The sequence below is a fragment of the Balaenoptera acutorostrata genome, chromosome 2, assembly GCF_949987535.1.
Source record: "Balaenoptera acutorostrata chromosome 2, mBalAcu1.1, whole genome shotgun sequence".
Classification (NCBI taxonomy): Eukaryota; Metazoa; Chordata; class Mammalia; order Artiodactyla; family Balaenopteridae; genus Balaenoptera; species Balaenoptera acutorostrata.
Window position 1 is genome coordinate 45,639,801 of NC_080065.1, and position 112,546 is coordinate 45,752,346.

Below are 112,546 nucleotides of genomic sequence, written 5' to 3' on the forward strand. Positions count from 1 at the left end.
AAAAAATCTGTAAAAAATACAAATACATGCAGGCTAAACAATACACTACTAAATAACCAAGAGATCACTGAAGAAATCATAGAGGAAATCAAAAAATACCTAGAAACAAATGACAATGTAAACACAACGACCCAAAACCTATGGGATGCAGCAAAAGCAGTTCTAAGAGGGAAGTTTACAGCAATACAATCCTACCTCAAGAAGCAAGAAACATCTCAAATAAACAACCTAACCTTACACCTAAAGCAATTAGAAAAAGAAGAACAAAAAAACCCCAAAGTTAGCAGAAGGAAAGGAATCATGAAGATCAGATCAGAAATAAATAAAAAATAAATGAAGGAAACAATAGCAAAGATCAATAAAATAAAAGCTGGTGCTTTGAGAAGATAAACAAAACTGATAAACCATTAGCCAGACTCATCAAGAATAAAAGGGAGAAGGCTCACATCAACAGAATTAGAAATGAAAAAGGAGAAGTAACAACTGACACTGCAGAAAAACAAAGGATCATGAGCGATTACTACAAGCAACTATATGCCAGTAAAATGGATAACCTGGAAGAAATGGACAAATTCTTAGAAAAGCACAACCTTCCGAGACTGAACCAGGAAGAAATAGAAAATATAAACCGACCAATCACAAGCATTGAAATTGAAATTGTGACTAAAAATATTCCAACAAATAAAAGCCCAGCACCAGACGGCTTCACAGGCGAATTCTAGCAAACATTTAAAGAGATAACACCTATCCTACTCACAGTCTTCCAAAATACAGCAGAGGGAGGAACACTCCCCAACTCGTTCCACAAGGCCACCATCACCCTGATACCAAAACTAGACAAAGATGTCACAAAAAAATAAAACTACAGACCAATAGCACTGATGAACATAGATGCAAAACTCCTCAACAAAATACTAGCAAACAGAATCCAGCAGCACATTAAAAGGATCATACACCATGATCAAGTGGGGTTTACCCAGGAATACGGGGATTCTTCAATATATACAAATCAATCAATGTGATACACCATATTAACAAACTGAAGGATAAAAACAATATGATAATCTCAATAGATGCAGAAAAAGCTTTTGACAAAATTCAACACTCATTTATGATAAAAACTCTCCAGAAAGTAGGCATAGAGGGAACTTACCTCAACATAATAAAGGCCATATATGACAAACCCATAGACAACCTCATTCTCAATGGTGAAAAACTGAAACCATTTCCACTAATATCAGGAACAAGACAAGGTTGCCCCCTCTCACCACTATTATTCAACATTGTTTTGGAAGTTTTAGTGAAAACAATCAGAGATGAAAAAGAAATAAAAGGAATCCAAATTGGAAAAGAAGAAGTAAAACTGTCACGGTTTGCAGATGACATGATACTATACATAAAGAATCCTATAGATGCTACCAGAAAACTGCTAGAGCTAATCAATGAATTTGGTACAGTAGCAGGATACAAAATTAATGCACAGAAATCTCTTGCATTCCTATACACTAATGATGAAATATCTGAAAGAGAAATTAAGGAAACACTCCCATTTAGCATTGCAACAAAAAGAATAAAATACCTAGGAATAAACGTACCCAAGGAGACAAAAGACCTGTATGCAGAGAACTATAAGACACTGATGAAAGAAATTAAAGACGATACAAACAGATAAGAGATATACCATGTTCTTGGAATGGAAGAATCAACATTGTGAACATGACTATACTACCCAAAGCAATCTACAGATTCAGTGCAATCCCTATCAAACTACCAATGGCATTTTTCACAGAACTAGAACAGAAAATTTCACAATTTGTATGGAAACACAAAAGATCCCAAAAAGCCAAAGCAATCTTGAGGAAAAAAAAACGGAGCTGGAGGAATCAGGCTCCCTGACTTCAGACTATACTACAAAGCCACAGTAATCAAGACAGTATGGTACTGGCACAAAAACAGAAATATAGATCAAAGGAACAGGATAGAAACCCCAGAGATAAACCCACACACATATGGTCACCTTATCTTTGATAAAGGAGGCAAGAATATACAATGAAGAAAAGACAGCCTCTTTAATAAGTGGTGCTGGGAAAACTGGACAGCTACATGTGAAAGAATGAAATTAGAACACTCCCTAACACCATACAACTCAAAATGGACTAAAGACCTAAATGTAAGGTCAGAGACTATAAAACTTTTAGAGGAAAACATAGGCAGAACACTCTATGACATAAATCACAGCAAGATCGTTTTTGACCCACCTCCTAAAGAAATGGAAATAAAAACAAAAATAAACAAATGGGACCTAATGAAACTTAAAAGCTTTTGCACAGCAAAGGAAACCATAAACAAGATGAAAAGACAGCCCTCAGAATGGGAGAAAATATTTGCAAATGAAGCAACTGACAAAGGATTAATCTCCAAAATTTACAAGCAGCTCATGTGGCTCAATATCAAAAAAACAAACAACCCAATCCAAAAATGGGCAGAAGACCTAAATAGACATTTCTCCAAAGAAGATATACAGATTGCCAACAAACACATGAAAGGATGCTCAACATCACTAATCATTAGAGAAATGCAAATCAAAACTACAATGAGGTATCACCTCACACCAGTTAGAATGGCCATCATCAAAAAATCTACAAACAATAAATGTTGGAGAGGGTGTGGAGAAAAGGGAACCCTCTTGCACTGTTGGTGGGAATCTAAATTGATACAGCCACTATGGAAAACAGTATGGAGGTTCCTTAAAAAACTAAAAATAGAACTACCATATGACCCAGTAATCCCACTACTGGGCCTATACCCTGAGAAAACCATAATTCAAAAAGAGTCATGTACCACAATGTTCATTGCAGCTCTATTTACAATAGCCAGGACATGGAAGCAACCTAAGTGTCCATCGACAGATGAATGGATAAAGAAGATGTGGAACATATATACAATAGAATATTACTCAGCCATAAAAAGAAACGGAATTGAGTTGTTTGTAGTGAGGTGGGTAGACCTAGAGTCTGTCATACAGAGTGAAGTAAGTCAGAAAGAGAAAAACAAATACTGTATGCTAACACATATATATGGAATATAAAATTAAAAAAGAAGAAAAAATGGTTCTGAAGAACCTAGGGGCAGGACAGGTGTAAAGACGCAGACGTAGAGAATGGACTTGAGGACATGGGAAGTGGGAAGTGTAAGCTGAGATGAAGTGAGAGATTGGCATGGACATATATACACTACCAAATGTAAAATAGATAGCTAGTGGGAAGCAGCCACATAGCACAGGGAGATCAGCTCAGTGACTTTTGACCACCTAGAGGGGTGGGATAAGGAGGGTGGGAGGGAGACGCAAGAGGAAGGGGATATGGGGATATATGTATATGTATAGCTGATTCACTTTGTTATACAGCAGCAACTAACACAACAATGTAAAGCAATTATCCTGCAAAAAGATGTTAAAAAATAAATAAAACAGCTGTTGTCCTACCCAGTGTGTTGTCACTCAGCTCTAACTAGGCCCAGGAATGAAGTCGTTGTATGGAAACTCTCCTATATGCCAAACTGTTGGGGAGTTACCCCAAGAAGCAGAAAGTCAGGCTACTCGCAGGCCCCTGGGCAGCTGTCCAGCCAGTCACCACCAGAGGTTCTCCCTGCTCCCCTGAGCCCCAAGGTCCCCTCCACACTTCCTCATAGATTCCCACACTTTGTGGAAAATGGTGACAAAGAAATTATAGATTGGTATGTATTTGTCCAAGATGACATTCTGCAAACAAATTTTGCAAGTCATTCACCTAGTCTCTGAGGCAGTGTCAGGACTTCATGTCTAACTATCCTCCCACGAAAGAGACAGAAACTGTAGCTGCGAAGTAAATAAATGGATTAGAGTGGGGGCAATCCACAGGGCACTGAGAGAGTCAGGGCGAAGATCCAGATTTTCTGCAGCTTTCCACCCTTTGTAAACCCAGGCTGACTTGGGTTGACCAGCTCCCTCATTTTAAGGAGATAGTTTCAGACATCACTGTTACGCAGACATCGCTATTGCACAGTGATTAACGGAATGGGCTCTGGAGACAGCCTGGATTTGCATTCCAGGTGCACAGTCAGTGAGCTGTGTTACTTAACCTCCCTAATCATCAGTTTCCCCATGTATAAAGTGGATAGTTGAGAAAACTGCAAGACCTAATCACAGTGGCTGTCTTCTACTTGTATGTTAGTTATTACTAAAGAAGATTAGTTCTTTCTTGTAGCTCAGCTATATGATAACTGCTGTTCCATCTTACTCTTTAAAAATGTTGCCACCAAATTAGAGATGAAGCTGGACTTCCTTCTGGGGAGAGCATCTGGCCTGAAGAGAGTCTGTGACTAAATCCTTCAGGAGTCACTGCAAAGTCTGGGGTGGATCTGCAGAGCCTAGAGCTTCTCCTTCCACCCATGTTCTTCGTACGGTTTGAGAAGAGTGGAAGACTGGGGGAGTCACCTTGCTCCAGGTCAGCTGGACAAGTCCTGCGAGTACATAGGCAGGAAATTTAGCTCGTACCTGAGTGGTCTTCAGGAGGACACAGGCTGGCAAAGGGGCCAAAAGCCCCTCTCATTTGGAGGTTTCAAAAACAGTAAGATCCTTTACAAAAGGGATATAGATGGACAAAAGGCACAGTATTAGGAACAGAACCTTAGATGGGCAAGTGTCTTATCAAGTCTCTGATCCAATGACTCATCAAACTTTAAGGGCATTGGTCAGTTTTTGGGTCAGGCAGTACTGGGCTCAAATTCTGATTTATCAGCTATTAGTGGTGCAACTTTGGTCAAGTTATTTACCCTCCTGAACTTCAGTTTCCTCATCTGTAGATTAAGAATAAACAATTCCTCTTTCATAACAACAACAAATGGTGCCACTCTGGAGATATTCCTATTTAACATCTTAGTAAAACTACCTCTTTCATTATTTTCTCAGCTTAGTTGAAATTCTTCATTTCAACTCAACACATCCTAATGAAGCCTTTGTTTTCATAATTGGTCAGCTTACAGCACACACATACATATACACACACTTTCACTCCACACCATCCCCCTACACCTCACCCCACATCCCACTGCCCCAGGGCACCCTGGGACCCCAATCCCATCCCTTTCCAGATGTCAGTTAAGAAGATAAAGAGATCTCATTCTCCATTTACCCTCAAACACCTTCTTGAGAGATAATTTAATCTGATCTAATAAAGTGGCCTGGTGGACAAAGCAAAAACAATAACTCAAATTACTTAGTGCCCACAGGAGCGCCCCAATAACTAGCTCTATTCTCCTCCAACATCAATGTGGTTTTCATCCTCTGAACATTTACTCTAGTAGGATGGGGTGTGTCTAACTCAAACAGCTAGGGAGCTACCACTCCCTGCCCAACAGCTGTGCTTTCAAGTTGTGGTTCAGTTTATGGCCACAAAACTATGTCTATATTGCTCTCTATGAAGCTATAAAAAGTCAAATATACTATACATCTCTTCAAATTCACCCAGACCAAAAATAAAAGATCAGCTATCTCACAGACTATCAATAAAAAACTCAAAAAATCCAAATAAAAACAGAATAAACATTTAAAATACACTAAAAAGGAGTTTAAAGATTTTTTTACATTATAACTCATAATTAGCCAAATTCTTCTGGACTGTTGATACGGGATATTTGGTAAACTGGCCAAGTTCAACAATACCTCTCCCTATGAATGGCAAGAATATACTAAAAGGTCACTCTTCTGTCAAATGTACAAATAATACAGAAAGCACAGGAAAGCCGGCAAGGACTTTATTTTGTAATGTCCAAAAGTATAAAGAATAATATATATGAATCCCTACATATCTATCACCCAGCCCCCATCACCAGTTAATTATCAAATTTTGCCAATTCAAAGACTTTTGAAAGGAAGAGTTTTTTTTTAAAGGATTAGTTTTTTTTTTTGGCTATGTTGGGTCTTCATTGCTGCACTCGGGTTTTCTCTAGTTGCGGCGAGCGGAGGCTACTCTTCATTGCGGTGCACGGCATCTCACTGCAGTGGCTTCTCTTGTTGCGGAGCACGTCTCTAGGCGCGCGGGTTCCAGTAGTTGTGGCTCATGGCCTCTAGAGAGCGGGCTCAGTAGTTGTGGCACACGGGTTTAGTTGCTCCGCGGCAGGTGGGATCTTCCCAGACCAGGGCTCGAACCCAGGTCCCCTGCATGGGCAGGCAAATTCTTAATGAAAGGTAGACTTATACCATCTTATACCATCATCTAAAGTATGTGTTTTCACAAAAAATAAAACAGGCACCTGGTTGTTTTGAGGGAGAGGAAAGACTGGATTAAATTTCGGAGAAACAAGAGGAAGACGCCAGCTATGCTCTGGCCGAGAGTAAACTGCGGAAGTGTGTTGCCTTGAACTAAAGTCCTTGGTCTCTAGGTGCTGAGAGAGGCTGGGGAGGAGGAATTATAAAGTTCTAACCCGCTATGTTCCTGGGAAGCAAGTCTCAGGCAGCTACAGCCCAGTCAGTCTCTGACTCACTGGCAGCAGACTTTCTTCCTTCTGACTCCATCCATTCCCCACCCGTCACAATAAAGAAGAAATCAGCCTTGCCCTCTGGGCTGCATCTGGCCAGGAATGTGAACTGCAGGTGATTCCAGGTTAGTCCAGGAGGTGCACCAACATTGCTGAGTGCCGTCTGTGTGCCAGGTAACACTTTACCCCAGCACTTCTCCACCCTGACTACTGCTTTATAATCACCTGGGAAACTTTGGGAGAAATGCCTGGGATCACCCCAGACTAAGTATCTCAGAGCGAGAACCATTACTTTGCAGCAGTCCTTTCAACAGCCCAATAAGCTAGGTACCACTGTGCTCAGAAAGGATGTGGATGTTAAATGACAGGGCCAGGATTTAGAGGCAGGGCTCTCTCATTTCCAAAACCCTGCTCTTCTCACTGACCACAGCACTGGACATTAGTGTTTCTAAGTCTCTATTTAGGCCATGAGATCCATTCAGACAGTAACTCTCAGATCTAGCTCATGGTAGGTACTTTATACGTATCTTAAATTACATGAATAAGTGAATGGATATTTCAGGGTTAAGTGGGTCCACATAGTCCAGATCAGTGAAACAAAGAATCAGATTGCAAATGTAGGCTCAGACTAACAAAGAAAAGTGCAAAGACTTTCTTGCCTTCACCAGGATTAGTCTCATCCTATTAATTACCTCTTCAAGTATTTCTTCTGCCGCCTTGCCTCTCTTCTTATTTGGATTCCAATTACATGACTGTTAGTTTGATATTGTCCCACAGGTCTTGCATGGCCTGCTCTGGGTTAATTTGTTTCTTTTTTCATTTTTCTCTTTGTGCTTCAGTTTAGACAATTTTGATTGACCTATCTTTAAGTTCCCTATTTTCTCAGCTGAGTAAAGTCTCCTAATGAGCCCATCAAAGTGATTAGTCTTTCATCATATTTTTCATTTCCAGCATTTCTATTTGGTCCCTTCTTAGTTTCCATCTCTCTGCTGATAGCCTTCCTATGGTCATACAGTTGTCCATCTTTTCCACTAGAGACTTTAACATAATAATTATAATAATTTAAATTCTCTTTCTGATAACTCTAACCTCCAAGTCATATCTGAGTGTGATTCTGTTGATTGCTTTGTCTCTTGACTGTGTGCTGTTTTCTTTGCTTCTTTGTGGGTCTCATAATTTGCAGTGTCTACTAACACTGAGGTAAACAGTTTCATGTCTGGATATGTGAATAACTCTTCTTTTTCTAGGCCTCTACTGTGAGGAATTGAGTCAATCTAGTGAGGAGTTGATTTGGGTTTGCATTTATTGTTGCTACAGGTACCCTCAGGACACCTCAGGCTAGAAATGCCTCTGGCGTTACCTTGTACTTCTGGCTGGGTTTGGGTTTCCAGAGAGCATTTCTCAATGTTCTGTTCCACTTCAGCCTTAGGCTTTGCCTATGTCCCTAAACCTCAAAGATATTTTCTCCCCTCATTTTTGCCTCCAACTAGTAGTAGACTATTGTTATTTGTTACTCAGTTCTTGCTATCCTTGGGGTGGGAAGTGGGGAGACATTTTCTGTTACCCATATTCAGGCCCAGTCCTAGGCAGGCACTGTGTACCTTAGTCTCAGGTGTGGGACCATCTCAGTGATCCTATCTCTGCCCTAGTGGCAGAGGCTCTTTTCCTGCCTCTCCCTCAGAAGCAGAGGGTTGGTTTTTTCTCTTCCCTTCTTCTAGCTACAATATGTCTTCACCTTGACCCTGAGGGTGAGAGTATTTGCTGCCCTTTCCTCAGAAACTTAGGGCTTTTGCTCTGTGAAGAAGGTAGGGGTAAAGCATCCTGGCAGAGCTTTGTGCCCTTCCTGCAGAGGTGGCTGCTCTTGTCCCCTGCACCAAAGGGGAGGCTCCTTGCCGTCACTGCCTTGCCCCCAGCTTTCTCCTGGTGAGGTCCATGGAGAAAAGCCTGCCACCTAGTGTCAATTCTCCTTATGTCTGTAGCTCCCAGGGGCGCTATATTCTCATGCTAAGTCACACTCAGCCCTTAGTGACTCATTTTAAAACTTACCCGAACTCTTCCGATCAGCTTCTATGATGTCCAGCACCTCTTCCGATCATGCCTTTCTCCAGGTAAGCAGGTCCTCCCTGGAGGTACCTGTCTTCCCTTAGCTTTCAGCCTACTTGTTTGACCTGCAGCCTCAAGTCTGAGAAATTAAAGAAAAATTATGATTTTGTAGACTATCCAGATTTTTCTTTGTTATAAAGGTGGAATTAGCACTCTTTCCAACTTTCTACATCCTAAACAGAAACCAGAAGTCTGCAGCTAGAGTGCTGCAAGGATCAACTACTTGTATATTGAAAGTCCCAAGAATTAAGACATAAGTAGGAGTAGAGAAAGTAACAGAAAGCTAGGATCTAAAGTTGTCAAATAAAGGGATTCCTCAAAATCTTAACATAGATTACCATACGACCGAACAGTTCTACTCCTAGGTATATAACCAAAAAGCAGGGATTCAAACAGATATTTTTACACCAGTGTTCATTGCAGCATTACGCACAATAGCCAAAAGGTGGAGACAACCCAAAAGTCAATCAGCCAATGAATGGATAAACAAAATGTGGCATATAAGTACAATGAAATATTATTCAGTCATAACAAGGAATGAAATTCTGATACTTGCTACAACTGAAATAACCTTGAAGACATTATGCTAAGTGAAATAATACAAACAAAAGGACAAATATTATAAGACTTCATTTACATGAAATATTAAGAATAGGCAATTTCATAGAGACAGAGGGTAGATTAGAAGCTGCTGGAGGCTGGAAGGAGAGGGAAATGGGGAGTTATTGCTTAATGATTACAAAGTTTCTGTTTAAGATGGCTAAAAAGTTTTGAAAATAGACAGTGGTAATACGTGCACAACATTGTGAATATAATTAATGCCACTGAATTGTATATTTTAAATGGTTAAATGGCAACTTTTATGATATATATATATAAAACCACAATTTTAAGAATTAATAGCTACATATCAAGAACCATTGAATTGTACATTTTAAATGGGTGAATTTCATGATATATAAATTATATCTCAATAAAGTGGTTTAAAAAAAAATGAAACGAAGGGGACTGTCCCAGTGGTCGCAGTAGATGCAGCAACGGTGAGGTGGTGAGTGATCTAGTGGGGTGACATGAGACTCAAAGCTGGGGGTTGGGGACTGGGGGAGGAAAATAGTCTGTCGTTTCATTACCTAGAAAACTCACCACATAGAAACCTCTGACCCTAGACCACATCTAAATAACCGAATTATAACCAGAAAGATTTGGTGGGAACCTCATAAAAGTCTCTTCTCACTTGAAGAGTTCACTCAAAGTTTACTCTAAGTCCAAAGTTCAGAAAATCAAAGAAGTTACAATTACCCCTTTCCCACCTGCCCTACTTCAGGGAAATCCCATTCCCACACGTGTCCTTCTTCACTGGGAGGCAGGGGACAGGGCTGCCCAGATCCCACATCCCAGGGTAGGAGAAGCAAAAAAGCCCACTGCCCCTCCACTCTCCCCACTTACCACCACCAAAGGAGTCCCCAGTGTTTCAGTTCAGTGAGTCATTCCACTCCAAATCCTATTTTTTGGGTCTAATTTATAAGGTTACTCCCAACTCCTAGTGCCACTCCCAACTGTCAGCCTGAGTTCCCGGAGGGGAGAAGTTAAGTTCTGCCACTTTCTTAGAGATCAGAATACTTGAGAAGGGGGTAGCAGGTGGTGTGAAGGGAGAAAAGAGGAGTGTTGAGGAGAAGCACAATACAAAGGTGCATGGCTGAACAGGAAACCTCTTGGCATCAGGCACAACTGATTGCTCAGACTATCTTCCAATAACTCTAAGTACTAGTGCTTCAAAGAATAGCTTATTTATCAACTAGATTCCATCTCCTGCTAATCAATAGATTTCCCCAAAAGGCTTGAATTCCCCTACATTTCTGCATCATACCCTAGATCTCAGCAGCAGCAGTGTAGTCCAGTGGTGGGAGGCAAAAGCTGTATCATGCAGGCATGAGGCAAGGTGCTGTCAGGTGGTGCCCAAGGTGGTACAAGGCCATGCAGAATTGGTCTCCACAGAGTAGGTGGAGAAGAACAAGTGGCCAAGGTCCATGGATTTTTTTAAATATTTATTTATCTATTTATTTATTTATTTGGCTGCACCAGGTCTTAGTTGCGTCATGCAGGATCTTCAGTTGCAGCATGCAGGATCTTTAGTTGCAGCATGCATGAGGGATCTAGTTCCCTGACCAGGGATCAAACCTGGGCCCCCTGTATTGGGAGCATGGAGTCTTAGCCACTGGACCACCAGGGAAGTCCCAAGGTCCATGGATTACATGAGGCCAAGGGGATCTGTGGTGACACACAAGAGGTGTCTGATACAGCAACATTTTTGTGATCACTTTCCATGCTATTTAATGGTTGCACAGAATGGTTGTACAAATGAATAATAATTTACTTACTCTGATATGCAGAATAATGCTCCCACCCATCCAAAGCTGCCCACATCCTAATCTCTAGAGTCTATGAATCTTAGTTTACTTGGCAAAGAGGAAATGAGGTTGTAGATGAAATTAAGGTTGCTAATCAGCTTGCATTAAAATAGGGAGATTATCAGAGTGAGCCCAATGTAATTACAGGAGTCCTTAAATATGGAAGTAGCAGGCAGAAGGAAAGTCAGTGTCAGAATGAGAAAGACTCCACCGGCTATTGATGCCTTTGAAGCTGGAAGGGGGCCAAAAGCCAAGGAATGCTGGCAGCCTGTAGAAGCTGGAAAAGGCAAGGAAATAGATTTTCCCTTAGAACCTCCAGAAAGGAATGCAGCCCTGCTAATACCTTGGTTTTAGCCCAGGGAGACCCACATCAGACTTCTGACCTACAGAACTGTAAAATAATAAATTTGTATTGTTCTAAGCCACTAAGTCTGCAGTAATTAGTTACAGCAGCAATGGGAAACTAATATGCTTACCTAATTCCTTACTTGGGGGCATTTAGATTATTTTCAACTTTTTCTCATTAGGAACAATAATGCAATGGAACTCCTTATTGCTAAATTTCACAATTTTTTAAATTATGAATCATAAACATGACTTGTTGGGTCAAAGATCATGCAAAATTTAGCAACCCTTTCATAGGTATTGCCTTCCAGAAAGATAGCAGCATTTTGAAATACCATCAACACATGAGAATTTCCAACAACAGAGAGTATTTTTTGTGTGTTTTTTAATTTTTAGTAATTTGACAGGCAAAAATAGTACCTAAATGTTTTAAATTGCATTTTTATTACAGATAACTTGTGCTATGTGATTATGCATTCCTCCGTAGGTTAGGAATATAGGAGCCACTTTTATTTCTTCTTTTGTAAATTACTTGTTCAAATTCTCTGACCATTTTTCTTTTCAGGTGTTCATCTTTTCTTATTGCTTTATAAAAATATCCATTTGTGTCACGTAGATTGAAAATGTTTGCAATTTGGCTTTGTATTTGCTGTGTTAAGGTACAGAAACTTCAATTTTTCATCATTGAATCTATCAATCTTTTACAAATTCTGCCTTTGACGTCATATCTCAAAGTCCCTTTCTCATTTCTGCATGTGTGTGAATATCTGTATCTTCATTTAGTGCTTTTATAGTTGAATGGTGTGCTTTAAGAATCTAACTTCAGTTTTCCCTTGATGATTACCCAGCAATCTCAACAATGAATGCATCAAATATCTGTCCTTTCCCCCACTACAATAGGTTTAAAGATGCTATTTCAAAATAATTTCTTATATAGACTTGAATTCTCAGCTTTTTAAAATAAACTCGTGTTAGAAAGTGAAAAAGTTGCCAAAGAAGAGCAATTTTCTATTTAATGATCTTAATTTAAAACAGTCCCCATGGCTGATTTGCTTTGTTGTGCAACAGAAAGTAACACGTTATTGTGAGGCAATTATGCTCCAATAAAGACGTGTTAAAAAATAATAATAAATAAAAATGAAACAGTCCCCATGGCTTCATATTTACCCTTTAAGGTAGGAAAGGTCTAACCCTGAAGGAAATGTGAAACAAATAAGTAACCACACCATCTCTAAAATAAAGCTATGTCTTCCAGTAATAAAATACCAAACTCTTTAGCCACATAGCAGAGACAGATAAAAAGAAAAAACCCACATCCTTTGTGTTTCATTATATATTACTAAGTCAGTACCTGAAACTAAATAGTCTTCATATGTGAGTAACAGAAGCCATGAAAATTCCTTTCCCTTTCTCTTTTCCCACTGGCATGTGTCTCCTTCTAATTCCTGGAGGTAAGACATATTTCCATATTCTTTTTAGTTTTGCTTATAAGAAAATAGAATTTTATATTGCTTTAATTTTTGTTTAATATTGTGTAAAAGGGAAAAAGAAATCACAAGTTAATTTCCAATAATTTTTCATGTTACCTTTTTTCTTTGCTATCTAAATGGCATATTGGCTTTTTAAGATGAAAACATACCCTATTTTGTCTACAGCAAAAATATGAAAGCATTAACTATATCTGGAGGTTATCATAAATTCAGGCCAGATCTACAGAGCTCAATCTTCAAGTGAAAAACCAACAAAGCCGTTAAATTGGGGATGGATAGATTACTTATTAACTGGAGGGCTCAGTCATACAGACACAACTGAGTAGTCATAGCTCTCAGATAAATCTTAAAACTTTGGTTTTCAGGAGGTATTTGTGAGTGTCTATTTCCAGCAGTGGGGGTGGTGAAGAAAGCAATAACATCAATGTAAAATAATCTAATGAACTGTGTGTGTGTCTGTGCACGTGTGTGTGTGTATGTGCACGCACGCCAACACTGCATAAAACTTACAATGAAGTATAGCAGTATTCTACGTGTTTTACATATACTCTTCTTAAGTATCATTGTTATCAGCCCATTTTATATATGAGGAAACCAAGGCACAGAGAGGCTAAGTCAATTTACTAAAGTCATCAACTAGTAAGTAGTAGGGCTGGGATTTGAACCCAGAGTTCAGGTTCTTAACCACACACTATGATATCTTATAGCTCAATGATACCTTCAGAGCTGGGATTCTTAATGTGGGATCCACGAGCTCCCTCAAGGCCATGGGTGGGCATCAAGAAGTCTGTGACTCTCCCAAAACTGTATGCATATATTTACATGCATCTGTGTGTCTGTACTATATCAGATTCTCAAATGGCTCTATATTTCGAAACTAACAAAGGTACAGAGCCACTACTTTTTTTTTTTTTGTTATCTTTTACTTTCTTTTTTTTTTTTTTCAAACATCTTTATTGAAGTATAATCGCCTTACAATAGTGTGTTAGCATCTGCTTTATAACAAAGTGAATCAGTTATACATATACAATATGTTCCCATTTCTCTTCCCTCTTGCATCTCCCTCCCTCCCACCCTCCCCATCCCACCCCTCTAGGTGGTCACAAAGCACCGAGCTGATCTCCCTGTGCTATGCGGCTGCTTCCCACTAGCTATCTATTTTACATTTGGTAGTGTATATATGTCCATGACACTCTCTTACCCTGTCACATCTCACCCCACCCCCTCCCCATATCCTCAAGTCCATTCTCTAGTAGGTCTGTGTCTTTATTCCCGTCTTGCCACTAGGTTCTTCATGGCCTTTTTTTTTTTCTTCTTTTTTTTCCCTTAGATTCCATATATATGTGTTAGCATACTGTATTTGTTTTTCTCTTTCTGACTTACTTCACTCTGTATGACAGACTCTAACTCCATCCACCTCATTACAAATACCTCCATTTCATTTCTTTTTATGGCTGAGTAATATTCCATTGTATATATGTGCCACATCTTCTTTATCCATTCATCTGTCGATGGACATTTAGGTTGCTTCCATGTCCTGGCTATTGTAAATAGAGCTGCAATGAACATTTTGGTACATGACTCTTTTTGACCTATGGTTTTCTCAGGGTATATGCCCAGTAGTGGGATTGCTGGGTCGTATGGTAGTTCTATTTGTAGTTTTTTAAGGAACCTCCATACTGTTCTCCATAGTGGCTGTATCAATTTACATTCCCACCAACAGTGCAAGAGTGTTCCCTTTCCTCCACACCCTCTCCAGCATTTATTGTTTCTAGATTTTTTGATGATGGCCATTCTGACCGGTGTGAGATGATATCTCATTGTAGTTTTGATTTGCATTTCTCTAATGATTAATGATGTTGAGCATTCTTTCATGTGTCTGTAGGCCATCTGTATATCTTCTTTGGAGAAATGTCTATTTAGATCTTCTGCCCATTTTTGGATTGGGTTGTTCGTTTTTTTGTTATTGAGCTGCATGAGCTGCTTGTAAATCTTGGAGATTAATCCTTTGTCAGTTGCTTCATTTGCAAATATTTTCTCCCATTCTGAGGGTTGTCTTTTGGTCTTGTTTATGGTTTCCTTTGCTGTGCAAAAGCTTTTCAGTTTCATTAGGTCCCATTTGTTTATTTGTGTTCTTATTTCCATTTCTCTGGGAGCTGGGTCAAAAAGAATCTTGCTGTGATGTATGTCATAGAGTGTTCTGCCTATGTTTTCCTCTAAGAGTTTGATAGTGTCTGCCCTTACACTTAGGTCTTTAATCCATTTTGAGTTTATTTTTGTGCATGGTGTCAGGGAGTGTTCTAGTTTCATACTTTTACATGTTCCTGTCCAATTTTCCCAGCACCACTTATTGAAGAGGCTGTCTTTTCTCCACTGTATATGCTTGCCTCCTTTATCAAAGATAAGTTGACCATATGTGTGTGGGTTTATCTCTGGGCTTTCTATCCTGTTCCATTGATCTATATTTCTGTTTTTGTGCCAATACCAAACTGTCTTGATTACTGAAGCTTTGTAATATAGTCTGAAGTCAGGGAGCCTGATTCCCCCAGCTCCATTTTTCGTTCTCAAGATTGCTTTGGCTATTCGGGGTCTTTTGTGTTTCCATACAAATTGTGAAATTTTTTGTTCTAGTTCTGTGAAAAATGCCAGTGGTAGTTTGATAGGGATTGCATTGAATCTGTAGATTGCTTTGGGTAGTAGAGTCATTTTCACAATGTTGATTCTTCCAATCCAGGAACATGGTATGTCTCTCCATCTATTTGTATCATCTTTAATTTCTTTCATCAGTGTCTTATAATTTTCTGCATACAGGTCTTTTGTCTCCTTAGGTAGGTTTATTCCTAGATATTTTATTCTTTTTGTTGCAATGGTAAATGGGAGTGTTTTCTTAATTTCACTTTCAGATTTTTCGTCATTAGTGTATAGAAATGCAAGAGATTTCTGTGCATTAATTTTGTATCCTGCTACTTTACCAAATTCATTGATTAGCTCTAGGAGTTTTCTGGTAGCATCTTTAGGATTCTCTATGTATAGTATCATGTCATCTGCAAACCGTGACAGCTTTACTTCTTCTTTTCCGATTTGGATTCCTTTTATTTCTTTGTCTTCTCTGATTGCTGTGGCTAACACTTCCAAAACTATGTTGAATAATAGTGGTGAGAGTGGGCAACCTTGTCTTGTTCCTGATCTTAGTGGAAATGGTTTCAGTTTTTCACCATTGAGGACAATGTTGGCTGTGGGTTTGTCATATATGGCCTTTATTATGTTGAGGAAAGTTCCCTCTATGCCTACTTTCTGCAGGGCTTTTATCATAAATGGGTGTTGAATTTTGTCGAAAGCTTTCTCTGCATCTATTGAGATGATCATATGGTTTTTCTCCTTCAATTTGTTAATATGGTGTATCACATTGATTGATTTGCGTATATTGAAGAATCCTTGCATTCCTGGGATAAACCCCACTTGATCATGGTGTATGATCCTTTTAATGTGCTGTTGGATTCTGTTTGCTAGTATTTTGTTGAGGATTTTTGCATCTATGTTCATCAGTGATATTGGCCTGTAGTTTTCTTTCTTTGTGACATCTTTGTCTGGTTTTGGTATCAGGGTGATGGTGGCCTCGTAGAATGAGTTTGGGAGTGTTCCTCCCTCTGCAATATTTTGGAAGAGTTTGAGAAGGATAGGTGTTAGCTCTTCTCTAAATGTTTGATAGAATTCGCCTGTGAAGCCATCTGGTCCTGGGCTTTTGTTTGTTGGAAGGTTTTTAATCACAGTTTCAATTTCAGTGCTTGTGATTGGTCTGTTCATATTTTCTATTTCTTCCTGGTTCAGTCTCGGCAGTTTGTGCATTTCTAAGAATCTGTCCATTTCTTCCAGGTTGTCCATTTTATTGGCATAGAGTTGCTTGTAGTAATCTCTCATGATCTTTTGTATTTCTGCAGTGTCAGTGGTTACTTCCCCTTTTTCATTTCTAATTCTATTGATCTGAGTCTTCTCCCTTTTTCTCTTGATGAGTCTGGCTAATGGTTTATCAATTTTGTTTATCTTCTCAAAGAACCAGCTTTTAGTTTCATTGATTTTTGCTATTGTTTCCTTCATTTCTTTTTCATTTATTTCTGACCTGATCTTTATAATTTCTTTCCTTCTGCTGGCTTTGGGGTTTTTTTGTTCTTCTTTCTCTAATTGCTTTAGGTGCAAGGTTAGGTTGTTTATTCGAGATGTTTCCTGTTTCTTGAGGTAGGCTTGTATTGCTATAAACTTCCCTCTTAGCACTGCTTTTGCTGTGTCCCATAGGTTTTGGGTCGTCGTGTCTCCATTGTCATTTGTTTCTAGGTATTTTTTGATTTCCCCTTTGATTTCTTCAGTAATCACTTCGTTATTAAGTAATGTATTGTGTAGCCTCCATGTGTTTGTATTTTTTACAGATCTTTTCCTGTAATTGATATCTAGTCTCATAGCGTTGTGGTCGGAAAAGATACTTGATACGATTTCAATTTTCTTAAATTTACCAAGGCTTGATTTGTGACCCAAGATATGATCTATCCTGGAGAATGTTCCATGAGCACTTGAGAAAAATGTGTATTCTGTTGTTTTTGGGTGGAATGTCCTATAAATATCAATTAAGTCCATATTGTTTAATGTATCATTTAAAGCTTGTGTTTCCTTATTTATTTTCATTTTGGATGATCTGTCCATTGGTGAAAGTGGGGTGTTAAAGTCCCCTACTATGATTGTGTTGCTGTCAATTTCCCCTTTCATGGCTGTTAGTATTTGCCTTATGTATTGAGGTGCTCCTATGTTGGGTGCATAAATATTTACAATTGTTATACCTTCCTCTTGGATCGATCCCTTGATCATTATATAGTGTCCTTCTTTGTCTCTTGTAATAGTCTTTATTTTAAAGTCTATTTTGTCTGATATGAGAATTGCTACTCCAGCTTTCTTTTGATTTCCATTTGCATGGAATATCTTTTTCCATCCCCTCACTTTCAGTCTGTATGTGTCCCTAGGTCTGAAGTGGGTCTCTTGTAGACAGCATATGTATGGGTCTTGTTTTTGTATCCATTCAGCCAGCCTGTGTCTTTTGGTGGGAGCATTTAATCCATTTACATTCAAGGTAATTATCGATATGTATGTTCCTATTCCCATTTTCTTAAATGTATTGGGTTTGTTATTGTAGGTGTTTTCCTTCTCTTGTGTTTCTTGCCTAGAGAATTTCCTTTAGCATTTGTTGTAAAGCTGGTTTGGTGGTGCTGAACTCTCTCAGCTTTTGCTTGTCTGTAAAGGTTTTAATTTCTCCATCGAATCTGAATGAGATCCTTGCTGGGTAGAGTAATCTTGGTTGTAGGTTTTTCTCCTTCATGACTTTAAGTATATCCTGCCACTCCCTTCTGGCTTGCAGAGTTTCTGCTGAGAGATCAGATGTTAACCTTATGGGGATTCCCTTGTGTGTTATTTGTTTTTTTTCCCTTGCTGCCTTTAATATGTTTTCCTTATATTTAATTTTTGACAGTTTGATTAATATGTGTCTTGGCGTGTTCCTCCTTGGGTTTATCCTGTATGGGACTCTCTGTGCTTCCAGGACTTGATTAACTATTTCCTTTCCCATATTAGGGAAGTTTTCAACTATAATCTCTTCAAAAATTTTCTCAGTCCCTTTCTTTTTCTCTTCTTCTTCTGGTACCCCTATAATTCGAATGTTGGCACGTTTAATGTTGTCCCAGAGGTCCCTGAGACTGTCCTCAGTTCTTTTCATTCTTTTTTCTTTATCCTGCTCTGTAGTAGTTATTTCCACCATTTTATCTTCCAGGTCACTTATCCTTTCTTCTGCCTCAGTTATTCTACTATTGATCCCATCTAGAGTATTTTTAATTTCATTTATTGTGTTTTTCATCATTGCTTCGTTCCTCTTTAGTTCTTCTACATCCTTGTTAAATGTTTCTTGCATTTTGTCTATTCTATTTCCAAGATTTTGGATCATCCTTACTATCATTATTCTGAATTCTTTTTCAGGTAGACTACCTATTTCCTCTTCATTTGTTAAGTCCAGTGTGTTTTGAGCCTGCTCCTTCATCTGCTGTGTGTTTTTCTGTCGTCTCATTTTGCCTATCTTACTGTGTTTGGGGTCTCCTTTTCACAGGCTGCAGGTTCGTAGTTCCCGTTGTTTTTGGTATCTGTCCCCAGTGGCTAAGGTTGGTTCAGTGGGTTGTGTAGGCTTCCTGGTGGAGGGAACTAGTGCCTGAGTTCTGGTGGATGAGGCTAGATCTTGTCTTTCTGGTGGGCACTTCCACGTCTGGTGGTGTATTTTGGGGTGCCTGTGGCCTTATTTTGATTTTAGGCAGCCTCTCTGCTAATGGATGGGGTTGTGTTCCTGTCTAGCTAGTTGTTTGGCATAGGGTGTCCAGCACTGTAGCTTGCTGGTCGTTGAGTGAAGCTGGGTCTTGATGTTGAGATGGAGATCTCTGGGAGATTTTTGCCGTTTGGTATTACGTGGAGCTGGGAGGTCTCTTGTGGACCAGTGTCCTGAAGTTGGCTCTCCCACCTCAGAGGCACGGCCCTGATGCCTGGCTGGAGCACCAAGAGCCTTTCATCCACACAGCTTTAGGCCGGAAGGCTCTGGGGTCAAGATTGCCTAGATTCAAAACTCAGTTTGGCCTTCTCTGGCTATGTGGTCTCAGGTGAATTTCATCATCTGAAGAAGGAAAACTAGGCAGAGTAGAGCTGACGCTGCGCAGCGACGGCGGAAGCTCAGAGCCACTACTTTAGGCAAACAGTGCATCACAATGGAAAGAGTATGATTTTTCATGATGTGGAACAGTATTAGAAGACTGCTTTGCTATTTATTAGTTGTGTGAACTTGGGTGAGGTAATTGCCCTGTCTAAACTTCATGTTCCTTATCTCTACATGGGAATAATAACACCCACCTTGCATTGTAGCAAACATCAGAACCAGTGTCTGAAACTAACCGGTGCCTGGTAAATCACAGACGCTTTCATTATTATTGCTACTATATTGTTGAGTTTTTTTCTTTGAATTTAATATAACTTACCAAACCATCATTCCAAATAATAATCTCGCCATGGAACACTGAGATTTTTAAGGTCAATAACAGTGTCCAACCCAAGACTGAGACAATGCAGCCTGTAATAGGAAGTGAACAGACTAGTAATGGCAGAAACAGGAGAATGGGGTTTCTCCCCAATCTGCTCTTACTGTGTGATGTTAAGTCTTTAATCTTTTTGCTTTTTGAGCTTTAAGAAAAGAGACTCTATTGCCTGACATTTTCTACCTCCCAGGGATAGGAAGGAGACAGACATTATGTTAAAGGTGCTTTGCATTCTTGAGGAAGAGAAGATTGTTTAAGTTCAAGATACTATTATACAGAGCTGCCATGGAAAATTTTAAAAACTCTGTGCCACCTGGACTGCTTTGATCTTCTCTCCCTGACACAGAGTGCACGTCTATGTACTCGATCTGGATCTATTCATTATATCAGAACTTTTCAGAGGGAAGCATGACTTGGTAAGATAGGATTTCACTCTGGATCACTCTTTTAGTGTTTCCAGTATCCTGTGAGGGAATTATAGGAGGAAAAGAAGTGCCACCTCACACAAGACGCTACATGGCTCTAATCAAAGGGCTGAAAGTCTGTGCAGGGGCTTTGATCAAAGAAAACTGGGTGTTGACAGCTGCTCACTGTGACCTGTAAGTAACTCTGAGCTCCTCTCATTCTCAGGCAGTTTGGGGGGTGGGGGGGGGGTGGGGACAGGGGCTGTGAAAATGAAGTCCAAAACCAAAATTAGGTAGAGATGGAGAAGAAAGTGCACAAGCACAGTCACTGATACGGACTATTATTACGTTTACCTCTATAAGCAAAGGCCAGATCCTATAGAATAAAATTGAAATGCATGACCATTTTCTCATATTATTTAAATTTTTTTTTCACTATAAATAACAATATTATCAACATTTTGAAAAACAAAATGGTGAGAAATAGCACTCATAATCTTATCAACTTCACACAATCACTGTTAATATTTTGCTATATTTTGTTGCAAGCTTTTTCCATAAGTATATTTTACACAGTTGAGCAAGTTAAGTGTTCTCTATGATAACAAGCAATTTACTTACTGTTATATAATTAGTTTTGTCCCATGTTGCTACATATTAGATTGAACCATAAGAAATTACTGATATTTAACTGTTTGACTTTACAAAATAGCCATTTCCTATGGTTCAAACTAATGTTTTTCTTAATTGTGATTTGAAAGTCAAAATAATGTTTATCACAAGGATATGCTGCTGTTTTCTTTATCAGTACCTCTTGTTGGTACCTACTATTTCCCTGCTCACTTTTGCATAAATTGCATGAATAAAAAAAGAGACTTAAAAACTAGCTTCCCACAAAGAAGATCAAAACAGATCTGCATTATGTTGTTGTATCAAATGAGAATTTATCAAGTAGGAAATTCAGCACAATGTACACTGTGAAGATCACCACTGGCACTCTTGATTAACAGACCCACTTGGTGCAAAGTCTGTCCGGCAAATCAAGAAATGCTTGTGCCCACCTCTCCCAGATAGCTATCATTAGGTTCACAAACTAGACTTAGGGGCTAGCAGTTTATTTGCTCGTGTGTGTGTGTGTATTTAGGTTCAGCTTTAAAATTTCACTATAAAGTCGATTCATTTCTTCAGTCCTACCTATTAAAAGCCTGACTTTTTTCCATCTTTGTCATCTTTGAAGACTTAAGCAAGGTACACTGTCTCCCTGAAACACAGAAAAGCAAACCCACTACCCCTGCTCTCACTCTTAGGTTTAGTCTCTAGTTCTTGGGTTGAGTCTCTTCCATTAGGTGTTGATTCCACAAATCCAAGGCAGATGGAGAAACTGGCAGCTCCTCTTCCTGCAGCAGTCCTCTTTGGTCTGCACCCAAGCATACCTCTCCAGGCCTTGCCAACCCAACGCTCTTGCCTCTGCCAAAAGACCTGGGATTTCTCTCCTGTTGCTTCTTCCTTGAAAAGATGTGAAGCTGAAGCACCTAAGATAACACATGTCTTGGGAGTTTTAGGTAAAAATAACTAAAACACCAAAAGAAAAAACCTCATAAATTCCCCCCTGCCTTGCTGTGTTTGTTTATAAATAGGAAACCATCTGAAATAACTGGTCAGATTTAATAAATTAAGTTCATGCTTAATTTCATCTATTCTCTCACATAAATGATACATTGTCCTTGTTTTTTTCCAGGAAGGGCAATCCTCGAGTTATTCTTGGGGCCCACTCTACCTCCCATAAAGAGAAATATGATCAAGTATTTTCCATTAAAAAGGCAATTCCCCATCCATGCTTCAATCCACAGACATTTGAAGGGGATCTTCAACTCCTTCAGGTAAATATGGGGTTTTTTTTCAATAACTATTTTGAAATTGCTGAATTTTGAAATTTGGTCAGTTTAACCTGAAACTAGTTTTTACACACTGGCCTCATAGCCAGTGGTTGGCTAATGCCAGGATGTAGGGGTAAGAAGGACAGCTGGGACCCAGCGCAATTGTACAGATGTTCACCCTCTTGGAATTCAGTTCAATTTAACAGATATTGACAGAAGTCCTACTGTGATAAGACCTGTCAATCCAAAGTGGTAATGCCACCAGCAACTCAACTGCAGTCAAACCAAGTTGCATTTATTGATTCTTGCTCAGCAAGGGAGACTGTACACCATGAGGAACCACGGGGTGGCTCAGTAAGAGAGTGTTAGATGGGGCTTATCCTAGGATTTGGGCTTGTGTCAGATGAGGGGGAGGGGTCTAGGAAGTAGGAGTTTGCTCTGAACTGACTGTTGTCAGGAAGTGGGGTAATTCTATGACTGAGTATCTCAGTGAATCTTACTTATCTAGGAGGCTAAATCTGTGATTGATAAGAAGCAGCAATCACTCATTTTAGCCGATGGGGGCGCTTGGTCATTTTTGTGGTGGGCACAATGACCTTGTTTTTGCCTGTACTCAAACGTGACTGCAGAGCGGCCTAGGTTTTGCTCCCTTCTTGAGGCTCACCTTGTCTGATATTGGTGCTCTATGACAAGTGTTCGTGATCAACAGGAAAAATCGTGGCCCAGCTGTGAGTGTCAGTAAGCTTTTCTCTTCCTCATAAGGTAAATAGGTTCTGTTCTCAAAGTGTTCACAGTCTAGTGGGAGAGACAGACAAATATATCAACAGCTCTGATCTGGTGGTATGTGACTCATCCGTGATGGAGATGACTAAGAAGGGGACTCTACGGGAGCACATGGTGTGTCCAGGTGGTCAGGGAAGCTTTCTTAGAGAAGGTGCAGGAGTTAGTAGGAAAGAAGGAGGAAAGGGCCTTTCAGGCAGGAAGAGCAGTGTGTATAAGAGGAGTCTTTCTGGAAAATGCATTTGGAAGAAGAAGGGAAGAAAGGGAAGTTATCATGAGATTTGAGAAAGAGGGGACCCAGATATTGTGAACCACGGGAAGAAGTTTGAACTTTATGGGGAAGGAGATGGGAAAGTGTGTTAAGCTGGGCAGTGACATGATCAGACTTGTTTTTAGAAGGATTATCTGGCTGCTGTGCAAAAAGTATAATAGAAAAGGCAGAACTGGAAGGCAGAGTGTGAGCTGAGGTTCACACTTGTCCCAAGGGGCTTGATGAGGAACTTCCCTAGCAGGAGTCAAGAGGATGCTCAGGGGATCCACACACCCTCATCAGGAGGAGTAAAGAGAGGGTCCTAGAGTGCCATGTGTTTCCGGCAAACTCCCCACATTCCCTGCTCCCCAATACTTATCAGTGACCCGCATACTATCTGCCTTGAGACTCTCAGGCTGGGCCTCTCTCTCAGGTCACCCCTCCTCCCCTATACTCTAATCCCCTCCAGTCCCCCTCCCTGGGCAGGGAAAGGCAATTCCCTCCCCTGCCCAGTAGAGGGCACTCCCTGGCCTACTTCCCTCCTGCGTTTGTCTCCACAGCACGCACTTCTGATGTACTTTAGTTTGTTTGTCTGCCCCCCTCGCTGGAATGTAAGCTTCAAAGAACAGATATTTTTGTCTTTTTATTTGTATGCCCTATATCAGGTAGTATAGTTCCTAGTACATAGTAGGCCCTCCATAAATATTTCCTGAATAATTTTGGATAAGGGATGGAATTAAGCCAGACAGTGGCAAAGGTCATCAAGAGAAGAGATTCTGCGCTCAGGTTTCAAGAAAGTGGTAGCAGTTGTCAAGTCTCCTTCAGGAACTAAAAATCTTTCCTTTACAATAGTGTGGGGTGAGTAGGGGGTGCGAGGGGTTCTTGGTCTTGAAGTAGAGTCAGGAAACTCCCTCTCACCTCTGACACTGTGGTCAGTGGGGTGATGTTGCTAGAGAACTCACAAAGAGGGTGTGAGAACCTCCTTGTGGTTAACTTTCCACGGTTAAAACCTCCCGATGTGCTCATCACTGCTGTGTGTGTCTGACCCCAGGAGAGCTACTTACAAACATATGCACCCCGACTCCAATTCCGATCCATTCATTCAGACCTGAAGTCCTTTCTGGGGGTTCTCCTGTCTCCTTGTCCATCCAACCAGACAACAAGCATGAAGGCTGTGAGAAAGCATGAGTAGGAGAGAAGCAGAGACGTTGCGTGTAGGCATTTGAAGTCATGTTCTATGGAGAGATTTTAGACTATGGCCATCTCACTTTCAAAGTGCTAGCAGGGTAAGGGTTGGGCACACCAGCAACTCAGAGTGGGCACTGAGGAAGTGGGGACTGTCTAATGTCAGGAAGTGGGGTCTGAAAGCAATGCAATGATAGGAATGTGACAGTGGCCTTTGCTGCTGTGCTCCTATGTTTTTAGAAGGTCTGTAATACCAGGACTCCCTACAGCTTGAGGCAAGAAGAAAAGAAAGAAGTAGAATTATCTTCCTCTACCCTCTACTCAACCTTGATCACACTCCCTGCTCTCCTTGCCTTGACTTTTCAGAAAGAGAGAAAGCAAGGTGGTGAGCCAAGAAGAGAGCTTAGTGAATCAAAGAAAAGGTCAGAGTGTGGGTGAGCCCTCAAAGGCAGTTAGGCTGGTTTGCACTTGCTCAGAAGCGGGGAAGCCACATTTCCACTAAAGCGGAAAATGAGGACACCGGCCCCTTTCCCACCCCGCCCCACTGCACCTGGAGCCCTGGCTTCCTTCCATTGGTCTCAATACCAGTCAGTTCACAAACCTAAGACCACCTGAATAAAATAATGATTGCATTCTCCAGTACAGCTTTTCAACCCCGGAACTGTCAGTCACTGCCAACATAATTTCATCACTGCTGACAGGTCAGCTGGACTGAAGTTTATCTAGACTAGCCTAGCAAAACATGCATGAAAAGGTGTGCTGTGACTTTTAAAAAATCAATAACTGATGGTCAATTAGGTTGGAACAGGACTATGGCCATGTCCTTCTTAAGAACATGCTAAATAAGCAAGATATCTATTGCAGTCAGAGCTGTGTTCTGGGTTTGGTTACTGTTGTCCTTCCCTAAAACTGCATCTCCTGTCTCTTTTCTAGCTGGATGGTAAAGCAACTATGACCAAAGCTGTAGGAATACTTCAGCTACCAAAAAGAGGAGACGATGTCAAACCCCACACCAAGTGTCATGTGGCAGGATGGGGAAGCACCAAAAAAGACTTGTGCAAAATTTCAAGTGCCTTGAGAGAAGCCAACATTACTGTGATAGATAGGAAAATATGCAATGATGCCCGGCACTATAATTTTAATCCAGTTATTGATCTCAGTATGATCTGTGCTGGTGGTAGAAAAGGTGAAGATGATTCATGTGAAGTAAGTAAATTAAAAATGTTAACCGTTTGGGGGCTATAGGAAATCAGGTTAAATAGAGTGCCTAGGAACAAGAGGGCGGACTATCATTATTACTTTTTATGTGTGAGGCCTGCAAGAACGTCAGCTTGACACTGGGCTGGTGTGTGCTCCTTTGTCTCAAGGGAAACCTTCTGCCCAGGGAAACTTCTCTCGTTCCTAATAATCAGGATCCCACTTAACCACCGCTTATGGGTGCTGTTCAGCCCTCTCAAAACTGATCACGACAGCTGGCATTTATCAGATGGCAGGAACTATATCAAGTTCTATACTCTATGCCACTTGATCCTCAAATAGCCCCATGGGATAGACACTATTATTACCAACTCTATTTTACAGTTAGGGAAATTAAGGCTTAGAAAGTTACTTCCCCAAGTTAGATAACTCGGCTGTCAGTGGGGTGGACCTGGACTTGGACTGGGGCCATCTGACTCCCACCTCCTGCGTTTTTCTGCCTCTCCATGTGCTTGACTATGGTTTGGTCCTATTTGGAACTCATGATCCAGAAGTGCTTTGCAAGGTCAGAGAGAATATGAAATGAGGGCTGATGAAAACTGGAAAAGATCCCTAAAAATTTTTTGAACTATCACAAATACTCCTTGGTCTGAGACGGCTTAACCTGTGTCCTCCTTTAGTGCAGGGAGTGGATCAGATCCCATCTCATGCCTTCAGGCAGCCCCTACATTCAGTTTCTTCCCCTAATATCTGCTGACCAAGAAAAGGGGATACAGGTCAACTGAAGGAGACAATTATTTTTCACAATTATTTTAAAGGCTTCCTTTGTTATTCTTTCTTTGTTTTACTGATGAAAATGAGTTTGTACATCTTCTCCAGAATTGCCTTTTTCAAAATGAAAATGATTGGAAAATATAAACAGATCTGTGTTAATTGATGCTGAGGGCAGACAATTAATAAAAAGAGATATAAAATTAGCCTTTAAAAAGGAAAGAGAGAAACAATGTATGAGCGAATGAGTGAATAAATGAATGACTAAAAAGGTAAGTAAATATCTTTGGAAAGCACTTCTGTTTAAAACATATGACTTCCTTTTCCAGGGGGATTCTGGAAGTCCTCTGATACGTGATAACGTTTTCAGAGGTGTCACTTCCTTTGGCAAGTGTGGTAACCCCCAGAAGCCTGGCATCTACATTCTCCTTACCAAAAGATACCTCAACTGGATAAAGGAAACCATTGCAGGAGCCATATAACATTTCTTCTTCAAAGTAGAAAATTGAGGTAACCAAGTAAAGGGGGTTTTAACTTGACCTATCTGAAGAAACACCTCACAACCCTCTTAACCCCATGTACAAATGACAGCCTGTCTGAAATAAAATCAGCAATGAAAGAAATAACCTCCTGCCTTCACTCTTCCACGATTAGTGAAGACTGATTCATCACATGTTCTCTATCCATGGCAAGAAATGTCCCTTGAGAAAAAGTTCCCCAGTTCAGTGATTCTCTGTTTTATTCAGAATTTGAGGACTGTCACTTTTGTGTCCATCCTTAAAAGGAAGTCAATCTCAGGGAAATTTAGAATATTCTTCTTTCTTCCAAATGAAACTCCAAAATATTTGTGGCCTTAGGAATTTAGAGCCTGATATTCTATTCCATGTTGGAATAAGGACAGAGATAAAGAGGGATTTTTCACTTCTTACTCTATGCTTCCATATAGTTTAACTTTTTACAAAAATTCTAATTATAAATACAGTGGGAAAGATGCAATGTGTGTTTTAGATAGTTGGAAAATTTGGAATTTGAGGTTAGAGATAGTTCAGGGCAATTGTATCATTTATCAATTACAAGTAGACTAAAATTTCATAGACCAATAGGCCACTGTCCAACCAGTATCTTGATATGTATTTTGCCTTAGCTAATCAATTTATATATGCAAGTACTAAGCTTCATTCTATGTTATTCTTTTCTGGGGGGAGTATAATTGCTTTACAATGTTGTGTTAGTTTCTGCTGTACAACAAAGTGAATCAGCTGTATGTATACATATATCCCCTCCTTCTTGAGCCTCCCTTCCACCACCCTGATCCCACCCCTCTTGGTCATCACAGAGCGCCAAGCTGAGCTCCCTGTGCTATGCGGCTGCTTCCCACTAGCTATCTATTTTACACATGGCAGGGTATATATGTCAATGCCACTCTCACAGTTCGTCCCAGCCTCCCTATCCCCACTATGTCCACATGTCCATTCTCTACGTCTGCGTCTAGTTCTATGTTATTCTTAATAGACTGTGATATGTAATAAAGGAAAGTGGATTTTTATCACCTACCATTTGTATCTCATCTTTTTGTTGTGTTTTTCTCCACAGGGTTGATTTATAATAAACTCATTCTCTAATAATCCTGGGTGATTTATCCAATTTCATTCCTCAAACATTTCCTGAGGACCCACCATGTACCAGGCATTACGTCCAGATTTATAAATACTAAGACATGACCACTGCCCGCAAAATATTTGAAGTCTAGTAGAAAACAAGGAGAAATCCATAAATAAGAGGACATCTGCTTCAGGTTCTGAAGAACACATAACAGAGTAAGGCTGTCTACTGTGTTGGGAAGGTGATGGGGGAAAAGATAAATAATATTTCACACTCCCAGCAGACCTCACAATTAGCCCTCAGAGCCTTCCTGCTGAGATCTGCCCTGTATTTAGACAGACCAATGAAAATTTCAGATTCCTGACTAGAATGCCACAGACATCACAACAGCCTGGTGGAAAGAATCACTGGTTCACAAGTCAGACACCAATTCCATCACTGGATAGTATAAGACCTTGAGCAGGGAATTAGTCTGTGCCTCCATTTTCACATCTGTAAACAGTAACATAAAAGGGTCTAATGGGAGGTGCCCCCAAAAATCCGAAGTTGAGTGGTCCCGTCCTCCTAGTTCACACCTCCTAGGATGGCTGTCATCAAAAAACAGACAATAACAAGGTTGGCGAGGATGTAGAGAAACCCTCATACAACACTGACGGGAATGTGAAATGGCACAGACACTGTGGAAAAGTTTGGCTGTTCCTCAAAAGGTTAGACATAGTGTCAACATATGACCCAGCAATCCCACTCCTGGGCACATGTGAAAATCCATGTCCTCACAAAAGCTTGTATATGAATGTTTATAGCAACACCGTTCGTAATAACCAAAAAGTAGAAACAACCCAAAGTCTACAACTAATGAACAGATAAACAAAATGTGGTATGTCCATACAATGCAATATTATTCAGCCATAAAAGGAAATGAAGTACTGATACATGATATCATGTATGAACATGGCTGAACACAGCTAAAGCTTGAAAACACTATTCTAAGTGAAAGAAGGCAGATAGAAAAGGCCACATGTATGATTCCATTTATAAGAAACGTCCAGAATAAGCAAATTTATTGACAGAAAGTAGATAGGTATTTGCCAAGGGGTAGAAGGAAGTGGGGGACAGGGAGTGGCTGCTAATGGTTATGGGGTTTCCTTTTTTGGAGTGATGAAAATCTTTGGGAATTAGATTATGGTTATGGGTGCACAACCTTGTGCAGATACTAAAAACCATTGGATTGTATACTTTAAAATGGCCGGGTTTATGCTATGTGAATTATATCTCAATTTAAAAAAAATAGCTGTCTGTCTTCTAAGACTGAAACTAGAAGCAGCAACTTTCAATGGGTGCACAGGGGTTACCCAAGCATCCCACCCAAAGGGAGGAGTTGTCAAGAGCCCACTAAATAGACTTGAGAAGAACAAGTCATACAGTATCTCCAAAGGGCATCCTAGAGATTGAGAAATAGCTGAAGAAAGCTATTCTGTAATCTAATCCTCTCTGTTATCACCAGTATGTCTAAGGAAAAGAGACAGGAGGGACAGACCACTTTCTGAAAAAGGAGAGATAACGAAGAATCATTTGTCAGTGTTTGTTTACGGTATGCTGATTCTGGAGACCTGATGTCAGCTCCTTTGAGAGAGACAGCACTAGATCAGCAAGGCGAAAGTCTTACTGGAAGGAAATGTGATTTCAGATTCGGGGTAGGAGTTAGAGGAGTTATAAAATCCTATCTAACCAAGCAATCTTCAGCCTTCAAGCTGATGTGCCTTGCGAGGAGAGAAGACGTGCCCAGAGCAAGTGAAAAAATGCCGTTCTTCTGTCACACGATAGTGTGCTGAATCTGCTCTCCATTTTAAACATTACTCTCCTCCAAGTTTGGGTACGTGGGTTAGACCTCCAAAGAGCAAACTACAACATGGATTTTCAGGAGTGCCTCTCACCAACTCAAAGACATCAGCTCCAGCAATTCTGCATCCCTCCCCACCCCGCCACCTCATCCTCAATTTTTTCCATTTCCTTAAGCATATAAGCATGCTTCTACCCTCCCCAGCTTAAAAAAAGAAAACAAGACTCCTTCTCCAGGCATTTCCCCATTTCTCTGTTTTGCTCTATGTCAAAACTCCTCAAATGGGATGTCTATACTCTAATTTCTCTCCTTCCATTCTCTCTGAAACTGCAATATGGCTTTTGCCCCACACTCTACAGAAAAGGCTCATCAAGGGCTTCATTTTGTTAAACCCAATGGTCAGTTTTCAGTCCCCTTTTACTTGCCTTCCCAGCAGGATTTGACACAGTGGAGCTCTTCCTCCTCTTTGAAGTGCTCTCTTCACTTGGTTTCCAGCACGCCACCCTCTCCTGGCCCTCCTCCTACATCGCAGGTCCCTCCTCCTCGGTCCCCATTGCTGGACCTCCTCTTCTCTTCTACCTCTTCATGCTGGGTGACCCGCAGCTAAATCCCGGGACTTTTCTTCTCCATCCTCACTCCCTCTCCCATGGCATTTAGGCTCTATGACTCTGGAGACGGTGCGCCATCTACACGCTGATAATTCCTAATCTGTCTTTAGCGCAGACATCTCCCTAACTCCAGGCTGCTAGAGACAGCTGCCTCACTCTAAAGCTCCACTTGGGTGTCTAGCAGACGTCTGAAGCGCAACCTGTCTGGAGCAGACCTCATATCTTCCCTTCCAAACCTGCGTCAACTCTAGACTTCCCCGTTATTTCATGGCAGCTCCATCCTCCATCCTCCCCGCTGCTCAGACCAAAAATTCTGGAGTCTTTTTGACTCTTCTCTTTTTCTTTCACTGCACAACCATTCTGCAAGGGAATATTACCTGCCCTACCTTCAAAATATATCCAGAATCCGACTATATCTTGTGACCTCTGCTGCTACCTGCTGGGTCCAGCCCACCATCCTCTCCGTCCTAAATCACTGCAATCACCTCCTAACCTTCCCATTTCCTCCCTTGCCCCCATTCAGTCTGCTCCCTGCACGGCACCCAAAGTAATCTTGTTCAGACACTTCAGCTCATGTCTCTCCCCTGCTCAAAACCCAGCAATGGCTCCTGTTTCTCTTGGGGTCAAGGTCCCATGAGGCCCTCACAGTTTTGTCTCCAGCATTCCCCTGACTTCATTTCCTTCTGTGCTCCCCTCACTCTCTTCTCTCGAGCCATGCTGGCCTTCCTGCTCTTCCTCATACTCACCAGGAACCCACTTAGGGCTTTCCCCCTATTCCTGGAAAGTTCCCCCCGATATCTTCATGACTAGCACCCTACCATCCTCCAAATCTTTGCTAAAGTGTCACCTTTTCAACACACCTTCCTAAATTTCCCTGCTTAAAATCGCATTGCACACACATCCAATTCATGCTCCCTCCCCCTTACCCTGATCTGTATTTATATAGTTGGCCCTTGAACAACAGCAAGGGTTAGGGGCACTGACCCTCTGGACAGCCGAAAATCCATGTTTAACTTTATAGTTGGCCCTCCATATCCACGGTTCTGAATCTGCGGATTGAACCAACCTAGGATCAAGTAGCACTGTAGTGCTTATTTAGTGGGAAAAAAAAAATCTATGTATAAGTGGACGCTCGAAGTTTAAACCCATGTTGTTCAAAGTACAGTGCCTGGAAGGCACACCCAGCAACCTCCACTCACTGAAACCCAGCGTGCATAAAGTCCATGCTGAAAGAACCCCAAGTGATCAAAACAGTGGTTTCAGAAACCCACACCCTGGCCTTGTATATTCACTGACTGTTGAGCTTAGAAGGGCCCCAAAGAGCACTTAGTTCAACTCTCTCCCTCACTGTGTAGAGAAGGATGCCAAAGTCTGGAGCAGTTCAGAAGCCTTACTTACAAGAAAATACTCTCTGAAATGTCAGTTTTCCTGCTCCTTCCCTCTCCAAGTCTAAATTATCTCTTCTTTAAAATATGTAGAAATAGACATTTCTGTGTATCCAATGAGACAATTCCAAATATTGAATGCTTGTTACCTACAAGGCACTCAGCCCTGAGCAATCTCCCCCACTGAGAACACTGAGACAACTTGTACAGAAAGAACTGTAATTTCTCTAAGCAGAAACCCAGCTACAGAAGCGATTCGTCTGCAGCCCTGACTGGCAGAGTAAGAAGAGCAGTGAACCTGGGACAGAGGTCCTCATCTTCACTCTGCCTCCGACTCACCCCAGGACCCCATAAACCATTCAAGCTCTCTGGGCCTTGGTTTCCTCAATCTGTCATGGGCGGAGTGGACAAGAACATCACCCTGTTCCAAAAGTGTGTAAATAAAATATCCTCTAACAGAGGCCTTTTCACAGACATTGAGAACAGATCTGAACTTACCACGGTGTACAAGGCCCTGCTCGAGCTGGAGTCTCTGCCTCACTCACTCCACTCTGGCTGTGCCAATATTCTTCTCTCAGTTCCACACACACACACACACACAACACACATGCACCAGGCTTTGTGCCCACCCACCTGCCCTCACACACACACTCTCACATACATCCCCATCCCCACAGGCACTCACATTCACACCTGCACACACACTCACTCCCCACAAACTAGGTTTTCTCAGGTTGGCACCCTTTCATCCGGCAGGTCTGGGCTTTAATGTCAGCTGCTCATCTTCTCTGAGACAGACCGTCCCTTAGTAGTCTCCATTTTGGCACCCAATTTTTTTCTTTTATGTTACTTACAACAATCTAAAATCATTTCACATGTTTATAAATTTCTTCCTTAGTAGACTCTATGCTCCATAATGGCAAAGATTAAATCTGTTTTATTCACCTTTGCTTCTTATCCCCAGCATTTAGCACTGTGTCTGGCACCTGAGAGGCATTCAATAAATATTTATGTGATGTATCAATCAATATGATTCCAGACCTTTTCCCCAATAGCTGATTCACTCCTCTATGACCATGGAAAGAGGACAGCAAATTCAAATACAAATGCATGTAACAGCATGCATTGCTCTCTTGAAAAATATCGATTCATTGAGTTATGTAGATTTTCCAAATGTTGACACATTCATTACACAGTATTTTTTAAAATACATTTGTTAATATCACTACCACCTCATTGGGAAAGTCCTTAAGTGTTTGGAAGATGTCAAGCTCATGATAGCAGACACAGGTGTTCCCAAAATTCTAATTTTCACTTGAAAGCTCTAATTTTATCATTAGCAACACATTGCCCATTGTTTTCTCTAAAGTGACAGGCTCACTTCATTCATGTTTGAGAAAATGTCTGTCAAATACCCAAGTCTGAATAATCATATTTTGTCTGTTAGCATGCTTTCGAATAAAAATAGTATTCCATGAAAGAGACAGGTAAGTTCACAACTCAACCAACTGCACCAGTGCTTTTCCCCAAAGCAACCATCGTACTTTAATGTGTAACCAACGTGCTTCATGCATATTTTGTACAGTTCCCACATCACAGAGAATATTAAAGAGACATTTACTACAGGGTAAAGATGTGTTAAATTTTTTTTTTAATTTTCCTGTTTCTACTGTCTCATCAAAGACATTCTTTTTTTTTTTAATTTTTATTGAAGTATGGTTGCTTTACAATGTTGTGTTAGCCTCCACTGCACAACAAAGTGAATCAGCCATACACATGCAGATATCCCCTCCCTTTTGGACTTCCCTCCCATTTAGGTTACCACAGTGCATTAGGTAGCCTTCCCTATGCTATACAGTATGTTCTCATCAGTTGTCAAAGAAATTCTTAGTTGAAACTGGTTTTCTCTTCTGACAGTGTCTGACAATGAAGAATACAGTGACTACTAGTACAGTTTGGTTCTACTGCACTGATTTGTGCTAAGGCACCAGCAGTTTTATCCATCCTTCCCTTTGTGACATCAGTGAAAATGTCAACACAGATGAGAAAGCAACACCTTAGTATTATTATGAAAATAATTTTAACCTTGCAGACCCCTGAAAAGGTTTCAGGAACCCCTAGGGGTTCACCAACCACACTTTGAGAACTACTGGCTTACAATATTGCAATGGTTCATTCACATCTGGAATAAATTAAAATTTTTCCCAAGAATGTAAATAAACAGCCTTAATACACAATTTTTAGAGTTTATACTTTATAGTCAAAACATCTTGAAAAAGATGGTTAGAACAAACAAAGTTAGTGGGAAAGTTAGTGGACACACACCTTTCAATTTCAAAACTTTCTACAAAGCCTCAGTAATCAAGATAGTGTGGCACTGGCATAAGGACATATGCCAATACTGTACTGACATAAGGACAGATAATGTTATAAATTGAGGGTCCAGAAATAAACTCTAACGTTTATGTCAAACTGATTTTTGACAAAGGGATCAAGACAATTCCTTGGGAAAGAATAGTCTTTTTAAGAAATAATTCTGGGGCTTCCCTGGTGGCGCACTGGTTGAGAATCTGCCTGCTAATGCAGGGCACACGGATTCGAGCCCTGGTCTGGGAGGATCCCACATGCCGCAGAGCAACTAGGCCCGTGAGCCACAACTACTGAGCCTGCGCATCTGGAGCCTGTGCTCCGCAACAAGAGAGGCCACGATAGTGAGAGGCCCGTGCACTGCGATGAAGAGTGGCCTCCGCTTGCCGCAACTAGAGAAAGCCCTCGCACAGAAACGAAGACCCAAGACAGCCATAAATAAATAAATAAATAAATAAATAAATAAATAAATAATTCTGGGACAAATGAATATCCACATGCAAGAGAATGAAGTTGGACCCCTACCTCAAACCACACACAAAAATTAATTTGAACCAGACAAAATTTTAATTAAAAAGGTGACCTAAATGTAAGAACTAAAACTATAACAATCTTAGAAGAAAATCTAAGAGTAAATCTCTGTGATCTTGGGTTAGTCAGTGATTTTTCAGATGTGAAACTAAAGGCACAAGTGATAAGAGAGATGGATTAAGTTGGACTTCATCAAAAGTTAAAACTTTTGTGCTTCCAAAAGACACCATCAAGAGAAATAAAAGACCACCCCCAGACCGGGAGAAAATATTTGGAAATCATTTATTTTTTAAGGGACTCATATCCAGAACATATAAAGAACACTTACAATTCAACAATAAAAAGACAAATAAGTCAGTCAAAAAACAAGCAACATTTTTGAATAGCCATTTCTCCAAATAAGATATACGAATAGCTAGGAAGCACATGAAAAGAAACTCAACATTAGTCATTAGTCATTACAGAAATGCAAATCAAAACCACAATAAGAAACTGCTTCACACCCACTAGAATAGCAATTATAAAAAATAATACTAATAGCAAGTACCGGCAATAATTTAGAAACCTGGAACCTTCATTGTTGATGGGAATGTAAAATGATGCAGCCACTTGGAAAATAGTTTAGAAGTTCCTCAAGATGTTAAACATAGCTACAATATGACCCAGTAATCCTGCTCCTAGGTTTATGCCCACACCCCAAATGAAAACGTATGTCCACACAAAAATTTGTACATAAATGTTCATAGCAGCATTAGTCATAATAGGTAAAAAGTAGAAACAACTCAAATGTATATCAGCTGCTGAAATGGTAAATAAAATGTGATATTTCCATATGATGGAATATTATTTGGCAATAAAAAGGAATAAAACACTAATACATGCTACAGTATGGATGAACCTCAAAAGCATTATGCTAAGTGAAAGAAGTCATTCACAAAAGACCACATATTATACGATTCCATTTATATGAAATGTCCAAAATAGGCAAATATAAGGAGACAGAAAGTAGATTAGAGGTTGTCTAGGGCAGGGGAGTGGGGGAAGGAGGGTAATGCAGAGTGACTGCTAATGACCGTGAGGCTTCTTCAGGGAATGATAAAAATGTACTAGAATCAGATTATGGTGATGGTTACACAACTCTAGAAATACACTAAAAGCCATTGAATTATACACTTCAAATGAGTGAACTTGATGGTATGTAAATTATATCTCGGAAAACTGTTAAAAGTCAACATGAGTCTAGGAAAGGTAACCATAGTCACATAAAAAGAAACAGAATTATCAATGTTTCCTTTAGGACATTTTCAGTAGCTGTAGTCAATTAAAATTTGATTTTTTTGAAAGTCTGCACCAAAATTATTCACCAAAAACAGAAGCAGGGTATCCCACTGCTTTACTGAAAATGATTCATCTTTGATGTGCTAGCAATATCTGGGAAAAGGAAACACAGGTGTCTCAGTAGGGCTTCCTTCCAAGGTCGTGTGATTTCTGAAAAAGCAGCTTCTGAGTCTGAAGTCATCAGGGTGTTAATTCCGGGGATGGCTGGTTAACACCAAACACCCTGATCGAACGTATGACCATATACATGTAATATAATAAAGACCACATCCTCAGCTCAGAACAAGAGCTACAGACTTCTAATAGAAAACATACTGAACACTGTTCCTTCAGGGACTGAGGATGATCCTTCTTAGAGTGAGATATTTTCCTTACCGGAAGGAAATAGCCATGTCTGACTCCCATTTTCCTTTCTTAGCTAAATCCAGAAGGAAGGAAGGAAGGATAGGAGGGAGAGACAGGAAGAGAGGAAGGAAGGAGCAACTCAGAGATACTTCCATATGTCTAAAGTTGTAAAATCAAATGACCAGGGGAAGCACAATCAGGGGACTGGAAAGAGCCAACCCTCCCTGCCCCACCCCCAGCCTCTGTCCCCACCTGCCAAGCTCCAGACAGGGGCACAATAAGTTACCCTCCACAAAGTGGGGAAGGAAAATCCAGGCAGGAGCTTATGAATAAATAAGCCTCCATCCTATATTTCCACGTGCCCTTGGCTGATTAATCCTTACAAAATCCAAGCAGATGACTAGAAAGACACTTGGTTGGTGACCAACTTTTAGGTGACCAATTTTAAATCTCTGATTTAAGTCTTTAAAGAGCTTTCATTTGTGGATAGAAAAGATAATGTTGCTGCTGATGAAAATTAGAATCCTCGAAATCTCAGCTGAAACATTGGGAGTCTCTTCTTGTATACTATGTTCTGATGGCAAAGAGGGCCCATTGTCCCCATCCGCTCTGTAGAATTACAACCCTCTCCCCTCAGCAATCCTAGCCGAGGAAAGCATGCCCGCAGATAAGGAGTGATTACTCACTGTTCTCACTTGTGGTTTGTTTTTTTTTTTTTCCTAATACTCAACTTTGAAATTGGAAAGAAAGAAAAGAAAGGAAACCACATCCTTTGTATTCTCGATATATAAATAAGAGCCAGTAAGAACTGAAAACAGATTTTCACATTGATTGACGTGGGGACACCAGCCACAATGAAGAACTCCTCTACATTTCTGGCAGCCACTCTCTCAATGGTCATTTTTCTCCTTCTAATTCCTGAAGGTAAGACTGATTCTTGTCATTTCCATTATAGCAATTAAGCAAAATGGAGCAGACTCTTTGGCGATATTAGCTAAGTGTACTAAGAGGAGATGTTTTTCTCACAAGCCTTAACATTCTTTCTTGGATTCTACATATATCTTTATTTTAGAAGGAAAAACATCCTTCTTTCTTCTTTACAATTCCTTTACGAAAGATAACAGAACCACCAGTGCTGCCGACTTGTGGCTTGAAAACTGCCAAAAAGGACATTGTAAAAACAAGTAAACAAACAAACAAAAAGTTCTTAAGTTAGGAAAACAAATAGGACCTTTCAGGGAAGGAATAGCGATGCCTCAGCCTTTCTTGCTGCAGAAAATGCATAGATAGCTTTAATGACCAAATCGACTATACTTCAATAATAAATAAATAATTTAAAAAAAAAAAAACCTGACCTAGACACACCCCCAAAATCAGGAATGATTCGAATATTTATCATTATTTCTCTAGGCTAGTGTGTCCTTGGGAATACATTAGGACATTGGGAGCATCCCCGCATTGACTCTTTGGAAGTGCTATAGTATTTTGTATTAAGCTTATTCTTTGATGTACTAAGTAGTAACCAACTTGCCTGGTTTTGTGTGAGTTGCACATGCATCAGTTTGAAATGCTGTAAAAGTCATGGTATTATCACTAGAAGGGTAATAGCCCCTGGGTAGCTCTAGATGTTCCTTAAAAACTTTCTAGGCAGTGAAAACCACTCTGGGGCTAGGCTGAACTGTGCTGACAAGTGTGGAGGAGCCATGGGTTTTCCCCACATTCTGGCAGCTTTTGGAGATGGAAGTGATGGGCAGGGGTTGATGCAACAACCTATCTTACCAAAAATTCCCAAGGAAGTTCTCTGGTTTATCTTGCACCTAAAAGTTTTAGAAATAAGAAGGTGGCAGGGCATTAGAAACAAAAGGGTGGGCAGAGTACTATAAGTATGGCATAGCACGACTGTGTTCAGGCATGTTACATCCTCCACAACAGTGAAAACAGCAGATTTTAAAAATCCAATCATATCTTTTCTTCAAAGGAAACAACAAAATCAACTTACTCTTTGTTTCCTGTGGTCAGAGAGAGCAGTGTGGGTCCCTGAAAGGAACAGACACAGCAAAGCAAGACTTGATGCTCTGGACGGGAGGTCTCAATCCTTCTACACGTTAGAATCCTCTGGAGGGTTTTGAAACAATGCTGATATCCCAGCCCCAGTGATTTTAATTTATTGTGATTCTGGGTGGGAACCAAGAATTGCTAGTTTTAAAAGCTTCTCACCTGCTCTAAATCCTATTCCCGAATCCTAGGTTGTGGGATATGGGGACTTTTTCTGAGGTGGTATGTGTGCTCACCAAACACAGCACTCTGCAAAACGAAGTATTATATTGAGTTTATGATTTCTGCAGCCCAGACGGTCCAAAGATGCATCTTTGAAATCCATCTATTCGTGATACACCCTAGGAAAATTGAGATGTAGGTGAAGTTCTCTTGGTTTTTCTAAGTCCCTTATCCTTTTACTTCTAGAGCCTAGGACTTCCCCTTCCCAACTCCCTTCTGGAAACAAGAGCCCTTCTAGACACCCACTTCCCCTTCCCCCACTCGCATCATTTACACCTCATTGTAAATCTGGCAATGAGTTAGCTTTAATAATGGAGTAACAGGTACTGTGCCCTATTGAAGGAAACCTGAGTCCCAGCCAATGGTCAGGAGAAATGTTTGGGGAGAATCCAAGAACATCTGGTGTAGGAAGGTGGTGCTGAGAGTATATCACACGGGCACAAGATCCTCTCAACCAACATGTATGGTTTGCCTCGTGCTTTGGTCTCACTGTTCGCTAATAGTGAATCTCTACTCTTGTTCTATCACCAAAGAAATTTGACTAAGGCAGAATTCTCTCCCTATAGCATCTTCTCTCCTCTCTTCATTGGAAAAGGGATTAGATTAAACCATGTGGTTCAGTCTGGAGATTGAAGGGGAGCTTCAGGTGCAAAAGATATTATTCTCTCAATTTATGAATGAGAAGAGTGCAAATTTCAGTAAGCAAAAGTCTCACAATGACCAAAGAACTCAAGGGTAGGGTCACAGCTAAAAGGTACTAATATCAGTTTGTAAGCTGTGGGGGTTTGCAAGGGCTTGGGGCAAAAAGGGTGGTTTTCAAGCTTCTAAAAGCCACTCTGCTTCCCCAAATTAATACTTAGCCAGAAAGGGAGAGGTGTGGGGGATCATTCAAGGCTGTCATCATCACCAGCGGCTCCTGGTGCACCTGTTCCTGGTATAAACCCGTGCACAGTTGTCTGCCTTTGCAAGCCCTGAGGCCTGAGGTCAGCGGTTGGGACAGATTTCCAGCCTGATAATCCCTGGAACGGCCAACGGCATGGTTTCTGTGGGTGAAAGAGCAGGACCTTCTCAGAAAGTCCAACAGGAATGGGATTTACATTCAGATATCTGAAATCCACATGAAGATGGGGAGGGTACTCTCATCTCCCCTCCTCTCTAAGTGGGAAATGCATGTCTAGTCTTAGAAACATGGCTTTAGGTAGAACTCTTTGGAGGGGTCACTGATATGACTTGTCTTTTTCTTTTTAACAGATCTCTGTGTAAAAATTATTGGAGGAAATCAAGTGACTCCTCATTCAAGACCCTACATGGTGCTACTTCAAGGGAAAAATATCTGTGCCGGGGCTTTGATTGCAAAAGACTGGGTATTGACTGCAGCTCACTGTAACCTGTAAGTGCTTGGGTTTAAAAAACATTTGTGGAGACATTCTAACTTGGGGGAATATTAATGAAGAGAGTAAATACCACTAAAGCCACAGGATCTTTAGATCGCTTACCTCTTTGACAACTTGCTTTACCCCAAAAGGGAGTTGAGCCCAGACTCAGCCCCAAAGAATCAGACCAATGAGGAAGCAGCATCCAGAGCTCTTTCGGAAGATCTCCCCTAGAGCCACCCGGCTCAGGTGCTGCAAGTCTTTGCTGCTGGTCTTGATTTCATGATGGTGCGGAAGGGTGAAAATTTCAGTGTCCACTCAGGGACCTGAGCACCACTGTCAAGTAGAGAAAGCTTCTTTTGAATGCCTTCCTGTTTTTCTTATGAACTTCTCACGCCTTCAGCCATCTTTTAACCACCATCAACCACTGCCTTCAAACCTCTTCCAGGGCTGGTCATTTCTCCGCTCCCTAAATCAAGCCTCTAAACCTGGGCTGTCTATTATGATAGCCACTGTCATGTTGGCTATGTAAATTACCTATGGCTATATACATTTACATTAATTAAAGTTAAATCAAATTGCAAATTTCGGTCCTTGGTCTCACTGGCCACATTTCAAGTCCTCAGTAGCCTACATGGGGCTCCATATTGGACAGTGCAGATTTCTAGAACATTTCATCATCAAAGTGTAGTCTACTGAAAGCACTGTTCTAATGTCTTAAGTGAGACTAATATCAGCTGTGTAATGGAAAAACAGCAATGTGAATATACGGTTGGTGTAGTTTATACACTAAGTTGTGAGTGATAATGGCCTTCATCATTAATGCATCAGAGAGTATCTTGATTTTATTAACCAAAATGAACCTTTAGCATGGAGTAATAAAAGGAAAGAATGCTGGGACCCTCCTGCAGACCACCATCCCCTCAAACACACACTCAATGCCATGCAAATAGGGTCTTCCACTAAGCAGTCTATCTCTGAAAGTTTTCCCATTTAAGTCGGCTGTTCTGTTACAAAGATATCTTCATCTTCAGGGCATTAGTCTACAACTATCGAGTGTCTTTTGCTTTTGTCTCTAGACTACTGAGACCTCTGTTTTCCAGTCATCTGCAACCTGATTCTCTATTACAACTAAAGGAAGGCTGAGGGGACAGCAGTAAAACCCCAACAAAGATCCCAAGACTTGGCTTAGCTGCCATGGAATTCTCTTATCATTTGTTTTTCAATGAAACCTAGTTTAGCTTGTTATAAATAAGCTGCAGGTGATCATGATGATAATGGTAATGATAAATTCATAAACAATTCACTTTTTATTCTTTAAAGTACACTTTTTTTAATTAATTAATTTATTTATTTATTTATTTTTGGCTGTGTTGGGTCTTCGTTTCTGTGCGAGGGCTTTCTCTAGTTGTGGCGAGCGGGGGCCACTCTTCATCGCGGTGCGCGGGCCTCTCACTGTCGTGGCCTCTCTTGTTACGGAGCACAGGCTCCAGATGCGCAGGCTCAGTAGTTGTGGCTCACGGGCCTAGTTGCCCCGCGGCATGTGGGATCTTCCCAGATCAGGGCTCGAACCCGTGTCCCCTGCATTGGCAGGCAGACTCCCAACCACTGCGCCACCAAGGAAGCCCCTTAAGTACACATTTTTTTCTGAGCCACAAACAAGTATTTTCATAGCAAGCATATTTACAAATGGGACAATGAAACTGATCAGCACATAATATGCTCAGCTTCTGATTTAAAGAGTAAACCAAATTAACGGTGTTGTGTCTGTTTTCAGGAACAGAAGATCCCAGATCGTTCTTGGGGCTCACTCAATAACCAAGAAAGAGCCTGAAAAACAGATCATGTTCGTTAAGAAAGAGTTTCCCTATCCATGCTATGACCAGGACACGCATGAGGGTGATCTTAAACTTCTAAAGGTACGAAACTTTGATTATACTTTTGATTGACTTAAAAGTCATAGAAGCTCCTATAGTCTGGCCACCTACATGGAAACCTTTCTCAGTGCTCCGATAACTACAGACTGTAGCTGCGTAAGGGTGTGGGAGTTGGGGGGGGGGGGTCCCTGAGGGTTGGGCTAGAATTTAAATAAAAATGTGAAATTTTTATTTTTTTTAATTCATTTTTATTGGATGAAATTCTTAATTATCTCATTCTGTTAACTTTTTGCTTGTCTTCCAACAGCTGAACAAAAAAGCAACAATTAATAAAAACGTGGCTATCCTTCCTCTCCCTAAATTGGGGGATGATGTGAAACCGGGAACTATGTGTCGAGTTGCAGGGTGGGGTATGTTTCACAATAATTCACCTCGGTCTGATATTTTGAGAGAGGTCAATGTCACCGTCATAGACAGAAAAATCTGCAACGATCAAAGGCACTATAATTATAACCCTGTGATTGGACTGAATATGATTTGTGCCGGAAGCCTCCAAGGTGGAAGAGACTCCTGCAGTGTAAGTAAAATAAGATCCCAAATTCTAGCCGTTGGGTTAAGTCATGCAGATGTAGAGAACGTGAAGTCACTCTTTGCCTTGTCATGACATTGGCTTCTACAGCGTCCTAGTGCTTTTAAAAAGAAGTTTGATAAAACTCCAGTCAAATTAATTAATGCTCTCAGCTCAGGTGAGTTGTTCATCATAAACCATGCTAGTGCCTGGGTTGAACTACTACATCTTCTTGATTTTATATCAAAAACCACTAAGAAGTTATTTTTTCTCATTTTTCATATTAACATATATAGACCTAAACCGAAAAATATATAACACTGAGGAGAGCTGAAGTCAGGGTTCCTCTAGTGCCTTCAGTACGTTTTCCCCATCTGAGCACCCCCCAAAATTCCTCTGCCATTTAACCAGGTAAGTCTGAAATGCCTGCATTCCCAAGACAGACTGAAGATCTCCGGGGTAAACCCCATAGCTTCCTAGAGCTGAGCTCAACCCCTGGAAACAACTTCCAAGAATGATCCATTCCAAAGTGCACACAAGCCTCCCTACCATATGCCCTGAGAAGGGCTGGGGCTGGGCTCTGCTTAAAGATAGGAGTAGAAGAACCCTTGACAAAGGTTTAAGCTCTGAGCACTGGTTTGTCACTTCTCACTTCACAGGATGGAGCTGAGCCCTCAGAGCCTCGCATTTGCAGAACTCTGTGTACAAGCCTCAGTAGCCCTTCATCCGGCACCACCCATCCTCCCTAAAGCCGGAAACAGCCAATCTGGTCTCTAGACCTTAAATACATTTAAATAAGCTGATTCTAAAGTTCCTTGAGAGAATACAAGGTCACATATTGGGTGGCTCACGCACAAGAATAAAGCATGATTTACAGCTAACTGAAGCCTCCCTCCTAGTGGAAACAGGCAGTTCCAAAGTGTTATCACTGACTTCCGGAAGCATCCATCTAGCATCAGATGCTCAAAGGAGACTCGGGAGGAAAAGCAAAGAATAATGTAAATTCCACGAGAGCAGTACTTTTTGTCTATTTTGTTCACTGATTTAGTCCTAGTGTCTAGAAGACTACATGGCACATGGTAGATGCTCCATAAATATTGACTAAATGAACGATGTTTGCTAGAGAAGAATGGTGTTTGTGGAAGTTTGAAGGAATTGACCTCTAAGGTCTAATTTTAATGTTCATTGATACTATATAGGGTGATAGACTGGCAGATTAATAACACAAGTTTTAAAATGTAATTTTCTCTTCAATGATTACTGTATTGATGAGTTGAATTTTATTTTGAGTCTTTCACATTCCATAAGCTCTTTAGAGATATTGTTGTATAACTTATTTCATTAAATGTTTCTTTCTCATTAAAAAAAAAAAAAGGAGACTCGAGGGAGCAATTTCTGTCTATTTTAGAAGGGGAAGGAAAAGGTTGCTTTGGTTTTGTTCCTTTGGGAAGACAATTATCTGCTGGAGGAACTAGAAAACATGGCTTTTATTCTTTGCCTCAGTGGCCAATCTGCATTTGACTATTTTATCCCTTGAGTTATTAAACATTTTGAGAAAATGACAAACAGGAGAGTTTCTAAAGCAGAGAATTTGTCTCAAAGTTAGTGGATTACACAGACAATAATACAAGTTTCATATCAATTTTCACTGCTTCACAAACAAGTCGAGAAAACCAATTTGAACATATTATTGAATATTCCCAAACATTTTGGTTTTTTAAGCACTAATTGTCAAGTAAGTCAAGGTTGGTCTTAACTTCACCTTAAGTGCTCCACATTAAATGGAATTTCTTCCATTCTGCTAGTGGTCGTATTTGATGCTGGTCTTCATCATTCCTCTTGTTTTCCCCCAGGGAGATTCTGGAAGCCCTTTGATATGTGAAGGCATTTTCAGAGGCATCACTGCCTTTGGCCTTCCAGGGAAATGCGGAGACCCTCGAGGACCTGGCGTCTATATTCTTCTCTCAAAGAAACACCTCAGCTGGATAGCTAAGACTATGAAACATGCAGTTTAGATAACCGTATTTCATTTCATTTGCTGTTACTTCTTTTTTTTAAATTTTTATTAGAGTATAGTTGACTTACAATGATGTATTAGTTTCAGGTATACAGCAAAGTGAATCAGTTATTCATATACATATATTCACTCCTTTTCTTTAGACTCTTTTCCCATATAGGCCATTACAGAGTATTGAGTAGAGTTCCCTGTACTCTACAGCAGATTCTTATTAGTTATCTGTTTTATATATAGTAGTGTGCATATGTCAGTCCCAATCTCCCAATTTATCCCTCCTGCCCCTTATCCCCTGGTAACCATAAGTTTGTTTTCTACATCCATGACTCTACTTCTGTTTTGTAAATAAGTTCATTTGTACCCTTTTTTTAAAGATTCCACATATAAGCGATATCATATGATATTTGTCTTTCTGTGTCTGACTTACTTCACTCAGTACAAAAATCTCTAGGTCAGTCCATGTTGCTGCAAATAGCATTATTTTGTTCCTTTTTATGGCTGAGTAATATTCCATTGTATATATGTACCACATCTTCTTTCTCCATTCCTCTGTTGATGGACATTTAGGTTGCTTCCATGTCCTGGCTATTGTAAGCAATGCTGCAATGAACATCGAGGTGCATGTATCTTTCTGAATTATGGTTTTCTCCAGGTATATGCCCACTGCTGTCGTGTCTTAATTTTATCATAAATAAAATCAATTTGTATCACTGTACTTGTTGCTCTCCTATAACTTTAGCAGGCAGATCTCCACCAGCAAAGTGAACCAGAGTAATATAGAGACCTTGTGGGTAATGCAAAGGAGAGATCAAGGGACCAATGTCACCTGTGTCATCCATGTGACAAGTGATATGCAAACTTGGCTTGAATTATTCACTTCACTGATTCAGTGGGGCCCAGCAGGAGGGAAACTAAGGTCAGTCTGTCTAGTAACAAGTACAGTGAAGGACTCAGCAATTCTGCAAGAAACAGAAACAGCCAGTCTGGAGCGTTTGGATTAAAAGGAAATGTTTGCCCTTCAAAGGCCATTGTTCCACATCAACACCTGCTATTCAGATTTATATGTAAGAACCTGAGTCGATGGGAGAAGTAGAAACAGAAAATGCCTTACGGTATTTTCCAAAGGCAGGTGAGAAATAGAAATTAAAATTCTAGGGGATATTAATGAGGCACTTCACTAGCCAAAAGAAAGATACAAGGAAAGTCAGCCTCCTTTCTCAGTAGTTTGAATTTAAGCCGTGGATTATCTAGGTGATTTCCTGGTTCCCCTTGTCCTTGACTCTGGGTAGGTCCAATCAACATGGTGGTTACAGTGACTGCCATCTCATACTAGGGAGTGAGTGTTGAATTGTGGTCTGAAATTTTCCTTTGAGAAAAAACTCAAGATATTTATTCAGCGTATTGAACTTAGTGGATAGTCATCAGCCCAGTAGCCACTTCAAGATGAGATTATGTGAACAGATTCCTTTGATTTCCATCAGTTCCTTTTGGAATATAAATCTTATATTTGTGCCCATGTATGCATACGTAAACATCTACATACACACACACACGGTGTATCCAAACTAAGAACATACAGCAACACTAAGAGACAGCTTCTTAAAACAAATGAAGGAACATAGCTTAAAGACTGACCAAAATACTGGTCCTTTGGTTTTCAACCATGGCTGCCCATTAGACTTACCAGGCTCTTTAAAATGACCAATGCTCAGGTCTCACCTTTAGAAATTTTTATTTAATTTGATGAGAACCAAGACAAAGTATTCTTTTTATAAGCTCCCCAATGATTTTAATATGCAGCTGGGGATGAGAACCCCTATATTAGAAAGTGAAGTCTCATGCTGATATCTAAAAGAGATGCTCTAAGAGGATATTTTAGATGTCTGCTATAATCCCTAATTAGGATTTTAATAGCAATAAGAGGATAGATGGAGTATTCCCTACTGGCAACATTTATTACAGATTTTGAAGTCCACTTAAAAAGAGTTGTATGAAACCCTTGTTCATTGCTGGTAGAAGTGTAAATTGGTAGTTTCTTAGGAAAAGTGGCAGTGTCTATTAAAACTGAATGAACACATATGCTATGACCTAACAATTCTACTCCTGGGTATATACCAAACAGAAATGAGGGCTTTTTTCCACCAAATACGTGTTTGAGGATGTCCGTAGCAGCTTTATTCTTAAAAGTCAAAATTGAAAATAACTCAAATATCCATTCATAATAAAATGGATAAACAATTGTTGTATATACAATGGAATATTACACAGCAGTGAAAAAGACAAAACTACATGCCTGTGTCATGCATGAATGCAACAATATGAATTACTCTTACAAATCTAAGATTGAGTAAAAGAAACCAGACCCAAAAAAAAAAAAAAAAAGAATATTTACAGTAGGATTACATTTATCTGAAGGTTGGCATAAGGCAAAACTAATTCATGGTGACCGAGGTCAGAATAATGGAGGGCTATTGACTGAGTAGACACAAAGAAGTCTTTGGGGGTGAAAGAAATGTTCACATCTTGATCTGGATGATTTATTCATATGATCTTGATCTTATTCATAAATTAAACACGCACTGAGCTATACACTTAAGATGTATGTGCTTTATGTGACTTATTAGTCAATAAAAAATTTATATTACAAAATTTTTGTAGCAGAGGCTTCTATTTTGTGTATTATCTGTAAGTTCATTTTTTTCTTTACTGAAACCATATTCCAGACTTCCACCAAAACTAACAGCAGTAAAAGATATATTGCTATTTTTCTTAAATGAGAGCCTTTGTTCACACACCAGTATTAATTGAGAGAAGTGATCTTTTGTCATGTCATAATGCCGTGAGATTGTTAAGATAGAAGTAACCATTTCAGAATGGTGGGGGACACTGGAAGTGGCCTCACCATTTTGCTCCTTTCCCTGCTAAACTTATTCTTATAGTTTATACCTGGCTAAATAAGAAGAAGATCAAATGAAAGCCATTATCTTAAAGAAGAAGAGTGTGTATTGCAGGAATGTAACATATTTGCAGCTTTTGGTGACCTAAAATTTTATAAGGTAAAAATTACTAGCACTACCAAGCAGATTTTCTGAGTCTAAAAACAGGGAAAAGAACAGAATGTACTGGCAACTTGTCAGGAGAGTCCTAACACCCCTTGTATTTACTATTCCACTTTTCAACTATCAAGGCTTTTATTTGGTTTTTTTTTTTTGAGGAGGGGTATTAAGGGAGTATGTATGTATTGGTAAAAACCATTTATGACAAAGCAAATAAATTAATCAACATATGTTAGCTGACACATGCAAAACATTCCAAAGGACACTAAAAAATATAACATCTTGACACTAAAAAGCACGTCATCTTGTTTGAGCCTCATGACAACACCATGGAGAAGGCAAGGCCAATATTCCTCAACTCCTCAATTGAATTGTCCGGAAGAAATAAGCATGTTAAAACTTAAATAAACAAAGATTCACATAGTAATAAAAGATTTTTTCAAAACAAGTAGAATAGTTATATTAACACAAAATAGGTGATACAGACTGATGCCAAGAGTTAAAGCCAGGTAACATCATTTCAAAACACTTCCTGGAGAGGTCAGGACTTATGTGAAGGTGCAAAGAAAAAGAGAGGAGCAGGAATTCCAGACTAGAAAGAAGAGGTCTAACAAAAGCATAAGGCAGGAAATCACAAGACTTAGCCCAGGGTTAACACAGGAGGGAGTGAGGATTAACATTAAAAAGATAGAACAGTCGCCTGACCAAGCTTAAAGAAACCTTAGCAGTTACCAAATCCAAATTCCTATTCTTGCAAATGTTGTGACAGACCCAAGGTCACTCAGTAAGTTTATGGCAGAGCCATAACTGGTACAGGTCCCCAGCTTCAGGCTGTGGGCTCAGGACTCTGAGGTGGAGGCCTAGGGGGTTAGGTAATGGGAGTCATTGGGAGTTTATGAGCAGGGGACTTGGAGGGTCAGCACAATGATATTAGAAATGTAACCCAGCAGGAATGTGGAGACCCATGAAGAATAAAGACAGGAAACCAGTTAGAAGGCAGTTACCACAAACTGGTCATCAGGTATGCAGGACATTACTAGGGTAAAACAAAAAACAGAGAACAAGGGGTAAACTGAATAACCAGGGGGATCCCTGAGTAATGGGACGACCAGGATAAGGATGACACCATCATAAGAGAAAAGGGAGTCCCACAGAAGTCCTCTTTTTGAGAGGAAATAATATGCATGCTTAACATAGAGTAGCACTTTAATCAATGTTTTTCAAGTGAATAAGTTGTGTTTTTAATGTATTGAGTTTGAGCTAAAGACAAAGAAGTATCTCAGAAAAGAAATATCCAGAGACAGACAGAAGTATGAGGCTGGAGCTTGGGAGAAAAGTCGAGTGACAAAGAAGCGTTTAGAAATCTTTGCTGTAGATATTCTTGTGACTATAGCAGTGAAAATGCACCTCTAACGAGGAAAAGACAGAGAGAGAAGGAGAAGAAAAGGGGAGGAGGAGGAGGAAGTCAGAGAGAGAAGCATAGAGTCAAAGACAATGTCTGGGAAATGCAATGGAACGAGGCAGAGCAAATAAAGTAACCTGCGAAGGAAGGTCAGGAGAACAGGCATTCACCTCAGGAAAAGCACGTCATCTTGTTTGAGCCTCATGACAGCACCATGGAGAAGGCAAGGCCAGCATCATTATTCTCACATAGAAATGAGGAAGCTGGAGCTGAGAGGGGCTGAGTGACTAGCAGCAATTCCATACACAGGCTGTGCCATCAGCGGCGGCAGAAAAAACCCGGGTCTGGTCTGGGCTCAAAGCCAGGTGCAGCACTCTGCCTCGGTGGCCTGTGGGAAGAAGGACAGACAGCTCACGTTCCACATGTCAAGGGCTGTTGCTGAGGACTGGGAAGCAACCTAAGCTGGGGCCACGAATCCCATATAGGATAAAGGGCTTCTCCAAACCCCTGCCACATTCAGGGCTGGCACTCCCACTGCACCTTTGCCATGGAAAACACCAGTGAGGGAGGACTCTGGGTAACACCCTAAAGTGGCTAAGGTTTTGCTTCACTGTTGCCCTTCAGGGCTCTTCCCCCTTGTTTTGGTTCCCCAAGGCTGCTGTAATAAATTACCACAAACTGCACGGCTAAAGACAACAGAAATTTATTCTCTCACAGACCAGAAGTCCAAAATCAAGGATTTGACAGGGCTGGCTTCTTCTGGAGGCTCCAGGGGAGATTCTCTTCCCTGCCTCTTCTAGTTTCTGGCAGTTGTTGGCCATTCCCAAATTGTAGCTACGTCACTCTAATCACTGCTTCTGTGGTCACATCATCTCTGATTCTGTGTCTGTTCTCTGTGTGCCTCTTATAAGGACACTTGCCATCTCATCTCAAAATCCTCAACTTAATTACATCTGCAAAGACCCTTTCACCAAATAAAGTCACACGCACAAGTTTCAAGGATTTGACGTGGATAGCTTTGAGGGGACCAGTTTTTAGCTCACCACACCCCTCATGCCTTATACTATTATTAGTTCTATCTTCTCTAACCCACCAACACCCAGGAATTACCACGGCTGTGCTCCTACCACACACTCCATCCCTCTTCTTATCCTTCCCTGAAAGTCATCCTTTTGGGATCTTGGTTTCAAGAAACTAATCAAATAAACTGATGCAGCTTAATGGAAAAGGACCCAAAAATCTGTCTCACAAAACATACATGAGTCTTTCATATGAAATTCTGAAGACAATACCCTCTTTCTGTTATCTATCTGATCATTTCCGAAAGAACACTCTGTGGAACAATAGTTCTATACAAGGTTGATAGGTATTAAAAATGAAAAGAGTCTTTAATGTTCCCATTAATTTGGAGCTCCAAGTTAAGAAAATTAAACAGGATTCCTTATTTCAAAACTGCTATATGCATTAGAAATATTTGGAAGAAGAGGCTATAATAGGCAGCATTTCTGAAACTTATTTCACCAGAGTCCTTTTGACTTGAACATCTCAAACTACTAGGGTTCCTTGGAAAATACTTTGCAAAACCTATCCTAATCCAACAGTAACTTTCACGATCAAAACTTCAGGCCAAAATCCACAAAGCTGACTCCATGAAAGAAAGCTGGGACTGGGAAGATGAGAGGAAAAAAGAGGTTGGATATGTTTTTGAGTGGGTAGGTATTTGGGGGCACAACTAAAATTAAATGAGGTAGGTGGCCACCCCCTCATAGGAGGAGTACTGCTTACAACTCAATTGAGAGCTGGAATTTCAGAAATAATCTTGTTCTCTGACACAAGATTCTCAACAGCAAGGAGTGCAGATACACTATTCCACTCCCAAAGGAGACATTTCTTAGATACTTGGGGCTTTTTCCATCTAAACACATAACTCCCAATGCTCTCCTTCATGCATACACACACACACGCACGTACACATACACACGCGCAAAGACACACCTCCAAGGAGACATGGGATTGGCCCTAGGCATGTTGGTGCATTAAAGATGTTTAAATTTATAGATATAATGCCATCTTCTTATTTTACAGATGAAGAAAAAATTTAAGAATATCGAACTATTTGTTCAAGGCCACACAGCTGATTAATGGCAGAGCCAGAACTAGAATCCAATTCAATGCTTTAACTGTTTACCATGCTCCAAATCCAACGCAAAGAAGAATCTCTTTTTGTAATGAAGGCCAGTATCCATTATTTTTTAAAAATTAAAATTTTTTTTATTTGAGCCATATAAATGAAAAGCAACTTAATTTAGTTAGGAAAATACAGATCATTATACCACTGCTTTAAAATTAAACCTAAAAAAGAAAAATCTATTCAATAAATATAATCAGTGATAAATACTCTTTCATTCTTTATTATGGTGTGTTAAGATGAAGAGGAAGGAAGAAGAGAAAGTGGAAAAAGGAATAACAGGGAAAAAATCCCAAATGTTTTATAGAGCAGGCTTTGAAAAATATCTTGACTTAAAAAATGGATAGCTACTTCTAGAACTTGTTAGGAATATGGCATTTGGATGGAAACAAAAACATTCTTGAAATACATTTTTCACATTAGTGACAATCTTAGTTTACTAGATAGTGGGAAATGCCACCTTATCTCAGATGAAGGTCCTCTTTTAGGATTTACATCCCCACGTGCCAAGAGTACTGTCACTGAAAGCATTGAAAGTTTGGTTTTCTTTATGCAGCTACATCCATAAATGAGACCACATACTGACGTATGTGCAATGGACTGATGAAACCCAGTCAAAGGTCAGATCTCATTTATAGACTAGAAAGTTACCTACCACTGTTTCAAACCTTGTAAATTACAACTCTCCGCGGGGTGGATAGGAGGGGGAATTATAAGGTATCTTTCTTCTGTAGTCAGGTGGGTGAGACCTCTCTAACTAAAATTTTCCCCCAGAGAATTATGACTCTGGGTAACAGGGTGAGACTTACTAAGGGCATGACCACAATCTAGAACAGCTTTTTTCCAGCTTTATGACCACAACTCATTGTCAAAACTACATTTTATGCAGTGACCCCATACATGCAAATGTACTGATAACTATGACAAAAGTTATTCACAAAATAATACCTACTTTTCCATTTTTCCATTCTATACCATTCTATTTCTTTTTTTTTTTTTTTTTTTCAGTGCTGATCTTGACCCACAATGGAAACACTGACAGACAGTAAAAACACATAGAAGCTGAAGACCTCAGCAGCCCCATGCCATGTGGCAGTGCCCCCTGAAGCACGTTCACGGAGCAAGAACTTCAAGATGCTCCCATACAAATATTTCCCAGATGAATTTGGGAAACAGAGAATGCTGTAACTCCTCTTGGAGATTCCCAATACACATAACGTATCAAAGGCTTTGAGACATTCTTAGGAAAGAAAAACTGTTCTTGTTTAACCCAGAATTTCCAAATTTATCTGACTACATGATGTGTGTTTGTAAAACAATCTTCCTGCTAAACACTTTGCGGAAATCTTGTACACAGAAGAAACTACTGAGTTAGAGATGAAAATTAGTGTCTAAAAGTTCAAAATTAACTGCATCTTCTCCAGCCAAAAGCATTTTAAAGGAAGGAGAAAAGGTTAAATGTACCTTTGGATAGCTATCTAATATCAATGAAAAAAATTCACAAGTCATTAAAACTAGAAAAGTATAACTTATTAAGGACAGAGAAACAAAAATACACTAAGTACATTCTTTATTCTAAGCATCAGCAAATGGTTCAAGTATCTATCAGTACTCCCACCTAGCTGAAGGACCTATCTAGCTGCTGGAATTATAATTTTGTAAAGAACTGGGTTTTGAGGCTTGATTTTAAGTGTTTCTCTAAACTAAAAAGGTCTGGTGAATTGTGATTAAATATATGCAAAGGACCAACTCATGCTTCTCCTACACTCATGCTGGTACTGAAGTGGCTCTGTCAAGAGCTGCCTGTATTTTTTTTTTTAACACCTTTATTGGAGTATAATTGTTAGTTTCTGCTTTATAACAAAGTGAATCAGCTATACACATACATATATCCCCATATCTCCTCCCTCTTGCATCTCCCTGCCACCTCCCCCATCCCACCTCTCTAGGTGGTCACAAAACACCGAGCTGATCTCCCTATGCTATGCGGCTGCTTCCCACTAGCTAACGATTTTACATTTGGTAGTGTTTATATGTCCATGCCACTCTCTCACTTTTTCCCAGCTTACCCTTCCCCCTCCCCATATCCTCAAGTCCATTCTCTAGTAGGTCTGTGTCTTTATTCCCGACCTGTCCCTAGGTTCTTCATAACCACTTTTTTTTTTTTTTAGATTCCATATATATGTGTTAGTATATGGTATTTGTTTTTCTCTTTCTGACTTACTTCACTCTGTATGACAGACTCTAGGTTCATCCACCTCACTACAAATAACTCAATTTCGTTTCTTTTTATGGCTGAGTAATACTCCATTGTACATATGTGCCACGTCTTCTTTATCCATTCATCTGTTGATGGACACTTAGGTTGCTTCCATGTCCTGGCTACTGTAAATAGTGCTGCAATGAACACTGTGCTACATGACTCTTTTTGAATTATGGTTTTCTCAGGGTATATGTCCAGTAGTGGGATTGCTGGGTTGTATGGTAGTTCTATTTTTAGTTTTTTAAGGAACCTACATACTGTTCTCCATAGTGGCTGTACCATGCCTGTATTTTTACTCACCAAGTCACACAGTATAACAGCTGAAGGATATATAGTCATTTTGAGGCTAACCTGAGCTCCAGCCAGCCTGACCAGCAGAAGCAGGAAGTCTTTCTGTTAAGGGTGTTTTGTTGTGGCCAAAAACATTCTCAGAATCTCCAAAGAGAATCATGGTATTATCACTGCCTAATATTGTATATATTTGGTTTTTGTCTGTCTGCTCCCACAAAAGTGTGAGCTCCATGAGGGCAAGGATATTGTCTGTCTGGTTCAGCTGTGTATTCCCAGTGCCACAAAAAGTGCCTGGCACATAGTAGATGCTAAATAAATAAATGTTGAATAAATAACTTTCAGGGATGACCAGAAGACAAGTTGAGTGGCAAGAGAAGAAGATAGACTATGTAATCAGAGGTCTACAAGAGACTGGATGCCAGTGCTCTGTTCCTTCATCAGCCAACACTTCTGTCTCCCTAATTCCCTCAGCCCCTTTTAACATTTCAGATTGCACCAAAGAGCATTTAAGGCTCTTGAGGACAAGGTCCGGGTCTTATTCTCCATCATGGGGTCTTGCTCTCAAGAAGTAACCAGTAAACATTTACAGAACTATGCCGAGAAAGAACAGCAGTCTGCCTTGAAAGGGCAGAAGCTCCCCAGAGTCTCACAGCCTGGCGTGGTCTCCCCACATAGAACAATGTCTCACCCTTTTCATACTTCCTTATCTCCCACACATTTCAGCTCTGCTGGTTCTTCTGCAAAATAGGGTAAGATGAGTTATAATGCTAACTCCAGAGTTCAGAAACACATTTTGAAAACTGTCCACAATCATCACTGCATACACGAATGCAAGAAGACATGACAGTTATAAGTGACGAACAATCAAATTCAGAAACACTCAGCTATATACACTCCCTGAGGTGTGGTGGGTGTAGGGCTTTTTCCTCTGATAAAATATATACTTCAAAGAACCAGAAGGAGAAAATCTTCCATTCATGGATTTTTCCACCAGTAGCAGCTCACTTTGCAATAGGTACATGGAATTTTACTTACCTATTTACTTACCAAAAAACCCACGGGACCTGGCCAGAGCAGGACAGGACCACACAGTCACATCATTCTTAGGAGACCCTTGGCCAGTTGCAATCTCCTTTGTCTTAGGTAGCCAGATTAGGGAACAAATCTGTAATAATGACCCCCAAAATATAGAATTATGGCAATTTCTGAATCATTGAATGCATTTTAAACTAATCCTAGGCAGAATGCTCTGTCCACATCTATCCTCCAGTCCACGCATGGGGTTAGGGCATTAGAGGAATTATGTTAGTTCTAGGAAAGTTTATCCCAAGGCAACAAAAGACTAAATATACAAATAGGCTTAGGCGCAATGAACCTATGAATTGAAGTGGACTATGGTCATTGTCTAGGAAGAGTCAAACTACGCTCACGTTTCACAGTCAAAGCAGTGCTGAGAAAGAAGGGAAATGAAAAAAAAGGATACACAAGTTCAATTAACTTTCAACTCACAGATGAAGAAGGTTTTACAAAAAGAAACTCTTATGAACTGAAATTCCTGTAGACTTAACAGGTAAAGAGAGGTGTGTTTGGGTTCTATGCTCTATCATAAGTTATTTTCACAAGATTCTAGAAGATCAGTATGAAGGTAAACTCCCTGAGAGATGTTTACCTGTGAGTTTGTGCTTGGGGTCTGGATGCTCTGCCCAGTATTTATGTCCAGGATGTGTAAGTGTCCGTCCTTCATTCCTCCTCCAACAGCGAGGATTTCAGACTGCCAGGGACACCAATCCATGGCCTTTAAAGTTCCAAATAATCACACAGGCAGGTCAGCTTCGGAGAAGGTGAACTCATGAATGAGCTGCACACATATAAGCAGAAGTTCCAGAACTCTGCCCCCATGGCAGATCTCCAGGACCTCTGATCCAAAGGCAAGAGCTACTTTACTCTCCAGAGATTACTTCTCAGGGACTAGAAATCACGTATTCGTGCCTTCTTCAAATTTAGATAACAATTGCAAGTATTTTAAACATAGAAAAACCCCACAATAATATGTTTGAAAAGCTTCATTCAACACATCCTCTGGGGCAAAAATCTGCTGCTGGAAGAGTTGACATGTGACCCTAGCATCTAGTTATAAAATACAGTCTTCCTCTGGTTTGTCTACCTGTGTCCTTAGGTTCTAGGTCAGAGAGGGAATAGAAAAGAATAGAGAGCTATACATGCTTGCTCACAACACAAGAAAATCTCATGTATTTCAAATCTTAATACATTTTAGAAAATAAAATTGCCTTTTCTTTAGTTATAAATTGTTATTGTTAATTCTGAAAAACAGAATTTAATATTATACAGTTATATTGATAATTGAAATGACTAGTAACAGTAACTTTAAAAAATATTTTAACAAATATTTCAGTTATATTTATCTGTATATCCTTATCAATCATCCTGGCAACTATTCTCATTTTTACATATTATCTTCTATATGTAAAATTATTTTATAAAGTACTAAGCATAATGTATATACTATTTTATTTTTCTGTTGTTTTCACTTATTATACGGCTTTCCATGTTTAACTTATTTTTCATAATTATCATTTTTAGTAATCCCACTTTATTCCATCATGTTATTATACTCTAATTAATGTTTGTTCTAATGCTGGACTCAGGTTGATTTTTTTATCTTATTTTGGTTTGGTTTGCATTGGGTTGGGTTGAGTTTTTTGGAGAGAAGTGGATTGGGGGGATTGTGTTTTTGTTGTTTATTTTTATAAAGAATACTTTAATAGGGTTCAAGATGGCGGAGTAGAAGGATGTGCGCTCCCTCTTGCGAGAGCACTGGAATCACAACTAACTGATGAACAATCATCAACAGGAAGACACTGGAACTCACCAAAAAGATACCCCACATCCAAAGACAAAGGAGAAGCCACAGTGAGATGGTACGAGGGGTGCAATCACAGTAAAATCAAATCCCATAGCTACTGGGGGGGTGACCCACAAACTGGAGAACACTTATACCACAGAAGTAAATCCACTGGAGTGAAGGTTCTGAGCCCCATGTCAGGCTTCCCAACCTGGGGGTCTGGCAACGGAAGGAAGAATTCCTAGAGAATCAGACTTTGAAGGCTAGCGGGATTTGATTGCAGGACTTTGACAGGACTGGGGGACACAGAGACTCCACTCTTGGAGGGCACACACTAAGTAGTGTGCACATCGGGACCCAGAGGAAGGAGCAGTGACCCCATAGGAGATTGAACCAGACCTACCTGCTAGTGTTGGAGGGTCTCCTGTAGAGGCAGGGGGTGGCTCTGGCTCACCATGGGGACAAGGACACTGGCAGCAGAAGTTCTGGGAAGTACTCCTTGGCATGAGCCCTCCCAGAGTCGGCCATTAGCCCCACCAAAGAGCCAGGTAGGCTCCAGTGCTGGGTTGCCTCAGGCCAAACAACCATCAGGGAGGGAATCCAGCCCCACCCGTCAACAGAGAGGCAGATTAAAGTTTTACTGAGCTCTGCCCACCAGAGCAACACTCAGCTCTACCCACCACCAGTCCCTCCCATCAGGAAGCTTGCACAAGCCTCTTAGATAGCCTCATCCACCAGAGGGCAGACAGCAGAAGCAAGAAAAGCTACAATTCTGCAGCCTGTGGAATGAAACCACATTCACAGAAAGATAGACAAAATGAAAAGGCAGAGGATTATGCACGAGATGAAGGAACAAGATAAAACCCCAGAAAAACAACTAAATGAAGTGGAGATAGGCAACCTTCCAGAAAAAGAATTCAGAATAATGATAGTGAAGATGATCCAGGACCTCAGAAAAAGAATGGAGGCAAAGATCGAGAAGATTCAAGAAATGTTTAACAAAGACCTAGAAGAAATAAAGAACAAACAGAGATGAACAATACAATAACTGAAATGAAAAATACACTACAAGGAATCAATAGCAGAATAACTGAGACAGAAGAACCTGTAAGTGACCTGGAAGACAGAAAGGTGGAATTCACTGCCATGGAACAGAATACAGAGAAAAGAATGAAAAGAAATGAAGACAGCCTAAGAGACCTCTGGGACAACATTAAATGCAACAACATTCACATTATAGGGGTCCCAGAAGGAGAAGAGAGAGAGAAAGACCTGAGAAAATATTTGAATAGATTATAGTCAAAAAATTCCCTAACATGAGAAAGGAAATAGCCACCCAAGTCCAGGAAGTGCAGAGAGTCCCAGGCAGCATAAACTGAAGGGGAAACACGCTGAGACACAGAGGAATCAAATTGACAAAAATTAAAGACAAAGAAAAATTATTGAAAGCAACAAGGGAAAAACGACAAATAACATACAAGGGAACTCCCATAAGGTTAACAGCTGATTTCTCAGTAGAAACTCTACAAGCCAGAAGGGAGTGGCATGTGGCATGATATATTTAAAGTGATGAAAGGGAATAAACTACAACCAAAATTACTCTACCCAGCAAGGATCTCATTCAGATTTGATGGAGAAATCAAAAGCTTTACGAACAAGCAAAAGCTAAGAGAATTCAGCATCACCAAACCAGCTCGACAACAAATGCTAAAGGAACTTCTCTAAGTGGGAAACACAAGAGAAGAAAAGGACCTACAAAAACAAACCGAAAACAATTAAGAAAATGGTAATAGGAACATACATATCAATAATTACCTTAAACGTGAATGGATTAAATGCTCCAATCAAAAGACACAGGCTTGTTGAATGGATACAAAAACAAGACCATATATATGCTGTCTACAAGAGACCCACTTCAGACCTAGGGACACATACAGACTGAAAGTGAGGGGATGGAAGAAGATATTCCATGCAAATGGAAATCAAAAGAAAGCTGGAGTAGCAATACTCATATCAGATAAAATAGATGTTAAAATAAAGAATGTTACAAGAGAAAAGGAAGGACACTACATAATGATCAAGGGATCAATCCAAGAAGAAGATATAACAATTATAAATATATATGCAGCCAACATAGGAGCACCTCAATACATAAGGCAAATGCTAACAGCTATAAAAGAGGAAATCGACACTAACACAATAATAGTCAGGGACTTTAACACCTTACTTACACCAAAGGACAGATCACCCAGACAGAAAATTAATAAGGAAACACAAGCTTTAAATGACACAATAGACCAGATAGATTTAATTGATATTTATAGCACATTCCATCCAAAAACAGCAGATTACACTTTCTTCTCAAGTGCACATGGAACATTCTCCAGGATAGATCACATATTGGGTCACAAATCAAGCCTCAGTAAATTTAAGAAAATTGAAATTATATCAAGCATCTTTTCCAAGCACAATGTTATGAGATTAGAAATCAATTCAGGGAAAAAAACGTAAAAAACACAAACACATGGAGGCTAAACAATACGTTACTAAGTAAACAAGAGATCACCGAAGAACAAAGAGGAAATCAAAAAATACCTAGAGACAAATTACAACGAAAATACGACAATCCAAAATGTATGGGATGCAGCAAAAGCTGTTCCAAGAGGGAAGTTTATAGCAATACAAGCACACCTCAAGAAACAAGAAAAATCTCAAATAAACAATTTAACCTTACACCTAAATGAACTAGAGAAAGAAGAACAAACAAAACCCAAAGTTAGTAGAAGGAAAGAAATCATAAAGATCAGAGCAGAAATAAATGAAATAGAAACAAAGAAAACAATAGTAAAGATCAATAAAAACTAAAAGATGGCTCTTTGAGAAGATAAACAAAATTGATAAACCTTTAGCCAGACTCATCAAGAAAAAGAGGGAGAGGACTCAAATCAAAAAAATTAGAAATGAAAAAGGAGAAGTTACAATGGACACCGCAGAAATACAAAGCATCATAAGAGACTACTACAAGCAACACTATGCCAATAAAATGGACAACCTGGAAGAAATGGACAAATTCTTAGAAAGGTATAGCCTTCCAAGACGGAACCAGGAAGAAACAGAAAATATGAACAGACCAATCACAAGTAATGAAATTGAAACTGTGATTAAAAATCTTCCAACAAACAGAAGTCCAGGACCAGATGGCTTCACAGGTGAATTCTATCAAACTTTTGGAGAAGAACTAACACCCGTCCTTCTCAAACTCTTCCAAAAAATTGCAGAGGAAGGAACACTCCCAAACTCATTCTATGGGGCCACCATCACCCTGATACCAAAACCAGACAAAAATACTACAAAAAGAGAAAATTACAGACCAATATCACTGATGAATATAGATTCAAAAATCCTCAACAAAATACTAGCAAACAGAATCCAACAACACATTAAAAGGATCATGCACCATGATCAAGTGGAATTTATCCCAGGGATGCAAGGATTCTTCAATATACACAAATCAATCAATGTGGTACACCATATTAACAAACTGAAGAATAAAAACCATATGTTCATCTCAATAGATGCATAAAAAGCTTTTGACAAAATTCAACACCCATTTATGATAAAAACTCTCCAGAAAGTGGGCATAGAGGGAACCTACCTCAACATAATAAAGGCCATATACGACAAACCCACAGCAAACATCATTCTCAATTGTGAAAAACTGAAACCATTTCCTCTAAGATCAGGAACAAGACAAGGATGTCCACTCTTGCCACTATTATTCAACATAGTTTTGGAAGTCCTAGCCATGGCAATCAGAGAATAAAAAGAAGTAAAAGGAATACAAATCAGAAAAGAAGAAGTAAAGCTGTCACTGTTTGCAGATGACATGATACTATACATAGAGAATCCTAAAGATGCCACCAGAAAACTACTAGAGCTAATCAATGAATTTGGTAAAGTAGCAGGATATAAAATTAATGCACAGAAATCTCTTGCATTCCTATACACTAATGATGAAAAATCTGAAAGAGAAATTAAGGAAACACTCCCATTTACCATTGCAACAAAAAGAATAAAATACCTAGGAATAAACAAACCTAGGGAGACAAAAGACCTGTATGCAGAAAACTATAAGACACTGATGAAAGAAATTAAAGATGATACCAACAGATGGAGAGATATACCATGTTCTTGGATTGGAAGAATCAATATTGTGAAAATGACTATACTACCCAAAGCAATCTACAGACTCAATGCATTCCCTATGAAATTACCAGTTGCATTTTTTACAGAACTAGAACAAAAAAATCTTAAAATTTGTAGAGACACAAAAGACCCCGAATTGCCAAAGCAGTCTTGAGGGAAAAAAACGGAGCTGGAGGAATCAGACTCCCTGACTTCAGACTATACTACAAAGCTACAGTAATCAAGACAATATAGTACTAGCACAAAAACAGATATATAGATAAATGGAACAGGATAGAAAGCCCAGAGATAAACCCATGCACCTATGGTCAACTAAGCTATGACAAAGTTGGCAAGGATATACAATGGAGAAAAGACAGCCTCTTCAATAAGTGGTGCTGGGAAAACTGGACAGCTACATGTAAAGGAATGAAATTAGAACACTCCCTAACACCATATACAAAAATAAAATCAAAATGGATTAGAGGCCTAAATGTAAGACCGGACACTATAAATCTCTTAGAGGAAAACATAGGAAGAACACTCTTTGACATAAATTACAGAAAGATCTTTTTTGATCCACATCTTAGAGTAACAGAAATAAAAACAAAAATAAACAACAGGGACCTAATGAAACTTAAAAGCTTTTGCAAAGCAAAGGAAACTACAAACAAGATGAAAAGACAGCCCTCAGAATGGGAGAAAATATTTGCAAACGAATCAATGGACAAAGGATTAACCTCCAAAATATATAAACTGCTCATGCAGCTCAATATTAAAAAAAGAAACAACCTAATTCCCAAAATGGGCAGAAGACCTAATAGACATTTCTCCAAAGAAGACATACAGATGGCCAAGAAGCACATGAAAAGCTGCTCAACATCACTAATTACTAGAGAAATGCAAATCAAAACTATGATGAGGTATCACCTCACACCAGTCAGGATGGCCATCATCAGAAAATCTACAGACAACAAATGCTGGAGAGGGTGTGGAGGAAAGGGAACCCTCTTGCACTGTTGGTGGGAATGTAAATTGATACAGCCACTATGGAGAACAGTATGGACGTTCCTTAAAAAACTAAAAATAGAATTACCATATGATCCAGCAATCCCACTACTGGGCATATACCCAGAGAAAACCACAATTCAAAAAGACACATGCACCCCAATGTTCATTGCAGCACTATTTACAATAGCCAGGTCATGGAAGCAACCTAAATGCCCGTCGACAGACGAATGGATAAAGAAGATGTGGTACATATATAGAATGGAATATTACTCAGCCATAAAAAGGAACGAAACTGGGTCATTTGTAGAGACGTGGATGGATCTAGAGACTGTCATACAGAGTGAAGTAAGTCAGAAAGAGAAAAACAAATATCATATATTAACGCATTTATGTGGAACCTAGAAAAATGGTACAGATGAACCAGTTTGCAGGGCAGAAATAGAGACACAGATGTAGAGAACAAATGTATGGACACCAAGGGGGGAAAGTGGGGGGTGGTGGTGGTGGTGTGATGAATTGGGAGATTGGGATTGACATGTATACACTGATGTGTATAAAATTGATGACTAATAGGAATGTGCTGTATAAAAAATAAATAAAATAAAATTTAAAAATTAAAAAAAAAAGAATACTATAATAAATACATTCTGGCATATGTCTTTTGTTTCTGATATATTATTTTATTAGGTAAATTCCAAGCTTCAGAAGTGCTGATATAGGTTTCCAAATAGTTGTAACTTTTTATAACACCAGCATCAAATGAGTACATTAATCTCATCCTGAGTTTAAGCTTAATTGGAGTTAAAAATTAATCTCCCATCCCACATACCCTTTACCAACATCCTCCATCAATATGTAGAATCTCATTCTCCTCCCTTTGAATCTGGGAGGGCTTGTGACTGGCTTACAAACAGTAGAATGCACCAACAGTGTCACTGCGTGACTCGTGGAATTAGTTATAAAAGGTGATGCCGCTTTCACCTTGTTCTCTGAAGCACTGGCCCTGTTGCCCTGAGCCACAAAGTCCAACTCTCTTAAGGCTGCCATGTTGTGAGGAAGCCCAAACTGACCCAATGTGGAGAAGCTCTGAGACCACATGAAGAGGGAAGGATGACTAGCCAGCCAACAGCTGCGCCAGCTCCCAGCGCTTTTAGCTTTAGTCACTGTCTGACTACAACCTCATGAGAGACCCTGAGCCAGAACTGCTGAGAAGAGCCCTTCCCAAAGTCTGACCCACAGAAACCATAAAAGATAATAAAATAATCGTTGTGTTAAGCCACTAGGTTTTAGGGTAATTTGTTACATAGCAATAGATAACCAGAATAAATACCATAAATAGAAAACTTAAACAATGAAATATGGTTATAGTTCATACAAGAAAGACAATGAAGAACTCTAATCAGTCAACCTACCTTCAAAGTAAAGACCTTGACCTTGTATGGTGAATAAATGTACAATTTAATTTTCAGTTGAAATAAAATATTTGCAATATATATGTATCATATCTTATGGTTACCTACCTTAGTTGTCTTTTTTAAATAACCATTCAGCTACACCCCTGACTGGGTTGGATAAGAGGGCTATTTCAGTAAACACAAAATTTTGCATACAATTTAAAGAGGCTGAGAAATTCTCCTGAGCCCGTGGACCCCAGTTTTATCATAGAATATTTTTATGTTTTTTAGAGAGTATCTTTATGTTTATTAGCAATCATTTTCTTCAATACCCTACTTCCAATTAGCTTTTACTATAAACAAGCTGTTTTGGCAAAACTAGAATCTCCATCATGAGAGAAATCACACAGATGTCAACCTCTGAAGTCTGCTTCTGCTCCTGCTATACTAGTTGGCTAGTTGGTGGTAAGTGTGAAAATATTTACACTGGTGACTGTTCTTATGATTCCCCAGGTAGTAGCTGCCACAAGGCTTGGCTTGCCCAGGTTTCCAGAAACTCTTAGTTCAATTCAATGTATTTCTGATAAGACATCTTAGAATGTAAGCAGCTCTTTGCAGGAAGCAGCTCTCTGCAGATCTTTTGTCTTGTCACTTCAGCAAAACTATATTTTAACTAATTTTACACCAGATGCCCCATGCTTAACTAACCTCCAGCCCAAGCACAACTTTCAAAACTGTTGGATTTCTTACCTTGACTGCTGTAGGTTGGGGTATGACATTTAGCGGGTGACCCTGTGCATTCACACCTGGATCATGGGGCCATATAGTCAGCAGTCCGTCACTACAGCCACTGGAAAGCAGCCTGCCACCCGGCGACCACTTCAGGGCACACACAGCTTGCTTGTGGTGAAGAGTTCCAACATGGTGCTGGGCTACCCGAACATCGTGATGATAAACACGGCCCAGTCTCGACCCACTGCCCAGAGGTAAAGGGGCAGGTTTAGGACAGAAAACTTGAGCCCTAATGCTGCATAAGCATAACATGAAAGAAAGTATTGTTCAAATCCCTGAAAGACCCCTTAGGACAGATACAAAACACAGACATTTCTTGAGTTAATAAGGATGGAGTATTCTGCCTGGGTGATTCTTCCCACAAGTGAAATAGATTTGCCTGGCAGAGTTTCAAATCTGGATATTTAAAAGATATCTTTTGATAGATAACTCTAATGGCTTTAATATGATGCTTTAAAGTTAATGGCTTTAACTTTAATGGCTTTAATACAGGCATGGAAAAAATAAATTTAGAAGATTATCATATTTTCCCAGATAGTAGTTTATGTACTAGACCCAGGAAATATTACTTTTCTGGAATTCAGAATATTTCATATTATCTCAACGAAATGGCATATGTGTATGATATATGTGTTAGACATAAAAATGTATTATTTCCTTTTTCTATTAATCTACAGATCTACTATTAGTTTGCTCATGCTACTAATATCTAAAAAGAATATAAAACTATCTGAATGTCACAGGAAACTGCAATATGATTCAAAATCACTGGATAATGTCTCCAATCTCAGTGATTTGGATCCAAATGATGATAAAGGTCCTATCACACAAAGATAATGAACTCTTTCTGGACTAGTTTTCTCCAAGGAGAAAGTAAATAACTGCCTACATTTATTTCTGAAGTTTCTCAAAGTGCAGTATCAGATTTTTAAAAACTACTTAGGCACAGCCCAGATAGCATTTTGATGAACAGTATGGACTCTGTGGCCAGACCACCTGGTTCGAAGCCTGACTCTTCCCCTTATGTTAACCATGTGACCTCAGGCTGGTGTCTCAGTTTACTCCTCAGAAAAAGAGGGTGGGGGGACATAAACCACTTTATAATGTCATTGCAGGGATTAAAACGCAATTACACACATAAAGAGTTAGCACATTGCCTGGCACAGAGTATTCTAAAATGTTAGCTGCTATGATTATAAGAAAGTATTTGTTCATGTTCCTCATGGATAATGAAACTAAACTTAAGCAATGTAAATAGATTGTAAAAGGAACTCGGGTATAGAATTGACCTGACTACAACAACTTCTCAGGGTAAATATTTAGGCCTATATAAGGGCAATTTGCTTAAGTAGTTTTAAGTCTAGCCTATAATCACAAGGTATTAAAACCTCAAATTTACATCTGTGCTACTTCAAGAAATGGCAAAAGGCTTCAAATTTTATTTAAATTTGAATCTACTTTAAGAAATACAGTATGAAGATGAATGACTGTTATTAAATACGTATTTAGACCAATTATGTAGGCTCACAGGAACAAGTCGCTTAACTTTCCTGGTCAAAAAGAAGCAGTTAGATGACTAAATCAGTAGCTCTCAAAAGTGATAAAGTGTCAGCATCACTTGGGAAATTAGAAATGCATGTTATCAGCACACCTCAGACCTACTGCATCAGAAATTCCCAGAGTGAGAGCAGCAATCTGGGTTTTGAGGAGCCCTCCAGGGATTCTGACACACTCTCAAGTCTGAGAATCACTGAACTGGTTAATCTATGAGGTTCCTTCCAGCTCTAACCTCTGTGGGTCTGGGAATTGGAAATGTGCCCCCAGAAAGCTTAACATATTCCAAATTAGTGATACTGATAGCAGTAAATACCCATTTCAACAAAATATCCCTCTAGTAGGTATTACTTGGCACGGATAAACTTTTCGCTTAAACAGAGTTTTGCATTTTATCTGAACAATCTAATGAATCCTGCACATCACATCTCAGTATGAGTACATGCTTTAGGCACAGAGCCACCGTGGTACACGCGGCCACTGGACCGCTTATAGCACCAGAAGGTCTGAACACCTGACAGGTAGGATCATAACTGTTACTAATCATGTCTGTTTTGTTTTACTTTGGTTTTGGTTTAAAATATTGTAGTTCTGTTCACTCAGCACCCATAGTCAATTGGTGACGCAAATATAATTGGTTCCAGTAAGACACTGCTCACCTGCTAAGGAGGTAGTTATTCCAGCTTAGAGCCCCAACTACTGACAAATGACCAAGCATATTTCTCAGTCGCTTTTTAGTGACCACATCCCATAACTGAAAAAAATGAACAAGCACAGTTATGTAGCATTTTCACAACCCACGGTCTTCTCAAAGGCCTGTGTTGATATAGCCAGTCCTTATGCTAAGTGAAAGTTCAGCACCTCTAACCCTAGTCAGCAGTTTTCAATGCTGTCTGCATATTAGGATCATTGAGGGAGCAGGCTATGGGTGCTAGCCATTCTGACTTAATGGTGGGAGTAAGAGCCTGGGAATATGGCATTTATTTTAAAGTTCCCCAGGTGAAGTCAATGGGCTGCAAAGGGTTGAGAATCACTATGACACTTCTAGTTCCTTCAAATTGTGGGAATTCCAAACCTGGAAATTCACCTATAGTTATCAATAAATAAAATTTGAGTGCCTAGACACTTTCTAAAGTCAAGAATTCTATTTACTGCTAAGAGACTCCTTTTCTGCCAGCTATAAATGACATTCTGACCCATATTAGGAATGAGAACTTTGGCATAAGAAGAAATCATGACATAACCCTCAGAGTATCCAGTATCATTACAGAGATGAGAAAACAGTAGAGCCATCTGTGGCCCTCCAAAGTCATTGAACACCTGAGCAATATTGTTTACACTATTGCTAATAAACAACAGTAACAATAATGGTACATGAGAAATTAGATAGATTGATGGAAACTTGGTAAGCTCCCATTTCAGAGAGCCTATTAGAAAAAAAATTCACTCATTTTAAGTAACTCTACTCCTGATCATGGCTTAAGGTGAGACAGGAAGACTGGAAGTTTGTCTTCTTCCCTCCAAAGTCCTAAAACTGGGGATCTCATAAGTCCAACTTCAGTCTGAGAGAAAGAACGGGGGGAAAAAAGGAAATGTGACAGAAAGAAAGCTTGTGTGAAAAAACTAAGCAGAGTATCCCTACATCCTCATTAAACACCATTCAGAAAAGACCCAAAATGGTATATCCTCTTACTCCCCATAGCTTCAAGTACCACATCTACTATAGTTTCTTTATTTTATAATAACCTGTTATTAAAAGTCAATCTTAGTTATCTAGCAACTATACAGAACACATTATGAGAAAGAAAAAGATGTCCAGTACTTGCACTTCTCCCTCGCTGGTGCCAACTGCCAGGCAGGTTCCCTCTTTTGTCCAGGACACAGAAGATATATAGTTACAAGTGACACTTAAGTCTATATTTTCAATCCTATTGTGATTATCCCCATTCCAGATGTATACAGAAGATCCAAGGGCTATAGCAACAAGATTTTGAAAATTCCAGTCCAGGATATTCAGATCTATAAAAAAAGCATTTCAAATTAGGGTGATTATACAGCCAAATAAAAATATTTTCAAATAACTTTATTTATAGATAGAGGAGAAAGATTGATAACTTCCCTATGGTCAGCTGGAAAACATAATCATGGATCCAAGCAGACCATGAGAAGTTCAAAAATGAAAGCTGGAATAGAATCTTGTATCAAGATACACAGTGTAATAAGCAATAACACTTACCATTTATGCTCTTATATAATTATTTAGAGACATTTAGAAAACTTGGCAGTTTCATCTACCATAATAAATATAAATGGATTTCATCTAACAGATCATTAAAATTTAAAAGCATGTAATTCTTATGGAGACATCCTCGAACCTAGAATATACATATAGGAGATGACACCATCATTGCTAATCAAAAGGCAACCCAATTACAGTATATCTAGAAGAGGTGATCTCTGGCTTATTTATGATATCTAGAAGTTCTTAGTAGTATTCTCTATCTTACCCTATAAGAATCATATGACTGCTCAGAAAAACCATATTTGTATGACCACATACTAAACTGTACCCTATCTTATTTCTTATAAGACAGAAACTCCTATCCTGATTGACACATATCAGTACAAAACTATGAAACACACCAGTTTCACTAGAGCAGTCTAATCCCCTATAACTCATCCTTCCCACTGATGCAAACTACAAACTCTGAACAAAATTCAAAAAACAAATACCTGAGAACTCTGGAAAATAAGCAAAAGCAGGTAAACCAAGTAAGGGAGTGAAAACTTGGAGAAGCAACCTGCCCAGGGGTAAGTTTTCCATTTTTTTCCTCACACGGCTTTACCCTGAGTGTGGGCCCCAATCATGGAGTAACACCAGCAGCTCAAACTCTGATAGAAAGCCCACCATGTCGCTGGTCAAAGAAACCAGAGAAAGGAGCCTGAAGTGGCCAAAGTGTGAGGAGAAAGCCTGGGAGAGATGGGAGGGGAACCACAGAAAGGCATCCTCTAATTGTGAGTGTATAAACCCACACACATCCCAGCCTAACCCCAAATTGTGTAAATGCAGGGAAAACTCAAATTATCCAATCTAAAGAACATGGAGGAAATGTAAAATAGATAGCTAGTGGGAAGCAGTCACATAGCACAGGGAGATCAGCTCGGTGCTTTGTGACCAGCTAGAAGGGTTGGATAGGGAGGGTGGGAGGGAGATGCAAGAGGGAGGAGATATGGGGATATATGTATATGTATAACTGATTCACTTTGTTATAAAGCAGAAACTAATACACCATTGTAAAGCAGTTATACTCCAATAAAAACGTTAAAAAAATAAATTAATTAAATAAAATAAAAAATAAAGAACATGGAGGAAAAAATTTTTAAAGAAATGGACAGAACCTCAGGGGTTTGTGGGATAATATCCACAGATCTAATATATGGGTAATTGGAGTCAGGTCTTGGAAGCAAGAGAGCAAGGTTTCAAATGAGTTCTCACCAGAAACCATAGAGGCCAGAAGTCAATGGAACATCTTTAAAGTGCTGAAAAAATACATCTGGCAACCCGGAATTCTACATCAAGCAAAAATATCATGATAAGGGTAAGAGAAGTCTTTACCAACAGACCTGATCTGCAAGAAATACTAACAGAAGCTTTTGACTGAAAGGAAATTATATGAGGGAAATTTGAATCTTCAGGAATGAAGGAGAATGTTGTAATTGGTAAATATTTGGGTAAATATAAAGGACAATTTTTTCTCTCTTAAAATATTTGAAACACAAATGCGTATGGCTTTTTAAAGTAAAACTTAACGATGGTGGAGTTTTCAATGCATGTAGATTTAAAACATAGACAACTAAAGTAACTCTCCCAAAAAAGTTGGGGGCTGGGGAGACACATGTGACTGCAAGATTTTTACATATTGTGTGAAATATGCAACAGTAATTCTAAGTAGACTGAGAAAGTTTAGATTGCATTGCAATCCCTAGAGCTACAACTAAAAACATAATACAAGGAGATATAGCCAGAAAGCCAATAGATCAACTAAGATAGAGTTTCTTTTCAAAAAGAAAAGATGTCCAAGGAATGAGACTTGGTGCATTCCAAAATTTAGGAGGCAGAGAGGTAGAAGAGGAAGAGAAACCAGCAAAAAAAGACTAAGAAAGAGTGAACAGAAAACTAGGAGGCAAACCAAGACAGTGGGATATCAAGCAGGAGGGAGTGCCCAACTGTCTCCAACGTGGCTGATAGAGTTAAGTAAATGATCTCCAAGAAGTGACTGCTGGATATAGCAATGAAGAGTTTTGGGTGATGTTTGGAAGAGCAGTTTCAATGGAATGGTGAGATTTAAGAACTGACTAAAGCGGATTCAAAGACAATGGGGAGAGAAATAAGAAATTGTGAATATAGACATCTTTTGACAAGTTTGGTTGTCAAAGAGAGGAGACAAAAGGGGTTATGGCCTGAAGGGGAAGTAGGGACAAAAAGATTTTGTCTTCTTTTTTTTAATATGAGTGTTGTGATTTTTAAACATCTCTTGAAATGAATTCTTCAATTTTCATTAGTCATGGCAATAAATTATCTTAGAGAAGGAGGTATAGGAGGAGAATGGTAGGAGAACTGTTCCCTTTAACGATTTTGCTTTTTCCGGCTCATTCCTCTCTGTGACTGCTCCCCAGAAGCAGACCTCTTCCCTCTGCTCCTTTCTCCCTCACCAGGAGAGGTCACCAGGGCTCTCAGCTTCAATCATACTCATCTGACCTACACTCTAGCCTTTCCCCTCTATCAACTACAAACCTCATTTCTAATAACCTGCCAGAAACTCTTGTATATCTCACTGTCTCCTCAAGTGTAATATTGCAAGAATAATCTTCCCTCCTCACACAACTTCTCCTGCTAACTTGTCTTCTCAGTGACACCATCCTTCCCCTGCTTCAAAACGTGGAATAATCTTAAACTTGTCCCTCTTCCCATATAGTTTTCCTCATGGAGAGAAAACAGTCCCATGCACCACAATAGGAGGTGCATCCACCTCCTATTCACCAGTCCCCAGTGTATCCTCTTTTTTTTTTTTTTTTTTAACTTTGGATTTATTTATTTATTTATGGCTGTGTTGGGTCTTCACCTCTGTGCAAGGGCTTCCCCTAGTTGCGGCAAGTGGGGGCCACTCCTCATCGCGGTGCGCGGGCCCCTCACTATCGTGGCCTCTCCTGTTGCGGAGCACAGGCTCCAGACGCGCAGGCTCAGTAATCGTGGCTCACGGGCCCAGCTGCTCCGCGGCATGTGGGAACCTCCCAGACCAGGGCCCGAACCCGCGTCCCCCGTACCGGCAGGCAGATTCTCAACCACTGCGCCACCAGAGAAGCCCGTGTATCCTCTTTATTGCCATTAATTACCATGAATTACCAACATGCTGCCTTTGTTCATGCTGCTTACACCACTGAAAATGCTCTGTCTTCTCTCTTCCACTCCTCCAAGTCCTACCCATCTTTTAAGACCCATCTCAAGTCTGAGTGTCTCCACAAAGCCTTTCTGGACAAATCCAAAGATCAGCAAACTACTTATAGTCCTTATAACTCCTTAAACCCCACAATTTATTATTTATACTCTACATTGGCATGTTGGTAGCAGGTCAATGTGGGTTAGTCCCATCTTCCCAACTAGATCACAAGCTAGTGACATAAGAAGAAGCTAGAGACAAAGAGCCAATGTGGTTGTTTGATAAGATTTATCCATGTTTAAAATATAAGCAAAAAGAGTGCATATATGTATATGTATAACAGATTACTTTGCTGTATACCTGAAACTAACACAACATTGTAAATCAACTATACTCCAACAAAAATTTTTTAAATAAAAAATAAAAGTAGTGAGTGTAAATAAATAAATAAATAAATAAAAGATAAGAATAAGAATAGGCCACCATTTATACACTTCATTCTAACACAGTAAAACATAATGTGTAGTTCTTGTGCCTCACCAAGACCAACAATACCCATTCCTGAACATGAAAATTCCACAATGAATAAACCACTGTATTAACCATATTTGGATGGTACACCATTTAAGCATGAGGCACAAGGCCATCTGGTTCTTCCAGAATCAAATTTCAAGTTTATGCCAGAGCACAGAATACATTTTGTCATTTCAACTTTTCAATTCATGATCTAAGCAATAACTTACAATAGTCATTTCGAAGAGCGGTAAGATGAATCTTCACCTCTGGTTGGAGTATGGAATAGTTTATATCACTGAACCTTTGAATGTGGAAGTATTCATCTCTGACTCCATCACTGCAGCCTACAAGAAATGAAGAGTTCTACACTATAATCCTGAAAACAAAATCTTTATCCTTGCAGGTATTAAGAGATAAGGGGGTGTAAAACAAAGTGGTCATCATGATAAAATTGAATTATAAGTTGCAGGGGGAGGAAAGGAAGAAAAAGACTTCAGTATTAATTTAAACAATTTTTAAAAAAATATTCAATGACATTTTCTAATAAAAAGCACATGAATACCAGGCCTAAATGTAATGATAGATTTTGTGGGGAGTACACAGAGACACTACATCATGCTTTGAATATTTATTCTGACACTTGAGATTTTAAAACCAAAGTAATGTTCACATATCCATGTATCTATAACATCAACAATTATCTAATAGACCTAAGCCCTACTCTGAGTCTTTGTCAATAAGACTGTTGAGTCATTGATTTTGGCTCTTTCTCTCACTGTTTCTGTACCAGAGCACACAGAGTTACTTTTGGCTAGTGTTACCCATGACTATCTGAATTCAAGGTTATATCTTGTGCTCAGTTTTACTTCTCATCAAATGACCCCACTAAGTCTAAACCACAAGCCACTGTCTTTTCATCTTTCCAACCACTTGGCTTGTAATCAAACTGAGAATGACATGATCAACAGGAAATGAGCCCCCCCAGGTAACTTGTGGTCCTACGACCACATGGCTTCTGATAAAAGAATGAGAGCTTCACAATGCTATACCAAGAAGCCAGATTGTTACTCATAGTCGCAACGTTAACTATGAAAACCTGCAGTTGTGGGCAGAACTACAAGGTTACTAGAAATACATACTCAAGCACTGCTGATAAAGGTTCAAAAAAAAATCAAGTATAAACTTTCAGTTACAAAATAAATAAGTCATGAGAATTTAATGTAAAGCATGTATGGCATCTTTGAAAGTTGCTTAAAAAGTCGATCTTAAAAGTTCTCAACATAAGAAAAAAATTCTGTAACTATATCTGGTGACAGTTGTAAACTAAACTTATTGTGGTGATCATTTTGCAATATATACAAATATATCATTACATTGCACACCTAAAGCTAACATAATGTTCTATATTAAAAAAAAAAAAAAAGCAATACCCAAAGAATCAACAAAAAACTCCTGGAACTAATGAGTGATTATAGAAAGATGTAAGATTAATATACAAAAGTCAACTGCTTTCTTATATACCAGCAATAAGCAATTGGAATTTAAAATTAAAAGCACAATACCATTTATATAAGTATCTCAAAAATGAAAAACTTAGGTATAAATCTAACAAAATATGTACAAGATCTATGTGAGGAAAACTACAAAACTCTAATCAAAGAAAAGCTAAATAAATGAAGACATATTCCATGTACATGGATAAAAAGACTCAGTATTATTAACATGTTAGCTCTTTCCACCTTGATTTATAGATGCAGTGCTATACCAGTTAAAATCCCAACAAGTTATTTTGTGGACACTGACAAGCTGATTTTAAAGCGTATATGGAGAAAAGTCAACACAATACTGAAGGAGAAGAACCAAGCTGAAGGACCTACGCTATCTGACTTTAAGACTCACTAAAAAGCTACAGTAATCAAGACAGTGTAGTATTGGCAAAAGAATAGACAAATAGATCAGTGGAACAGAATAGAGAGCCCAGAAATAGAGCCCCACAAATACAGTCAACGGATCTTTGACAAAGGAGCAAAGGAAATACAATGGAGAAAAGTCAGTTTTTTCAACAAATGGTGTTGGAACAACTGGACATCCACATGCAATCTGGAAAAAAAAATAATCAAATCACTTTGCTGTACACCTGAAACTAACACAATGTTGTAAATCAACTATACTTCAATTTTTTAAAATGTATCTAAACATAGACCTTATACCCTTCTCAAAAAGTAACTCACAATGGATCGTGGACCTAAAAGTAAAACACAAAGCTATAAAACTCCTAGAAAATAACACGAGAGAAAATCTAGATGTCCTTGGTTTTGGCAGTGACTTTTTTTTTTTTTTTTCCAGCCACACCACACAGCTTACAGGATCTTAGTTCCCCAACCAGGGATTGAACCCGGGCCCATGGCAGTGAAAGCACTGAGTCCTTAATTCACTGGACCGCCAGGGAATTCCCTGGCAGTGACTTTTTAAATACAACACCAAAAGCATGATCCATGAAAGAAATCACTGATATGCTGGACTTCATTAAAATTAGAAACTTCTGCTCTGCAAAAGACATGTCTAAAGAATGAGAAGATAAACCACAGACTGAGAAAAAATATTTGCAAAAGACATATGTGATAAAGGACTGTTATCCAAAACATACAAAGAAACTCTTAAACCTCAACAATAAGAAAACAAAAAACTCAATTTAAAAATGGGCCAAAGATCTGGACACCTCACCAAAGAAGATGGCAAATAAGCATAAGAAAATATGTTCAACATCATATTTCATTAGAGAATTGCAAGTTAAAACAATAATGAGACACCACTGCACATCTGTTAGAATGGCCAAAATCCAAAACGCTGACAAACACCAAATTCTGGCAAGGATGTGGAACAACAGGAGCTTTCATTCATTGCTGGTGGGAATGCAAAATGGTACAGCCACTTTGGAAGACAGTTTGGCAGTTTCATATGAAACTAAATATGCTCTTATCATACAATCCAGCAAACGCACTCCTTGGTATTTACCCAAGTGAGTAGAAAGCTTATGTCCACAGAGAAACCTTCACACAGATGTTTATAGCAGCTTTATTCATAATTGCCAAAACTTGGAAGCAACCAAGATGTCTTTGAATAGGTGAATGGATAAATAAACTGTGGTACATCCAGACAATAGAATATCATTTAGCGCTAAAAAGAAATGAGCTATGAAGCCATGAGAAGACATGGAGGACACTTAAATGCATATTACTAAATGAAAGAAGCCAATCTGAAAAGGCTACACACTGTATGATTCCAACTAAATGACATTCTAGGAAAGGCAAAACTATGGATACAGTGAAAAGTTTACCAGGGTTAGAGGAGGAGGGAGAGATGAATAGGTGAAGTACAAAGGATTTTTAGAACAGTGAAACTACTCTACATGCTGTTATAACGGTGGCTACATGTCATTACACATTTGTCAAAATCCACAGAATACACAACACCAAGAGTGAACCCTAAAGTAAACTATGGACTTTGGGCGATAACAGTGTGTCAATGTATGTTCATCGATGATAACAAATGTACTATTCTAGTGTGGGATGTTGGTAGCGGGGGAAGTTGTGCATGTGTTGGGGCAGGGGATATAGGAGAACTCTCTGTATTTTCCGTTCAATTTTGCTGTGAACTCAAAACTTCTCTAAAGAATAGGATGGATGGATGGATAGATTGTAGACAGATAGATAGATACATAGATACATAGATACATAGAGATAGATAGATCTCCTAGGATAACAAAATAATACAGGTACATTCTCTCTGCCTTTATAGAATATACAATTTCTATTCTACATCAAATCTTCAACATGTTACGGAAACACAAACTTGTTGCCATCAGAAGAAATGGGAGAGCTAAGGTAAGACGTGTCCCCAGATATTTTATTTTGCTTTTAAGAAATTATAACTCTAAGGAAAAGGATAAAGAAGTAAAGAATAAGTTTCACTCATTCATCCAATTGTACATTCCCACACCTCCCAAAAGAATATTCAGCAGACTTTAACCTTTTTGTGCCTACTTTTAGGCATCTAACTCCGTTTATGTCCCTTTTATACTGCTGGGAAACAAAGGCATGAAAAATACACATGCACAAAGTTATCTTATCCCAGAGGGAAATTTAACAGGCAAGTTTCCCTGGCATTTATGAGTTGAACCACTAGTTCTCTTAAGTTTCTCTCACAGAGCTAGGCTCCTAATCAATTATTTTCCAACCATGATAACAATCTCATGAATGACACAAAGACTTCCAAGATGGAAAGAGGAAGTAGGAAGGCGAACACGTGGGGTGCAGGCTAAATTTGACTTTGGGGGCACTAAATGCAGCATGGAAGGAAGACCTTCTAGAAACTGCCACAGTAGCAATATCTCCCCACTGCATGGCTGCAGAGTCACCCTGATGCACACATGACATCACCAACCAAAGATTTCTACCAGCTTTGGCCCCAATAGGTATACTTACAAGTCACAGGAGGTGCCTACTGTGAGGTTTCAGAGTCTTAGCAAATATGGGTGAGGCATGAAGAAATACTTTATATGCACAGCACCTGGATTAAATTTGTCCCAGTGATCCACTTGCCTAAGAGTAGTTACCTGGCTTACGTGGAATCTGTTTCACACTTTAACTCCCCTTAAAAGAATTAAGAACAGAGCCCTTCATAGGACATTCCTTTCAATCAGACTCTGCTTCCAACAGCCCGTGCCTTCATATCTTCCTCAGTGCTGCCACCAAAGTCGTCTTTCTAAAGCAGAGCAACAGACTTGCAAGTCAAGTCAGAAGAATGGTCACATAAGTGTATTTCCTCTGCCTCCTATTTTCAGTCTCACTAGAATGACAGCAAATGACTTTTTTAAGGTGTGAAGATATAAGAACAAAGAGTATGGGAGTGAAATAGCAGTAAGAAGACATTACAGTAGTTTTCTGCAAAATGGATAAAGGTTTGATAACTGACCAGGAGGAACATAAGAAATGACCCTCAAGTGCCTATAGAGGGGGCATGGTGAAGAGAAGCAAGCTGATTTGTCTTGCAGAAACCCCACAAGGGTCAGGGCTCAGAGGCACAGGGAAGGTTTAGAATGAGATGAGTTTGGTTATAAGACTGTCAAGTTCACACGCACACACAGACACACACACACACACAAATAACCTGTACATACACACACGTGCACATGTCAAAAGAAACCAGATGTTTACTCCCTGAATAAACCAAAAAAGTGACAACCTCTTAACTCAAGAGCACCAGCAAAAACAGATAGAGTGAAAATTGTCATAGTGAATTTGGCAGGTCACAGCTCTTTACCTTAGTACTATTTCTAGAACACCACACATTTCAGGAAGCTTCACTGAAGCCTTCTTCACTCTGAAAGAGGGAAACCAAAACTACTGAGGGAGGAGCTAAGCAAAGAAAGACAATTCAGGAAGAACAGCAATCCTTCCAAAACTGTATGTGAAATTTTTTCAGAGAAATAAGAGAAAATAGTATATACATGAAGCATGAACAGGATGCTGGAAAGAGAGAAAGAGAGAAGGAAGGAAGGAAGGAAAGAAGGAAGGAAGGAAGGAAGGAAGGAAGGAAGGAAGGAAGGAAGGAAGGGAGGGAGGGAGGAAGGGGTATAGGGGGGAGAGAGAGAGCGAAAGAGAGAGAAAGAGATTAAAACTAGGATAGACAAAATAAAAAATTTAATCGCAAGGCTAGTGGACAGAATGAGGTAACCACCTACAAAGTAGAAGAAAAAGTGAGATGAAAAATAGAATAGAAAAAAATAAGAGAACTAATCCAGAAGGACCAACAATTATGGTCAACATTTCAGAAAGAAAGAAAAAAGAAACAAAGGTGAAGAAATTACTAAAGAATATTTCAAGAAACTTTCCAAGAATTCAAAGACATAGGTCTCCAAGATTGAAAAGATCCACCAGTGGGCTTGTCAGTTATAATGAGGTTTGTTTTTTTTTAAATCTACACGAAGCTTTATCATCATGAAATTTTAAAACACTAATGATAAGAGATTTTTCTGTGTGCATTCAGAGAGAAAAAGCAGGTGGCATACAAACGACAGGAAGTCACAACATCATATAACTTCTCAGCAGCAACAGTGGATGCTAGAAAACAATAAAGCAATGCCTTTTTTCACAAAATTCTGAGTGAAGCTAGAATCTGTAGCCAGCCAAACTATGAATCAAGTGTAAAAGTAGAGTAAGCACATTTTCAGACCAGCAAACCCAGAAAGAGCACAACATGGCTGCCAGAAAATAGCGGATCTAACATCAGAGAAGAGAAGTCCCAGAATCACAACTGTGGGACTGGCCAAGAGAGCAGCGTGTTCAGCAGGCTCTGGGTAGGAGGCCACCAAGGAAAACAAGAACTGATATGGGTGGGTATGTGGAAAATGTTATTGATGGCTGTGGAACAAAACATGGGAGCATTTAGGGAAAACAGTCATAGTTTCACAGGTATCTAATAAACGAAAAAATAAAGCAACTTTTTAATTCTAGGGAAAAAAAGGTTATACTAGAAAAGAGGCATAGTTATAGTACACTATTTGGCTTGACAGGAAATAATAGTTTTATAGTAATATGATGTAAACGTTAAATACTAATTTTACTCTTTAAAAGTGTAATATAAATAGACTGAGGGAGGTGAATGAAACAGGAGGAGAGCTAAGTTCTTACTATGCTAGAAAGTTGTGATAAAGTCTAAAATTGTAAAAAAAAAAAAAAATAGCAGTTTACAAATATTACTTAGAACATAGATGTAAATACCAGGGGCATAGCTGGAAGAGCTAAGGGTGGTTGCCTCTGGGAAATGGGAAGTGGTGGTAGGGATGGTTAAGACAGAGGATCACGAGAATTACCTACATTTTACAATTATGTTGAGTTTGTTCTAATAAATATAAAAATAAAATATTTTAAGATAAGGAAGAAATGAAGAAGGCAGGGAGAGAGGAGGGTAGGAAAGAAGGACAAACAGAAAATCTTTGGCCCATACCTTTCCAAATGCATTGGGATTGCTCGCAGAGCTGCATTTTCCCATTAACCTGCTGAGCCACTTTCTGGGTCGATAATAGCTGGTTTAAGCATTTCTGAAAAAAAACACAAAGAGATTACTTATTCAGAAACATATGTGTACATCTCAGATGTGTTGTATGGTATAGAATTAAAACTGATAATTCACTGCAAAGTTCAAAGACTACACATTACCGAAACCAACACTAGAATAATTGCCATTATTTATTAGCTAACCACTGTGTAATAAACACAGTGCTGAGCGTTTTACTGCTATATTATTTCTAATCTCCCCAACAACTCCAGAGGGAGGGTATCACTCAGCTACAATAAAATCCTCTTTTATTCTTCTGGCCTAAAAGTCCTTTTAGCCCACAAACCAACCGTATGCCAGTGACATCATCAAAGCCTGCAAGAACTGAAATGTCGTATTTCTAGTACTCTCTGAAATTAAAAGACCTCCTCAAAACAATAAAGTTGAGTATTAGTAAGAATGCTTTCCCCAAGAAAGATTTATTTCAAGGGGTGCCTGTCAGCATTCAACCCAGAAATGGTCTCTCACTCTGTTACTGAGATTTTCTCTGGACCTCAATTTTCCTCATCTGTAATATGTTGGGATTAAACTTATTACCTTAAAGGTCCTTTTCCACTAACACCTTTACCCATGAGAAATGGGAATATCAAGTCAGAGAGCGCTTAAGTAAATTGCCTAAATTTCCATGAGCACAAAAATCTGATTGCTATCTCTCTGGGCCAGTATGTAAAGAGCACTCCTGATGTTCTTACTTCCAACTTCCATCAAAAACAGATGGGAAATTAGTAAAAAGGGGAAAGAAAAGTACTTATCCTAGAAATATAATAGTAAATAGTTAAAACACAGAAGATTCTCTTTTTTCTCTTTCACAACAATACATTTAATCACTGGATCACCATACTTCAGACAGAAGTCTCTCTGCTGAGCATCATTTTGATATTTTGGTTTTCTTCCCAGATATTGTGTCACATAATAGGCATTCATTCATAGTCAATGAATCATGGATTTTTAGGTATTCAAAGTAGAACAATTAATTATAAAGCAGGGCTTCACAACTTCAGAACTATTGGCAGGTAATGCATTATTGTGGTCTACTAGATACCTATCCCTGGTTGTGATAATCAAAAATGTCTTCAGACTTTGTCAGATGTCCCCTGGGGAGCAAAGTAGCCCCCGTTTGAGAAGCACTGGTATAAAATAACATTCCTACAATGAGCTGCTGGCCAGTAGCTCAATGTAACTCTTCACAGATTCACTTCTTCAGAATCCCATAGTTACCTCAAAGCAGACCAAGGCATTGCCCAGACAGTGTGCTTCTGCTCGATATACCCAGGGATAGTCTTCCTTAGGTGAGATCCACTTATTATCGGGTTGGCCAAGAAGTTCATTCGGGTTTTCCTGTAAGCTCTTATGGAAAAACCCAAACGAACTTTTTGGCCAACCCAATACTTTAATGAGCAACTTGGCATAGAGCTGACTGGATATGAGAATTCTGAAGTCTCTAGAGTTATGCAGGTCTCATTGTGGAAACAGCCTCCAGATGATCTCTGAGGACCACATGAAGACACACCTTTACTGTCAAGGTAAAAGACCTCACTTTATATATCTGCACCATTCTTGCTGATGTTAGACTTCCAGTTAGTCATGACAACAAATGCTCTACATAAAGTAGTAAAAAGGCTTCCCTTATTCCCTGCCCAGGTTCTTCAGTGATGCTGGGTTGATGTTCTGGCTGGATAACAATTGTTATAACAATAGTAACTTGCCAACACCATTGTGACCCCACAGACAGAGCCACCAACTTTGCTGCCACGAGTTACCAGACAGCACAAGAGGAAGGAAAAGGGAAGTCGTGATGGTCAGGGCAGTAAAAACTCCAAACAGCACCAGAGGGTGGAAAGGACAGTGGTGTTAATAGCCAGGCCTGGGCATGAGCTCAACAGCACCCATAGTTACCTCAATAGAACCCCTTGGCCATCCACCCACCCCAAACCCTTACCCAACAATAAGCACCCAGCAAAAGACCTGCTCTAATAACATTTGTTTCCAACTGCATATGAGTTCAAATAATTAAATTTTACATTCACAATATTTTATTGTTCCTCCAGCAAGATATATATGCCAAACACAGGAAGCACACACTCAATGAGTAACTTTGCCTAAATTGAGAATTTATGACATTCCTAGTTCAAAGTTTTCTAAATGAAACATTGATTCCTTCAGAGGCTCTTCATGGGATTTGATAAACCTAAAAACGTGCTACTGATATTTAATGTGCACAAAGGATTTAGGGCAGAATCCTACGATCTTAAAACCATAATAAATAAGATACTTAAAAAATTAACTTAGTAGAGAAACTAAAAAACAACAACAACAAAGACGTAAGGGAAATATTTAAAAGACCATCTTATAGACGAAGAGTCAAACTGATCCTGAGAGACCCCAAAGGGCAGACCAAGTCACCACATACTTTCCAAATAGTTTGGAAATTATTGTACAAGAGAACTTTTAGCGGAGAGGAAACATACCATAGTACGTATAATTTTATTCTATTTTTAGTCTTTACCTTTTTGATGGTTAGTCTCATTTTCACTTTTTTGACTGATGCTAATTAAACCCTTTTTTGTGTATTTGCCAGGTATTCTATTTCTTTTTGGAAACGCCTCTTTTCATGTCCTTCACAGACTCATTTCTTTCTGTTAGGAACCCGTCATCTTCTTATTGATTCGTCACAGCAGCTAAGCCAGCTCTTACCTCACATTTGGGACTCAGTTGTCTGAGTTTATCAAGATGTGAGATCTTCAGTTTTCTCTCTTTACCTACCTGGCCTTTTGAGGCAACAGTTTTCCTCTTGCCTCCGTCCAGTGCATGAGGTGCCTTGCAAAAATGGAGAGCAGAGTTATTTGTTTCAAAACTTCCTTTGTTGGGGGTCTTCAGTGGCTCTTTGTAGGATCCTGCCAGAAAAACATTTAGCTTTGAATTTGGTTTTTAGAACAATGTAATCTTTTAAACCTTTGGTTGGAGGTCAGCCCTTGGCATGTACCATAGAACGGAATGTGAAGATACAGGCCCTCGTCTCTGCAAAATCCTGGGTGGGATGGGGTGGAGAGGGCGGCACAGGGCCTATGCAGAGCACTGGCTTCATAAGTGAACACTGGATAAGAAATTGCCTCAATGGCTTCCAAAACCAGGAGGAAATGCTGAGATTAAAGACCTGACCCCAACAGCAGCAGCAGCAGAAATGCTTTATGTCTGCCTGGAAAGGACACATTTGCGGATTTGAAGAATGGATACAAACAGTTCAATAGTTTAAAATGATGGAGCGAAGGGTACCTGGTTTGCCCAGGCTGTGATCATCCTGCCAGGAAATCACTATGGGATGCTTGCCTTCCAATCATTGACGTTCACTACATGATCACAAGCAAATCACTTTGCCTCTCCCTCTTCCTATTGTACAAAGATGTAAAGCTAGTTTGAGATGACTTTAGTAAGATTCTTCCTAAGTTACAGTCATGGAAGAGTCAATGTTATTTACATTGTTATTGTCCATTTCTACTCTCTTCTCAAGACTGAGAAAGCCCTTTACCATACTTAACTGCATTGAAAAGTTTGACAAGTCATCCTCTAAAGCTAAATATCTGCTATATCACTTGTTCATCAGCAGAACCGAGGGACCACTAGATTAAGTATCTTGGCCTTTTGCAATATGACAATCCCTTCTTCATTTGGACAAATGTGTGCTAGATAAACTGTCACTAATGTTCCTAGAGCCCAACATCTCAATTTCTGGGCTATCCAAAGTCTAAGAGGAAGGAGGAATCCAAAGTCTAATTTCAAGGAGGAAAGAGGGATGAAAACATGAAATGTTCTGCAAAAGTTTACTTTTTTTTAAAGGCATTTCTTTTTTATTTTAATGTATTTTATTTATTTATTTATTTTTGGCTGTGCTGGGTCTTCGTTGTTGCGCGCGGGCTTTCTCTAGTTGCAGCGAGCAGGGCTTACTCTTCTTTGCGGTGCACGGACTTCTCATTGCAGTGGCTTCCCTTGTTGTGGAGCATGGGCTCTAGGTGCACGGGCTTCAGTAGTTGCAGCACACAGCCTCAGTACTTGTGGCTTGCGGGCTCAGTAGTTGTGGCACACAGGCTTAGTTGCCCCACGGCATGTGGGATCTTCCCGGACCAGGGATTGAACCCATGTCCCCTGCATTGGCAGGCGGATTCTCAACCACTGTGCCACCAGGGAAGCCCCTTCTGCAACGTTTTAGATCTTACTCTTTGTCTTGCAAAATTATGCATCCTTGTTTTGTCCTATTTGTAGACAAGTAAAGAGGAGAAGAAGCCAGCTCTCTGAACCTCAAATGAGAAAGAAAAAGTTACAGTTGGATGCTAGTACTGACAATCACCCCAGTTATCAACAAAGAGGTCAGGTCCACCAGCCTAAGGAATCCGGGACCTCTCAGGTTTTGTCCACAGAGCATGACTGCAAATGAACCTCTCTGCAAACATCCCTTTTAGGATGGAAGGGTCTTCAGGGTTCACCCTTCTGGAACAAAAAGAAAGAAACCCCACCAGCAAAACACTGAGAAACCAATGTTTCTGATTAATATGCAGTATTAACTTAAATAGAAAATGAAATATATTTCTTGTAAAATTATTTTGACTGATAATCTCTCTTAGAATCCTGAATTTCTCATGCAATGCTTTATTTGAAAATAATTAATTAATTAAGGACCTATGAAGGAAAAGGGAGCCCTTAATTTTAGCCAGAAATTCCTCTGATACAATTAGCATTAAAATCACCCCTCAATTAAAACATCTTTCAGAAAATAGCCATAAGGATGACCTTTCTTACAACCCTTTATCTCCTACTGCTTCAATCAGCTATTTTCTGTGTTGATACTTACTATTACAGGAAAATTTCATTGGTTTAAAAATGATTTGAGCTCCCTTTCAATCTGCAGGACTACGGTGCCTCACTGTGTCTAATGTCACTGAGAAAAGAGTGGCACTAAGTTACCATTTGTCTTAAACATGCTGATAAGACAATGAATTACGTTGCCTAGCATTTTAAAAAAGGAAGAACAGAAATTAAATCACTAAGTGTCAAGTTTTGCTTCTGAAGGATGGGAATAAAAAAGGTTGTGCTCCTATTGGTGGGAATGTAAATTCATGCAGTCACTATGGAAAACAGTATGGAGGTTCCTCAGAAAAGTAAAAACAGAACTATCAGCAATGATCCAGCAATTCCACTTCGGGGTATTTATCCAAAGGAAATGAAAATAGGATCTCGAAGAGATATCCACAATAGCCAAGATATGGAAACAACCTAAGTGTTCATCAACAGATGGACAAAGAAGATGGGGTTTATAAACATACAATGAAACATTATTCAGCCATGAGAAAGAAGGAGATCCTGCCATTTTCAACATGGATAGAACTTGAAGGCATTATGCTAAGTGAAATAAGTCAGACAGAGAAAGACAAATACTGTACGATCTCACTTATACCTGGAGTCTAAAAAAGCCATACTCAGAGAAAGAGAGAGTAGAATGGTGGTTGTCAGGGGCTAGGGGGTGGGGAAAATGGGGAGGTGTCAGTCAAAGGGCACAAATTTCCCATTAGAAAATGAATAAACTCTGGGGATCTAATGTATAACATGATGATTATTGTTAACAATACTGTATTATACACTTGAAAACTGCTAAGAGAATAGATCTTAAATGTTCTCACCACAAAAAAATGGTAATTATGTGGCGTGATGGCAATGTTAACTAACTCTATTGTGGTAATCATTTTGCAATACATAAGTGCATTGTGTCATCATGTCATACACCTTAAACCCACATAGTATTATATGTCAATTATATCTCAACTGGGACTTCCCTGGTGGTCCAGTGGGTAAGACTCCGCACTCCCAGTGCAGGGGGCCCGGGTTTGATCCCTGGTCCGGGAACTAGATCCTGCATACATGCCACAACTAAGAGTCCACATGCCACAACCCATGCCACAACCAAGACCCAGCACAGCCAAAATAAATAAATCTCAATAAAGCTGGGAAAAAATTTTTTAAAGTTGTGCTAATATGAGACATATTTTAAAAGGAGAGTTTGTGTTTCAAAGCTTTGACAGGTTAATCCTGGATCCCTGCCCACCAGATCACAGCTTTGGTGCCAATTCCCCATCTCTGTCCCAGGCAGGCATTAGACTGTCCCACTCTCATCTTTCCTTCTCTTTGCTTCCCTCTTCCCTCTTTCCCTCTCTTCTTGTTTCCCTCTACTCCCCTCATCTCTTCTCTTCTTTCTTCTTCTTATTCCTCCTCTCTCTCTCTCTGTCTCCTCTCTACTCTCCATCTCTCTCCTCTTCCTTCCTTTTCTTTCTCTTCCACTCATCCTCTCCAGTTTTCATCTTTTTCTTCTCCTATTTCATACCTAATTATTTCACTACTAATACATCTTTTTCCTGACTGTTGTAGACAAGGATTCTTACCAGAGTCATCAAAAACTCTATACTTTACAAAACATAAGAGATACATATTTGTGTGTATACATGTGTATGTATACACATATTTATACATACTTAAAATCTTTACAAAAACAATCATCTACCAATGCAAATCTCAGAGACACATTTAAAATACAACATACTTTCTTCTGGTTTTGTTTCAGGCCTCCCCTTCCCCCTGCCCCTAGAGATTTCTTATTCAAAGGGAGAAAAAGAGAAAAGCAGTTGACTAAACGTGACATCAGATATTTCTGTAAGACAAAGGTTTTCTCAGGAATACATCTTTTTTTTAAGATTTCAAAACTGGCCTGTGGCATTTTTATTACCTCACCTGGAATCAAGTTCTCTTTCTCAGGAGTTATCTTCAGCACAGTTTCTGGGAGGTCAGTTGTTGAATGCTCTTCCCTAAAGGAATGGGCTGCCACATCCCTGGTTTGGCTTTGCCGCCATCTTGTGGTAATTGGGCTACTGGCAACAGGAACTTCAGCCGATAGCCTCTTCGCAAAGTTGCTCTTGAAGTTAGAGTATGTTGGATTAACTTCATCAAATACCTATTTAACAACAAAAGGATCCATGATTTATAGTAGCCTCAATGATACAAAAATTAAAATTCCTTAAAAGAGAATTATAAACAACTCATCTAGTACATTTTATATATATATATATATATATACACATGTATATATATACCACACTTAGAGCCTCTGATCAAGGGTCTGAAGACATACCAAAGCAGTTACAGGAGTAATTATGTTTATGCTTATTACTATTACATACAAATATAAAATATGAAGTTGAATAACACTATATACTGATCATATAAGATGTTAATATAAAATCATAAAATTTCATAAAAGCATAAAATATCATAAAATCTGGAAATAAATAGCAATTTTCTAGTCCAATCCCATTTTGCAGATGGGAAAACTGAGGCCTAACTTCTGTCCATCCCCTCTGAGAAACACCAAGAGTTCGGTATTTACAGATCCTTTAGTGGTGAGCCATGCCATGTAGCTATGTGAAATTAAAATGCACATGACAAACTGAAAATGAATTATTTTTTAACAAAATGGCAGGCATGTTAGGTTAATATCTTTGTATAAAGGGCTCTTACAGAAATTTAGACAAGTTTATCATCCCAAGAGAAAAATGAACATGGGACATAAAAAGACAATTCATAAAAGAGATATATAAAAGCCCCGAATATATTCAAGCTCATTAATAATCAAAAATGCAAATTTAAAACAATAATGAGATGTTAGCAATGATTTTTTAAATGACAATTCCCAATGTTGAAGGTTCTAGAAACAAACACTGGCATACAGTGCTGGTGGAATGTCAATTAGCATCTGGAAAGGACAATTTGGCAATGTGTGTCAAAAGCCCTCAAATATGTGCCTAACCTGTACTGACCCAGCAATGTCACCTCTAAGAATTTAAGGAAGAAATCAAAGATTCCAGCATCTATTGATTGCTTACCACGTACAAACCCATATGTTAATGGCTTTACGCACATTCATATTTAATCCTCTGAAACACTTGGTGAAGCAGGTCTGTTATTTATTCCCATTTTACCAATGAAGAAACTGAGACTTAGAAGTTAAGTGAATTGTCTAAGACCACACTAGGAGTAAATGGAGATGCTATACCCTAACCTCATCTGTCTGATTCCACAGTCCATGCTTTCAACTGAGAACGTGAGGGTGTGTACTGCAGTATATATGTAAGGGCAAAAAGATGAGAGTGACTCATTCTCAATAGAGAATTGACTAGGTAAACTATGTGGCATCCATAAAAGGGAATACTCTGCAGCCATTAGAAATTAGGGAAATGAAATCAAAACCACAATGAAGCACCACTTCATACCCACTAAGATGGCTATAGTCAATCAATCGACCTATCTATAACAACTATTGGTGAGGATGTGGAGAAATTAGAACCTCTGTACATTGCTTATGAGAATGCAAAATGGTGCAGCTGCTGTGGAAAAAGTTTGGCACTTCCTCAAAAATTTAAACCTCGAATTACCATATGACCAGCAATTCAACTCTTAGGTATATACCCCAAAGAAATGAAAACAGGTACTCAAATACAGGTACACAGATGGTCACAGCAGCATTATTGATAATAGCCAGAAGGTGGAAATGGATAAACAAATTGAAGGGGGAATGTATGTGTGCAATGGAGTATATATATATGCCTGTATAACAATATGTGTATGAATATTACTCAGCTATAAAAAGGAATGAAGTACTAATAAAATGCTATAATGTGGATAAACCTTGAAAATATTATGAAAAGTGAAAGAAGCAGACACAAAAAAGTCACATATTGTATGATTCCATGTATATGACAAATCCAGAATAGGTAACTCCATAGAGACAGAACACAGATCAGTAGTTTCTATGGATTGGGGGAAGGAGGAAATGGGGAGAAACTGCCTAATGGGTATGGAGACTTCTTTTGTGTGTGTGTGTGTGTGTGTGTCTTCTTTTGGGATGATGAAAATATTTTGGAATGAGATAGAGATGGTGGTTGTACAACACTGTGAATGTACTAAAGGCCATTGAATTTTTCACTTGAAAATGTTTAATTTTATGTTTAATTTCATGTTTTTTAATTTTTATGATTTCACCTCAATTTAAAAATCTTTAAAAATAGGATTAAATTCAATAAAACACAAAAATGCTTATACTATACTACCAAGTGAAAAATGGACACCAAGAAAGAGTATTCCAATATGGTCCTACTTCCTATCTATAAATGAAAGATAGGAAGGAAATATGCCAGAACATTAAGGCAGTGAATATTGGTTTTGTTTGGGTTTTTTAGTAAGTGTGTGTAAGGTGATCACCCGGTCGCCTGCAGCCACTCCAGCTGGTGGGTGGAGATCTCACCCCTACTGCTGCTCTGTTTTCCTCCAGAAACTGCACCAAAAAGGCCACCTTCCCCAGAAAAAGAGAAGTCAGGAGCCCGAGGCCTTTGCTGTTGTGAACAGTGTTGTTTGGGGTCAATTTTTTTGCCTTTCGATTGTTCTACCCTTGTTCTTGTTTTTGAGTAGGAACAGGAAAAGCTGAAAAGAGGGAAAGATAGAGCCCTGGAAACGTAAATCAGGCGTCTCATCCTCAGAAGCCCAGACAAGGCAGCGGCAGGGAAGGAGCTGGCAGAAGCAGGCCTGGAGGGAGAAACGTGGCCCACTCAGACTTTCATCTCCTGCTTCTTGGTTTCTCTCAGACAAGGAAACCACAGATCCGGCTCAAAGACTGGACACACTCGGCCCCAGTCAGAGGGAGACTGGGTGCTGGGACTCTCTCTGATCGGAATGCTCGTGTTTCAGCAAGAAAGATAGTCAGAGGGGTACGTTGTCCCATGTTTTAACAGAAGTTATAAATTGAGACTATTCCTATCAATTTCCCTACTTTTCAAAGTTTTCAAGTGATTCAAAAATTTTAAAACGCGTGGGATGGGCTTCCCTGGTGGCGCAGTGGTTGAGAGTCCGCCTGCCAATGCAGGGGACATGGGTTCGAGCCCTGGTCTGGGAAGATCCCACATGCCGCGGAGCAACTAGGCTTGTGAGCCACAACTACTGAGCCTGCGCATCTGGAGCCTGTGCTCCGCAACAAGAGAGGCCACGATAGTGAGAGGCCCGCGCACCGCGATGAAGAGTGGCCCCCGCTTGCCACAACTAGAGAAAGCCCTCGCACAGAAACGAAGACCCAACACAGACAAAAATAAATAAAAAAAATAATAATTAAAAAAATTTTTTAAAAAAACGCGTGGGATTAAGCAAAGCATGTCTGTGGGCCCCATTCAGGCTGTGGGCTAGGCTAGGTCTGCAACCTCTGCAAACACCAGCGAAGCAGCCCTCACCCTTCTAGGCAGCAAGAAAGGGAACAGCCACCATATTTGAAGATATATTTAACTTGCAACAAACATGATACTCTTGATCAAGGTTTTCCTGGAGCCCCAAATTTAAATATACATTTAAAAACAAAATAATCCTGAGTTTGAAAGAGGGAAAATAATGAATAATTTGATATGTCAGCTCAGAAAAATGATTAAGAAATTTCACACTGAACTGACAATGAGCCATGTTTCTCTGGCTTGTCCACTGTCACTCTCTCCATACGGTTTCCCCACCTGGGATGCTCTTCAGCAGTTCTCTAGCCCACCCTCATGGCTGGGGTCAGCCACCAACTACTTCAGGAAAGTGTCTCTGACATTCCTTTCCTCCCCATTCTAAACTGGGTTGGGCAGCCTGTGGTGGGCTATATAATTGTGATGGTTAATATTATGCGTCAACTTGATTGAGCTAAGAGATGCCCAGATAGCTGGTAAAACGTACTTTCTGGATGTGTCTGTGAGGGTGTTTCTGGAAGCATTTGATTCAGTAGACTGAGTAAAGAGATCCACCCTCACAAATATGGGTGGGCATCCTCCAAACCACCAGGGGCCCAAATGGAACAAAAAGGCAAAGGAAGGGCAAATTCTCTCCCTTTGTGAACTGAGACATCCATCTTTTCCTGGCCTCAGACATCAGAGCTCCTGGTCCACAGATCTTCAGACTCCTTAACTTACAACAGCAGTCCCCCAGTTCTCGGGCCTTTGGACTTGGACTGAATCATCCACCAGCTTTCCTGGTTCTCCGGCTTGCAAATGGCAGGCTTGTGTGATTTAGCTTCCAAAACCTCATGAGCCTCTTATCTATATCTACATCTATATCTATACCTATAACTATATCTCTGTCTATATCTATATATCCTATTCATTCTGTTTCTCTAGAGAATCCTAATACAATAATGGCCCCGTAAGATATCCATATCCTAATCCCTAGAACCTATGAATGTTACCTTCTATGGCAAAGGGGTTTTGCAGATGTGTTTAAGTTAAGGATCTTGAGATGGGGAGAACATCTTGTATTATCTGGGTAACCCCTAAATGAAATCACATGTCCTTCTAGAAGGAGGCAGAGGGAGATTTGACTACACACAGAGGAGGAGAAGGAAATGTGACCACAGAGACAGAGACTGGGGTAATGCACAACTAAGAAATGCTGGTTCACCAGAAACGGGAAAAGGCAAGGAATGGCTTCTCCCCTAAAGCCTCCCCTGCTGATTCCTTGCCTTATGCCAGCGAAACTGATTTTGGACCTCTAGCCTCCATAACTGTAAGAGAATAAATGTGTGCTGTTTTAAGCCTCCAAATTTGTGGTAATTTGTTACATCAGTTATTGGAAACTAATACACAGCACTCCTGCGCTTCCATAGCTCACGATGTGTGCTTCCAATAGAGCCTGGTCACATTTGATTAATAATAACAGCATTTATCAAGCACTCAATAAGTGCCAAGCACTGAGATAAATGTATTAGAGGGTTTTTATTTAAACTTCATCACAACCCTGTGAGATAGGTACAGTTATATCCCCCATTCTCCAGAGTCGGAAAGTGAAGGTTAATAGGTTTGAACAAGGATAACTTGAGAAAAGATATAGCGCTGATAAGTAGCGGATCCAGGATTCAGACCACTGCACACAATTGTACACAACATTGCCTTTATGAATGGCAGCCCTTGGAGCACGCAGTGCACAACCTCACAACCAACCAAGGTAACCCAAGGTTTAAACTCACAAAGTGATTCAGTCCCCGTGCTTTTAGCACCTCTGCTCATGCTGTAGTCTCAATGTTTGTGTCCCTCCTCCCCCAACAAAAAAAATCATGTTGAAATGCTAACCCTTAAAGGTAATGGTGTGAGTAGGTGGGGCCTTTGGGAAGTGATTAGGTCATGAGGGCAGAGCCCTAATGAATGGGATTAGTGCCCTTATAAAAGAGGCCCCACAGAGCTCTCAAGCCCCTTCTACCATGTGTGGATACAACAAGAAGTCTGCAGCCCAGAAGACAGCCTTCAACTGACCATGCTGGGACCCTGACCTCAGACTTCTAGCCTCCAGAACTGTGAGAAATAAATTTCTGTTGTTTATAAGCTACCCAGTCTATGGTATTTTGTTACAGCAGCCCACAAAGACTAAGACAGCTTATATTCCACTTTTCTGATTATTTTTATGTCCTTCTACTATATTATCAATTCATTAAGACCAGAGACTTTGTATTTTCTCTTACTATCCTCAGATTGTAAGACATTTAGGGCATCTAGGAGCTCATGAATAAATGAATGAATCTCTTCCCTCAGAGGCAATGAATCCTAAAAAGCCACAAGGGATTTAAGAAAGAATCCAGAGGCAAGGAAATAAGGTATTTTCTTTCTTTCTTTTCCATTTAGAAGAATGATTTTCAAATTGGACAGGCTATAATAAACACTTCTGCAGAAACTGGAGAGTGAGATAAATTAAGCAATAGATATTCATCTGGGCAATTTAAATAAGTTCAAGTCTCTGGGACCAGATAAATGAAACCACAGAACACTGACGACACTTCCAGAATGGATACTGATTAGTGATCTATGATGACAGGTGAGAAAATGCCCTCCCCCCCAAATTTAGATAGACAAGTGTTCTCCATGGTTTTCCAATAGGAAGAACAAGTAACTAGAAATAAGTAGCTTGTCGCCAGTGGCCTGGATCACACGAGTCTTACTGGATCCATGTTGGCCTGAATGAATCTGCCTGCGATGTACAGAAGGGGTTTTGTCCCTGGCCTAATGCTGTTCAGTTTGTTATCAGTAGTTTGAATGGAAATTTATTTATCGAAATTGTTTTTCCTAAAGTGAGAAGAGAGTTAAAATATTAAAGGACAGAGTAGGATTCAGAATAAAGTCTGGGACAAAGACCAAAATCAGCAAAATTCAATTCAATAAGAATATGTGAAAAATTTTCCCATTTAGATTTTTTTCACGGCACAGGCCTAACATGGGAAAGAACTGATAAGAAGTGAAAATGATGGGCAGTATTAGACAACCACATCCAGAATATGAGTCAACAGTATAATGCAATTACTTTTTTTTTAAGTAGTACAATTTTAGGTCTTGTTAAGAGAAAAACAGTGTCCAGAAGAAAAGCAAGCAAAATCTGATTATCTCTGCACTGGTCAAAACTCATCTGGAGAATCGTGGCCAGTCTCAGAACTGTTCTTTTGGAAGGAGATGGACAAGCCAGGATTCAAAACTTGATTTTATTTGGAGGAAAGAGACTGCAGTGATAGGAGGGCAGGGAACACACAGTAAAAGAGCCACACATGAATGGAGTGAGAGCACCTGGGGTATCTAGTCCAGAGGAAAGGAGACCCAAAAGGAACTGTCTTCTTTAAAGAGAAGCAATTTATGACAAAAAAGCAAAACTTATTTTGTGTTGCTCCCTATGACAAAACTAGGACCAATGCATGGGAACAGGCAAGTCTGTATTCAACACAAAGAACGTTCAAAGAGTTAGAAAGCAATTGTTCGCAACATTTTGAATATATTGTTCTCAGTCAGCCCCTCCACTAAGGATATATGGTCTGTAATGGCACAGATGAACATTTTTTAATAGTTATGTATTTTAACGTGCATTTTTAATGTTTTAAATTTTTCAATGTTGATAGAAAATTTTCCCTTATAAAAATTAATTTGAGTAAAATAAGTGACTCGATTTGGACCAAAAAAGTTAAGTAACTAACAAATGGTATGCAGACAGGGCAAATCACTGAGGCAGTATGCAAATAACTACAGCTTAGGAAACACTGCTGTAGGTTGTGGTATTTCATCTTCAATGTTTTTAAACTTTTGTTCCAGGATCTATCTCCTGCTGAGGAAATGCCTGTCGCATAGTTTTAAATGACTCAAGTATTTATTAATAGAGAGGAAGAGGAAGATAAGGAAAATAAGACAAAGAAGGGAAAAGGGATGAATGACTTGATACTCCAAGCACATCAGTGCGCCTTGTTTACCTTTAGAGCTCACATCATATTGACACTAAATCGGGAGGAATTCAGGGCACCGGAGCCAAAAAATAAATAGAAAGGAACCTAGAGAGGTTAAAAATAAGGTCAGGAAGTAACAAAATGAAACAACTGGGAAAACAGAAACAAATATATATCTAGTGATAAATAATCTGACACACAAATATTCAGTGGGTGGGAAAAACCTAGACATTCCAAAGAAAGATATGCTGGTGATGCCAGGGTCTTTCTAGAACCTAATGGCAGAGACAAAAGTAACAAAGATGGTCCTTAGCTCTCAGGCATATCCCCCAAACCGCTCTTCCTTGGCCTCTGAATGTCTGCCCCTCCCACCTGCCCCACCACCAGCAGCCCAACACAGCAGCATTCTGTCCACAGGACATTTCGAAATCAGGGTCTAAATATTATTTAAAATTGATCGTGAAGACCAAAATATTTACCGTCTCGTTTTTTAACTTCCAATGCCCCCTCATCCTAGGGAGCAATACAACCCAAACAAAAACAATCAAGGTCAGACATCCTTTATTCTGCATTGCCAACACCTGCCACTGGGGGCTCCAGAGTGTCTTTAGCATCTACCCCTTCCTTTCTTATCTCCCTCATCAAGGTTGCCTTCGTTAAGACACTATCATCTCTCAGCTTGACTTGTTGCTCTGCAGGCTCTGACCCCTTCCACATAACTTCAGTACACGTGGCCAAGGTTTTGGTTGTTGTTCTCCATTCCCTCCCTTCTTCAGACTCTTACAGTGATTTCTTATAAAACTAAATGTCGGGACTTCCTTGGAGGTCCAGTGGTTAAGACTTCACCTTCCAGTGCAGGGGGTGCGGGTTCCATCCCTGATGGGGGAGCTAAGATCCCACATGCCTCGCAGCCAAAAAAACCAAAATATAAAACAGAAGCAGTATTGTAACAAATTCAATAAAGACTTTTAAAAAACAATGTACCACATTTAAAAAAAATCTTTTAAAAAAAATCTAAATATCTAGTGATGAATAAAACCCCTTCACCAGAGTACTACAGCAATCTCACATATCACATTTTCTTCTAAGTAAACATATTTTGTCTATTACAGAGAAATAGTTTAATGTCATTGAAATAATTTTGGTTATGAAGTTGAAAGTCCTAAACTCTAGTCTTGGTTGTCCCACTTACTAGTTCTGTGATCCTGGGTGAGTTATTAACTTCTTCATATTTCAAAGAATTGTTACATAATGTCTGTAAAGAGCTTTATACTACATTTGATCCCCTGTAATATAAATATATGCATATTTATATATTAAATATTAAAAATAGCTTTCTACAAACATGTTATTTATTTAGAATCATGGGTAGTACAAAGCTCTTACCAACATGTCATTTCTTTAGCACTTGGTTATTTGTTGCCTTATAATTGTTCCCTTGTTTCATGTGTGTTTTGTCTCCAAACTTGATTTCATACTTGTGTGAGGCTGCTTCCATCACTTACACTTTATTGTATCTTCTGTAGTGCCTTAGTTGGTTGACTGAGTCCACTGCTTTATCCCATTTTTGACCCAGTAGCTTCCCTTAACCTTGACCTTCAACCTCATCAATGTCTTCCCCTCCTTTAGGAAGCCTTCCTAGATCTTCTGAAAGAGCACTGGTGGGTTTTCTAACATATGATCCCCTAAGCAGAGAAATTTGCAATGTGGATTTATTTATAATCTGAGGATGGTCTTAGTATAGACCATGTAAGCAATGATGACGGTCCCCAGAAAGCTGAGAGATGATGAAATCAAATATATACAGAGAAAGACTCCAGCAAGGTCCAAAATCTATCTGTGGTCACCACTGTCTAGGGTGGGTGTTCTCCAAACCAGTGTCTTAAATGTTTGGTTAATGGGCCTGTATGGATATTTAGATATCATAGATATATATATACACATATGTTTATATTTATATCTCATGCTCCTAAGCCTTAAGAATCATAAAATTAACAAACTGGCTCTGATCTGATTTTGTCCTTGACAAGAGACTTACTTAAGCTTTCCAAGTAGTTTTCATATAGAGTGAATTTTCTGGTCAAACGAACAGGAAACATCAGGTCTGCACAATTGTTTTATTTCTGGTTGTAAAAACTGGCATGCTGGCTTATACAGCAATCTCTTGTAAGTTCATACAGCATAAGATTGGCCTTCTCAAGTCTTTTCAGCTCTGGATCACTCAATGGGAGATTCTTAGAAAACAATGGACTAGAAGCTAGCATAATGATTTTATCAAAATAATATCACCCTATGGAGTCCTGCCTGGGAGATGGTCCGTCAACATCCCTTCCAGAGTTATCCCTCTGTCTCCTCCCTCAAAGCACAGTTATAATGGAATGAGTTTACGTGGTTCAAATTACAACAGGTTCTATGAATTAACTTTTAAAGCTATTTGCTTAAACAGCCTGCGGAGTTAAAGTAGCTAGTGTAGACACAGAGACACGAAACACATCTACTGTGGAAGATAAAGGGAAACCAAAGAAGCTTGTTGCTCTGCAAACCAGAAAAAGATTGAGGTCTAAAGTTTCTCAGACTTAAATGTGCATTTGAGTCATGAGGGGATCTTGTAAAAATGCAGATTTTGATTCAGAAAAGGCTGGGATGGGGCCTGAAAGGCTGTGTTTCTAACAAGCACCCAGGTGATGGCAGTGCTGCAGACAAGGACCTGACTGGGAGGAGCAAGGGCAGAGAAGTTAAGCTACATAGCAGTGTTCGGAGATAATATAAACACAGGCACTTTGTCTCTTTCAGTAACTCAGCTAGAGAGCACCAAAGTAAAGTTATCACAGTTAAGAAGTGATATAATACATTTTGTATTAGTATTTGTATTTTTAATTTTTACTAGAAATTATATTTACAAGAGAATAGTTTTCTTTCGTAACCATTCTTATCAGGTCCCAAGAGTGGGAGTGAAGTGGTTTATGTTCTCTGACAGGTTTATGTGCTTAAGCTGTGGGCATTGCTCAGCTACCTCCAAACACATACCCCAGGAGCAGGGACCAGAGCAGGGCTCACAGCCTCCTTAGCATGTCCTCTAAAGCTCCAAATACCTAATGGTGATGGGAAGGGACTCTCACAGCTTCTCAGATCATTCTGTGCACTTTTCTAGCACTTTCTGGAAACTTACCACAACACCAACAGTCAGGCCCTAGTGGAACAAAGAACCTTCATTCAAAACCTGCTATGTGTCCTAGAACAAAAAATTTCACAATTTGTATGGAAACACAAAAGACCCCGAATAGCCAAATCAATCTTGAGAAAGAAAAACCGAGCTGGAGGAGTCAGGCTCCTGGACTTCAGACTATACTACAAAGCTACAGTAATCAAGACAGTATGGTACTGGCACAAAAACAGAAATATAAATCAATGGAACAGGATAGAAAGCCCAGAGATAAACTCACGCACATATGGTCACCTTATTTTTGATAAAGGAGGCAAGAATATACAATGGAGAACAGACAGCTTCTTCAATAAGTGGTGCTGGGAAAACTGGACAGCTACATGTAAAAGAATGAAATTAGAACACTCCCTGAAACCATACACAAAAATAAACTCAAAATGGATTAAAGACCTAAATGTAAGGCCAGACACTATAAAACTCTTAGAGGAAAACATAGGCAGAACACTCCATGACATAAATCACACAAGATCGTTTTTGACCCACCTCCTAGAGAAATGGAAATAAAAATAAGCAAATGGGACCTAATGAAACTTAAAAGCTTTTGCACAGCAAAGGAAACCATGAACAGGACAAAAAGACAACCCTCAGAATGGGAGAAAATATTTGCAAATGAAGCAACTGACAAAGGATTAATCTCCAGAATACACAAGCAGCTCCTGCAGCTCAATATCAAAAAAAAAACCCAATCCAAAAATGGGCAGAAGACCTAAATAGACATTTCTCCAGAAAAGATATACAGATTGCCAACAAACACATGAAAAGATGCTCAACGTCACTAATCATTAGAGAACTGCAAATCAAAACTACAATGAGGTATCACCTCACACCGGTCAGAATGGCCATCATCAAAAAATCTAGAAACAATAAATGCTGGAGAGGGTGTGGAGAAAAGGGAACCCTCTTGCACTGTTGGTGGGAATGTAAATTGATACAGCCACTGTGGGGAACAGTATGGAGTTTCCTTAAAAAACTAAAAATAGGGGCTTCCCTGGTGGTGCAGTGGTTGAGAATCTGCCTGCTAATGCAGGGGACGCGGGTTTGAGCCTTGGTCTGGGAAGATCCCACATGCCGTGGAGCAGCTAGGCCTGTGAGCCACAACTACTGAGCCTGCATGTCTGGAGCCTGTGCTCCGCAACAAGAGAGGCCGTGACAGTGAGAGGCCCGCACACGGCGATGAAGAGTGGCCCCTGCTTGCCACAACTAGGGAAAGCCCTTGCACAGAAACAAAGACCCAACACAGCCAAAAATAAATTAATTAATTAATTAATTTAAAAAAAAAAACAAACTAAAAATAGAACTACCATATGACCCAGCAATCCCACTACTGAGCATATACCCTAAGAAAGCCATAATTCAAAAAGAGTCATGTACCACAATGTTCATTGCAGCTCTATTTACAATAGCCAGGACATGGAAGCAACCTAAGTGTCCATCGACAGATGAATGGATAAAGAAAATGTGGCACATATATACAATGGAATATTACTCAGCCATAAAAAGAAACGAAATTGAGTTATTTGTAGTGAGGTGGATGAACCTAGAGTCTGTCATACAGAGTGAAGTAAGTCAGAAAGAGAAAAACAAATACCATATGCTAACACATATATATGGAATCTAAAAAAAAAAATGGTTATGAAGAACCTAGGGGCAGGTTGGGAATAAAGATGCAGACTTACTAGAGAATGGACTTGAGGATATGGGGAGGGGGAAGGGTAAGCTGGGAAAAAGTGAGAAAGTGGCATGGACGTATAAACACTACCAAATGTAAAATCCTTAGCTAGTGGAAAGCAGCCGCATAGCACAGGGAGATTAGCTCAGTTTTTTGTGACCACCTAGAGGGGTGGGATGGAGGGGTGGCAGGGAGATGCAAGAGGGAGGAGATATGGGGATATATGTATATGTATAGCTGATTTACTTTGTTATAAAGCAGAAACTAAAGCGTCATTGTAAAGCAATTATACTCCAATAAAGATGTTAAAAAAAAAACTTGGGCTTCCCTGGTGGCGCAGTGGTTGAGAATCTGCCTGCTAATGCAGGGGACACGGGTTCGAGCCCTGGTCTGGGAAGATCCCACATGCCACGGAGCAGCTGGGCCCGTGAGCCACAATTGCTGAGCCTGCGCGTCTGGAGCCTGTGCCCCGCGACGGGAGGGGCCGCGATAGAGAAAGGCCCGCGCACCGCGATGAAGAGCGGTCCCCGCACCGCGATGAAGAGTGGCCCCCGCTTGCCGCAACTGGAGAAAGCCCTCGCACGAACCGAAGACCCAACACAGCCAAAAATAAATAAATAAATAAATAAATAAATTTAAAAAAAAAAAACAAAAAAACAAAACTTGCTGTGTGCCCTAAACAGGGCATTTTCTAAGGTGGCTAAAGGAACCATGGATTTCAGGATATGCAGCCCTCAATTCCCTTTCCATATCTGCCCCTAAAGTTTTCAACAAAGTTAGGCCTCCTGTAGAAAGTGACAGCCACAGAAAAAAATGAACATAATAAGCAACTGGATGATGCACCCAAGTAGGATGGGGGATGGAGTGTTTTTGCCTTTAGTGTAGAAATATCTTATTTAATTATTAAAGTCCTGCTTTATTATACAGTTCAGTATTTTTCTATCTACAGTTTGCAGCCCATTGGTGAACTTTGAAATCATTTTCATGGTTCAGAACCAGGCTGTTTTAAAAATGCAATAGACCAGGGTGCAACGCAGTTCAAAGGGGAAGTATCATTTAATGAAACTTCTCAGTTACACCTGTCTATGTACTGAGCTATATGGTAACGTGCATTTCTTTCTATGCATCATAATCAAAAATTTGAAAAATCACTGAACTATAGCTTGCTTTATGGTAGAGGAGGGTTTTTTTTAGAGCCATCATTGTTTTTAATCTATTTATTTTTACTATATTCACCTGGCATTGCCTTAGCTAGATGAGGTCATAGCGAGTAGCCTTTTCAGAAATTTCACTGCCCTTTTCACTATAAATTCCTTGAACTCATATAGCATGCTTAAGCCATATGCATTGTATATACACATATAATATTAAATCCCTATAGATCATGTGTCATACTAATAGACCAATTTAATTGACACTCTGAACTCTTCCTGGGTATTATACACCCAATTCCCTACATCCGGTCACTTGCTTGGGAGCACCTCACAGCTTTCAAGTTACAGTGGCGCCATCTTCTGGTGAAATATTTTCTTTGTTGGGCCGATATTAAAGAGCTACCAAAAATGTCCTGATTTTTCGAGCAAAAATTGCAACTGACCTCATATATACATTGATATTCTTTAGAGCTTTTTATTTCATTCAGGAGTTTCACTCCGTTCTCAATCTGAGAAAGGTCTTTCTATTCCTCAGCAGTGAGAGGAGCTAGTCTGTCCTTCCTGACTTTCCGTTACACTAAGCTGGTTTCAAGTTTCAGCTCCTCCTTGAATTCCAGCCTGCTGAGACTTCCCTCTAGAATCATCCAAAATGGAGCCTCTCACAGCCTACCCTTTGAGATGTTCAGGGCCCAAAGCAAAGGTATTTGCAGTTTTGCTGTCTATGGTTCTATGTACAGTAATGTTATTTCTTCTACAACTAAAATTCCTAAAACCTAAAATCAACAGCTTTTATACATTTGAAGTGAAAGATGCAAATGGAAGAACGGTTTCTCTGGAAAAGTTTAAAGGCAAAGTAAGTTGCATCTTCTGATTTTTATTTCTGTTGTTTGTCCGTGTTCTCTGCTTATTCTCTTAAGAGTCCATTTTTCACTGTTAAACGGTCATATTATAATTTAGTCTTCAAAATAATGTTATTAGTATATCACTTTAGCCGTCAGAGCTCTCAGTTTATATACTTCTAATTGATAACTGATTATGTTAACTGTTTGCTTTAAGTGCTGGATTAATACTTTAAGTTGCTTAGGAAATTCTTAGAGTTAGTAATGTGAATATGGAGTATTCCACATAATGTGAATATGAAAGTATTAATTCCATAATCTAACAACATTAAAAAGCACTCTATCAATAATCATATTTTATCTTTTATTTTTTAAAAAAAACTTTGAGTACATAGGGCTTTTTCAATGGTCGTGATTTTTCAGAGTTTTAACTCATGCATCCGCGTTATGATTTTCAGCAGAATTGGGTATATCTAAAAATATGAGATAACCATCTATCAAAGGTTGTATTCCTCCAAAATGGTTTAGGATTTTAACTACTTGCAAATATTTTTTTTAACCTTTTATTTGCTTCACTTTCCGGTTGGATTTTTTTCTTTTTCCGGGAGGTTGCACTAGTTGTAAACGTGGCTAGTGACTGCCAACTCACAGACAGAAATTACTTAGCACTGCAGGAACTGCACAAAGAGTTTGGACCATTCCACTTCAGCGTCTTGGCTTTTCCATGCAATCAGTTTGGAGAATCGGAGCCCCGCCCAAGCAAGGAAGTAGTATCTTTTGCAAGAAATAACTTCGGAGTAACATTCCCCATCTTCCACAAGATTAAGATTCTAGGACCTGAAGCAGAACCTGCATTTAGATTTCTTGTTGGTAAATATCTACCTTGCCTCATCAATTTAATGTTTTTAATTGCTTTTCATTTTTAAAACAAATATACCAGGACAATACATTCATTTGAAATGTTTTAGTGGGAAAGTTTTATAAAACTATCAGAGAACTAGATTCTCATCCTTTGTGACCTTCTAGAAGTTATGCTTCCCTGAAATCAATGTTTTAACTTCTTGGATGGCAAAATAAATCTACTCCAATGTATTTTATTTTTATGATCATTTTCCTGAAGAATTTACTTTAAGCGTGGTCATGGCTATTTTCACAAAATATTTCAATTCTCATTTAACTAGCATGTGGGAAAATATCCCTCCCCAATATTAAAGCTATACATCCCACATCAATATTGCTGAGCATTATTAGTTGAACTTATCTTTGTGGTTAATTTTATGTTGCCTTACTTATCTAAGATATTATCCTCAAGGGTGAATAATATCTGTTTGCCAGGTGGTTTTTGGTAAAATTCAAAGCAATATATCTTGATTTTTTTTTGGAGGAGGGTAGTGTTAGGCTATCTCTGTAATTAAGCTAGCTACAGAAACCTATTTAAAGATTTTCCAGCATAAACGTGCTGCAGTATAGTGACTAAAAGCTAAACTTTGGCCCCAGTCTGTGTTGAAACCCCTGCTCTTTTACTTTTGCTGGGTGGCTTCAGGCACATAATTTCCCTGTGCCTGTTTCCTTGTAAAATGACGTTATCAATAGTATCTACCCCCTAAGATTGCCTGGAGGATTACGTGTGTTAATAATAAAAGTAAAGTACTTATTCACATACAGCTTACACTGTGGCAGACACTATTCTAAAGGACATTCAGCTAATGTCCTCTCATCTAACTTTTATAGATGACAGCCTCAGTCATTTTCACTGTGGGTAATTTGAGTTTTGCTAAAACCATGACCTCAGCCAGGCAATCAAGCTTCCAATGAAACAAACCAGCTAATGATGTTCTATAATATTTCATTTAAGTATGAAATCAGAATCGTCCAAAAACATTATATTCAGTTTCTAGGGAAAGTCAATATAATGCCTAACACCACGAATAGCAACTAGAGTGAGGTCTTCATTCCTTTTATTTCCAGGGTGCACAGGGGAAAAAAAGCCAGAGCATGTGCCCTGTAATCATCTCTCAATTAGAGCAGCCAAATACTTGGGCACAATAGCTCCTAGGTTCTTCCCCTTTGTCATTAAAAAAGCTCTGAAACTCCACTCAAAACACAAAAAGGTAACAGTGATTTAAGGTTTCACTAAAGTTAGATGAAGCTCCAGAGACAAAGATTATGAGTTGACGGCCAAATGAAAATTAGATCTTTGAAAACTGGCCAAAATGGACAGTACCTGATCATGCACTCACAAACAAGATGGCTCTGTACCGGTGTACAGGTTGTTCACAAAACAGGAGTAAGGAGGCAAACAGGGGCTGAAACACAGGTGAGTGCAAGGTATGTGCAGAGGGACTGTCCCCACCTGGAAGGGTATCTTTTTCTAATTCACACGAAGATGTTACACTAACTAGAGAGAGCCCTGCCCTGATGGGCATTATCTTTAAAAACACATTTTCCATCATAGAAAATGGCTATTTTTCAAAGCGATTTTAAGAAGGCTTTAGTTAATAATATGATGTTCATACCAAGTCACTGATGTTTGAGCTAATCAGCAATACTATTAATAATGAAATAACCAGTGTAAATGCTTGGCACAGTACACAAAATAAACCACGTATAAGTAAATATTAGGCTACGTTTCATTCGTTATTTTTAACCTATGCTTCCGCATTTGTTCTTTCCCCAGCATAAAGCAAAGTATCCCTCAATTTTAAAAACTCTAGGCAGTGTGTTCCTTCTACCTACCTCATCAGCAACGTTTTTGAAAGGATGGTTAACATTTGTTTTCTCCACTTCCCTGTCTCTGCTTCCTTCTTAGATCTCTGTGTTTGGCCCCTCACTCCATAACTCTCCTGAGCCTGGTGGGTCTCGCTGCCTGTGACTTCTACTCTGGCCCCTTCTCTTCCTCCCTCGCAGGTTCCTCTTTTCCTCCACCCTTAACTCTACTGATCCTCAGGATTCTGCCACATCCACATGGGCTCTCCTACTCTGTCCCCTTTCCCTGGGTGAGCTCTTGCTCTTAAGCTCCGAAGCCTCCTCTGATTGGGTGTCCCACATAACCTGAATCTCCTTGTGTACAAAAATGAATTTGTCATCTTCCTCCTAAAATCTGTTTGCTTTGCCATGTCCCCTATTTTAACAGCACGAGCTCTGCAGATAGGAAGGTCTAGATATCAATCCAGGCTCTACCACTCACTAGCATGTGACTGTGAGTCCAGGCCTCCATTTTTCTCATCTGCAAAATGGGGATAATAATAATATCCAATGTTTACAGGGTTGCTGTAAAGATTAAAGGAGAGGATTCATTTAAAGCATTAAGCATACATTACTAGGCACATAATAATTATATTTTTTCTCATGTTAGTCAATAATTATGCACATAAATCCTGTATGATATAAATAGAAAAAACTTCTACATTTCTTACCTATTAAATTAAGATGTATCAAAGGATATCTACAATTATTTAGAATTCCTTACTATATAATGTGCAACAATATTAAAAACATACATATATTTACTACAAAAAGTAATCCATACATTCCTATTACCAAAGACATTTAGAACATCAATTTATCTTTAAAAAAATGTTAAGAAACTGAAAGTTTTCAGCTAGTGACAGGGTAAACTTTTTGTGGTGGAGATCAACAAATCTAAAATAAACTAATTTATTTCATTTCTTGATTCTAGGTCAGTAGAATCATCAATGAAGTCACCAAGTATATAGAAATCTGGTCACACAAACTTTGAGTTGTTTTGTTTGGGTGTTTTGCTTTTTGTTTAGTTTGGTTTTTGAAATGATGACAATCCTAGAACTTGATTCTAAAGTTGTAATTTATGCAGATACTGACAAAAATGAAAATCTTGACAAAGAATTTACTCATGAAAATATATTCTGATATTTTAGATTCGTCAAAGAAGGAACCAAGATGGAATTTCTGGAAGTACCTGGTCAACCCTGAAGGTCAAGTTGTGAAATCTTGGAGGCCAGAGGAACCCATTGAAATCATCAGGCCTGAGATAGCAGCTCTGATTAGACAAATGATCATAAAAAAGAAAGAGGATCTATGAAAATGCCATTGAATCATTCTAAGGCAATAGTCAGAATACAGAAATGTCTCCGTGAGGGTTTGATCCCATTTTAAATACTCTGACAATTAAATGTGGCACTGAAGGATGACTTTCCTTTTATGTTATCTTGTCAGTGACTGGTAATGAATGTCCCCATGATAGAGATGTTACCTAAAGCAAAAATGAAGAGTAGCCAAAGACTCTAAATGAAATATATTAAATACTTCATCTGACCACACTAAATAATTCAGAATACAGTCACCAATGTGCTTCAATATCCTATTCTCTGATTTGACATTTTCTAGTGTCGTTCTTGATGGAAATGCCAACACACTAGACCACTGTTTGAATTCAAGACACTGTGTGACATTTCCAGAGTAACTAATTATAAATGATTATTTTTATGTAATAAAAAGCAAAATAAACATTGAAAATGTGAAATATAGATTCTAATCCTTATGTATTTTTATTTGTTTCAGGTACAGGACTTTGGGTTTTTTGCGGGTTTTTTTTAAGTACAGGTTCATGGTATGTTTTACTACACCTGGCCAAATAGTCACTTATAAATGACGTTATCACAATATTTGAAAAAGCCTTCATCTTTCTCAATATTTTTTTCTAGAAGCAACTCAAATTCCATAATTAGAATATTAACACTTGAGTCAGTCTGTATTTTTGAGTGAAAATCCCAAGTGTAAGGAAAAAGCCATGAGTATATGATCATTCAGCTTGATTCCCCTTCAGGTTAATTTTGATAAATTCCTTACAGGTTAATTCCTTACAGGTTTTGGTTAATTCTCTACAGGTTAATTCCTTAAAGGTTCCTTACAGGTTAAGTTTGGTTGCTAATCTAGTCAGACTAGATTAGCCATTTGGAAAGAATTCAATGCTGCATCATTCTCATGGTTGTAATAAGAAGAATCAACTGCAAACAGTCAAAACTCTTAATGAAGAAAAGGGAGTGATTGCAACTACATGAGTCTTAGAAACATCAGCAATCACTGAGCCTTTTGATAGAGTCACAACATACCTTTTCTCCCAAAGTCCTGATCTTTACGTTTTGTCAGCCTTCTAATTATTGGGTAAAAAAGCAACCTGCCAAGTTGATGAAGGTTAATTATTGCCCCATGAAATATATATTCATTTCATAAAGGAATTAAACAGGAATACTGGAGCCAAAAAAAAAATGTGAAAAAACAGTCATGTAGAATTTGGCTAAGAAGGAAGACCCAATCTAAATAACTGTGAATTGGCTCTCCAATTCTGACCTGATGAGTGAAAGTGAAGATTCTTTTTTTTATGGTGAAATCAGTAGTGCCACCTCAGTAAATAATTCTGCAAAAGTGTTTAAAGGTCTTAAAAAAATCAAATATATTTCCTGGAATACCTTCTACTTCAACATATATGTCCAACCCCCAGCTCTGAATGTATTTAGTAAGCTCTCTGATGGGGGTGGAGGTGTGGTTCCCCTCAGGTCAAGAGGATGTGCAGAGGCACCTCAAGAATAGCAGTCAATACGGTTAAAATAGTATGTTTTATATTATGTGACTTTTACCACAATAAAAAAAGACATTAAAAAAAAAAAAAAGAATGGTGGTCACTGTGTGAGCAAAGCCCGCTTCTACCTCTCACCAGCGGCAGGGCCTTGGGCCAAGCTCGACTACTTTTCAGTTTCCTCACCTGTAAATTGGGGGTGGGGTCAAAGTGAACAAAAAGCCCCTTCCAAGTTCCCAAGGTCTTTCAAGTGATCAGGAATCAGTACTAACCTGGACTGTTGTTGAAGAAATGGAAGCCACCTCACTAGTCTATCTGTCTTTTGCAAGCTTGCCCCCGAAAGCCTGTTAGCAATTTGAATTCTGGGCCTCTAAGCAAAATTTTATTTAGGATAATCCCTCCAAGTGTTGCTTCTGGAACACTCTTGCTGTTTACCCCCGCTTACGACTTCCATGAGTTCCTATCAGTGCTCCGGGACGGCAGGGGTGTTTATGTGCTCACAATCGGGGTGTGAGCAGAAGTGTATCTGCCAGCACCACAGAGGTTACGTAGACACCCCACTGCCAGACAGAGGGCAATGCGCTGGGGGACGACCAGGACTGTCCCAGAGAACGCAGCTGGGATGTCCATCCTGCCCCAAATCACTAGTTCTCTCCAAAGCCATAAAAAGTGGGTTTTTCACTTATGTATCTCCAAACTTGGTTGCCTTATTCAACCTATAATCTCTACTAGGTTAGGCTTGATTCTCTCCTCTTGCCCCTCTGAGTATGCAGGGAAGGCAGGTAGGGATTTGAAAGTGTGTCATACAGGTGTCCATTCAGGGTCCTGCAACAACCAGGCTATGTGTGAGGAAAGGGAGGAGAGCCATTTGCTGATGTGCTGCCACCCAGACCTCAAATGTCTCATATGAATACCGTCAGGCAAACACACAGAGAAAAAAAATGCATTTTTCTTGAACTGAGCACAATACCTTCTCTATCTCAGCATCAAAAAGTCTGGGACATAAACTGCTACGAGCTGCCTGAACTGAGAAGTATAACAAAAATAGTAGGCATCCCATAAAAGAGTATTCAGCAGTTGTCCTCCTGACAAAGGAAAGGGACAAAATCAAATGCTTTTAACTGTGGTTAATAATTCATTGACGAAGTTTGTTTAATTTGGGAAGTGGGGAGGAGTACTTCCTACTAACTCCTGATCATCATCTTATGGCAGAGGTAAAAATACAGAGTGTTGCAGAGTGGAATAAATATGAATTTGCCTGAAATGTTCCCTAAAAATTGTACTTCATTTTTGAAATTGCGTACTAATTATAGCATACCTATAGTATGTATATATGTACATATACATAATTCTTAATAACTATAGTATATATAGCATATATACAGTGATGACTGGTAAATGTTTAACAACCAAATCTCTGGAGGAGGAGTCCCAATTTGCAGCATTTGCAATTTCTATGGTGTGAATGCTCCCACATGGTCAGTTTTAATCTACTAATAGTTTGATAACTGGCTTGTAAATTTTCTGAAAATTTAACAGTCAATTCTCACAGACCAGGATAAGCTGGCTCCAGCACAACAAAATTTTTAAAATCAGACTTATGGTAATAAGGATCTCCAGAGAGAAAAATCTAAAGCAAAAACATATCACATACACTCTTTATTTTTATTACAAATATATTATTTTGACAGGTTATATATAAATGTGGATGTATATGCAGTTATATTGAATTATGAAAAGCTGCTAACATTATAACTGTATAATCGCACTATAATCTAACAATGTAACTGGATTGCCTGCAGGTAATTTCAAGTAGGAAAACACTCCAGTAAACATTAAGAAAAAAAAAAAAATATATATATATATAGACAAAGTCTAAGAAGGAAAACAAAAACTATTTCTCTACATTTATTTTCTTTAAACATATTAACTGTTTCAAGACTGCCTGATATGAGCGGGAAGGTCTTGGGTGATCCCTGTACAAAATCATGTGTATTCCTGCTAACGTGTTCCTTTGAAAGAAAAATGTCATGTTTGGGTGCAGCTAATATGGGGACGCTCTGTATTTATCCCTCAACTTGACTTCATCTTCCCCAGGGAATAATAAAATCCTAATAACTGTTACACCAAGAAATTAACACATCACACTTCTTCCCACTCTTCTTGTTCCCTCCTCCCTCTGAACCGTTAAGGCCACACCTTGCCGAGGGAAGCATTCTCTTTTGGGGGCAGAGGCTGGTGGGGGAGGGAGAGCCATTTTCCAGAGGGTGTGATGGGAAGCAATTACATCCCCAGCACCAGTGAACAGCAGTGGCTGCCCCCAGAGAAGATACTTCCAACCAGCTTTGCCTCCCTCCTCCTCTTTTTTTCAACCCACTTCTGTCTTCTCTTCCTCTGACATCCCAAGTGTGGATCCCTCTCTTTCCTTCTCACTCTTACGAAAACAATTTCTTTTTTTTTTTTTTTTTATGTCTTCGCGCGCGGCCCCCGCCAACAATTTCTTTTTGAATTTAAACATTCAATCGCCTCCTTACCCATTGATCTCCTTATTTATCTTTACTACACTCGATCCTTTCTTTTCTCATCATCTCAATAATAGGAACTGAACTATGTAGTCTATTTATTGAGTATAAATTTTGGCATTTTACGTCTTGCTCTTTAAAAAAAATTTTTTAAAGTAAAACACAAAGGACAAGCCTTCTAAATTTAGTAGGTTTTATTTTTATCAACAGATCAGTGATTTTCTATAGAAAATAACATGTTGAAATTTAACCTTAAAAAAAACAAGATGAAAACAATATTTACATTAAAGGAATACTTAAACACAAAGATGCTGAAAATGGAATGATACTAGGCAACAACAAAAAGAGGATGAGATTTGAAAGTAGCAAAATGCATAAGAATCAAATTATAGGTATCTCTTTAACCCATGGTTCTAGAAATGTTTACATTTAAATAAGGTAGGAATTTAATTTTACCCATAACTTATAATCCAATGCAGTAGAGAATGTGATACATTTCTCACTTCTCATTTAGGGTGTTAATAATTGACCAGACCACCAAAGTCAGTTCCATGAACTTGCTGCAAATGTTTATACAACCACAGTGTGTCTGGGACCCAGCACACACCTGACCCGGCTCCATGAGTCAAAATGGCCTCCAAGGGAATGAGAAAATATTTTAAATTATATTGTGCAGTCAGTTCTCCCCCTTCACAAACTAAATATCATGCTCTCTTCCAAACACTGTATGAGTCTGTGATTTTACAGAAAATGAAGACTCAAGGCAAATCTTCCAAATAATTCAGCCCCATCCCCTAACCCCCAAAATCCCCAATTCTGTTGATATTCAAGTGAAAATGTTTTAGTTGACTGACTCATTTGGAAAGTTACTTCAACTCCCCCTTTAGCTGTACACACACATGGTAATTGAGACCTATTCTAATGTCAAATTAAGAAACTAATCATCCAGAAAGAATTCTAAAGACTTAGTTGAAAATTTGAGGAAACATTTTAGGTTTGCCGTTCCAAATTGTCATTATATTCTAAATTTTATATTTAAAATAAATATATAATTTCACAAATACTTTAATACTATCTACAAGTATTAGAGACTCCAGAATATTACCTGAAATCTTTAAAATAATTAATTGGAGTAGTTTCTTCATCATTATAAAGCTGTTTGTTGTATTATAACTGAAAAGTAGTAATAAGCATCATGGTAAAGAGTGACCCAGTTCATGGCAAAAAGTACACGTACACACAAACATACACACATATTACTTACAGATTTAATTATACTCTGATGTTCATTGTACATGCAATAAGATAGCAGTTGCATGTTAGCTGATGCCATTCACATATTCAACCAGCTAACAATACACTGCCAACCCATCACACACAGGTAAACAGTGTACTTCGTTAACAAGAAGAATTTATCCAGAAGCAAGTGGCAGGGTAGTTGTGGCTGCTGAATTGACCCAAAGCAGCCAGCTAACAATACACTGCCTACCTGATTCAGGTCACTGCTGCTTTTCATGGCCCATAAAGTCACTGAGGCTAAATTTGTAACATGAAACAGTGGCAGAACTTTCATCTTAATAGTCACATTAAAGAAAACTTACAGGCAAAACCTGTTCCTCCAAAAATACTATAAGAAATAAAACCAATATTTTCTTTAATCTATTCAAAAACTTAAAAAGAAAACTTTCAAAATACTTCCACTAAGCTTTTACAAATTAAAGGCTCCGATACTGCTATACAAGTGAATTAACAAAGTTATACATAACTGTAGCTTTTCCCATTACTTCTATTTACTGACGAAAAGACCAGTTGTCTGTATCAGGTAGGCAAATATCTAGGAGTCATGGTGATACAAAAGGTAGGCAAGACAAATCTTCAGCTTTGTTTGGGAAAAATAAATATTAAAGTATTTAGGGAATTTTAGGAGTTAAATGTAATTTGTTTTCTCCGGCTACAAAGGCTATTAGTCTTTGCATTCTGAAAGTTATATGTTCAATTTATTGTGTCACCAATTAAATACAGAAAAATTTAAAGAAGGTCTAGAAAAAAATCTTTAAAACTGGTGATGGGTTTGAAACTAAAATCTGTAAGTAAAGACTAAAGGAATGTGAACTATTTAGCAAGGTGAATCATGATAATGATTTACACTGATTACAAGAGAAGCTAAAGGCCTTTGGATTCGGACTTTCAAGGTGAAAAAGTACTACATGGGATCAACTGTTAAGTTATTAACCTAAGGGCCGGTAGATTATGCCACTTCTCCTCTTGACCACAAGATAGCACCATTTCCGTTCCTTTGGGGGGCAAGCTTATGAATGCAACAGAGGGGAGTGCAACTAGCAACTGTTAAAATGAAATTATAACAGCCAGCTAAAGATGCACTGCCTACCTGACACATCCAAGCGTCATCTTTTGCTGTAGAGGCAAAAACTAGAACGTAACATTCAGATTAAAATGATTACCATTATTTGTCAGTCAGAGATCTTCAGTTTCTTACAAAAATGTTTTAATATATAGACTCTTTAATATATAGACTGTAGTTAGTGATAGTGTGAGATATTTTTAATTTTTCATATTTTCAGACCAATTCATACTTCCAGCAAATATCTTTAGCAAGAATTAGTTTGTTCGAGGTCATATTCAAGACAGAGAACTGGAGTACGCACTGGACACTCACCTTGGGAGAATCTTGACCTCTCTTCTGTTTCATGTCTTTGGCGAGCACCCGCATGACCTCCTCCTTTGAAAATACAGACAACATATATGAATAGAAACTGTTTAGGAAAAACATAATATTAGGCGTGGAATGTTTCTAGATCCTTACTTAGTCAAACTACATTCACTTCTTTTTGGAAAGAAAACAGGCACCTCCAGAATATGACTAAGTTACACAACTCAAAATTAAAATCAGGATTTAGAGTTTTGAACTACCTCTTGGTCCGAAACAGGTATTAGAAACGGTGCCTTCGACAAGAAGTCCCTTTAGGGAGTTGGGGCGAGGAAACAAAAGGGCGTTACTCACCCATAGGATCTCTTCTTCGGTCCGGACCCTCCTCCGGGCGGTGCGCTCAAGTTTCCACTCCATCTCTGGAGGAGTTTGCCCTACCTGGCTGGAGTGTAGCCTCTCCTCGAACGCTTTTGGGTTTGCCCCCCAGTTCTAAGCCAGTCTTGACGCTTAATCGTCAAACCTCTGGAGTCTTGTCCCGCAGGACGATCATACTTCACCCCTAACCTCCCATTTTTCCCCACTCCTCCCACCGCTCCCAGCGGGCTTTCCCCAGGGTACGGTTTAAAAAGCCGGCGGGGCGGCAGCCAGAGCGGGAATCCCCCTCTCCGGCTTCTCATTGGCCGGCGCTGCGGTGACGTCAGAGCCCGGGAGGGATTCCCCCTGCGCGCGCCTGGGTCCTCTCTCTCTCTCTCTCTCTCCCTCCCTCGGCCGGTGGCCGCGCCCCGCAGCCTTCAGCTCTTTGTCCGCGGAGGCGCGCGCAGGAGCGCCAAGCTTTGCCGCGAGCGGTGGCGGGCCTGAGCCGGGCCAGGAGCGGAGGGCTGGACCGCTGCAGGAGGCAAGGCGGTTGGCGGGCGAAGAAGCGGTTTCTGGGAATTCACGTTCTTTCCATTTTAGAAACAAAAATGTTCTGTAATAACGAACCCTGCTCCCTTTTCCTCGGCCCCCACTTCTCATTCTCCAGCCCCACCATCCTGCCTCTGCCTCTGAGGGATCGGAGGGGTGCATAACTCTCCGGCCTCCTCTCCTTTGACGCTAATCACCCTTTGCTTAAAGCTACTGAGTCTAGGCGTGTTCCCTCAACGTGTCATCAGCTCTTCCTCCATCTTCAAACGGACAAGAAAACGTGGCAAGATTTCTATGCTAATGAGAAGGGGGGGGAATCATTGACATATTTATTCAAGAAATTCTTCTTTGCTCTAACCATTTGGCCGTGGTCAGGTTCTCTCACTTCAGCTTCTGAGCTTTCTCCCCTAGCAATGGTTAGTGAAAGTTGGCGAAACGGCCAGTGACGGGGAGGACCTGATAGGGAGTGAAGACCCAGCAAGAAAGCTGAGCAGACTGGGGGCTAAGTGATAAAGGAGAGGATGATATTGGGGGTTGAGGGAGGGGTTTGAGGGAAATGACAAGGAGCCAGATGGGCTGTGCACACCTGAGCTGCCAGGAGAGGAGAGCTGTGCCGTATAGCAGGAGGGGAAACTGTCTGGGAAACCTCTGACAGTCTGGCAGCCTGCTTTTCCCCCCTCATTACCTCCTCCCTCCTCTTCCCCCCCCCCCCCCCCCCCCCCCCCCCCCCCCGCCAACTGACATTGGATTGCTTTCCCTCTAATGCAACATGTAGGTTTGTGCATTCGGGGAGGGGGGAAGGATTAATAGATATCAGGTAGTCAAAAGGGTCAGTGATTTTTAAAATCTAAACTCATTTCTCCTGCTTTTCTTCATACTGAAATAAAAATAGCATCAAGGCTAAGATCCAATCTTAGACCAGTTTTCCATTTACAGTGATAAAGGGTTAGAGGAAACGCTGCACAGGGTAACTTAATCTTCAAATGAGATTTATCAAAATGCTGCTAGTCAAATAACCTTCAGATTAAAAGATCTCTAAGTTTCACCCACAAGAATTCCACTTTCCTTGCAGTGCATTCAAAGGATACTCATTCCACC

The 112,546-nt window shown here is 39.5% G+C and overlaps 4 protein-coding genes across 5 annotated transcripts; 3 read left to right on the top strand and 1 right to left on the bottom strand.

Annotated features, from left to right (window-relative positions):
• Nucleotides 1-12,762: 12,762 nt before the first annotated feature.
• GZMA (granzyme A) lies at nucleotides 12,763-26,911 on the top strand. The gene is made up of 5 exons (XM_007195587.2): nucleotides 12,763-12,823; nucleotides 20,417-20,564; nucleotides 22,108-22,249; nucleotides 25,395-25,667; nucleotides 26,759-26,911. Exons 1-5 carry the CDS (start codon nucleotides 12,763-12,765, stop codon nucleotides 26,909-26,911), a joined length of 777 nt encoding a protein of 258 aa, XP_007195649.2.
• A 10,380-nt stretch (nucleotides 26,912-37,291) lies between these two features.
• On the top strand, nucleotides 37,292-44,735 carry LOC103020307 (granzyme A). Its single transcript, XM_007195588.2, has 5 exons — nucleotides 37,292-37,369; nucleotides 39,974-40,112; nucleotides 41,873-42,014; nucleotides 42,280-42,549; nucleotides 44,394-44,735. Exons 1-5 carry the CDS (start codon nucleotides 37,300-37,302, stop codon nucleotides 44,553-44,555), a joined length of 783 nt encoding a protein of 260 aa, XP_007195650.1. The 5' UTR covers nucleotides 37,292-37,299; the 3' UTR covers nucleotides 44,556-44,735.
• Nucleotides 44,736-49,299: 4,564 nt separating this feature from the next.
• On the bottom strand, nucleotides 49,300-111,098 carry CDC20B (cell division cycle 20B). Its single transcript, XM_057541565.1, has 12 exons — nucleotides 110,900-111,098; nucleotides 110,555-110,617; nucleotides 85,398-85,617; nucleotides 81,390-81,520; nucleotides 78,516-78,609; nucleotides 71,735-71,851; nucleotides 67,376-67,572; nucleotides 66,213-66,307; nucleotides 63,958-64,183; nucleotides 55,424-55,549; nucleotides 54,802-54,919; nucleotides 49,300-49,400 (listed from the first exon to the last, which is right to left on the bottom strand). Exons 1-12 carry the CDS (start codon nucleotides 110,960-110,962, stop codon nucleotides 49,300-49,302), a joined length of 1,551 nt encoding a protein of 516 aa, XP_057397548.1. The 5' UTR covers nucleotides 110,963-111,098.
• GPX8 (glutathione peroxidase 8 (putative)) lies at nucleotides 99,580-104,314 on the top strand. Of its 2 annotated transcripts, XM_007195589.2 has the most exons (3): nucleotides 99,584-99,815; nucleotides 100,410-100,671; nucleotides 103,698-104,314. In XM_007195589.2, the coding sequence occupies exons 1-3, from the start codon at nucleotides 99,612-99,614 to the stop codon at nucleotides 103,859-103,861; spliced, it is 630 nt and encodes a 209-aa protein (XP_007195651.1). In that variant the 5' UTR covers nucleotides 99,584-99,611; the 3' UTR covers nucleotides 103,862-104,314. The 2 variants fall into 2 exon arrangements, with proteins under 2 accessions (XP_028018007.1, XP_007195651.1); XM_028162206.2 differs by lacking the exon at nucleotides 100,410-100,671 and having other exon boundaries at nucleotides 99,580-99,815.
• Nucleotides 111,099-112,546: the final 1,448 nt, after the last annotated feature.

What these genes read in the sequence shown, in the direction of transcription:
- GZMA (XM_007195587.2), top strand. Translation starts at nt 12,763, where the DNA reads ATGAAAATTCCTTTCCCTTTCTCTTTTCCCACTGGCATGTGTCTCCTT. An exon ending in TCTCCTTCTAATTCCTGGAG is followed by an intron (nt 12,824 to 20,416) that starts GTAAGACATATT and finishes TCACTCTTTTAG; the next exon opens with TGTTTCCAGTATCCTGTGAG. An exon ending in GGGATCTTCAACTCCTTCAG is followed by an intron (nt 22,250 to 25,394) that starts GTAAATATGGGG and finishes TCTCTTTTCTAG; the next exon opens with CTGGATGGTAAAGCAACTAT.
- LOC103020307 (XM_007195588.2), top strand. Translation starts at nt 37,300, where the DNA reads ATGAAGAACTCCTCTACATTTCTGGCAGCCACTCTCTCAATGGTCATT. An exon ending in ACTGCAGCTCACTGTAACCT is followed by an intron (nt 40,113 to 41,872) that starts GTAAGTGCTTGG and finishes GTCTGTTTTCAG; the next exon opens with GAACAGAAGATCCCAGATCG. An exon ending in GTGATCTTAAACTTCTAAAG is followed by an intron (nt 42,015 to 42,279) that starts GTACGAAACTTT and finishes GTCTTCCAACAG; the next exon opens with CTGAACAAAAAAGCAACAAT.
- GPX8 (XM_007195589.2), top strand. Translation starts at nt 99,612, where the DNA reads ATGGAGCCTCTCACAGCCTACCCTTTGAGATGTTCAGGGCCCAAAGCA. An exon ending in TGGAAAAGTTTAAAGGCAAA is followed by an intron (nt 99,816 to 100,409) that starts GTAAGTTGCATC and finishes TTTTTCCGGGAG; the next exon opens with GTTGCACTAGTTGTAAACGT. An exon ending in TGCATTTAGATTTCTTGTTG is followed by an intron (nt 100,672 to 103,697) that starts GTAAATATCTAC and finishes CTGATATTTTAG; the next exon opens with ATTCGTCAAAGAAGGAACCA.
- CDC20B (XM_057541565.1), bottom strand. Translation starts at nt 110,962, where the DNA reads ATGGAGTGGAAACTTGAGCGCACCGCCCGGAGGAGGGTCCGGACCGAA. An exon ending in GAAAGAGAACTTGATTCCAG is followed by an intron (nt 81,521 to 85,397) that starts GTGAGGTAATAA and finishes TTTTTCTGGCAG; the next exon opens with GATCCTACAAAGAGCCACTG. An exon ending in CAGGTCCCGTGGGTTTTTTG is followed by an intron (nt 49,401 to 54,801) that starts GTAAGTAAATAG and finishes TTCTTCCCACAG; the next exon opens with GCCACCGAGGCAGAGTGCTG.